This window comes from Oryx dammah, unplaced genomic scaffold (genome assembly GCF_014754425.2).
Source record: "Oryx dammah isolate SB20612 unplaced genomic scaffold, SCBI_Odam_1.1 HiC_scaffold_8, whole genome shotgun sequence".
In the NCBI taxonomy this organism is placed as follows: Eukaryota; Metazoa; Chordata; class Mammalia; order Artiodactyla; family Bovidae; genus Oryx; species Oryx dammah.
In genome coordinates this window covers 25,397,556-25,540,001 of record NW_024070192.1, presented here as the reverse complement: position 1 = coordinate 25,540,001, position 142,446 = coordinate 25,397,556, and the positions used below count along the sequence as shown (strand labels likewise).

The 142,446-nt window shown below is 45.5% G+C and overlaps 3 protein-coding genes, 1 long non-coding RNA gene and 1 pseudogene across 8 annotated transcripts; 3 read left to right on the top strand and 2 right to left on the bottom strand.

Moving 5' to 3' along the window:
• Nucleotides 1-30,154: 30,154 nt before the first annotated feature.
• On the bottom strand, nt 30,155-65,709 carry KAT7 (lysine acetyltransferase 7). Of its 2 annotated transcripts, XM_040245701.1 has the most exons (15): nt 65,513-65,709; nt 62,726-62,873; nt 58,110-58,286; nt 56,481-56,720; nt 52,233-52,315; nt 49,230-49,319; nt 47,699-47,797; nt 45,464-45,574; nt 43,421-43,612; nt 37,955-38,044; nt 37,591-37,731; nt 36,479-36,572; nt 33,740-33,886; nt 33,038-33,144; nt 30,155-31,820 (listed from the first exon to the last, which is right to left on the bottom strand). In XM_040245701.1, exons 1-15 carry the CDS (start codon nt 65,525-65,527, stop codon nt 31,719-31,721), a joined length of 1,836 nt encoding a protein of 611 aa, XP_040101635.1. In that variant the 5' UTR covers nt 65,528-65,709; the 3' UTR covers nt 30,155-31,718. The 2 variants fall into 2 exon arrangements, with proteins under 2 accessions (XP_040101635.1, XP_040101636.1); XM_040245702.1 differs by lacking the exon at nt 49,230-49,319 and having other exon boundaries at nt 65,513-65,708.
• A 5,809-nt stretch (nt 65,710-71,518) lies between these two features.
• On the bottom strand, nt 71,519-85,552 carry LOC120867315. 3 transcript variants are annotated; one of them, XR_005721851.1, is made up of 6 exons: nt 85,465-85,552; nt 75,583-75,834; nt 74,032-74,067; nt 73,285-73,314; nt 72,159-72,175; nt 71,519-71,979 (listed from the first exon to the last, which is right to left on the bottom strand). It is a non-coding gene; the product is annotated as an uncharacterized LOC120867315 (long non-coding RNA). The 3 variants fall into 3 exon arrangements; XR_005721850.1 differs by lacking the exon at nt 72,159-72,175; XR_005721849.1 differs by lacking the exons at nt 72,159-72,175; nt 73,285-73,314.
• Nucleotides 85,553-85,972: 420 nt separating this feature from the next.
• Nucleotides 85,973-128,219, top strand: FAM117A (family with sequence similarity 117 member A). Its single transcript, XM_040245654.1, has 8 exons — nt 85,973-86,168; nt 110,413-110,582; nt 118,890-118,985; nt 120,925-121,035; nt 121,419-121,553; nt 122,675-122,876; nt 124,026-124,176; nt 126,991-128,219. Exons 1-8 carry the CDS (start codon nt 85,973-85,975, stop codon nt 127,289-127,291), a joined length of 1,362 nt encoding a protein of 453 aa, XP_040101588.1. The 3' UTR covers nt 127,292-128,219.
• Nucleotides 128,220-130,240: 2,021 nt separating this feature from the next.
• Nucleotides 130,241-141,535, top strand: SLC35B1 (solute carrier family 35 member B1). 2 transcript variants are annotated; one of them, XM_040245653.1, is made up of 9 exons: nt 130,241-130,368; nt 131,381-131,484; nt 132,053-132,183; nt 132,474-132,504; nt 133,090-133,247; nt 135,008-135,134; nt 135,903-136,009; nt 136,157-136,310; nt 136,967-141,535. In XM_040245653.1, the coding sequence occupies exons 1-9, from the start codon at nt 130,343-130,345 to the stop codon at nt 137,017-137,019; spliced, it is 891 nt and encodes a 296-aa protein (XP_040101587.1). In that variant the 5' UTR covers nt 130,241-130,342; the 3' UTR covers nt 137,020-141,535. The 2 variants fall into 2 exon arrangements, with proteins under 2 accessions (XP_040101587.1, XP_040101586.1); XM_040245652.1 differs by having other exon boundaries at nt 130,265-130,695.
• On the top strand, nt 133,601-133,725 carry LOC120867449 (annotated as a pseudogene).
• Nucleotides 141,536-142,446: the final 911 nt, after the last annotated feature.

Sequence of the window (142,446 nt, the reverse complement as noted above, 5' to 3'; positions counted from 1 at the left end):
CCCACAGGACGCTCCCTGAGCCCAGCACACAACAAATGGGCTCCTTTTGAGCCTCAGGTTTTCTATTCGTAAAATAAGGCTAATTCATCACCGACCGCGTAGTGTTGTTGTACACAGTAAATGAATTCATACAGGGGAAGTGCTGGGTCAGTGTAAGTGCCCAGTAAACTACTATACACACTCTGGGCACCCCCGTGGGACGGGCCCAGGGCTAACAGCCGGGCTGCCGGGAGGGGGCAGAAGGATGGACCCAGCGGGGTGCGGGGTGGGGGCAGATCAGTGAGGGGCCCCGGGAGGGGTCAGATGAGCCAAGGACACGCCCCCACTGGGCCCGGCCTCAGGTCTGGCCACGTCCCCACTTCCCTCCCCCTGCCAGAACTCCGCCCCGGGCTGTGGTCTGTGCTGTGGCTGCAGCTCCCACGCCACGGCCCAGTTTAGCGGCTCCAGCCCGCGGCCCCAGGACAGCCCACTCTCTGGCCCAGTCCAGAGGCCTGAAATAGGAAGGAAGAAGGGCCTAAAAATAGCCCTAATTACAGAGGGGCCCAACGGGGTGGGGGGCGGCGGCTCCTCTCTGGCTCCTGGGCACTGCCACAGCCGGCCCAGGATCCTGCTCCAGCCCTGGGGAAGGGACCCCACCCTGGGCCTCCTGTCCCCAGCCCACAACAGGCCTCCCAGTGGGACAGGGGGGTGAGGGGTGGGGTGGGGGGATGGGCCAGTGGGGAAGTTGAGCCCAAGTTAGGGACAGTGTCGTCCCCTCCCCTGCCTCCAGGGCTGTGAGAGCCCACCCTCGCTGCTCCATATTCAGGAGGATCACTCAGCAGCTGCCACAAAGGGTGCTGCCTTCACTCAGCCTACCTTTCCCTAGTCCTGAGCCCTGCCTCCTCCAGGAGGCCTGCCTTGAATACCCTCACCTGGCCCTGGCTCTATACCAGGAGAGGTTCCCAGAAAGCTGCACCTCTGTGTCCCCCTTTTGATTGGCTCCGGGGGCAAGGTTGCGATTCCCACCATCCTGGGGGCTCCCAGAAGGCAGAGAGGGGCTGCCTCTTCTGCATTTCAGCCTTACTAGAAGAAACAGAGCATGAACATACATAGAGAGGGCAAAGGGAAAAGAAGAAATTGGTTAAAGATGCCTAAATTTGGAGAAGACCCAGAGACTAAAATAATAGCAGGCACTTCCCTGGTGAAATTCTGTGTCAGGTTTGAAAGAGACACCAAAGAGAGTGCTCAAGGGCCCCATCTGCTTTGCTGACCCCTGCCCAACTGCTGCCAGCCCAGGAACCCTGAGGTTTGGGAACCTGCAAAGCTGAGGTCCAAGCTCCCTTGCATTTGCCGTCTCACCCTCGGTGACTGACTTCATCCCTTTGGGCTTCATTCTCTTTGTGTGTACAGTGCACACTACCCAGGAGCTCACGGGTTTGAGGTGGAAACCCTGTGATGTGTGCGAATACCCTTTGTGAGATAGAGGTTACCCTAAGGGGCATTAGAGCCTCTCCAAGGAGCTCGTGGCCCCTACCCTGCCCCTGCCCATATTTTGCTGCATCTGTTTTCCTTCCTGTTTAAAGTCTCAGGGAGGTGTTGGGCCGGGTGTGGATGTTGTGAAGGGTTACGGGTGGTTAATCACCCTGGACTAGGGGCGTGGACCGGGTGTACCCTCATGTAGGATGGGACACGTGGTACGCTGGTGCCATCTGGTGGCTACAGAGAGCAATGCTAGTTACTGGGCTGAGAGAAGAGAGGAAGGACGGGAAAGCAGGAAAGTGGGTGTAAAAGGAAAGGAAGGAGACAGAGATGGGCACCCAGGAGAGAGGGGAGGAGGGAGTGAGATGGAAAGAGGGAGGCAAGCCAGGGCCCACAGCAAAAGGGGGATGCCCACGACTGGGCCCCTTGGATGCTGCCACAGGCCCGGGCAGCCCAGACCAGCAGCCCAGGAAGATCTGCAGCCTCTGAGAGGCTCCCAGAGGCCATGCGCTCCAGCCCCAGCATGAGTTTGAGCCATGAGGCCTGACGTTCAGCAGGCTGAGATCCAGCAGATCAAATCAGGTGTTATTCCACAGGGACCCCCAGTTCTAAGGCCACCCCCATGGGCCTTCAGCTGTTGGCCCCCAGACACCAGCGATGGAGTGAAGTGGTCCCTGGAAAAGGTTGGTCACAGCTCCCCCGAGGACGCGTGTGAAGGTAAACACGCTTCTGTACATGTCGCCCACATGTAAGAGCCCAGCACACACCCTACAGGCCCCGTGGACGCCCATGACACGCACCTGTGTTACGCAGATGGCTTGGGCCGGGTGGAGTGCTTGGAGGCCCCCACCTCACCCTCTTCCCTGCTTCCTCTCAGGGGCGGGAGGCAGAGGGCAAACTTGTTTACCACTTCTGCTCTGGGCAGTGGTGATGAGCTCAGACTGGCCCATTGCCCTCCACGGGCAGGGCCAGGCCTGAGTCATGGGGGTCAGATGACTGCAGAGGCTAAATGGGTCCCATCCTGCAGCCCCCAGGAGCTGCTGGCAACCCCACCCTTTCGCTGATGGTGGGCCACCCTTCCAAAGCAATCAGGATGGGGTGAGGAGGGGGATTTCCAGGCTCAGGCCCCAACCAGCCCTTCCCCTGACCAGAGGACAACAGGGCAGACGACCCCCTCGATCTATGCCCAGCCAGGCCTGGTCCCCTGAACACCCATCCAGGAGCAGCACCTCCCTCTGGGACATCCTGGTTCAGACCAACGCCCTCCCAGAACGCCAAGCACTCCTTCAGTCATGTGCAAGGCCCCAAACACATCTCAGAAATAAATGGAATGATGCAAACACGGTTGTGCTGGAGATTATGATACTTCTCCCTGAGTCTCAGTCTGCCACACTCTGAAATGAGAAAAGGGATCAAGGTTGTCCAGGGGCGGTTCCCAACTGACACCTGCCTTGGCCTGCAGTATGTCTTTGGGGGGCTGAAGCTGATGGAAGCTGAGAGAAAGTCCTCAGCTCTGGCCCCCCCAACAACAGACCTGCAGGCCTTAGGATTATCTGCCAACAGGAAGACCACAGAGTGATCCTCCTTGACAGCAGTGTAACCGAGGTCAGTTCCAGGTACCCACCTTCATGATGTATTTTTGCCTTGTAAAATACTTTCTAGTACTGCGGGTATTTTATTTCCATTGAAAATAAATTCCTAATGATTTTTAACACCTCTCTATTTTTTGGAGTTCCACCAAAACTACAGTTTCCATAAGATCCCTCCCAAAGGTCCCAGCTCACAGGAGATGCTCTCCACTATTGACCCACAACATTTCCCCAGGGGCACCGGTGGTCTTCCACTGCTGCTGGGATTGACCTCACCTCCCCAAGGACCACTAGCCCCCTTAGTCAAGACCAGAGTCCTTTATTCTTGGTGCCCCTCACCTGCCAGCTCTCCACGCTACTCTCCACTGGTGTGGCACAGACAAGGACACAAAGCCAGGTTCCATCCAGGTCATGTCACTAGACTCACCAGGTGGCCTCAGAAAGGCCAGTCCCTCATCATGGGTATTACTGGCCCCACCAGTACAAAGAAGCAACTGGAAAAGATGACCCCAGAGGTCTCTCTGAACCCTGAACTCTAGGGTTTCATAATTCACTGACAGAGGCATCTCTTTTTATTACAAAACTGAATGAGAACTAAGGAAAGAATAAATGGGAAGGCTCCCTGCCGCCCAGCCCCAAGCTGGCACTGACTCTTTCCCATTGCTCCTTTGGCACTGCCCACTTCCTCCTGGCCACCCTCTGGCTTCACTGATCCTCATACTCCACCCACCGCCACCCTGCCCCCGGCGGCCTCCTGCTTCAAGCCCTGACAGTGTACTGGCCCTCCCCCATCCGCTCCTCTGATCTCCAACCCTAGCAGCCCCTCTCCCCATCTTGGCACAGCATCTTTCAGCCTGCTGTCTGCCAAGCCTGGGCATCGCCCACTCTCCATGCCTAGGCACCAGGGTTTGGCTTTTGCCTCCCCGAGCCTTCAAGCCTCAACACTATCCTCGCCCACCTGCCCCCCTGGGTGCCAGAGACTTGCTGACTCCTGCCAAAGTCAGCATGGTCATCCCCCTGCCTCAGGGCCAAACTACGGCTCCAACAGCACTGACTGGTCCAGCCACTGTCACCCCTTGGGTCCTCAGATGAATCCCTCCCAGAGTGATGACTCCATTTATTCTTTGGTAAGAAACAAGGACAGCGTCACTGTAGCAGCAGCAGCAAGAGCAAAGACTGTCAGCATCCCTCACGGGTCCCAGGGCAGCAGCGTCCAGACCACAGGAAGTCCCCAGGTGGACCACTGGCTGGCGATGGGCCTTCAGGACCCTCTTGTCACGACTCTTAACAGGAAGCTGAGAGCAGACCCTGTGCCTGTGGGCTCAAAACACTGGTAGGAGCTTGCCTACCCCGGGTCGGCCCGATTTCTGCCCCCAACTCTGTATCTTTCTCCACATTTCCAGCCTGGACGGGAAGATCATTTGGGGGAGAATGGATCCACGTATATGTATGGCTGAGTCCCTTCACTGCTCACTTGAAACTATCACAACATCGTTAACTGGCTACACCCCAACACAAAATAAAAAGTTCAAAAGAAAAAAAAACTTCCTCCACTTTTCATACTGTTAACCCTTTTTGCAACTTTGTTTTCCCCTTTTTTTCTTATAATCGCTCTTTTTTTCCAAAATGCTTCAATTATATCAGGCACATAAAAATGTATAGATAATATTACAGCAAACTTCAGTGCTCACTACCTAGGTTGGTTTGGGGGGACTGCTTTGTTTTTTGGTCACATGGCTGTGGGGACCCTAGTTTCCTGACCAGGGACTAAACCCAGGCCCTCGGCAGTGAGAGCATGGAGTCCTAACCACTGGACTGCCAGGGAATTCCCTCACTACCTAGTTTAAGAGAGGAATCATTACAAAGAAAATTGAAGCCACCTGTGTTCCCTCCTCCACCCCCCCCAATTATATGTTACTACATACATATGTCCATTTATATATGGATATATGTTTTTCATGCTTTTAAATTTTATGTAGGTGGACCCATAGTCTATCCTGATATAACTTGGCTTTGTAGCCCAACACGTTGATATACACACTCTAATTTATTCATTTTTACTGCTGTGTAGTATTCTACTGCCACAATGGACTTACCTATTTTCCTGATAATGGACATTTAGATTATTTCTCACCTTGTTTTAAATTGTAAAGGTAATAAGTGCACATATTCTCACTGTAAAATATTCAAATCATATAGGGTACTGAATAAATAATGGAAACCTCCCTTTACCTACTTCTCCATCTCAAAATTTACCACCATGACCACCTATGTGTATTCTGCCAGCTCTTTTTCTAGGCATTAACATATGCATGTTTGAGGTGAGGAGGATTTGGGAACCCATGAAGGGAAAAAAACACAACCCCACATAACTCCTTTGTTCTAAAACCTTCAGTGACTCCAGTGTCTGCTGGATAAAAGCCACACTCCCCAGTCTGGCATTCAGGGCCTTATCTCTCGGTTCCCCAGTCCCCAGGCAGCCTGTACAGGGTCTCACTGAACCAGCATTCCTCTGAGAGCCCACATGTTCCAGACCTCGGTCAGAGAGAGCAGGACCGGGGTCAGTCCTGAGTCTCATGCCCCACCCGCACTAGCCAAGTTAGCCCACTCATGGGTGCCACTTCCATTTCTGAGAGGCTGGCTCCAGTGTCCTCCCTGACTTGAGAAACAAACTGTTCTGCAGACAGTGGGGTCTGGAGGCTCCACTTGGTAGACAAAGGATGGTGCATTATAATTATATTTTCACTTAGCAGTTCACTTCTCTGCCACACTCGGTAACTAGATCCAGGAAGAAAATGGCAATTGGATTCATGAGCTTCGCCTCTCCCACTAATGGGGTCAGGCTCTGGCGGCCTTTATTGCACAGAGGTTCCGGGAGACGCAAACACACAGGCGAGACTTCACCACCACTTATGAGGCAAGGGCTGTGCAGAACCCACATTCCCTAATGTGGGGGATCGACATAGCTCCCTCAGCGTCCAAGCCTGAAGCTTCTGAACCCTGACTTTAAGGCTGGGCACACTGAACCTTGTCGGAGAGACCTGGCCACAGGGAGTTCCTAGTCTGAGAGAAACCCAGTTCCTGTCCTTAGGAAACTCTTGATCTGACGACAAAGTATCAGGGAATGCCGAAAATCACTTTCTTTAATCCAGCTTTCCTGTAAAATAGGGATGAGTGTTATTGTTTAACTATAGTATTAGTGGCAATCATAATAGCTACCATTTACTAAGGCCTACAGTGTGCCTGATGCTGCATAAAGTTCTTTTATGCGCTATCTCATTTAAACATCTCAACAACTGTTTGAAGTAAGTATAGTATTATTCCTATTTTATGGTGAAGGTCAGAAAGGTTAGGTGTCTGGGTTTACACACTGTTAAGTGATGAGGTCAGAATTCAAACCCGGAGTCATCTTCTTAGACACTACACTTTGTTTCTACTCTTTTTTTTTTTCCCCAATAAAAGTGTTTTTTCTTTAATTAATTTGCTTCTCTTGGCTTCTATCCTTCTTGTGGATAAACACTGCACCCCCCGCCAGCCACTGTGCACATTTGTCTTTCCTCATAGAATCTAATTGCGAAAATGATGTGGGTAGGTGGGGGCCAGGGACCTGGGGAGAAAGGTGATGGAGAAGGAAGGGAGATGGAGTGAGAAGTCCCAGGGCCATAGGCCTGGGCCAAGAAGCACGTTTGGCGGTGGGCGAGGGGTCTGATGAAAAGGGCAAGAACAGGGACTGTTTTCAATCATTCTCAGGACTCAAGAATTTCTGGAACTGGGCCACCTATACCTTCAGGCCCTCTCAGAAATCCTTGGGATATTATTGACAGGCTACAAACGCTGAAGGCAAGGCAGGCTTGGGCCAAATTGTCTGCCATGCCTACACAACTTGTGGGCACAGAGGGGTGTGGTTTCATTTGCTCCGTCTATAATCCATGTGTAGAGGCCCTCTTTTCCGAACCCAAAGTCTTCTGTCTAGGTCAAGTGTCTGAAGTGTGCGTGCCTGCGTTCAGTCGCTCAGTCGTGTCCAACTCTCTCCGGCCCCATGGACTGTAGCCCGCCAGGCTGCTCCATCCACAGAATTTTCCAGGCAAGAATACTGGAGTGGGTTGCCATTTCCTCCTCCAGGGGACCTTCCCGACCCAGGGATGGAACCTCATCTCTTGCATCTCCTGCACTGGTAGGCGGATTCTGAAGTGTACCCATACTGTAACCACACTGTAAATATGGGTAAAGAGGGCCCAGGATTCTTATTCTCTCCCCCAGATACCACTGCCATGGCACTTTCCACACGGTTAAAAATGTTACAATGCTTCCTGTTTTTTCAGCTGTGTTGTGAGGCAACTCCCACGTTGTAAGGTCTCATCAAATCCAGAATCGATGAATGAATGCATTAATGTAATCTCAAAGATTCGCAGTGAAACTAAGCCATTGCCGCTGAAAGGGTCCAAGCACAGGGTGCAAAGATTATTGCCCCAATTCCACACACTGGGCTACTTGTACCAGGAACCACCCTGCCCCCTCCATTGGAACGACTGCGCTGCGGATCCCAAGGAGGCTCGCCTCCTCTGGCGGCCCAGCCTCCCTTTCTCCTCGCGTCTCTCTACCCAAGGGGTAGGCCGTGAGTCTAGGACCCAGCTCTGGCCCCTTCCGGATCCGCCAACGCCAAGTTCTAGAAACGCGCGCGCGGAGGTGGGGTGGGCGAGTGGATTGGGCCTCAGAAGGAGCCTCCACATGGGGGCGCTGGAAGGGCGCGGGAGAGACTGAAGCGGGGTCTCTGTGGCGTCCTCTGGGCTGGGGAACCCAGAGAGCCAGCGCCCCCGGTCCCCTTCCCGCTCCGGCCCGCCCCGCCCCTGCCCCGGCTTGCGTTTGCGTTCTCAGCCGCAGGGAAAGAGGCCGATCAGGCTCCAGGCTCCGCGGCTTCACAGCTGGACGGCCTCGCCCGAGGCACCCAGCCTCCCCGAGCCGGCCGGTAAAGTGGGGCCAGTCTTTCCACCTCCTTTGGACGCAGTCGGCGCTCAGGAAACGTCAGCTTCCTGCCCGCATCCCGCCCTCGGCTCGTGTTTCCCTCTTCCTAGCTGTCCTCCCTCCTGCGTCCTTTCTCCTCTCGGCTCCGCAATCTTAGCCAAACCGCAGCCTTTAACAACCGTGTGCGCCCACCCGGCGCCCGGGCAGCCTCGCCGCGGCCGCGACTCACCTCGCGGCCCGCCCGCCCCCGGCGCCGCCCCCGCCCCAGCCCCGCGCTCGGCCAGCTCCAGAGGCCTCGGCCCGGCTCAGCAGCGGCTCCCCAACTCCCCGCCGGGCCGCGAGGATCGGGCGAGGAGGGACCAGCAGGCCAGGGAAGTGCCCGGGTGGCCGAGGGCACCGGGCGGGGCGGCGGGCTCGGCAGCCGGGCTGAGAGCGCCAGCCTGACCGCAGCCCGAGGGCAAAGCTGCAAATAGCCGCGGTTTCCAGCCGGTGCCCGGCCTCCCTCCCAGCCTTCCGGACCTTCGGGATTTTCTCTCCCTTCTTCCTGCCGCCCTCTCCTCTGCCCTGTGACCCCTGCCCCCTCCCCGCTGTGCCCCCACCACACCCTGTCAAACTGGGGCCAGGAGACTAGCGCTAAGGTCCAGGGTTCAAGAGGTAGAATAATCACAAAACTTAAGTTAGGACTAATTGAACACATACTATGCGCCAGTCACTGTGCTGAGCTCTTTAAGGGTGGGCATTCATAAAGCCTTTACCACCGCCAGATGAGGGTTGGCTCCAATTTGCAGATGGAGAAACTGAAGCTCAGAGAGGGTCCTTGGGTCCTAAGGTCACTGGGTTTCAACCTGCAGAATGGGAAGCCATCTCCCCCATCTAGAGGTGAATGTTGTTACTCTGCCTCCAGCCATGGACTGCTTGCTCTTGTGGGAAAGCGGGAAGCAGCTGCCCAGGGACCTGGGATGCTAGTCAACCAGTAATTCTCAGTGTAACCTAGACCAAGCCCAACCTGCTGGCTTGTGAAATCCAGTGTCAGTTTCCATGTCTGTAAAGTGAAGGGGCCATTCACCTCTGTAAGGAAAAACTTGTTAACAAAAGTGGAGAACCAAAGTGGATTGGAAGTTATTAAATGCCCTGCCTGTGGGAAAGTTAGCTGGGGGCTGTGTAGATTCAGACCCACAAACTAGGGTTGACTAGGTCAGAAGGGGCTGAGCTGGGGAACCTGCATTTTAGCAAATGCAGGGATTCTGAAGCCTTCAGGGTTTTGGGGGGGGGGTTGTTTTCATTTTAGCTGCTCTGTGTCTTCACTGTGGTGCCTGGACTCTGTTGCTATATGCTGGCTTCTCTGGTTGTGGCACTCAGACTTTTCTTGTTGCGGAGCATGGGCTCTAGAGAGCAGATTCAGTAGTCGAGGCACGGGCTTAGTTGCCCCAAAGCATGTGGGATCTTAGTTGTTTGACCAGGGATCAAACCTGTGTCCCCTGCATTGGAAGTAGGCTTCTCAACCACTGGACCACCAAGGAAGTCCCTAAACTATCAGGTTGGGATTCACCAAGGAGATTCCTGAAAAGGAGCGAAAGTAGCGTGTCCTTGCCCAAACCTCCACCCTTGACCTTATAACATCTCTGCCTTCACTGGCCTGGACGTGGAGTGACTGCATGTTTCTTAAGGACCCACTGTGTACCAAGCACACATATATCACAGCCCCACTGTCGGAGCACTCATAGCATAATCGAACAGCGTGGCAGGGCTGTCCTCAGCCCAGCTGACCCTGTGAGAGAAATGGAGCCAGACACCTTCGTGCAGGGGGTGAAGCTTCATGCCAGGCTGTACTGCACACTGAGAGAGCGAGGGCCAGGTTCTGCCTGCACTCCCCCAGTCAGCAGCCTCCTCAGCGCAGGACACAACCTGCACAGCCTCTGACCATGTCCTTTGCAGAGCTGCGAGAAATATGAGTGGGAGACATAGGGAAGGCCTAGGGAAGGGGCCAGTTAATTCTTGCTGGAGTCAAGAAAGAGAAAAACTCTACTGGGGATGACCATTAAGCAGACCTTTAACAAGTAGGAGTTTACCACGTGGAAAAGGAAGTCCAGGCAGAGAAACAGCTAAGGACAGCGTGTAGGAGCAGGGAATTTTGTCCTGTATGGGAGCAGGTGGGGAAGCTGTCTGTGGGCAGGCAATGGGCAGACTGAGGGCATGGAGAACAGCCTTCTCCCCCACCCCCACACCCTCTTGCTGGCACAAGCAAACTGAATGCAGCTTATCTGCCAACCAGAGTTCTCTTTTCCTAGAGGCTGTGAGATGCTGTTGGGCAGGGACGGTGCCTTATTCATCTTCTGTCGCCCAGTGCCTCACCCAGCATCCATAATAGTTAGTGGGTATTAAATATTTACCATCATGCACCATGCTAAGTACTCCACATGCATTATCTAATTTCATCCTCAAACAACTTTGGAAATACGTGCTATTAATAATCTCATTTTACTGATGAGGATTCTAAGTAACATGCCTAAGGTCACACAGCTATTTAGTGAGGGCCCTGGGGATGGAATTCACAGCTCTCCGACCACAGGGCCCTTGTTCTATATCTGTTGGACTAAGTGGAGAAGGGCCCTGAATTCCATGCTTGGGAGCTTGAACTTTACATTATGGGCAACGGGGAGACACTGGAAGGTTGTAAATAGGGAGAGACGGGTCAGGTTAGGGCTTTGAAAAAACCACTTTGACAGCAGTGGGAAGCTATTTTAGAGCTGATGACATTTGAGCAGGAGGCCATTTTTCTGGCAAATCCCAATTCCTCCTTGTAATTTTTTAAAGTCTTGCCTTATCTCTTAGAGCAAGACTTATATGCAGAGTACATCAAGCAAAATGCTGGACTTGATGAAGCATAAGCTGGAACCAAGATTGCAAGGAGAAATATCAATAATCTCAGATGTGTGGATACCACCACCCTTATGGCAGAAAGCAAAGAGGCACTGAAGAGCCTCTTGATGAAAGTGAAAGAGGAGAATGAAAAAGCTGGCTTAAAACTCAACATTCAGAAAACAAAGATCATGGCATCGGGTCGCATCACTTCATGGCAAATAGATAGGGAAACACTGGAAACAGTGACAGATTTTATTTTCTTGGGCTCCAATATCACTGCAGATGGTGACCGTAGCCATGAAATTAAAAGATACTTGCTCCTTAGAAGAAAAGCTATGACAAACTTAGCCAACATATTAAAAAGCAGAGGGTTTTTAATGTTTAATAACTATGCATGTACACCCGTGGTGGATTCATGTCAATGTATGGCAAAACCAATACAGAATTGTAAAGTAAAATAAAAAATTAATTAATTAATTAATTAAAAATAAAATAAAATATATAAAATTTCAATAAAATAAATAAATAAATAAAAAGCAGAGGCATTAGTTTGCTGACAAAGTTCTGTCTAGTCAAAGCTATGGTTTTTCCAGTAGTCATATATGGATGTGAGAATTGGACTATTAAGAAAGCTAAGTGCTGAAGAATTGATCCTTTTGAACTGTGGTGTTGGAGAAGACTCTTGAGAATCCCTTGGACAGCAAGGAGACCAAATCAGTGAATCCTAAAGGAAATCAGTCCTGAATATTCACTGGAAGGACTGATGCTGAAGCTGAAGCTCCAATACTTTGACCACTTGATGTGAAGAACTGACTCACTGGAAAAGACCCTGATGCTGGGAAAGATTGAAGGCAGGAGGAGAAGTGGACGACAGAGGATGAGATGGTTGGATGGCATCACCGACTGGATGCACATGAGTTTGAGCAGGCTCTGGGAGTTGGTGATGGACAGGGAAGCCTAGTGTGCTGCAGTCACGGAGTCTCAGAGTCATATAGGACTGAGCAACTGAACTAAACTGATCTCTTAGGGCAAGACATGGCGGGGAATGCCAAGGAAGGGGTGCAGTGACAGGAAAGGCAGACTAGTGGTAGAACACTAAGTTCTGGGGAGAGGCCTCTCCTACAGTGGAAGGAAGAAACCAGGCAGTTCCCCCTCTCCAGTTCCAAGATGCCAAGGCCCCCTCGGGGCTTCTAGTCAGGAAGCCAAAAGCACTAGGCCCTACACACTGCCCCATTGTGCACCTGCCTCCTGGGGGAACACAGCCAAAGGTAAGGTGGTGTTGCAACAAAGCTCAGCTGCTGGGGGCAGCAGTGGAGGAGGCCTGGTCCCTTCTCTGGGCAGCTCATGATATCACTGGCTTTTCCAGCAAGTGGGGTGGGGAGTTACAGGAAATGGCCTGGGGCATCAGATAAGCTGAAGAAAGAGGCCGAATAGCTGGAAGGACGGAACAGGTGGAGCTTCTTCCACCTGCTAAGAGGAGCCAGAGAGAGGACCAAGCCTGCTTGAGGTAGTCTTTGGGCTGAGAGGGGTCCCCTAGGGTCCCAAGATGCTGCTCTGTGTCACCTTGCTTCTCCTCCTGGGGCTGTCTGCATGCACTGTGGCAGGTGACAAGAAACTGGCAGTCGATGCTGAAGTAGGCTCCTGGGTGGCTGTGACCCTGGAGGTAGGTACCTTTGGGGAGAGCAGGGCATGATAGGAAGAGAGCAGGTTGTACACTACACGGTAGGGTGCCTGCCTCCCCTCTCTAGGCAGGTTCAAGGCTGTTGCCCCTGGCCTGATAGATCTCCAAAGAGATGCAAGCATATTTTGTTGTTGTTCAGTCACTCAGTCCTGTCCGACTCTTTACAACCCCAGGGACTGCAGCATGTCAGGTTTCCCTGTCCTTCACCATCTCCCAGAGCTTGCTCAAACTCATGTCCATCCAGTCGGTGATGCCATCCAACCATCTCATCCTCTGTCATCCACTTCTCCTCTTGCCTTCAATCTTTCCCAGCATCAGGGTCTTTTCCAGTGAGTCAGTTCTTCACATCAAGTGGTCAAAGTATTGGAGCTTCAGCTTCAGCATCAGTCCTTCCAGTGAATATTCAGGACTGATTTTCTTTAGGATTCATTGATTTGGTCTCCTTGCTGTCCAAGGGATTCTCAAGAGTCTTCTCCAACACCACAGTTCAAAAGGATCAATTCTTTGGCACTCAGCTTTCTTTATGGTCCAATTCTCACATCCATACATGACTAACTGGAAAAACCATAGCTTTGACTAGACAGAACTTTGTCAGCAAAATAATGCCCCTGCTTTTTAATATGCTGAGTTTGTTATAGCTTTTCTTCCAAGGAGCAAGCATCTTTTAATTTCATGGCTGCGGTCACCATCTGCAGTGATTTTGGAACCCAAGAAAATAAAGTCTGTCACTGTTTCCAGTGTTTCCCTATCTATTTGCCTTGAAGTGATGGGACCCGATGCCATGATCTTTGTTCTCTGAATGTTGAGTTTTAAGCCAGCTTTTTCATTCTCCTCTTTCACTTTCATCAAGAGGCTCTTCAGTGCCTCTTTGCTTTCTGCCATAAGGGTGGTGGTATCCACATATCTGAGGTTATTGATATTTCTCCCTGCAATCTTCATTCCAGCTTGTGCTTCATCCAGTCCGGCATTTCCCATGATGTACTCTGCATATAAGTTAAGTAAGCAGGGTGACAATATGCAGCCTTGACGTACTCCTTTCCCAATTTGGAACCAGTCTATTGTTCCATGTCCGGTTCTAACTGTTGCTTCTTTTTTTTTAATCTTTAAAAAAATTTTATTGAAGTATAGTTGATTTACAATGCTGTATTAATTTCTTCTGTACAGCAAAGTGACTCAGTGATACATATATATACAGATATATTGTTTTTCACGTTCTTTTTCCATTTTCACATTCTTTTGTCACAGGATATTGAATATAGTCCCTGGTCGTATACAGTAGGACCTTGTTGTTTATCCATCCTATATGTAATAGCTTGCCTCTGCTAATCCAGAACTCGCATGCCTTCCCTCTCCTACCCTCCTCCACCACTGGCAACAAGTCTCTTCTGTCTGTGAGTCTCTCTGTTCCATAGATATGTTGATTTGTACCATATTTTAGATTCCACGTATAAGTGATATCATATGGTATTGTATCTTTTTTTCTAGCCTGTGCCTTTGCATTTCTTCACGTGCCCCCAGGAAGCATGATTTTCTATGATTTGATTGTAGTTTTTTCAACAGCTGAATGGTAACAGTACTCACCAGGTGAATGAGCACCTATAAGCGTTATCTTTATCTCAGTATGGAGATAGGGCTGATTGTCCCCTAAAGCTGACAGTATTAACTCTCCCTGAATCAGTTATAGTGGAGACTGGTTTATTAGGAATGATAGCAGGAATGGAGAAACAAGGAATGCTCCTTATTTTCCAAGTTCCTTTTAAATAAATAATTCTTAGGAGTTAGAGAAATCCCCATGGCAAAGAATTAAAGAGATCTATTTTCCATAATTTTAGCTTTATCTGTGTAGAATAGTTTGCATAAAACCCTTCTTTGTTAATCATTTAAGCAATGTCTCAACCATAGTATAAAGCAGCTTGAAAAAGAAAATAGTTCATTGTTATGTCACCATGAGGCCAGACTGGCAGGGGTTGAATTCTGTCTCTCTGCCTTCTGACTGTAGCTAAGTGACCATGAAAAAAGTTATTAAACATTAAACCTCTTTGGACTCCCATTTCCTCATCTGTAAAATGGAGATTTTAATAATACCTACTTAACTGGGTGGTTTGAGGATTCAGTTCAGTTCAGTTCAGTCGCTCAGTCGTGTCCAACTCTTTGCAACCCCATGAATCGCAGCACGCCAGGCCTCCCTGTCCATCACCAACTCCCGGAGTTCACTCAGACTCACGTCCATCGAGTCCGTGATGCTATCCAGCCACCTTATCCTCAGTCGTCCCCTTCTCCTCCTGCCCCCAATCCCTCCCAGCATGAGTCTTTTCCAATGAGTCAACTCTTCTCATGAGGTGGCCAAAGTACTGGAGCTTCAGCTTTAGGATCATTCCTTCCAAAGAAATCCCAGGGTTGATCTCCTTCAGAATGGACTGGTTGGATCTCCTTGCAGTCCAAGGGACCCTCAAGAGTCTTCTCGAACACCACAGTTCAAAAGCATCAATTCTTCGGCGCTCAGGCTTCTTCACAGTCCAACTCTCACATCCCTACATGACCACAGGAAAAACCATAGCCTTGACTAGACGGACCTTAGTTGGCAAAGTAATGTCTCTGCTTTTGAATATACTATCTAGATTGGTCATAACTTTTCTTCCAAGGAGTAAGCGTCTTTTAATTTCATGGCTGCAGTCACCATCTGCAGTGATTTTGGAGCCCCCCAAAATAAAGTCTGACACTGTTTCTACTGTTTCCCCATCTATTTCCCATGAAGTGATGGGACCAGATGCCATGATCTTCATTTTCTGAATGTTGAGCTTTAAGCCAGCTTTTTCACGCTCCTCTTTCACTTTCATCAAGAGGCTTTTTAGTTCCTCTTCACTTTCTGCCATAAGGGTGGTGTTATCTGCATATCTGAGGTTATTGGTATTTCTCCTGGCAATCTTGATTCCAGCTTGTGTTTCTTCCAACCCAGCGTTTCTCATGATGTACTCCGAGGTCAGGGGCAGCGGCCTAGAGTGCCAGGCTGCGTCGGCGCAGGAACGGCCGAGAGGAGCTACCCCGAGTCCGAGGTCAGGGGCGGCGGCCAGGAGGAGCTACCCCGCGTCTGAGGCCAGTGACGGCCGGGAATAGACACCCCGCGTCCTAGTCAGGGGCGGCCAGAAGAAGTCACCTCGCGCCCGAGGCCAGGGGCGGTGACCTTGAGGAGCCACCCCGAGCCCGAGGCCAGGGGCGGCAGATGGGAGGAGCAACCCAAGGAGTGGTTTGAGGATTACATTAGATAAAACATGTAAAGTACTTAGAGCAGTCCTTAGCCCAAGTAAGTGCTTAGTAAATATGATGCTATGCTATGCTAAGCTAAGTCTCTTCGATCGTGTCTGACTGTGCGACCCCATAGACGGCAGCTCACCAGGCTCCGCCATCCTTGGGATTCTCTAGGCAAGAACACTGGAGTGGGTTGCCATTTCCTTCTCCGTAACTGTTGCTTCTTGACCTGTATGCAGGTTTCTTAGGAGGCAGATAAGGTGGTCTGGTAGTCCCATCTCTTTAAGAGTTTTCCAGTTTGTTGTGATCCACACAGTCAAAGGTTTTAGCATAGCCAATGAAGCAGAAGTAGATGCTTTTCTGGAATCCTCTTGTTTTTTCTATGATCCAGTGAAGGTTGGCGATTTGATCTCTGGTTCCTCTGCCTTTTCTAAATCCAGCTTAAACATCTGGAAGTTCTTGGTTCACATACTGTTGAAGCCTAACTTGGAGAATTTTGAGCATTACTTTACTAGCATGTGAAATGAGTGTAATTGTGCGGTAATTTGAACATTCTTTGGAACTGCCTTTCTTGGAATTGGAACGAAAACTTTTTCCAGTCCTATGGCGACTGCTGAGTTTTTCCAAATTTTCTGGCGTATTGAGTGCAGCACTTTCACAGCATCATCTTTTAGGATTTAAAATAGCTCAGCTGGAATTCCATCACCTCCACTAGCTTTGTTCATAGTGATGCTTCCTAAGACCCACTTGACTTAGCATTGCAGGATGTCTGGCTCTAGGTGAGTGATCACACCATCATGATTATCGGGTCATTAAGATTTCTTTTGTATAGTTCTTTTGTTTATTCTACGGAGCTTCCTTGGTGGCTCAGAGGTTAAAGCGTCTGCCTCCAACGTGGGAGACCAGGGTTTGATCCCTGAGTCGGGAAGATCCCCTGGAGAAGGAAATGGCAATCCACTCCAGTATTCTTGCCTGGAGAATCCCATGGACGGAGAAGCCTAGTAGGTTACAGCCCGTGGGGTTGCAAAGAGTCGGACACGACTGAGCGACTTCACCTTACCTCACCTTTGTTTATTCTTACCACCTCTTCCTAATATCTTCTTCTGTTAGGTCCATACCGTTTCTGTCCTTTATTTTGCCCATCTTTGTGTGAAATGTTCCCTTGGTATCTCTAATTTTCTTGAAAAGATGTCTAGTCTTTCCCATTCTATTGTTTTTGTCTATTTGCATTGATTACTTAAGAAGGCTTTCTTATCTCTCCTTGCTATTCTTTGGTCTCTGCATTCAGATGGATTTATCTTTCCTTTTCTCCTTTGCCCTTTGCTTCTTTTCTCAGCTATTTGTAAGGCCTCCTCAGACAACTGTTTTGCCTTTTTTTTTGCATTTCTTTTTCTTGAGGATGGTTTTAATCACCGCCTCCTATACAATATGAACCTCCATTCATAGTTCTTCAGGCACTCTATCAGATCTAATCCCTTGAATCTATTTGTCATTTCACCTGTATAATTGTAAGGGATTTATCTCATATCTGAATGGCCTAGTGATATATGGAATTAACAGTATGTGTGTTCATGCTTCATTTAACAAACTTATTTAACATACACATGTTCCTGACACTATCCTAAATGCCTCATAAATATTAACCCATTTAATCCTCATATCCACCTTGTGGGAAAGGCACCATTTCTATCCCCATATCACAGATAGGGAAACTGAAGCACAGAAAGGTCAAGCAGTTCGTCCAATATTACACATCTTGCTCTTGCCCAGTGTCTTATTCTGTGTATCTGTGCCTCGGAGGACATTGTCCAGCACATCCTTTCAAGGGGGTCAACTTGGAGTGGGATCATTGTTTTGTCTCACATGTAGAAACTTATTCCCTGACAAGTAATGGTTTGATTGCCAGCCTCTCCTGCTAAGCTGACCTGAGTGCTGTCACTGGGAAGAAATCTCACAGCTAGAGACACAGCGTCTGTCAGAGAGACAGAGATCCTGGCCTCGGAGGTTCCCATCAGACAGGGGGACAAGGCCAGTGGACTAGGGACACACAGACAAAGTGCTCAGGGAAAGCCTCCGGGAGGGCAGACGGGACAGGGCTGGGCCTGCTCCCCCTAGTCCGGGGACGGTGAGGACACTGGGGCTGCAGGACGAGCCATCAAGTAACAGCCATGCCTAGTGGCTTTCCTTCTGGTGGGCTTCCTTCCTGGTTTGTCTGAATGTGGAAGTGTGTGCCTTTGAGAAGACAGCAGGCTAAGGAAATGAAGGTTCAAGTCTCAGCTTCTCCACTGACTCTGTGTGACCTGGGGACATCAGTTTCCTCACTTGTAAAACGGGAGGCGGGGGGGAGAAGATGGCTCCCAAGGTTTTTTTTCCAGCTCTGACATGGAGTCTGTGCCCATCAAAGGACATGGCCCAGGCTCTGGGAAGCTGTAAAATAGGGACCACTCTATACAGTTATGTGGGAAACAGCATCGATTTCAACCAGTGCCTCGTGGGGCTTTCCATGCTGCAGCTGCATCCGATGCTTCTTCTTGGCTCACTCTCGTTTAACATCCTTCTACTTCCCAAGACACAGAATTTGGGATACAGGAACCACCTCATCTGAATGAGGAATGATGCCTCTGTTAGGGATGATCTGATTTTCTCCCTTGCTCTCAGGACTCCTGGTTAGCCCTGGAGCTGGGGATTTGAGTTAAAGGGGTAAGAAGGGCTTCTGGTCAGGGCAAGAGTCCTTCCTGAGTAAAAGACGCCTCCCAACGGGCCCCAGAAACCTAATGGGTAGGAGAAAAAAAACATTCTGTCCAGCTTGCATTTGAAGACTGCCTTTTACCAAGGCAAAGTGCTTTTCATAAACTTTTCAGAAAGGGGTCCAAATCTCCAGACACTTTTCCGGTTCCTGGCCAGGCTAGATGACTCCAGCCTGAGACAGCTGCCCCAGCCATTGATGTCCTGGAGAAGAGACAAACTGGAAGTGACTGAATTAGTCCAAGGCTTAGAAAACAATCCACTCCTGATCCCCAAAGTTGGGATAAGCTGGGAGAACCGAGGGGGTTTCCACTTCACCCCAGCCAGGTCCCTGCTTGTCCCTGAAGCTTCAGGGCTGCCCCTGGGGAAACGGGGAATGGAAGAGCCCGTGACCCAACCCCAGCTGCCAGCCTCCAGCCTCCAGCCTCCAGGCAGGCAGCTTGTGTTACTCTAGGGCTCTGGTCACCTGTCTCACCCTTCCAGTCTTCTTCCCTGTTCCCAGACTCAAGAGAAAGGGCCTTCCATTCACCATCCTGCATCCCATACACGCTGAGCACTACGCCAGGTACTGGGGATACAAAGACATGAAGATGGTCGAATGACTGTCACCCACTATCACTTTCTCCACTAGCAAGCATCTCTCAGTCTCAGCAGAGCCAAGCAGGCCCTTCATCAGAGGCTCCAGGAAAAGCCAAGGGAAGGAGAGGCCTTTGGCCAAGGTCACAAAGGTTAGAGGAGAAATGAGAACTTAAAACTATAGTCCTTGGTCCAGAACGTTTACCCCACCAGCTCAAGGATGAAAATGTCTTTGCCTGAGGGAGTGGCCTCTGCCCCAGGCCACATGCCCTGAGAGGCCCAGGACAATGGAGGGAGTGCCAGAGGAAGACAGAAGGGCAGCAGTCTAGAGTCAGATTGAGTTTGGATTCTGACTCTACCACTTCCTGTATGACCTTGGACAAGTCACCTAATCTCCACAAACCTGTGTCCCCATCTGTAGATGGATATTTCACATGGTGGTTGTGAAGCATAAGTGAGATTATGCCTGGAGTGTCTGAGCCTTTGAGTTAGATGACCTGGGTTCGAGTCTGGCTTCGTCTCACATCCTGACTGGTAATCACTCTGAGCCTTAGTTTCCATCTGTAAAAGGGAGACCCAAATAGTACTTTCTTTATGTGGTTTTGGTAAGGATTGAGTTAATATATGAAAGTGCTTAGGAACACTTTAACTTTAGCCATTTATTACTGCTGTTTATTATTATTTGCAGTCTTTATAAAATGTGAGATCAATGCCAGCACAGAGCATGGGTTATTGAGATTGTTATTGTTCAGACTGTCTCGTTATCAGCCTCCCCTCAACTCTAAGGAACTCTCTGCTTCTTCAGGAAGATGTCATCCCCAGCATCCTGCTGCAGCTCCGGGACGTGAAGAAGGGAAAAGCGAGCCAGTTCTTTGGGCTAATGGGGAAGCAGGTAGGAGGTGAGTGACAGATGTGGGCGGGTGCCCAGGGAGGAAGGCTTCTTGGTGGGTTCTGTTACCCCAAACAGAGGCCCTAACTTAAAGCCCAGGACTCAGCATCCCTTACTCCAGTCCAGTAGTGGTCACTCACGCCATGGAATGGGATACAGTGTCCATATCAATTGTTATCCAGTGTTAATTATGCCAGGCAACAGGTACAAACCACTGCAGCATCTGGGGAGTGCAGTGACCCTAAGGGTGGGGACAAATATTTTGCACCCTGCTGGTGCCCTTCCTTCAGTACTGTGGAGGTCTATGGAGAGAGGTGGTAGAACTTGAGATCTGCCTCTGATGTGAGTAAACCCAAAGACTTAAGCTTTCTGTGAGATTCTGTTTGGTTCAAGTAGAATTATTAAAATGAATCTATGTTCCCTGAGGGCACTCTCGATGTGAAATCTGTATCCTGGGAGGACAAAGAGAAAATAAAGTCTGAACAGAGAGCAGTCTTCTTATTGACAACTAAATTTTTAAAAGTGGTTTTGGTGAGGATATGAAAGAACTGGCACTTACATACACTTTAATACACTGTCTGTTTGGAGGACATGTTGGCAATATCCATCAAAGTTGGCAACATGCATACCTTCTGACTGATAGGTTCGCTTCAGGAAATCCATCAAATAGAAACGCTATTGCTACATAAGCCCTGAGGTATTTGTGCCAAGTGGCAAGAATGTGAAAATAACCTAAAATCTATCAATGCGGGGGGGTGGGGGGGGGATGATCAAAATATATTAGACACATCCATGGCCTTTTTTTTTTTGGCTGTGCTGAGTCTTGGTTGCAGCACTTGGACTTTGCTAGTTATAGCATGGGCCTAGTTAGTCACCCTGTACCATGTGGGATCTTAGTTCCCCAACCAGGGATCGACCCTGAGTCCCCTGGATTGGAAGGTGAATTCTTAACCACTGGACCACCGGGCAAGTCTGGCACATCCATAGCCTTTGTGGCCATTTAAATGGATGAGGCAGATCTGTGGAAAGATAGAGAAAGATTTCCAAGATATTGGCTAAGTGGAAAAAGCAAGTTATGTAACAATACATAAGATAGGAGCCTACATGTTTAAAAAAATCACTGCATACTTACACACACACACATACGAAAACATAGGGAGAGTTCCAGAAGGATAAATATCAAACTGTCACCAGTGTTTTACATCTAGAATAAGAAGTGAAGGTGAGGGAGAGCAAAAGTTAAGGGGGACTTTTACTACACTAACTTCTACCTTACCATTTCATAGTGGGCATTTATTCAGAAACTGCTTTTGTAACTCTAAAAAATACATTTAAAAATGGAGAAAATCTTCCTGCTACATGCACCATAAAATAAAATAGAGAAAATTAACTTGTGACCAAACTTTGGCCTCAGTTTCTTCTACAAAATGAGTTTTGGACTGGGCCATTTCAGAGGTCTCTTTCAAATCCAGAAACCCAGGAAGCAGGAGGTGGGGGTATATGGGAAATATTTACTGAACATTGTGCTCCCTTGTGATTAAATCTCATAATATCCCCTTTATCACCAGCAGGGAAACTAAGGTTCACATAGGCTAAATACTTTCCCAAGAATGCCTGACTAGCACCAGGCAAAGACTCCACAGTATGCACACTTCCCACTACCCTAAACTGCCTCCTACCCAGAGTGTACCTTGTGTGGCTGTTACACCAGGACAACAGGGGGTGACCAGAGTCCCCAAAGACCCACCAAAGGCATGGATCCCAAAGAGCCATGAGCCGTTTCACCTCACTGGGCCCCCAGGGAAGCAGTGCAACCCTCATTTCTTCTCTTTCCCCCAGGAAGACCTCCCATCCAGTCAGAGGGAACAGGTAAGTGTTGTCCACACCTTCCCCTCACATGCTCCCTGGAGAAGACTGAGTTGTCAGGGAGGTGGGGGGGATGCTCTGCCAGGGTGCACAGGAAGGCATTGTTGAGGGTGGGGCCAGAGTGGTTTGCCTGCATGCTAGGCTTCCTGGTTGTTTCCTTGGAGAGGTGGTCTGTGCGCGCCTAGGGAGCAGCTGCAAGGATGAGAAGATGGCGATGAATCCAGCTCTGCCAAAGGTTCAAAATTACCGTGGGTCTAAAGCCTAGAGTTGAAGAAACCATCAATCCAGAAGGACCTTAAAACTGAAAATCCTAACTCTGTCTTCATGGCCTGGCAACCTCCTTGGCATACGGCCCTGCACTGTTCTGCTGGGTCACATGGCTGGTGTCCTCAGAGTAAAAGCCACCCCACAGGCAGGTAAAAGTCTGCCACCTCCTCTGTCCCCAGTTTCTATTAGAAGCGCTCATGAGGTATTTTTGGAAGGAAGGGCAGAAGGGAGGGAAAATGGAAGAGATGGAGGAAGGGATCAATGAATGAAGAACCTCAGTTCCTAGAGAAATTCCTCTATTCATGAGTCCCCAGTTCTGGTCCTGTCTTTCTTGGTTCCCAAGACAGTCTTCCTCTGCTTCACTTTCTTTTTCTTCTGTCTCTTCATCAGCAGGTTATCAGCGAGAACCACTGGTCCAGGGGCAAGGAGGAGCAACTACAGAAGGTAGGTGATAGCTTTTCCATCAGCACACACAGGCACATTCTGCTCCCCACTCTCAGGGCCAGCTGAAGCCACAGAGAATAGTGTGTGGTTCTCCAGGCCCTGGAACATTCCCCTTATTCCCTAATTGTTAGAGAGTCTTAGGTATTTTCTGTCTTCAACAACCTAAATAAAGGGAATATCACTCTGGGAGGGGTTATCAGCTGACGCCTTCTGGCCTGGGCCATAACCACAAAGGCGTTCAAAGGGATGCTCAATAAACAAACAAGAAGGTAAGTGAATCAGTAGATAAGTGACTCAGGCTGGGGAGATTCAGAGCTCAAGCTAGCAAGCTCAAGAAAAGGCATGCGGTGACAGCTGAGCAAAGACACCAAGCTCATCTGCTTCCTTAATCCTGACTCTCCCCCGCCCGAGCTGCAGACCTGTGGGCCCCTCTCTAGCTTCCCTGATAGAACACCTGCGCCTTCCAACAGAAGCTCTTGGGAATCAAGGTGGGAAAGTTCTCTATATTCCCCTGAGAGTTTTTCCTAAGTGTTTGAGCCATTTCATTCAAAGGGCCATGGAAGTCACCCCAGTGCCAACATGGAAATGCACGTCCCTCCATGCAAAGCGTTGGCAGGAACCTTAGAAATGATCATTCTTCAGGGATGGAAACAGTTTGCCCAAAGTCACACAGTGAACTGTTAACAGAGCCAGGACTAAACACTGTCTCCTGCTCCCTAGTCCGGGTACTTCATGGGGCTCTCAGAGGGCCATTGGAATTTTAAGTGCGGGATTACCACTCCCTTTCTTTAGAGAGGATTAGTGAGGGTTGGCTCATCCACTCTAGAGGCATTTATGATTGAAAAACGGAAGCTCTGCCAGATTAACCTGGAATTTGATTGCCGTAAATAAGAGAAACCGGAATTGGGCAAATGGAGGGCCTTGAGTGGATGACCAGGGAAGGCCTCCAAGGGTGGAGGCAGACAAGGCTCCCCTAACCACTGCTTATGTGCAGCACTCTTCCCAGGCAAAAAGGATGAGAACCATGGGTCAGAGTGAGAGCCCCCACCCCACAACCTCCCAGAGGACGAAACCCCTCTCTCCTTACCTGGACGTGGCAGCCAACCAGCTGACCAGGCCAGCCCTCTGCTCCATGTCTTCTGTGCTCATCATGCGTCCCTTCCACCATGCTGAACTCACTGGGCTCCTGCCAGGACTCGGTCTCAAGCAGCGGTCGTGTGTAAATGCACCGTCACCTCTGTAAGCTAGCTAATGACCCCACGCACTCTCGGACCTCACTGCATAGCAGGATGAGTCCCACTGAGACGTTCCTACCCCCATTTCTCCAAATCTTGTGCCCATAACACAGCAAGGGTTCAATAAACCAATGAAGAGCAGATGATTTCTTCTCTGGTACAGGGCAGTGGACAGGAATGGCCTGGGCTCAACATCTTGCCCAGGGGCCTGGCATGTCAGCAGCCAGACCTCTTCCAGAGTTGTAAAGGGAAATACTAAATAGCCCTGGTCGTCACCTGAGGTGGGAAAGCAGGCTTGGGACACAGGTAGCACCCAAATCCATGTTTCCTTGGACTTGGAAAATCAGGGCCCAGGTTCTTCATCAATTCTCGTGTATGAGGTGGCCCCTCAACTGACCACTCTGTTTTTGGGTCAGAGGCAGCTAGTCATTTGAAGAGCTCTAGAGTAAGGAAAAGGCCACACCTCAGGGAGGTGACGGGACCACTGTCCTGGCCCAGCTGTGGTCCTGGGAGGTGGCTCACTGTGACAACTCAACGTGAAAATGGGACTGAAGATTTTATTCCCATTTGAACCTGGAGACATTCAATCTTTGGCTGAGGCCACTGACCATTCAGTAAGTTCCCTCCTTGGGCTGGCACTTTGCTGGGCCCTCAGGCGGGACTGGGAGCAGGGAGGGAGACTGGAATTTGTCCTTGAAGAACTATGGACCACAGAGGACAGAGGCAATGTACTCACTTAAGGCAGCCCTTGCTCTCCAACAACTCTTTTCACACCCACCACGTCCCCTCAAGCTGGTGTCTACATATGCCATTCTCCTCCCATGCTGGTGAATTCTTAATCGGAGGTCCCAACCCGGCAACTCATTCACTCCCTCCACCGAGTTCCCGCAGCACTTTGCACATTCTTCCACTACAGAACTCGTATCTGATATAAAATTAAGTTTATCTCAACAGGGTTTGTCAAGTACACAGACCGCTTAATTGTCTTTACCCCAGTGCCAACAGTAGAGCTCAGAGGTCCCTGGAGAGGGTTTTCACGAAGGACTCACATAGAATGCATAGTCCTCAAATGCTCAGCTCTTGACCTGCAGCCCCATGACTAACTGCTCTCATTGGCTCAGGTCTACAGACGGCACTGCCGCACACCCTGCTGTGGGCTAGAAACCCAGGAGTGACTGTCTATCCCTCACTGCCCCCTCTTAACACCTCCCCCCTAGTTGGTCCTTCTTCCTAATATACCTAAATTCATCTTGCCGCTCACAGGAGGTACTAGCCTCCCTGGCCTAGGGGGCAGCAGCCTCCTGAATGGGCATCCGTGCTTCCCACCTTACTGCTCTCCATCCAGAGCAGGACTTTTAATGTGGTGGGCCTGTTCATTCCCTACTGGCCACAGTTCAGTTTCCTAGGTCAACCGGACATTCTTGTTTCGGCCTTTAAGGCCCTGTGCTCCCTGATTCTCACCCCCACCCCACCTCAGCCACTACCATTCTCTCAGACCCTTAGGCACACCAGAGGCTCGCCAGCTTTGATCTGTGCTCAGGCTCTCCCTCTCGGCTGCCCATGCCCCATTTGGCTAACCCAGTTATCTGTCAGGTCTCACGATAAATCAAGCTCCCTTCTCAGTCAGGGCTTCCTGGATAACCAAGCTCAGCTAGTTCTCTCCAGTTATGCTTACCCAACACCTGTCCTTTGCCGTTCAGGGCACTGATCACAATTAGGAATTTAATGTTGATCTTCTCCAGGAGACCAAGTTCTACATCTTTTGTGTACAAATGAAATGACTGAATATATTAGGCACTCTAAAAGACAAGTCACCTCCACAAGTATTATCCTCAATCTGCACCGGAAATCCCAGAGCCAGGATTTGAGGGAAGGTCCCTCACTCCAAGCACATTTGACCCCCTACAATGACTTGGTCTCTGCCACAATTACAGACATGTCTTAGGCAGAAAAATAAGTCTTCACAAGGAATTCCTTTTTAGTTGGGCCATTTCAGTAAGCACCAAAGAAACATCTAAATGTCTGCCCCCATAGTATACTGGTCTCCAGAGAATCCTTCCAGACCGTTTTAGGAAATGTTACATTCTGTCTCCTTGGAAAATCCCGAGAGGTTCTGAGATGCCCTGAACTCAAGAAATGTACCAATATGCAACTTTAACTGTGTTTTCAAGTTTGACCACAGTACCCATTTTACCTGTAATACTTCACTTAGGGGAATGCTGACATGGAGGCTTCCCAAATGCAAACAGGAAGAGACTAGCCCAGCTGTATGTGGAGGCTGTGTAGGGGAATGATGAAAACTACCCAGGTGGAGTCTACTTATCGAAACTTGAAAGCCAAGATAAATGGGAACTTAATCCCAGAATGGGAAGCCACATGAACTCTGGGGGAACTGGAGACCTATTTCTAACAGGATATTCACCCTTCCTGATCCACTTCTCTAAAGTGATGACTAAGAATTCTAAGACTAGGCAAGGACCTAAGAGGCAATTTGACTGGAAGCTGAGATATCAACCAGGGTCAAACTGGGTCTGTGGGTGCCACTGCATGAATAGTGCTCCCCTGGAGTTACACAAGGTGGAGGTCCTCCTCTGGGCACATCTGGTTTCCAATAACAGGCAATCATTTACCAAAATAAAACTACAAGGCCCAACTGTGAAGGCAGGCAGGTGAGGTTCCTGCCTTTTCACTGGAGCTTTCTCAAACCAGTTTATTTATTAACCCAAGTTCAGAAATGACTTCAAAGTCTGTCTCCTAAACCGTATACAAATGTGTGCATATCTGCATTTATGTACACTTTTCTTTTAAAAAAACCAATGCTTTTATTAGATTCTCAAAAGGTCAGAAGGAAAGGTCCTTTACTCTCAAGTCCTTTTTTCACTTACACACTGCTATGTATCTGTATGTATATCTAACCATCCTAAAATAGTCAATGGTTTAAAATACTTCCAGGGACTTCCTTGGCAGTCCAATTGTTAACACTGTGCACATCTACTGTAGGAGTCATGAGTTTGATCCCTAGTCAGGGAACTAAGATCCCACATGCCACTCAGCGTGGCCAAAAAAATAAAACAGCACTTCTCATGATTCTCTAGGTTGGCAACCCTCAGCTGGATGATTCTTTAGTTTCAGGAGGTCAGCAGGGTACAGGGTCTGAGTACAGGGCCTGGATTTTTGACACTTAAACTTCTGGTCTGAAAATGTCAGGTTTCCAACAGCAAAAGTATAAACAGCTAAAATATCACTTCTAGTACCTTGATTAGTGAGAAGTCCAGCCCACACCCTGAAAGAAAATTAGCTCTTATTGGAAGGAACAGCACTCATATACAGAGATGGGATTGTTGGTGACCATTTCTGGAGGTGATCTACCACACCTTTTTTTTTTGAGATAAGGGTATAGATTTCAGAAAACTTTGCATATGATTGAATAAAACATGAGTGGTTTCCAAAACATGAACCGAGTTAAGAAACACTAGTTTTGTGAATGGAAATGACTTGTCCAGGGTAAAGATGTTCTCGTACAGAACATCCAGGGGGAGCAGCGGAGCCAAAGCTGTACACCACCACAGGTTATTTTCTCCACTCGGGCACAAATCAACAGACCCCAAACCCCAGAACGGCGGTAGCATCTACAGGTATCACATAAGACAGAAGAGACAAACTGATATTTCAGCACAAGGGTCATTTTTCACCACTGGGCAGTCCTTTTTTACCCCCTTCTTAGTGACATTCATTGGCATGTTGTTGACGATACCACAAAGGAAGTGGGCAATTAAACTGCCCTCATCAGCAGGAGACAGTCTGGGAGATGCAGTCATACAAGGTTGTAGCAGAAAGTGCTGGAGTAAAACCAGTGGTCCAATTCTATAACTCCATGATCCCAATGAATAGCAAAAAGTAGTTTTTAGAACTCCTAACATACATTGTATTTAGCAAAGTTTCACCCTATTCTCTGAATATGCAAAACTGTATACAGCACTGTGTATACAAGTGCATCTGTGAAACCATGGGCAGGCAGCATGTTAACCTTCAGTAAGGAGTTCTCTTTGGTCATCACTGGACCTCACTTAATGGGACCTGTCACCTGGGCCTGCACAAACCATGCACAAGCTGAGGGCTGAGTGAAGGCTGGCGGGGGGGGGCTCCCGTCTACCTTTTCATTGGAGCTTTCTCAAACCCTCAATCTCCTGAACTGTAGACAAATGTGCGCATATTTGCACTTCTATACATTTTCTTTTAAAAGACCCAATACTTTTATTAGATTTTCAAAAGGTCAGAAGTTAAGTAAAATGGATAAGGATCATCACGGAGAGCAACACTGTTTCATTCCAGTACCTGGGATCATAAAAACCACGGTCCTTCAATGTTTGGCATATCAACTGCTCTTCAAAGGAGGAAAAGGCAGATGTGTTTATGCCTAGTTACTAATATTCTTCCAAAAAACTGCTTTCCACTCATTTCATATTCCAGAAGGAATGCATGATGGAAGCAAGCTGTGGTATTTTTTTATACTGGCTTCACATGAACTCCATTAGAGGCCATTCCTAACCCCAGTCAGGCAACCTGCCCAGAACCACAGGGATAAACCAAAGCTCAGGTCATGTCAAGAGAATCATCTTGCCATATAAAGGGCACACCATATTCTTAAAAACTACTTAATGTGACTCATTGTTCCCCCTTGTGAGAAACAGGAAAGCAGGCACTGAGGCATCAGATGACTCACATTAGTTTTGTCAGAAGCATGGGATCTGGACTCAAGAGAAGCAACGATCTCATTCTGTTTCTATAACCCAGCAGTAAGACTTCTGAGCCTCAAATTTTCTCCCGTGGAAGAGGGCTACAATATTTACCTTATAGTGATGATGTGGTAAGGACTGAAGGAAACCACAAAAGTAAAGGGACAGTGCTTACTAAACAGTTTATTCCTAAATCAGAAGCAGAACCAGAATGAGGCACATCTCTGTATCCTGGTTTAGGTCTCTGACCTACAAATGCTGCCTACAGGAGTAACTGAACTCAATTCTTTCATTTTAAAGTTTTCACCAGTCTTGTCATTCTTCTGGCAATGGAAGCCACTAGAAGCATGGGGGACTGTGGCTGAAGCAAAGAAAACTAACTAGAAGGGAGAAGGTAAATCATTAGGGAATCAAAAAAGCCAAGAAAGCAAATGGCAGAGGGAGGGTCAAACAAGGCAGTGTTCAAATACCCAGCAGTGCTGAGCAGAAAAGAAGCAACCAGCACATGCTGAGGCTTTCTTCCTCTAGAAATGGTTAGTGCTTCCAATTATGGAGTCTCAGAGATGCAGGAATGACTCGAGACTTTGGCTCTTCTAACAAAGGAGCCTAAGAATAAGAAGCTAAACTTCTGTGCAGGTACAAAAGGAGCCAGAGGGAACAGTCTGACTCAAAACAGCCAAGGAAGTGAAAGGCCAGTTCCCACACCTCTAAGGATTTAAAGCAGAGAAATCTTCCTTTGATTTCTAGGTGAGGAAAGAGGGATGACAGTCACCAAAGACTTGTGATCTGCACTGTCTATCCACTATCATGGTCCATATTACCTTCCTCAGTTTTTCCAAAATGGGAGAGACAACAGAATTTCCCTTTGACGCAAACACCTAGAAGAGGGAAATCAGGGCACTCGTTTCTCTAAGATGTGTGTAAGAATGGTCTTTTTATAAGCCTGAGTTTTTCTCATTCCATTTCCTACCCTAGTAGGTGACACGCAGGACTCTAACCTTACCAAGGAAGACACTTAAGTTTTTCTGCCAGGAAAGGTTCTCATCATGCTGGCCAGAGGGGGCAAATTCACTCCAACAAATACAATTTCCACCCCCCTCCTCTCTACCATCCAGTTAAGTGCCCGTCTGCCATTTCTCACACTAGGTAAACGCTACAGGAAAGTGCAGCTACTTTCAGAAATCACCTCAACCTGGGAGAGACAATGATTCTTAGAGATGGCATTGCTCACTACTGGCAAGTAAGCCTGGAAGTAAAAGAGGACACGTCTGTTCCCACTTCCCACAGCTATACCACCTAGCCTTACCTCCTGCTGGGTCTTCAAATGGATAACAGAAACTACTCACAGCTACGCATACCTGTTAGCTGGAACCAGAGTGTGGCACAGAGAATTTACTCCATCAACTAGACATGCTCAGAGTTAAGCACTCCCTCCAGACAGCCTGCATCAGAGGAAAAAAACAACTTTCCCCACCCACAAATCCTGTCCCTGAACAGTCAGTTTACTGCTTAGAAAATAAACCCCAAGTGCATTTCTTATTAGCGGTAGGCCAGTGGCACCGTGTCATACTCAAATGAGAGTTCCTGGGTGAAACAAATTTCAGCAGAGAACATGCTTTATTGAAGAGTAGATACAGAACAGCACATTCTACCACATTTGGGGAAGGGTTAGCTTCTGTAAAAGGCCTTTACCCCTTAAGAAAACCCCCAGTGAAATTGCTTTTGGGTAAATTTTAACAGTGACACTGAAACTGGCAGGGAGCTGCCACTGAACATGCTTAAAGTTAGCTCCCCCCAACCCACAGTGAATATAAGTAGTGTACAAAGATGACAAGAGAAAGGCACAAATGACCAGAGTTGGGATTGTGGTGAGGGCTCCACATGAAGACAGCGGTGTTGCAGGAGACCAAGTTGGGAAGGGTGACATGTCATACATCAAAAGCTGCCCCAAGATAGCAGGTTATAATGGGCTAGAGAGAAATTAGAGGGAGCATCTCTTCCTTCACTTAAACAACACCAAAAATAGAGGAGACCAGAGAATGGGGGGATGGTGGTAAATCCCAAAAAGGAAATGGAGTTCTTGGAAGGGCATGAGCACTTTAGTCCTTAGAGGGAGGGTCAGGCACTGTCGAAAAGAAAAGCAAACCTTGGCAGGGGTGGCCACTCTGCCTTGCTGAGTCATGGGCTGAGATATGGAAGTCATTCTCAATCACTTCTCCAAGGACGTTCAGACAAAAGCAACGCAACTTATGTGCAACTCAGGTGTGTAATATCAGACCAGTACTGGTGAAAGGTTTCTGCAATATAATTAACTGGTTATCATGCAGCATGAAAGGGAGAACTGGGAATTATTTTGGCACCTGCAAAAGTAAAAAGAGGCAGGGAGTAAAAAGAAAACATTTACTACTGGGCACTTTCTCATGAGGCAAAAAGTAGTATTTCATTCCCTTTCACCAAGATGTTGCCCACTGCCCACAGGTGAACTCAAATCCAAATAGAGAATAACCACCTCTCAATCCTTTTCTCCATCTCATTTAGATCATATGCTGTAACCAAGACTAATCCCTGCAAGAGTCTTCAGAAGTATTTGGCTCTGGTCAGCCTGATACTGATTAAAAACAGGTCTTTCAGTAAAAATGGAGGAAATAACTTAAAGTGAGATGAAATCCAAAGGGAAGGGACCCCTCCCAACACACACTCAGAAGTGTCACCTCTTCCCTGCCCCTCCAAAAACACATGTAAGGAATAACTGGAAAGGTCCTGGTGGCAGTAACCGTACTTGGTGGTCTGGTGACCAGGTGGCAAGAAGCACTATTACAAAGTTTAGAAGACACGACACAACCTCATGGGGCCAGAGGAGAGAACCAGTGACTGGACAGGTACAGTACCGAAACAGAACACCTTGGGTCAGTGCTACAAGGGATCTGCACTCAAGTGTAACAGAGATCCCATCCAGGCAACCTCACTGAGGCCGAAACAGCAGTTCCTCAGAACCAGCGTCTGCAGTGTACACGAAGGTCGGAGCCAGGACAGTCCTGAGGGGGATGGCCTTCCCAAAGGATACTGTACTTGCCAATCACAAGAGCAACAGAAATGACAGACAGATCCCTAGGGTACGGATTCCTACTGCTGGGGTTCGCTGGCTCAGAGTAACCGGTCACTTTAAGTGCCCTTGGGAGGGGTCCATTTTAAACAGCTTGGATCCATGGTTTTATTGGAGTTGGATCTTTTGGCCTCTTTGGCTATCCACTCATCAATGAGATCCTGAGAGAAAACAATGGGAAAAAATTATTATATGCATTCAACTAAAACATCTTTATATGTGGATTCCCAAATGATTGTTAGCAAAGAAGAAATCACCAAAGGTTTCATAATATACTAAGGTGTGAGACAGGTATTAAAAAAAAGTTCTTTTGATTTACCTAATGTTCTCCTACCTAATCCATTTCTTCCTATAATACCCTCAGCAAGACCTGAATATCATTACCCATCTTCCCTTATTAACTGTGCATACGTGCTAAGTTGCTTCAGTTGTGCCTGACTCTGTGCAACCCTGACAGGCTTCCCTGTTCATGGGATTCTCCATACCAGAGCACTAGAGTGGGTTGCCATGGCCCCTCCAGAGTAAGTGTTGTAAGTCAACTAAAAAAAAATTTTAAATTGACATCAGTCAGGGCTATGGTTTTTCCAGTGGTCATGAGAGTTGGACTGTTGAAGAAAGCTGAGCGCTGAAGAATTGATGCTTTTGAACTGTGGTGTTGGAGAAGACTCCTCAGAGTCCCTTGGACTGCAAGGAGATCCAACCAGTCCATTCTGAAGGAGATCAGCCCTGGGATTTCTTTGGAAGGAATGATGCTAAAGCTGAAAATCCAGTACTTTGGCCACCTCATGCGAGGAGTTGACTCGCTGGAAAAGATTCTGCTGCTGGGAGGGGTTGGGGGCAAGAGGAGAAGGGGACGACAGAGGATGAGATGGCTGGATGGCATCACCAACTCGATGGACTTGAGTTTGAGTGAACTCCAGGAGTTGGTGATGGACAGGGAGGCCTGGCATGCCTGTGATGGGGTCGCAAAGAGTTGGACACGACTGAGTGACTGAACTGAACTGAACTGAGATGGCATTTGTTAAAGGAATTTAAAACCACTTCTACAGGCCCTGGAGGTTATGGAGATTCTCCTCCACAGATGGGCACTCTTCTCTGATGTAAGAAAATTATCAAAGGACAGAAGTATTAACAGTGCAACATAAAGCTGCTTAACTGGAGCTGTTGATGCTTCTGTCATCCAAGTATGAGACAGGAGTTTACCAGAAGCTTCTGATAAGGGTACAGTTGGAGACAAGTCTAACAGTTAGAGCAAAGGAAAAGCTGCATGGAGTCAGACTCTTTAAAAAGGGAAGGTTACCTTTAAGGTATGAAGGCTCCACTTTGCTAGGCCTCAAGAGACATAAAGCAATGAGTAAAAGGCTAACAGAAACTTTACCTGTCTTTTCAAAACTAGGTGTTTTCCTTTCCAATATTTGAGCATCTGAAGGGCTTGCAGAGTGCTGACAATGTCCACAGGATTCACAGCTGTCTCCTGGCTAATTTCTGAAACAGAAGAGCTACTTGCTCAAAATGCAGACTTCCCCACCCCCTTACCAAGGACCCCTTTCCTCTGAAGGAAATCTACAGACTCCAAATGTTTGGAATCTTTGCTACTTGACCCAAGCTGTCCACAAGTTTACAAAGTATTCATTTGACCACTTAAAATAACTACAAAAGAGGGGCAGTAAAGCAGGAAACCACTTTGGCTCCTATAGAAATTGAAGTCAAAGAACAAACTAAATTATTTCACTCTCGCATAAATATCCCGGGATGTTAGAAGTTCCTGTGTGTGCCAAATGACTTGAAGTTTTTCTTCTTTCTTGCTTTTGTTGAGAATTTTGTGAAATAAAGTGTTAGCAACCTAAAATTTGAGAAACCAAATCAGATAACCATTCCCTAGGGCCAAATGCTCTGGAATCCTTAGGCACCTTAGTGAGTGGTCCACATCAGTGAGCCTTCCGCTCTCGTATTCAGATGCAACACAGAATGTGGCATTATCGTCACTGATTACAAAACATGAACAGGGCCAAACAGAAAAGTCAGAATATTCAGAGGAGCAAACATTTTAGGTAACATTCTCTAAGAGCAAAAAACTAACCTTTGATAGAAATCTCTTTGCCTTGGAAATTATGCAGGTAACGAAGAAGCACTTCTTTCCAGTAACTGCGATAGCTTATGAGCCCCAGATCTGAGAGTGGACGTTCTGGGGAGCCAACTTTTTCTTCCACTTTGGAAAGCAAATAACCTGCCAGAGAACAATGCAGATACTGTATCTCATCCTAATAAGAACAGCATACCAAAACAGAGTAGAGTCTGCTTGGCAATATCCACCAGGGTCCAGTCATTTAATGCAATGCTATGTATTAGCTGTAGTACAGTTGACTGCCTTTGTACAAACAAAAGGGGACGAATGTGTTTTCACATTTACTTATAATAGACATTTAATATAAAAGCCTTCTAATGGAAGCTTGCACTAAATAGTAATAGTTATCTGTAGGTATGCATTAAGAACAAAGTAGATGAGGAATTCCCTAGCAGTTCAGCGATTAAGACTCAGTGCTTTCACTGCCTGGGGCCCAGGTTTGATGCCTGGTCAAGGGTCTAAGATCCCACAAGCCAAAAAAGAGAACAGAGTAGATGGAAACAGATCTGAAAGCCATTTCACTATATAGCTTTCAAGCTTTTTCAGATTTTTGCACTTTATGGATTATCTCAGAACTTGCCTGGTGGTGAGGTGGACAAGAATCCTCCTGCCAATGCAGGGGACAAGGGTTCAATCCCAGGTCCAGGAAGATTCTACATGCTTCGGAGCAACTAAGCCTGTGCAACTGACAAGCCTGCACCCTTAGAGCCCAAGAGCTGAAACTGCTGAGCCTGAGCGCCTAGAGCCTGTGGTTCGTAATAAGAGAAGCCACTGGAATGTGAAGTCTGGACACCGCACCAAAGAGTAGCCCCCGCTCGCTGAAGCTAGAGAAAGCCCAGGCAAAGCAACAAAGACCCAATGCAGCCAAAAATAAAGTAATTTAAAAAAAATTATTTTTAAGTAACCCTAAAAATTCTTAAAAGAAAAAAAGAATGGATTATCTCAGTACCGCCTGTGAAATATTGGTGGTGGGCAGCAGACGGGAATAGACGTGATCTGAATTTCACAAAGTCTCCAGTTTTAACAGCTAAACATCTAACTTTCAACACCAGGGGGATGCAGTCAGCGAACTCATACTTCAGGAAACTAAAACTACTGGATAACCAACTTAAATAAATAGCAAAGAAAAAAAAGAGATGGAGCGGGAACCTCTAAACTAAAAACTGATTTATAAGCTACACAGTTCTACCTGTATTTGCGTAAAAACAATTTTTTTAAAAAGAATCGAATCACAAAATAATGAAAATCTGAATAGTGTATTTTATGCCATTAAGGAGTTTTTTGTTTTGTAGGGCTTTTTTAGGTATAACAGACCTTATACTTTCAGAGATTCCAGAATAACTGAGGGTGTGACTACAGGTAAAACAAGACTGGCCATAAAATGGTAATCATTACAGGGGGGTTTATTATACTATTATGCTACTTTGGTGTAATGTTTGAAAACTTCCACAAAGTTTATAAAATAGTTGTTACCTATTCAAAGATACACAGTCCCCTTAACTCCATTAGCGGATTATGCCATTTCCTGATTTATCTCTAACCAAGTGGCTAAAATAAAGGATCAAAAAGCTAATTCTAGGAATTCTAATTTCACCAAAATACATCATGTTACAGTGAACATGGAATAAAATACAGCTGAATCTCATTACTTACAGTAATTATATTCTATAAAGTCACAGCAAACACTGAATAAGCTATATTGAACCATTGCTCTTGGGGTAAATACAGGGTTAGGTTCCTGTGGGCCCCTCGTCACATTTTCATCAACCAATCAATATATAACCAACTTTGTTTTATGTGTTTTTGTTTAAAGACACCCATTTAATACATCCTGTTGACTTAACACTGAACTAAAAGCCAACAGCACAATCACGAATGCCTGAATAAAAACCTGTCTACAAAACACATCTTCTCTGGAAGGTACATCGTAGACTTACTAGACAGTACTTCAGCACTATGCTCAGGGGCCACTGAAAATCAACAGGGAATTCCAGTGGCTACACTTTCACTGCTGAGGGCCTGGGTTTGATCCCTTGTCAGAGGAATTAAGAGCCCACAAGTTACGTGGCATGGCCAAAAAATAATAATAAAAGATAAAAATAGCAACAAAAAGCATAAAAATATGAACAACATGGCTCTAAAGACACCAGCTTAAACAAAGCCAAAATAAGTATCTGTTTGACCTCATCTGGAAACATGTGGTGACTTTTTTTTTTGCTGCCATGTGCATGTTCTTTGATTTTAGGGTTACACATAAATTTTACTGAATAGGCAAATTCTCAAATACAGCATTCATGATTAATAAGACCCAAAGCCTCTATCAAGTACATGAATGCCTTTAGAGAACAACTTACAAAACTGAACATCCATAAACAAATTTGAAGCTTTACGGATGAATGTGCTATTCATAAGTCTCACATTAGGATAAGACTAAAGAGCTTACTTTACTATCCTCTATATCTCATATATCTATAGTCTATTAGGTACCAACTCAGGGTCCTGTATTCATCTGAGTGTTCAATGTGTATCAGGCCAACTGACAATGTTCAGGTTTTTTCCACTTACTCACTCACTTAATATGAGTGTTAATTCCACTATATGCCAGGAATTGTAAAGACAGACCATAGGACAAAAAGACAACAATACTTCAACAATCCCTGCTTGTGCAACTTATGACTTGGCTGTTTTACTTACTGAAATCAATGAGCATCTTGCCATAGCCCTGTCTCATGTACTGAGGCATGGTAAGGATACAGGATACATTGTAGTTGAGGAATGAATTCTTTTCCTAAAATCAAGAGCAAACAGATGAGAAGACTGGAAGAATATGGGACCAAAGGTGTCTCAGCAGTCCCAGATACAAGCAAGGCTGCTTACAAAATATATGCTAACTAGTCCTGGGGAGTGGCTATCAGGCCTCATAGCTGGTACACCCATACCCTTTATGCTGATGATCCAGGGTTTCCCTAGCTGAGACCTCCAGTCTCACCTTAAGGGCACTGACTCTAGGATTCTCTTTTAGAGGCAAAGAGCAAGGCAAGAAGGTTTAGAACAATGAATCCAGTCTAGAGTAGCACTCTTTAAATCACATATTGTATGATTCCATTTATGTGAAATGCCCAGAATATGCAAGCTTAAATAGAGACAGTGGGCCTGGGAACAGAATGAGTGGAAATGAGGAGTGACTACTTATGGTTACGGTGTTTCAAACTGGGAGTAACAAAAATTGATAGTGGTGACTGCATGGTGGCTGCACAACTCTGGGACTATACTAAAACCCACAGCATCATACACTGTAAATGAGTGAAGTGTATAGTCTGTGAAAATTATATTTGAATAAAGTAGCTATATGGAAAAGTTATAAGCAAAATCTGGCCTTGAATTTTTAAAGGTGTAGTGGTGTTATCATTGAAGGAGCCCAGCTAGAAAATCAGGCAAAAGGAACATATTTCCTGGTTTTAAGCTAATAACACAGAGGAGAGCAAAGCCAGGAGAGCTGGCTGGCTTGGATGGCAAGATGTGGGCTTGTGGGTTAGTAGGCCGGGTGCTGGCCAGCAACTAATGGGCAGCTTCAACCCACAAGTCCAGAAATGAATAAGCCAAAAGCTTTTCATAAAGACTGCACATTTTCATTAAATAATCTTTGATACGTGGATGTCCACCCCACCCCCTGGCACCCTTTAAGAGAAGGGCAATCATCAATGCCCAGGGAACCGCCTCTTTCTGTCAGCGATTTGAGGCTTCATATGCCAACATCAACTACCCAGCTCTGGTCATCAGCTTCTTAATCTCCAGATCCCGCTGACCTTGGAAAAATATCCAATCAAGTGACAACCAGTGCTGTCTGCTTCTGTCATAACATAGAACAGGAAGGGTTCCACATCATAATATAATGTCTTGTGGTCCAGAAAAAGCTTGGCCAACAGGCACAGGTTTTGGCAGTAGATCTGGAAGTAAAGAAACAGCATTTATGTGTCAGCAAGTGATTCTTATACTTATCAGATAAAGGACTAAAATTAAAGATCACACCATTATTGTTAATGGAGCAGAAACTGTATTTTGGCCAATAGAAAAGTTCTAAAAGTTCTATCTTCTTTACAAGCTGGAGATAAAGTTCTGAAACTAGTGAAAGTACATTTCCATCCCTTTTTCTGATGTCACCATTTTTACCTTGTTTTTCTTGCCATCTACTTCAAATACAGATATTGAACCTTTGCGATATATCTCATCACCAGGTGGGTGTTTCCACACACACTTAGCCTGTAAAAGAATGGAATTCACATCAGGGAAACAATCCTTCCCAGTTAAGACTTGCTGCTCAAAAGGGAAAAGGAACCACAGGTTGAACTGGGTTAGCTGAGATGGACAGTTTGACAAATTGACAGCAAAATGGATTTTTTTCTTTTAGTGAAACAAAGGCTTCTAAATTCACTGCAATATATCTACGGATTTTTATAGCAGTTTGGAACAAGTTTTCTGGATTATTTTCTGGCATTGCTCCAACCTAGGAGATTAAATCTTCTACTATGTAAAAGTAAGATAAATAAAAAATACCCCAGGATTATTATAAAATGGCTTGTGCCAACAGGAAATTCTTAAGCAGCTTATTTCCAGGAGCTTAAGAGTTGCTAAGTAAAGGTACTCTCACCTTTACCAGTAACTTCTCATTACCATCTAAACCATTATGGTCTTCTTTTCAGATTAGAAAACAGACCCAGTGATAAAAACCATACCCCATCTCCAAATGTTCTCTTTCTTGTACTATAATGAATAGGACATGTATTTCTGTGGCTTTAGAAAAACAGGCAAGGAAGCCTGGTTGAGCAACAGAAAGACAGGGCTGGGGTGGGGGGTGGGGAGACAACAACTTGGCCACAAGAGGGCACAAGGTACCCCTTTCCTCATTTTCAAGTGCTCACAGATTTAACGCAGGGAAGCCACTACTGTAAATAGGCGACTTTTTCAAAGGTTTTATGTAAATACTTTAAAAAATATCATTAAAAAGCATATGTCTTCTCCAGTAGTCATGTATAGTTGTGAGAGTTGGACCATAAAGAAGGCTGCATGTCGAAGAACTGATGGTTTCAACCTGTGGTGCTGGATAAGACTCTTGAGAGTCCCTTGGACAGCATGGAGATCAAACCAATCAATGCTAAAGGAACTCAATCCTGAATATTTGTTAGAAGGACTGGTGCTGAAGCTCCAATACTTTGGCCACCTGATGCAAAGAGCCGACTCACCGGAAAAGACCCTGATGCTGGGAAAGAGTGAGGGCAAGAGAAGAGGACAACAGAGGATGAGATGGTTGGATGGCATCACCAACTCAATGGACAAGAGTTTGAGCAAACTATGGGAAAGTGTGATGAACAGGGAAGCCTGGTGTGCTTCAGTCCATGCAGTCACAGGGTTGGACACAACTGAGGGACTAAACAACAAAAAAGCACATATATAGATATTTTTTATGAAATTGTATTCTGACTCTTTTGGTCAATAAAGAGTCATAAGGGCATCCATGGTGGTCCAGGGGTTAACAACCCTCCTGCCAATGCAGGAGACCCACATGCTGCGTGGCAACTAAGCCCACATGCCAAAACTACTGAGCCAGCACTTAATAGAGCCCAGGCACCGCAGCTACTAAAGCCTATGTGCCTAGAGCCTGCTCCGCAACGAGATACCACCACAATGAGGAGCCCACACACCACAGTGAAGACCCAGCAGAGCCAAAAATAAAATAATAATAAAAAAAAGCATGCCCCAATTTGTCACATATAAGTGCACATACTCATTCAGTAATGAGAGCTCCACCTGTGATTTGTTCCTGTCTCCACCCCTTTACTCATGTTGGCTCTTCCCAACAGTGAGCAAACTAACAATGATCTGTTCAGAAACAAGCCAAACTGTTGGCCAAACAGGCAAAGAAAGCCCATTTCTGTGATTATGCCCAAAGTAATAAGAATCTTCAGAGGTATGAATTAAAATAGGTTTTCTATTTCGTGAAATTTGGTTTTTATAACATATAATACAGTAGATATCATCAAATATTCAGACTGTTTACTTGATCCTCAGACTATATAGGCCCTTTGTTTTCTCTCCCTACTATTTCTTGCCTTTTGGCTACTTCATTAGTTAGTACTACTAAATAAACAGAAACAGAAAGAAAAAAGAAACAGTAAGCAGTTCACATCAATAAAAATACCAGTCTTTCACATAGCAAACTCTGAATTAGCTTATCTTCATGGTCTACAATCATGGAGCCCAGTCCCCACTTATCTCCCACCTGCCCCCTACTCCCAGCATTCTTCTTCCCCACCCAGTCAGTCTAGTGGGAGCCTACTGTGCTGCAGTCTAAAGGGCAGTCTTTAGACTGCAGTCTTAATTGGCAATGGTGGTTCTGGGCCAGAGTGTACTTCAGAGCTGGCAACACAAAAAAGCAGTTTTAGCACCAAACTGGGATGAATACTATGACAGAAACTATAGGAATGCTGAGCTATAGATATAGCCACAATCACTTGTGACTATGGAAATAAGAAAAAACAGAGGTTTCCTCGTCTTACAGACCAATCTCCACCCCTGCTCCACGGCAGAAATTCAAGACAAGACTTTTCATTCCACAATTAGGAGAAGAAAAATGGCTTAAAACTATAAAATAAGTAAGAAATACATTTGTAAAAAAATAAAATAAAATGATTCAACTGTTTATTCTTATTTTCACAAGAAGGCTGTTCAGAAACTAGCAAACACTAAGCAACTCATGGGAAAGGCTGACCCAAGGACCTATTCTGTTAATTTCATAATTTGTCTTTCTTAAGCAAGATTTCCTTCAACACACATTTATGGGGCATTTATTGCCAAAGCTAGTTGCTAGAGATACAAAGGTGAATCACGTTGTCCCAGTTCTACCTAGTGAAGTCCATCCGTTTTTATCCACTTTGAGACAGAAAAACTGTGGGCAGAGGTAATTCATACCCCAGGAACAGAGAAGAGCACGCAGCAAGAAAAAGACAAGGAGATGAAAATGACAGCATGTATTTAACAGCCACCAAGCACCAGCCTTGCCAAAGGCTGTATACTCCAACTCTGATATATGGCTTTCAATTTCCTGTGCCTTCATTCCATTTCTGTGGACCACTGAGAGGTATTTAGATAGATGTCAAAATCTAGAATCCCCAGGCCAGTAGGTGTCTAATATGCTACTGGAGAAGAGCAACAAAATAGCTCCAGAAGGAATGAAGAGGCTGAGCCAAAGTGGAAACACCACCCAGTTGTGGATGTGTCTGGTGGCAAAAGTAAAGTCTGATGCTACAAAGAACAGTACTGCATAGGAACCTAGAATGTTAGGTCCATGAATCAAGGTAAATTGGAAGTAGTCAAACAGGAGATGGCAAGAGTGAGCATCAACATCTCAGGAAATCAATCAGTAAACCAAAAAGGACCGGAATCAGCAAATTTAATTGATGACCATTATATCTACTTCTGTGGGCAAGAATCCCTCACAAGAAGTGGAATAGCCCTCATAGTCAACAACAGAGTCCGAAATGCTGTACCTGGGTGCAATCTCAAAAACGACAGAATGATCGATCTCTGTTTGTTTCCAAGGCAAACCACTCAGTATAACAGTAGTCCAAGTCTATGCCCCAACCACTAATGCCAAAGAAGCTGAAGTTTTATGAAGACCTACAAGATCTTTTTTCATCATCAGGAACTGGAATGCAAAAGTAAGAAGTCAAGAGACACCTAGAGTAACAGGCAAGTTTGGCCTTGGGAGTACAAAATGAAGCAGGGTAAAGGCTTATAGAGTTTTGCTAAGAGAATGCACTGGTCATAGCAAACACTCTCTTCCAATAACACAAAAAATGACTCTACACATGGACACCACCAGATGGTCAACACCAAAATCGAACTGATTATATTCTTTGCAGCCAAAGATGGAGAAGCTCTATATAGTCAGCAAAAACAAGACCGGGAGCTGACTGTGGCTCAGATCATGAACTCCTTATTGCAAAATTCAGTCTTAAATTGAAGAAAAGTACGGAAAACTGCTAGACCATTCAGGTACGACCTAAATCAAATCCCTTATAATTATATAGTGGAAGTGACAAACAGATTTAAGGGATCAGATCTGATAGAGCGCCTGAAGAACTATGGACGGAGGTTCGTGACACTGTACAGGAGGCAGTGACCAAAACCATCCCCAAGAAAAAGAAAGGCAAAAAGGCAAAATGGTTGTCTGAGGAGGGCTTACAAATACCTGACAAAAGAAGAGAAGAGAAAGGCAAAGGAGAAAAGGAAAGATACATTCATCTGAATGCAGAGGTCCAGAAAATAGCCAGGAGAGATAAGAAAGCCTTCCTAAAGTAATCACTGCAAAGAAATAAAGGAAAACAATAGAATGGGAAGCTTAGAGATCTCTTTAAAATTAGAGATACCAAGGGAACATTTCATGCAAAGATAGGCATAAAAAAAGGACAGAAACAGTACGGACCTAACAGAAGAAGATATCAAGAAGAGATGGCAAGAGTAAACAGAACTATACTAAAAAGATCTTAATGACCCAGATAGCCAAAATGGTGTAATCACTCACCTGGAGCCAGACATCCTGGAGTCAGGAAGCAGTGGAGGTAACAGAACTCCAGCTGGGCTATTTCAAATCCTAAATGATGATGCTGTTAAAGTGCTGCACTCAATATGTCAGCAAATTTGGAAAACTCAGCACTAGCCACAGGACTGGAAAATGTCAGTTTTCATTCCAATCCCAAAGAAAGGCAAGGGCAGAGAATGTGCAAACTATCGCACAATTGCACTCATTTCACATACTAGTAAAGCAATGCTCAAAATCCTTCAAGTTAGGCTTCAACAGTATGTGAACTGAGAACTTCCAGATTTATACAAACTGGATTTAGAAAAGGCTGAGGAAGCAGAGATCAAACTGCCAACATCCATCGGATCATAGAAAAAGCAAGAGAATTCCAGAAAAACATCTACTTCTGCATCACTGACTACACTAAAGCCTTTGACTGTGTAGATCACAACAAACTGGAAAATTGTGAGAGAGATGAGAATACCAGACCACCTTACCTTATGCGTCCTGAGAAATCTGTTTGCAGATCAAGAAACAACAGTTAGGTCAGACAGGGAAAAACACTTGTTCTGTCTAGTCAAAGCTATGGTTTTTCCAGTAGTCATGTACAGATGTGAGAGCTGGACAATAAAAAAGGCCGAAGAATTTAAGCTCTTGAACTGTGGTGCTGGAGAAGACTCTTCAGAGTCCCTTGGACAGCAAGGAGATCAATCAATCCTAAAAGAAATCAGTCCTGAATATTCATTGGAAGGACTGATGCTGAAGCGGAGGCTCCAATTCTTTGGCCACGTGATGTGAAGAGCCAACTCACTGGAAAAGACTCTGATGCTGGGAAAGATTGAAGACAGGAGAAAGGGACAACAGAGGATAAGATGGATGGATGGCACCACCAACTCGATGGACTTGAGCTTGAGCAAAAGGGAAGCTTTGAGGCAAACCTGGAGTGCTGCTGTCCATGGGGTGGCAAAGCACTGGACATGACTGAGCAACTGGAAAACAACAATCAAGACACCCTAGAGCCTATCACCACCATGGTCATGGACCTTCAGACAACTTACCATGTGTCGGCGGAGTATTGTTTGGCTCTTCATGTATTTTAAACAGAATTCACACATGTAAAGACGTCCCAGTCGTGCATATTCTTCAGGATAGGGAGAATGGTACCAAGTATCAAGCTCATAGCGACCAAAAGCAATTGTTTTAATCATGTTGCTCCCCTCTGTGATTTGGCCTTGCAGCCTTAACTTCTCCTGTATTGCAGAGAAGAAATCAAGTTAAAGGAGGATAAGAATTAATCATTTCTATTGTTGTAAGCTGTGTGCATGCCACCACAACTGGCTATGAAAAAAATAGTTTCTGGCTTCTAGCTCATGAGAAACTTACACTGAAGAGGACTATGGGGGCATGGGTCACCAGGAAGGCTAGAGAAAATGTACTGTCTACACTGCCCAGAGCACAGGTCTTGAGAGTGGCTTTTCTCTGCTACCTACCCACTTGGGCCTCATCTCTTGAACATCAGAACAAGCCCTTCGTAAAATTTTACTTTTTATCAGTCTGAAATAGAATTTTAGAAGACCATCTATCACAAACTCCCTCCACCTTAACAAACATTCTAAACCTAAACGAAAGCTTCTCGAGAGTGCACTTCACACGTGCGCAAAAGCTTTTATAAGGAAAGCTGCATGGATCTGCATGACAGGCACCCATGCTGGCCATGCTCTCAACTTGGGTCCTTTTAAAAACACTTTTGAAACATGGTTGATGCTTTCATTCTGGAATTTAAAGCTAGAAAGTAGAAGATATTTTTGAATACCTGTCCCCATTCAGTGGCTATGAGTTAGCCACAGAAATAATTCTGAAGAATAATCAGGCAGAGCTCTAAAAAGCTGGCCTAGGAAATGTTCAGTACCAGGGTAAGATAGAGAAAACCAGCAGTGGTAGCCCAGCCTAAAAAGGGCAGCGATCAAACCCTGTCTCTCCCAAAATTTCAACAAGTCTCCTCTATGGAGCCTTATACCAAGGTCACAGGACAAAAATTCTGTAATTAACCAAGGTCAGTAGCAACTGTTGCCATGAGCTTCTATATCTAAATCAGCCAGGTCCTTTACCCTGCATTAGGTAAAATACCCCACCCTGAAACATTCTAACCGATCACTTAATGTCACCCTTCCAGCTGGAATTTCCTCTGCCTTGAGACTATAAAAACTGGCAACTAGCCCAAGAAAGGGGTCAGCTCTCCCTTGAGCCAGTCTGCTGTTCTAATAACATCTCCCACTCTAAGAAACTCTGTTCTCCTCTCATTCTGCCTCATGTCTGGAAATTCTTTTCCAACCAGCCCATGGACCACTATATAACCAAGAATTCTTAAATAAAGTATTTGATTATAATTTTTTTTTAAAAAGGAAGATGAAATTCACTTTACAAACTTTAAGTTTCTTTGAAGTGAAGCGAAGTGAAGTGAAGTGAAGTCGCGTCGCTCAGTCGTGTCTGACTCTTTGCGACCCCATGGACTGTAGCCTATCAGGCTCCTCTGTCCATGAGATTTTCCAGGCAAGAGTGCTGGAGTGGACTGCCATTTGGACATATTTAATTCATTAAATCAGAATTCTAAACTATCTGACAACATAGCTGTCAGGTTCTAAATTATCTAAACTATCTGACAACAACCTTAATCATTATTCCTCTCCCATTCTTTTATAGCTACAATGAAAGGCTGAAGCAATCCCACAAAGGGGAGTTCCTATTTAGGTTAAGAGGACAACAGAGGGGTACCTTCCAGTCTAGGGGTTCTCAGAATTACAAATTATCCAACTGACACAAAGGGGCACCTACTGTTCTATCCAGATAACTACCTCTACCAAACAGGTCCTTCCAGGAGTTGAGGTGGAGAGGGAAAACTTTAAGGGACAAAGGAAGGGAGGAGGGGTAATTAATTTTAAATATCAATGGGAAGGAAGTCTCAAATAAGGATGTCCGGGGGAAGGGAAAAAGAGTCAAGCAGCAAGGTATATTTAATCCCTAGCAAACTAACTGCTAATTTTCCTTGGCAGTTCCAAGTGACCCTCACAAGTGGTCCTCATCTTGGAAGTTTTAATACTCACCAGATCCTCTGAAGCACGGGCTTGTGCTCTTCGGAAAAGATCCAAGTCATACTCGCTCGTCAGGTTTTCCAGGAGAGGTTCCCGAGTGTTCCCATAGGTCTGCCTGTGTTCCTAGGAAAATAACCAGAGCATGATACTTTCTGCTTCTAAGAACTTAACCTATTGCATTTCAACGGATGCCAACCAGAGGGCCAAGAATAACCATACCTATTTATTTAGTACCTACTATTAATATTTGCCAGGCATTATACTAGGCACTAGGGATCAAGTACAAAACAAACTATTTATCAGACAGGTTAACTCCAGAAGATACCTATTACCCACTCTAGTGAACCTGGAAAGGCAATGTCCTAATAACCACCCCAAAAGGGAGTTTCATTCTTCAGAATTTTATGCTTCCATTTCTTCCTCTGAAAATGTGCATGGCAAAACAAATAAATAAAATATAACAAAACCCAAATGCACTACCAACTCCTAAAACCCTGAGATCTAGTTGAATACTCATTTAAAAACAAAACCAAATAAAAACTAGAATCTCTAAGCCTTCAATTCTAAGACTTCAGGCTGAAAATAAAATCTACAGGAAGGAGCAGCTGGACTAAGCAGGCTTTTGTAAACTCTTTCCCTTGAACTGCTACACCTACTATAACACAATCCACCAAAGGTACTGGAATCCTCCCACCTTAGAACTCCAGTCCAAGTCTACAGGAAAAAAGGTTAACCTCCTTGAGAAATGCTTTACTAAATATTAAGCAAGGACAAAAGAGGGAACAGTTATTGAAAACTAGAATCATAAAAATAATCCAGTTTTAAATAAATAATATAAAATCTTACCATGGCAGTCAGTACACAAGTATCCATACACAAGCAAGAAATTCCATAGGGGCAACTCTCCTTTTAACCTTCAATTCTAGCCCTTCCCATTCCTTCTTAGACTCCACCTCCTAGCAGAAGGTGAAGAGGATCGGAAGACAGTAGAAAATAATGGCTAAGAGGATCAGAAGGCTCATTCCAGGAAGAACGCTGTAGACTTTACTCATATATTAGCATATGAAGAAATCACTCACCAGTACTTTTACCCCTATTAAAATTTCTTCTGGCTAATCTGGGCCCCTTTGATGGATATCTTTTTAATTTTGGGCTCTGTCATCTAAGCCTTGGGTTCTAAGTATTTCTTCTAGTTCTGTGTACTTTTTAAAAAAGCTTTAAAAAATCCTATCCAGCACTTTTACCAGGAAGGTTCAGCCCAAACTAGAAAGCAGATGTTAAGGTAAATTTCAGGAGCTTTTATTCAGACACTCTCTACCTTTATGATTCTGGTAAAATAACCTCTCTAAATCTCAGTTTTCCATCTATAAAACAGCCGAAATATCACCCATCTTTGTAACAAAGATTATGGGAGCAACATAATCACAGTGCCTGCCTAGCACATAAGCACTTAATAAATGGTATTATCATATTATTACATCTCTACCCAACTTGTAGATAAAAATACTAAACAAGACAGAGGGGAAGCATACAATTTTCACCCGAAAGCCCGATTCTACAGCTGGGTCTTGGCTGCTGGGCTGCTGTGCATGGGCTTCCTCTAGTTGCAGTGAGTGGGGGCTACTTTTCCTTGAGGTGAGGGGGCTTCTTATTGCACTGGCTTCTCCTGTTGCAGATCAGTCAGGCTCAGTAGTTGTGGCACAACGGCTTAGCTGCTCCAAGGCATATGGGATCTTCCCGGACCAGGGACTGAACCCGTGTACCCTGCACTGGTAGGTGGACTCTTAACCACTGGACCACCAGGGAAGTCATAAATGTACACTATTTTTAAAACTAAAAAAATAAAAAACTACAAAAAGATTTACTATATATCACCCAATTAAAACCTTTTATCGTGTAGGTGTTTTATTCTTTCATTTAAAGAAACAGACTGATGCTTGGCTTGAATAATCTTCCTTATCTTTAACATCGTATTTGTTCAAACAAGAAAATTAAACCCTTTAAACCTAAAGTGAGGTTTATAAACTAGAAGATTCTATTTTTTTAATCTAAATTCTAACTGTTTTTTGAGGACGCCCTGTTCCACTCTTGTTGGAGAATTATATATATAGTAACTCTAACTGCCAAAGAAGAGTCCTGTTACAGAGCATACGAAATGGCAAATGTGAAAAGCAGAATCTTAGCAACCAAAAGGAATCAAATGTGATAACAAAAGTTCATGCTATTAAATATTTAACTTATGCTCACCATATATTTCTCTTTTTGTTCTTTGCTTAGCCCAGAATTTCTTTTCTTCCTGAGTTCAGCAACCTTTTCCTTGTATCGCAACTGCCTCTCTGATGGTGCCTAAAAAGGAAAAGGAGAAAATCGAGAAGCTAGCTAGAAAACTCATTATGTAATTAAGTCTCTAAATGAAAGTAACATACACCAAAGAAAGGGTAGAGGGAAAAGCGGTGGGGGTGGGATGCAAAGTCTATTACAGCCGCCCTGTGAATGCTGCAGTGATTTTTAAACTCCAAATGGGGTTCCCTCGTCACGAAGACCACTACCCTGTCAGTTAAGATGAGGTCAGGAAATGTACTTTCTTTAATGTTAATCCAAATGGAATATAGATTAAGGATGGAAACAAAAGGAATAAAATAAAGATCACTTCAATTCATTAGGTATTTATTGAATGCTTACTGCTTTCCAAGCACTAATACGGAAAATGAATAAAAATTTAAAAATGGAATAAGAATAGAACCCAAGATAAACAATGAAGAGAAGTGTAGCCACCCCTTACTGAGTGCTTATTGCCTGCCAAGCACTGAGGACAGGTACTTTACATGCATAATTTAGCTGACTACACTGCCAGGTAGGTATTATTCAAGGAAATAAAATTGAGGGAAGTTAGCTGACCTGCCTAAGACCACACAGCTAGAGTAACAGAATCGCAGTATTCAAATCCAGACCTGTCTGGCTCCAAAGTCAAATTTCTCCCCGTCACCATGCCTCCTCTGCTATCCACTTATAATCTAACCACAAAAACCGACATCCATATGATGAGCTGTGAGTATATAAAATGTGCCAAAACCTAAACTAACATTCTGAGAATTACAAATAGGAATACATGAGGAACGAAATTCATTAATGGTACAAGATTTGGGAAGAATTCCGACAACAGCTAAGAGCTGCACAAGGCCTTGAAGGAAAAACATAATCTCTTCTTGGTAAAAGTATAGAGTTCTAGGCAGAAAAACAGCAAGAAAAAACACCAAAGGCATTTGGGGGCAGGGGAGGGGACAAGGAATTAAGTATAATCAACGTGCATGAATGTTCAGAGAGACAGAAAGATTAGAGCAAAGCAGCATCTTGGAATCCAACAGAAAAGAAAAGTAGAAGAAAAATGACATAATCAACAAGCATCAATGCTAAGAAAAAGTCACTGGTGTCACTGGAAACATACTAGCAGAGTAAAGGGGCCTGAAAGTAAGTTATAATGGGTTAGAAAGTAGATGAAAATGAGGATACAGAGCAGAGAATGTAATCTTTCAAATAATCAAGATTACCTATTATTATCACAAGTAGCATGATTCCTTCATTGAGGTAGAAGTTTTGTTTCTAGAAAATTTACTATTTGGAAAAAGCACTGTTTCTAAGTTTATGACTGAAGACCACTTATGAACACACAGCACAGGAAACAAGAGGCGTGGACATAGCTACAACCGTCATGAGGCAGAAAGAATCCAAGACTTGGCTCTCAAACTGTGAACGGCCAGAGCTTTAACAAGGCCCATACCTGGTGCCTGGTTGCATGCCTGTTGTTGTCATCTTGCCTGTGGGACAGCATCCTTTCTTCTATCTGCTTATCCCGGCTCTGTGCTCTCACCTGCAACCATCAACAATATCAATCAATCCACCTGCTTCTAAGACTATGTTTACTTAAAGCAGAGAATACAGCAGTAATCCCTTGAATTTACACTGTACTTTTACTTTCAAAGGGTCTTCACATTAGCACAATCTGTATAAGAAACAGATAAGGCAAGCTTCATATTCTGTTTTCTCAGCCATTATCCGAGAATCAGAAAGTGACACAATTACACCTGGATCGTGGTAAAGCTAGGATTTTAACTAAGGCTGATGACTCTGAGCCTCTTTCCACTGTGCAATGCTAAGTGTGAGGAAGTGCAAGAACAGAGTAAAGAAGTACAAAGAAAAGGTTAGATACTTGAGATCAAGTCTAAAGAGAAACTTAACTACATTTATGACCTTAGATAAACCACTTTCAATTGCCAACAGTCTCAGGTTCATCTACTGGGCAGTGAGGATTCATATCCAACTCCCTATTTCACATCAACACTAAAACTCAACATGGTCAAAACAGGGCGACTAACACTCTCCCACAAATCTGCTCCACCCCAGAATTCCTCTATAGCAATGAATAGTAACACTTTTTAAGCAACCAATCAGGTCAAAAACTTGGACATCGATGATGTTTGATTCTTCTCTTCTCTCCCACCTCACATGATATTCATCAGCAAGTCTATCAGGCTGCCCCTCTCCAAAACACATCCTGAGTCCAACCAATTCTGACCATCTCTACTGACAACAGTCCAAGCCACCATCTACTGCCTGAACCTCAGAGTAGCCTTCCCACAAGTCTACCCTGTGTCAACTCTTCCCCCCTCCAGTTCATTCTCCACATACCAGCAAGCTGTGACTTTTCAAAAGTGTTCTGGTATTTTGCTAAAGTCCTCTGAATGCTTCCCATGGCTGTCAGAACAAAAGCATACTCCTTTTGCCAAGGCCTACAGGCCCTTCATGATCTGGATCCTACTTCTTCATTTCCTATCACATTTCAGCCACACTAGCCTACTTTCCATCCTTCAAACCCAACCATTTTTTCCCTACCTCACAGCCTTTGAGCTTACCCATCCTTCTACTCTAGCATCTAGACACAACTCTTTGCCATCACCCATGACTCAGATAAAATGTCTTTCTCCATAGCCCAAGCAAAGGCAGTGCCACCCTGTCACCTCCAAAACAGTCACTTTCTGTTTAGTCTTTTTGTTTCTCACAACATTTACCACTAAATGAAATTCATACTAATTTTCTATGTTGATTATACCTCTCCCCATGAAAATGTAAACTCACTGAATACGGTCTTTTGACTGAATAAAAATGGTAATATTGCTGATTGCAATCATTTATTGGTAAAGTCGGAGTAATTCTGTGCATGCCAAGTATTTTAAAAACTCTGGGGCTTTTAATAAATGTGAGGAATTAGTCTAATGTTTCCATTTGAGATTCTAAATGTAATAAAATATGTATCTTTCGGAAATACTCCTGATCCTCTAACCACATGGTCCAGTAGTAAAGATGGATTATCCTGAGTCTGATTCCCTTTGTAACAGAGACCACAAAAGAGTAAAGTTCAAGAAATAGGTTTCTTTTTCCAAAATTTTCTTCCCCAAACTGAAAATTGTCTTTCTTTTTTAAAATAAACTGCTTAAGGCAACATGTTCATACTGCTATCACCCAACAATTTTATACCTTAGGAAGACTTTTATGTAAAACCATCCATAGTATTAGATCATTACATTTAAAGACAAGCAATAACAGACAACTCCCAAAAAACAGGGATCAGAGTTATTTTCAGAGAAAGAAGCAACTAATGCTTTGTCAGCTTCTGAAGGAGAAGATGGAAGAGCTATTCCTATTTTGATCTGGTCTCACACTAACAGGAAGATAATGGCAAGACCTACCACTTCTACAGTCAGCAGAATAAAATGCCTTGCTTATAAGAGAAAGTTGAGATGAAGGAAAAAAAGGGTAAGAGTCCACAAACTCAAAATTCACGTTAAGTACCGAAAGTATAATACTTTACTGAAAGACTAAACACAACACATAAAAAAGCTTTCCTTCCTGTGGTCCACTTGTAAATAAGAGAACACATTCCTGAATCAGGGAGGATTAACGTTAACTAGGGAATCTCATTTTTCTCAGGAGGAATCTGGCCCAGACAAGAATAAACCTGTTATACTGGCCGTGTTAGCAAAATAATCACCACAAAAGCAACAATACTTTGGTCTAACCAACCTGGATACCCTATCCAAATACTACCTGAGCAATGTGTTTAATTAATAACATTTTCAACTTGTTTGCCCATAATTCGTTTTTTGGTTCCTCCTTGGTAGCAACAATCCAGACACACACATACAAAATAGGGTCTTAGGTTCTACTCTTAAATCCATTATTTCAGATTCCAAAAGTTATTTAGAACTGTATTTTTCAAGACTGTAAGACAAGAATTAGCCAAGAATAGGTATGACTGAGAGTAACAAAAAGGAAAAGTATTCCATAGAAGTAGACAAAGAGGAAGAGAATTTAGAAAAACCTTTAAAAAGTAAAATATCTTCATAGATTTGTAAGAGAAACTAATGCATAAATACTGAGATCACATATTTATGCAAATTATTCCTTAGTGGAAAAGGTCCCTAGCAATCTCTAAAGAAAATTTTCAAAAGAAAATATTGATGCAATTAGAGGGTGATGTTCCAAATATTCCATAGATAATCCCTTTGTTAATTTCTCTCAAAGCACTCCTTAACAGACAATAATTCTTTTACTAGTCTGTTTTCCTTTCTTTAAACACAGCTGTTTCATAATGTTTCCTCCACGAGTATGTAAGAACAAGGACCCTGCCCATCTTGTTCACACTGTATCCCCATTGTTTAGCCAAGTGCCTGGCAAACGGTAAGCACTCAATAAGTATATGGTGAATAAATGACAATATAATTACCTTGCATTCATCAGCTGAGAGATTATGATAGAGAGGGCATCCTGATATGGAGAAATGTCTCTCGTGTTTTCCTGTGAGGTGTCCTGTTAAAAGAAGAAAAAACTTTAACCTCAAGATGAAAGATCTAAGCTTGGAAAGTAATAGTTTTCACTAAAATAAACCTTTATTTACGACACCATTTTTATCAAGTATATGTCTGATTACAGATTAAATCCATCAAAGGTAAGGGTCATAACTTGCACCCATAATAAATTCTTTTCTTCTACAGGTTGGACCTAACCATCTCTGAACATATTTGCATATATTCAATATAAATTGTAGTTCCTTCTTTTCTGATGACATATTTCTCAAATTCCAAAATGTCAGAAACCCATAAATTTACTTAAAAGGCACAAAGTTACAAGCAAGAATATTTTCTTTTGGTAGAACTTAACTTTCCTATGCTAAACTGATCAAGTCATATGTATAATAAGTGTGCTTTCTCCTGTGCAATGTTATCCAATCTAAACTGAACTTCTTACAATAACCAAAAGAAAATGGAGATGGAAGTGGTCTTTTCTAACATATGAGGAAATATACTTTGGTAATTCTGGACCAGATTAAATATATTCATTTTTGTGGTGGGGTGGCTGATTCCGTTTAAAGATTTAGGCTTCTTTTATAATCAAACTTTTAAATTATTGCTATTTTGTTTTTAAAGTACATAATCAAACTTTTAAACAGGCAGTTTGTGCAAGGGAAAGAAGGAAAAATATTAGAAAAGATAATACCAAAAGCTCTTTTTTACCTAAAGGGGTATTTATTTTTCTGTTTTTCACATGGTTTGTGAAAATACACAGGTAATTATTTCATTTTTATATGTCTCTTCAATCAAAACATTTATCAAACATCTAAGACAGATGGTGAGACAATGCTAACGAGATAAATTAGCTAAGTTAAACTGCAAATCTACAAAATTCTTTCTTTCATGGAAAAAAGACATTTAATTTGTAGTAAAGGAGACATTTAAAAGAGATTTAAAAATTATATAAGATTTATAGAGTAAGCTTTAAAGGGTAGCAAAAAAGTCAGACACGACTGAGCGACTTCCCTTTCACTTTTCACTTTCATGCATTGGAGAAGGAAATGGCAACCCACTCCAGTGTTCTTGCCTGGAGAATCCCAGGGACAGGGGAGCCTTGTGGGCTGCAGTCTATGGGGTCACACAGAGTTGGACACAACTGAAGCGACTTAGCAGCAGCAGCAGCAGTAGCAGCAACAGGGAACTCCCTGGTGGTCCAGTGGTTAGGACGCCGCATCCTCACTGCCGAGGGCCCAGGGTTGATCCCTGGTTGGGGAACTAAAATCCCGCAAGCTGGGCAGAGTGGCCAAAAAATACATAAACAAATAAAGGGTAAAAACAGTGCAAGTATTGCGGGAGAGGAGAATTAATACAGGGCTTTACAGGTGGCACTAGCGGTAAAGAATCCACCTGCCAATGCAGGAGATGTCAGAGACGTGGGTTTGATCCCCAGGTCAGGAAGATCTCCTGGAGGAGGAAATGGTAACCTACTCCAATACTCTTGCTTGGAAATTCCACAGACAGAGGAGCCTGGCAGGTTATAGTCCAGGAGGTCACAAAGAGTTAGTCATGACTGAGTACACATACACAAGAACAAGACAAGAGTTAATACAATATGCAGGCTGCCATTTCTCCAAGACTATATTATTTAAAATCATGCCTGCCAATCCAGGAGATGTAAGAGAGACACGGGTTCAATCCCTAGGTCAGGAAGATCTTCTGCAGAAGGAAACTGCAACACACTCCAGTATTCTTGCCTGGAGAATCCCATGGACAGAGGGGCCTGGCGATCTACCGTTCATAGGATCGCAGAGTTGGACACAACTGAAGCAACTTAGCACAGCACAGCACATATTATTAAAAATGCAATCTTAGAGATACACACATTTATCTTAGACACCAAAGACTACCCTCAGTGATCAAATACTATGTACAAAATGTAAAGTATTATGGCTAGCAATCCTTTTAGATATTATGCATCTATCTATAACTTCTGAATAAGTTATTCAAGTTTGTTTTATTTTATAATATGTAAACTAAAACCAATCTGCCTATATTAAAAGTTTATATATGATAGCTGTTCTATTAACCTAGCAATTCCACTGCTATGAATTCATCCAATAGATTTCTAGAAAGACACTCAAACCAATCATTGTTTATATTCCTTTTTATAAGTAACAACAGAGAAAGAAATATATGTGCACATATACATGTGTTATGTTTGTATAGGAACTTACTAGAAGTATTCATACACGACTACCAATAGTAGTTTTTATATCTAGGACATATTCTGGGGATATGAATAAAGGAGAACTTTTACTTAGCACTCAAGCCCTCCTATAGGGTTTTAGATTTTTCACAAGGACATCATACTTTCATACCAAAATTACTAAAAAAAAAAAACCCCACCCTCAAACCTAATGACATTGTTTTGGCTAAGATGAGGAGTGGAACAGGATCAAGAATCATTGCAGAAGCTCAAGTTCATACTTTTCAAGCTTCGCCTGACATTGAAACCAAAAGTCAAAGTAAACTTTCCTATGATGCAAAAGATTAATATTTACCCTCTGGTCTAGCACATTAAGAGTACTGCATTCAGGGCATAAATAACACTTAAATCAGACCCCTACTCTAACCTCATCTCCTCGTCCCCATTCTGGTCTATCTGCCCTGGCAAACTGGCCCCTAAAGCATTCCTCAAGGTGGCTAAGCACTCTCCTGCCCCAGACCCTGTCCACTTGCTGTTCCTTCTGCCCATAATGCTTATCTCCCATATACTCAAATGGTTCAATCTCTCAATTATTTCAGGTTTCTGCTCAAATATCAGCATATCAGAGTGGCTTTCCCTACACAGGCACGCTTGTGTGTAGGTGCAGTATCCTACCCCTCACAGCACACATCTCTAGCGGATTATGTGTTATACATCTGTTTGTCTTCCCCAGTTAGACCACAAGCTACAAGAGGTAGGGAATTTGACATGATCACAACTTCACCCCCAGAGTTTAAAACAGTGCCTGAAACAGGAAAACATTCAGTAAGCACTGAATGACTGATTAAACAGTACATAAAATAAATGGGACAATTTAAGGATGCATGGACAGCAACAAGCAGAATTGAAAATTCCTTCTCTTGCTGTGTGGCAAGGAGATCCTCTTAAAGTATATTAGCTATCTCTTGCATTAGTATTTGTACAATACCATCTATTCTTAGTTTTTCATTATTTATCTCAAGGAAATTGACTTAGGTCTGAAACAACTACCTCAAGTAACAACTGGTACAGCATCCAGGGGAACTCTGCTCTAGTTATGCATTTGATGGGTTGAAATTACCTAAGAAACTGCTGCTAAGACCAAGAAAGGATCCAAATACTAGGGAAAACATACTGGTAGTCTGCAAAGCAGCAACTTTTTCTGTTCTACCTTTTTTCTGAACCTGGAGGCCACATTCAAATGCTAAATTGGTAGACAGAAAGAGAGGCCCATAGTCTTCCAATCAGCACCTTCCAACTCTAGACAAGAGTTTAGACCAACATCTGCACCTAAGCTCACTTAAAGAACACACGGAAGATTTTTAAAACATTACTAGAATCCCTCCGTAAGGAGAAAAAATAACTCTTAAGGAAACAATGATATAATTCATCTATCTGAGAAGAAATATTTATCTAGTTTATACTTCCTAAGCATACAAAGCCACAAGACCTAAAAGTCACAAAAGGTCAAGGTCTCATCTATACTCCTCACCTTCAGTGCCTCTTGACCAAAAAAACTGTTTTTCTCATTTCCTTAATAGCTATGGCCATATAACCATAATTTATTCACCTTACACTCTATTAGTCCTCGGTACACTTGAACTGTGCACCATACAATGAGGTATTTGGAGATAACTAATGTTCTATTTTGTTTTTGTTGGAAAAATGAAAGACTTTTTCACTGGGAAGAGTTCTCAATAAACTGAATGGTGCATCATAGTTAATTTCCTTGTAACCAAATCTGTTATTATGGACAATAAGCCAAGAAGCAGGAATGCTTTTATCCAAGTGAACAATTCAGTGTTATTCTAAGCAGTGGTCATTGAAGAGCCTAAGAAGCTAAGTTGCAATGGAACACTCAACATTTCTGGGTGATCCTAATTCCAGAGAGAAAGAAAACCACACAATCCACAGTGTCATGAGGTGGGGGCACACTTACCTAGGGAGTTACAGCCTGGTGTAGGACACTTCATATTGAAATTGTAGCTTTCGTGGAAGCGGCGGCGCTTAGGGCGATGAGAGAGATCACTGCCCGAGTCCTTCAGGGACATGTCCTTGGCAATGCTCTCATCATGAGACACGTTGGGGCTGGAGATGTCTATGTCAGATTCAGAAGAAGGGGCATTTCCAGTTGGCGTTCGAGGTGGAGACTCATCATGATCAGCTGTATTTTTAGTTTCTAAAGTAAAACAATTGGTAAAACTCATGAACGGAGTTTATTTTACTTAAGAGGGTTATTACATTCAGAAGAGGTTACAGGCTTCCCAAGATCCTCTTCCTGTGATTTAACCAGGAACTTTTGCCATTTATCTGCCATAAAACTAAGTGGAAAATGAAGAAAAACTAGTAACAGCATTCCTCTTCTGCAACTTTAAATTCTGACTAAAATTCCATTTGAGGTTTACATGATACATTTCACTAATTTGTGCTTCTCCCAAGCCCCAAAGCATGAATAATCAAACCTGGATGGAAATAAACTTTTAGAAAACATTATTATCCTACTCTCTTGCTGGGAGATACACAGGATGGAATATAAATGAAAATGATTCTTTCTGGATGACATTGAACATACCTAGTGTGAGTGTGAAGGAGAAGGCAATGGCACCCCACTCCAGTACTCTTGCCTGGAAAATCCCATGGACGGAGGAGCCTGGTAGGCTGCAGTCCATGGGGTCACTAAGAGTCGGACACGACTGAGCGACTTCACTTTGACTTTTCACTTTCATGCATTGGAGAAGGAAATGGCAACCCACTCCAGTATTCTTGCCTGGAGAATCTCAGAGATGGGGGAGCCGCCGTCTATGAGGTCGCACAGAGTCGGACATGACTGAAGTGACTCAGCAGTAGCAGTGAGTGTGAAAGGACTTGACTCTGAATCAGGTGTTGCAAACCAAATGCCTACTAGTGCTGAGCAAGGCCAAATCAAGAGCCAATTGTCTCTCTCAAAGGGATAACTACTATTCAGTTCTAGTCAATTATGTGGTGAATGGCCACCTAATGTTCCCAGAGCTTTCCATTTTTTAAAAGAAACTAGTAACTCATGTTTTTACATAGAATCTTTGTTTTTTCAAATATTGGCCACTTTTTTTTAAGAAAGTCAATATGATGCCATCAAACCAACAATCCATGTTGGCGGGCTAGAAGTTCGGTAGTCCATAGTCTTGGCTCTAAGGCCTCTGATTTGGCCTGGTGAATCACAGCCTCAATAGTCTACCATTCATTCCCCATTACTGACAGTCATTCCTCCTCAGAACTTCAGAGATAAATGGACCCATAAGAATGACTGTAAGAAAATCTGCTTTAAGCCTTCTTCATCTGTGAGTAAGAGGTCGTCAGTCTCTTTTGCCTATTGCAAGCCAGATCAAATAATACTCCAGCTACTCTGGACCTCAAGAATAGCAGAGTATCAAACTGTCCTCAGCAAGAGGTAAGAAAGGAATCAGACAAACTGCAATCACCTAGCTGAATTTTGTACTGGGCATCTATCTGCAGTGGCTCCAAGCCTCTTGTAAGAGGAAACTGATTAGATCCTCTCTGTAATGACTCCAAATCACCCATACCCACTCACCTCTATCTGAGAAGTCAACCGCTTGTTCAGTTTCTGAGCCAGATGAACGAGTCTGCCGAAGCGGGTATTTTTTCGGAGTCACTGGAGTAGGCTGCTGCTGACTACGGGTCACTCTCCTTGTAGAATAAGCAGGCTCCTCAGTGCCAAAAGACTGCAAATTTCGAACAGGACTGGAATCTGATCCCGATTTTAAAAATAATAAAACAATTAAAGAAAAAAGAAAGAAATTTGTTTTATATTCCATTAGTGTGACTTATTAGCATGTAGGTTCTCCTAAATATAAGCAACATAGAGACAGTAGAGAGGTGCAGTACAGCACAGAACTAATGGCTTAGGCACTGGAATCAAGATTGAATGTAATTCAATTCCACTTCATCATACTAACTAGCTGGGCATACTGGGCAAGTTAATCTCTCCAAGCCTATTTCCTGATCTATTTTTAAAAATGGGAAAATACTAGTAACACATTCCTCACACATTTGCTGTGAGAAATAAGTGAAATAACTCATATAAGAGACTTAATAAGATCCTTAGATATCCAAATGTAGTGCTTTATAAATATTAGCTACATGCTCTTTCTTACTTTAACCCACCAGAAAAGAGATACTCTGAGGAGGAATGACTGTCAGTAATGGGGAATGAATGGTAGACTATTGAGGCTGTGATTCACCAGGCCAAATCAGAGGCCTTAGAGCCAAGACTATGGACTACTGAACTTCTAGCCCGCCAACATGGACTGTTGGTTTGATGGCATCATATTGACTTTCTTAAAAAAAAGTGGCCAATATTTGAAAAAACAAAGATTCTATGTAAAAACATGAAAAACCAATATTTCCTTTCTTTAAGGACCTTTTTTTCTTCCTGATTACCCTGTCTAACACTCTAAAACAAAATAATACTAGATTCATAAAGGGTAAGGCAGGGATACAACTTTAAATTTTTGGATGCAGAAATCTATCCTGAAGCAGCCAACACTTCTTTTACATTTCCAATCTAAAGACACTTACAGGAATAAAAGCAATTCAGAAGTTAAAGTCTATTTTAAACAACAAAAGATCCTAATATATAAACCTTACAGATTCTTCAAAGAAAAGTGAAATTCTCAAACTCTTGTGTAAGTTAGCACACAGCTCAGTTTTCAGTGTGCGCACCTCCAAGGGGCTCCATTTACAATGTAGTCTACATTTTGTTTTAGAAAGGGCCATCTAACATGAATCATACTGTAAATGGTGTCCTCAGGAGTTGTGTAACTTACTGGTGATAAAGAGTAACTAGAAACAGACCAAGGGCTCAGGTATTAGGTTGGTGCAAAAGTAAATGTCGTTTTGCATTGCTGAACTTTGCTGTTTGATATTGGAATACATTCTTAAATATATGTGGTTATGTTATACATCATTTTAATGCATATTTCTTGCTTTATTTTTTTTAATAATGACTTATTACTTGCTGTTTATTTTTAGACTATAGAAATGATGTTAGACAAAAAGCAAATTCAAGCAATTTTTTAATTTGAGCTCAAAATCGGTCATAAAACAGCAGAGACAACTCACACATCAACAATGCACTTGGCCCAGGAACTGCTAATGAATGTACAGTGCAGTGGTGGTTCACAAAGTTTTGCAAAGGAAGACAAGAGCCTTCAAGATGAGGAATGCAATGGCTGGCCATCAGAAGGTGACAGCAACCAATAGAGAGCAATCTTCAAAGCTGATCCTCTTACGAATACACAAGAAATTGCCCAAGAACTCAACATTGACTACTCTATGGTCATTTGGCATTTGAAGCAAATTGGAAACATGAAAAAGTTTGGTAAATGGGTGCCTTATGAGTTGACCAAAAATTTTAAAAATTGTCATTTTGAAGTGTTGTCTTCTCTATGCAACAAGGAACCATTTGTTGATTGGATTATGACCTGTGACTTGGCGACAAAACGTGGATTTTATACAACCAGCGACCAACCAGGTTAGTGGTTGGACAGAGAAGAAGCTCCAAAGCACTTCCCAAAGCCAAACTTGCATCAAAAAAAGGTCACAGTCACTGTTCAGTGGCCTGTTGTGGGTGTCTGATCCACTACAGCTTTCTGAAACCATTACATCTGAGAAGTATGCTCAGCAAATCGGTGAGATGCACTGAAAACCACAACACCTGCAACCAATGTTGGCCAACAGACTTCTCCTCTACTACAATGCTTGGTCACCCGTCATACCACCAATGCTTCAAAAGTTGAACAAACTGGCTACAAAGTTTTGATTCATCCACTATATTCATCTGACCTCTCACTAACCGATTACCACTTCTTCAAGCATTTCGACAACTTTCTGCAGGGAAAATGCTTCCACAATCAGCAAGAGGCAGACAGTGCTTTTCAAGAGTTCACTGAATTCTAAAGCATGGATTTTTACACTACACAAATAAATTTATTTCTTGTTTGTAATAATGTGTTGATTATAATGGTTCCTATTTTGATTAATAAAGGTGTGTTTGAGCTTAGTTACAATGATTTAAAATTCACAGTCCAAAACCGCAATTACTTTTGCACCAACCTAGTAGTAGATGGCACTTCAAAACGATCCTTTTTTAGATTTGTGGTCAGCTCATGAGGCACTCACTTATCGAGCTTTTTCACCTTTCCAATTTGCTTCAAATGCCAAACAATTGTAGAACAAGCTACACTGAGTTCTTGGTTAACTTCTTCATGTAGTTGTAAGAGGATCAGCTTCTATGATTGCTCTCAACTGGTCTCTGTCACCTTCTAATGGCTGGCCACTGCGCTCCTCATCTTGAAGGCCTTTGCAAAATTTCTTGAACTACTACTGCACTGAACATTCATTAGCAGTTTCTGGGCCAAATGTGTTGCTGATGTTGCAAATTGTCTCTGCTGCTTTATGACCCATTTTGAATTTGAACAAGAAAATTGCTCAAATCTGCTGTTTGTCTAACATCATCTCCATAGTCTAAAATACATATAAAGATAAACAGCAAGTAATAACTCATTAGCAAAAACATAAAGCAAGAAATGTGCATTGAAATAAGATAAGATAACCACTTTTATTTAAGAATGTATTCCAGTATCAAATGGCAAAATTCGACAATGCAAAACTGCAATTACTTTTGCACCAACCTAATAATTCCTAGCTATTTTGAATATTTACAACTTTCAGCTTCCAGTGCATGGCCAATTACTTTCTAAGAACACTTATGCACAATCTGTTGCATATACTATACTATACCCTCTGCCTATAATACCACTTTTCCATTTTCTTTCTTTTTTTTTTCACTTTTCCATTTTCAACTTGTAAATTCCTACTTAGATCCTTTAAGATTTCCACCTCTGGACTTCCACAGTACTCTAGGCCAACTTCTCTCAGAGCCCACTCCACAATACATTATCATATCAGTTTACATCCTGCACTATACTATAAGCTCCTTGAGGGCAAGAAGTGTGATTTTTCTATCATGGTATTCCAGAACATAGCATAGTACCTCAATTATAGTAGCCATTTATCAATATTCCCATTGTACCAAAAAATAAAAACTAAAGTTGAGAAATCAAGAGACATCTATACTTCAGCTCAAATATTAGATTCAAAAATAAAAAACAGTTGATAAAAGAGAATGTTTCCACCTTCTTGCTTGAAAAAAATAGATGTTTTTCTCTTATTCTGCAACATGCTCATACAGCAATAACCAAATCAATACTATTTAAGTGGTCAAAGTATTTTATATTTTCCTTCTTAATTTACTATCTCTCTTAATTGATCGTCACTTTCTGCATTAATTACAACTTTCTGTCTTTCCCAGAGAATCCCAGAGCAGAGCCAGGAGAGTCAGGGATACCCTCCAAATCTAAGCCCAGATGGCCAATTGCACTACAGAACCTTCCAAAACCAAGATTTCCCATTCTCTACTACCAAAGCAAAATTCTGGGTATTTATAATTGACAGCTGGTCAACTGTTTCTCTTTATTAACTGTACCTGACTATATTGTATAATTAAACATGGTTTTAGAAGTGCTGGGATTTTTTGTGGCTCAGCTGGTAAAGAATCTGCCTACAATGTGGGAGACCTGGGTTTGATCCCTGGGTTGATCAAAGAAGGTCAACCTAGAAGATCCCCTGGAGAAGGGAGAGACTATCCACTCCAGTATTCTGGCCTAGAGAATTCCATAGACTCTATAGTCCACGGGGTCACAAAGAGTCTGACAGGACTGAGCAACTTTCACTTCACTTCACTTCAAAGTACTGGGCCTCCTACAATAACAGGTTCTTCAAGAGACCATTTGAAGTCCCTATGCCTAAACCACTTTTAGGAAGTGAAAAGATAACACTCTCATTTTACTGATTGGGAAACTGTAATCTAAAAAATTAAATGACACAGGACATTCATGTTTCACATATCTATTAAACCAGACATAGTTCTTTTGGGTCTACAAATCAGACAGTTCCCCAAATGGAACCATTTTAAACACGTGATACTTCGCAGTCATTTATTCTGTATTTTACCAGATTCTGTCATCAACATTCAGACAAGGGACCAGTTTCCACATTAACCAGCACAATAATACTATGTCCAATAAGCTGTGAGGTGTGATCATGAAAAAGGAAGCTGCCTTTTACCTTGGGAACTCTGGCTTAGCCGGGCTGAAGAGCGGGTGACTCGAGCAGATCGCCGGGATGTGCCATCACTTTCTGAACTATCTGTATGCTCAAGATCTGTAGAAAAATCGGAATCTTCGGTTCCATCTGAACTACTCCCTGCATTCCTCTGTAACACCATAGATTCAGATATTAGCACAGAAACATTTACTCTGTGGGTCTGAATTAACACTGGAAATAAAACAGACTGTAATGCTGCTAACACCAAGTTCAAACCTTCCTTTTATTTACTTAAACAGAACAACCGATAAATAATGCACCTTTATTAAATAAATACAGGAGAAGAATTCTTACTGTATTATTATAATTCTAAAACAAGTTCACTAGGTCAGTACCACAAACTTTAATAAAGTATTCTACTCAAAACAGTCTGATTGACATAAAACATGTACTTACAGTAAGTCAAGGGTAATGAGAAAAATGTTAGTGCTAGACCCCACTGAACTTTATTATAGCTTTTGTTCAAAGTCTCCATAAACAGCTATTACATTTTCAAAAACCACACATGAATTCAAAATGTCATGGTCCGAAAAGAACTTAGGGACAAAGAGAGTAACATCCTTCTTTCTTATGTTATCTACTTTTAAAGTTTCTTCACTTGAATGCCAAAAGTGCTTTAAGAAAGGAGGAAGGGAGTGACTTGCACCTAAAGACTTGTAGGTAAGCATAAACAGAAGGCTGGAGAAGGCAATGGCAACCCACTCCGGTACTCTTGCCTGGAAAATCCCATGGACAGAGGAGCCTGGTAGGCTGCAGTCCATGGGATCACTAAGAGTTGGACACGACTGGGCGACTTCACTTTCACTTTGATGCACTGGAGAAGGAAATGGCAACCCACTCCAGCGTTCTTGCCTGGAGAATCCCAGGGACGGGGGAGCCTGGTGGGCTGCCGTCTATAGAGTCACACAGAGTCGGACATGACTGAAGCAACTTGGCAGCAGTAGCAGTAGCAAACAGAAGATTTTTAAAAATCACCTTTTTGATTAATAATTATTTACCAATTGTTAGCCTTCTGAGACATGATTAGCCAGAGATAACTTTTATCAACTGCACTAATAAAAGTATTAAAAAAAAAACACTAAAGCTTCAAATTACTGATATAAGTTCTTTATTCAAAATCCTAAGCACCAGTTGTTTAGAATTCATAACCTTTTAGATTTTTGGAAAGAGAAAAATTTGCATACATCTGCAAATAACCTTTCTGCAGCAAAATTTATAAACATTCACACTAAATGAGACACACAAGAACTGTAAATCGCCTCAGGACAGTTTATGCCACCAAATAAGCTACTAAAAAGCATCCATTTTCACAAGTTCTCTGTATTTGGGAACTGCAGAAAGAGAACTGTGGGCCTATTCCAAGGCACCAGTACTACTGTTGCATTTGGTGAGCCTTAATATAAATACCACCTATCAATGTACATCACTGTAGGAGACATTAAAAAGTATAAATACTTGAAAGCCTCTGGGAAGAGAAACATTTCTGCAGAAATGAACAAAAATACAATCAACTTTCCAAATATTCCAAGGCTAATCTGCCCAGATACTGAGTGGAGGCTCCAGAGACAGTCACAGAAAATTGGCAGAATAAAAGGGGAGTCTTAAAAGTCATCCAGTCCAATTACTCAGATATTGAATCCCTGATTATCTCTGACCATCACCTTCCTGGTTTGATCACGGAATTGAGTTCTTCTCTCCCGGCTTTTACTAATCTACTTCCCATCTTACTTCATAGTAGACTTAATTGCTCTCTCACTTTCGTGCCATTAAGCTTTGTCTATTACTGCCAAGTAGACAATTTACTAGATCCTTTCAAGTTATTTACGAGTCTGTTTTCTCCATCAGACTGAGATTTCCTTAAGCCAAGGATCACGTCTAATTAATTTCTGAATCCCCAGCAGCCAGCAGGTAGCAAGCAGTCAATAAACATTTGTTGAATTAGATTTGTTCTGGAGTCCCGGCTCTGCATTGCCTAATTGAGTGGCTTGGGGTACTCCATTAAGCCTGTTTGTTTAGCTGAGAAAAGAAGGGGTGGGGGTGTCCCTAGGTGATCTCATAAACCCCATCTAATTTTAGAAAGTTTCTGATTTAACGAACTGCATTTTGTAGGCGCTAACTAAGCAGACAAGGAAAAATCACAGCTTAGGAGCAACAGGCCAGAGTGAGATCCCTGGGGAGTGGGCGCTGGTTCTCCACAACCCAGTTCTCGGCTTTGTCGTGTCCCCCGCGGGGAAAGGAAGGATGCTCCAAAACTCCGCCTCTGTGAGCATCATCAGACGGAAGGGAGGGGATTCGAGCCACCCAACGGCGGTCCAGATAAACCGCGCCCCCACAGGACAGACTGGCAGGCCTAGCCAATCAAGAGAGGAGAGATCGTTCTCTAGGGCCTGTCGGACAGCCATAGAGCCGGGCCCATACACCGCCCCCACACGCGGGGAGGTGACCGTTGAGCCCAAATGGGCGGTGTCACCAGCCAATCAATATGTTTCTAGACGTTTCAGCGACCAATTAACGAGAAGAACGCCTCCGAGCTAGGCAAGCAGAGGGCGGGAATAGTTGCAACCATAGGCCGAGGCCAGGGTCGGGCCCACATTTTTCTGTTGGGTATGGACAGAAGAGGGTTGCTAAGCTAGGTTCGGGGGAGCGGGAAGTTGGAACCCAATCATTGTGAGGCGTGGCCAACTGCGTCATGTTTCTCAAACGACTGTCCTTAGAAACCCGCCATCCCTCCCGTCCTGTTCCTCTCACCTTCCTTCGAGGCATTGCCGGCTGCTGCGGCCCGACGGTTATGATTCGGGCAGCGGCGGCAGCAGCAGGAACGGTGGCTCCGGCGGGCTCCGTGGCGGCCTGTGTAGCAGTCCCAATCCTGCGGACGATCCCAAGTGCCTCCTGCTTCTCAGCGTCTAGAGCCTTCTGCGCAGGCGCCGCGGGCTGAGGCGCTTTTTCCTCCACTTCCGGCTGGAGTTTGCGTCACATGACGTTACGAGTCAGAGAGGATGCTGGGAGGTTCGTTCCCCGGGTGAGGCTACTGAGCGCCATTTTGGACTTGGGCAGGAAGTGGCTCCGGTGGTGGAAAGTGGGGCCAGCCAAGTTTAGTTAGGGGAATGGCACCCTTTGTAGGCGTAGGTAGCCATATTCCTGTTTGGGGCAGAAGCCAGACAATTGAAGTTAACGGTTCTCATCTTTACCTTGGGCAAAATTTCCCTTCCTGGTCGTTCTAATTTCTGAAGTCGAGGAAGGAAAGCCCCAGAATCCATCAGGTTGCTGAGATTTAACTCCTTCGTCGCCGAATTGGCTAAAAAGGACGTTTCCGTTTATGGGCATAAACTCAAAGTTGGGAAGGGATATTTTGCAGAAGAAACAATTTTAACAGCTATCCTGTGTCAAAATGGTGAGGAATGGGAGCTTGGGAAAGGAACGAAAGGGTAGCGTCCATCGCCAGAAAGTTTCCTGTCTGGTAGAGGAGACCTTGTCCTTGCCCTTTAGCAAACATCAAGTAGATTAATTCGTTCAATCGCGAAAGGAGACCGAACCATTCTCCAGAAGCTGTAGCTCCAAAGAAGAGCCAGTTTAGCTCTGTGGTGAGCACCCGTCTCCTTATCCCATCCTGTATGGTTATGAGCGCCTTGGGTGGCCCGCAGGATGAGAATGTGTGTTCATCTGTGTGCGCCAGAGCCGCAGAAGCGTTGAACTTCATGAGCCCAAGTGACCTCTCGAAATTCAGCTGCTTCAGCCAACAGTTGAGGGACGGAGGAACAGGAAGGAATATTTTTAGTAAAGCTGGATCTCAGGCACTGATTTTTAAATAATAGTGAGGGAGCCTCGAAAGAAGAAGTTGTTGAAGATGTAAGGCTAGAAGAGTTTAAAGGCAGGGGAGTGGATAGCAGACGTTGAGGATTTGAGTGAGTGAGTGAAAGTCGCTCAGTCGTGTCCGACTCTGCGACCCCAAGGGCTGTAGTCCGTGGAATTCTCCAGGCCAGAATACTGGAACGGGTACCCTTTTTCTTCTCCAGGGGATGTTCCAACCCAGGGATCGAACCCAGTCTCCCGCATTGCAGGCGGATTCTTTACCGGCTGAGCCACAAGGGAAGCCCGTTGAGGATTTAGCCTTGCTAAAAGAAGAGCCTTGAGAAGACCAAGGCTTGACCCGGATCGCATGGGTGGGATCCAGGCAGGCTCAGTCGTTAATTTAGGATCATTTGATTGATGTGCTAAACAGGGGACTCTGAAGGATTGAAGTTCCAGACCCTTAGCTAACACTCTCCTTGGAAATATTCTGCGTGCTTAATCCCTCAGTCGTGTGTGACTCTTTGCGACCCCATGCACTGCAGCCTGCCAGGCTCCTCTGTCCATGGGATTCTCCAGGCAGGAATACTGGAGTGGGTTGCCAGACCCTCCTCCAGGGGATCTTCCCAACCCAGGGATCGAACTCAGTCAGGTCTCCCAGATTCTTTACCATCTGAGCCACCAGGGAGATATTCTAGGCTAATGTTAAGGCAGACAGCTTTTGGTATTTTGTTTTTGTTATTTTAGCTTTTCGTCTTTACTATAGATACCTTTGAATACCTTACTTAGTTTGAAGTGCACATAAGATCTTATTTGGAAAGGGCCCCTGCTTATTCTTCTTTTGTATCCCCTCAGGGCTTAAGCATTTAATTTCACACTATTACTTTTATTCTGCACTTACTGGTATGTTCCTAAGGTTATTTTTGAGTGTTCTGGCTCCCCAGCTGTTGGTAAGGAGATCTTATGTTAAGAGCATGTCTCACTTCTTTAATACCATCCTTAATAGTACTCAGTCCATTCTATGCTGTGCTTAGTCCCTCAGTCGTGTGCAACTCGTTGCGTTCTGTAGCCCGCCAGGCTCTTCTGTCCATGGCATTTCTCAGGCAAGAATACTGGAGGGGGTTGCCATTTCCTTTTCCAGGGGATCTTCCTGACTCAGGGATGGAACCCACATCTTTTGCATTGGCAGATGTGTCCTGCATTGGCAGATGGATTCTTTACCACTAGCGCCACCTGTGAAGCCTACAGTAAATTCTTCCTGGTCAATCATAATATGTTTACTGTTTAACAGTCTGAATGTATAGCACTCAAAGATGGTGAAGTATGCTTCCCTGGAAATTAGTATTTTAGAGTAAAATCTTATCCCGACTTAACTATTCATCGTACAAACACCAACATTACAGATGTTCAACATTAATTAATCACTTACACTGAATTTTCAAACACTGCAGCCAGCACTAAAAGTTTATGGTTTCATTTAGACATGGTTCTTGCCCTTGGAAAGTATACCCTCCAGCAAAAAGATGGAAAAAGTAACACCAGTGGGATAGAAATGTGATTGTAAGAAAAGTGTGTACTAAAGATGAAAAAACACCTAGGTATGTTTAGAATGGAGAGGGGGAAACCCTGAAAGCTTTTTCTCTCTTCCTTTCTTTTTCTGAACTACACATAATCTTTACTTTGTTATTTTCATCATGACACAGTTATCACTCAAAGCAGGAACTGATGTTGGTTTCATCAGTTACCTTTTACCAGTTGCCCCTGCCTGTCCTCATCTGCCAGACTTCACATAGGTAGCTCCACTGTTCTTCTTGCCTTTACACTTTCATACAGGCTTTTCTTCCTGCCCTGATGCATCTCTCAGCCTTCTTTAATACTTACTTTCTTCCGAAGGCCTTTCCTGACTTATTCTAAGGTATTAGGGCACAGTGATGTCTGTTACTCTGCACTTGCTGCTTTATATGTACTTTTTCTTATACAGCTTGGTAGAGGTGCTGTTTCCCTCACTCTGTGCCTAACAAGCAATAGGAACAGAACTCCTGTGTATTTTATTCATCAGCTCTTCTAGTGTCCAATACAGGGCTTTGATGTCAGATTTAGATTTGAATTTCACATCTGTCACTTTCTGTCTGCATTGCTCTTGGACAAGTTATAAAATTTACCTGAGTCTTAGTTTTCTCATCTGTGAAGTGGAGATACAAATAGCCACTTTAAGAGTTGTTATAAAGATTAAAGGAAATGATTGTTATAAAGAGCTTAGCACAACTCCTGATAGAGTAAGTGCTAACTAAATGGCTGTTATTCCAGGCACCCTAGTTATGGCTGTAACATCTTAATGTTTGTGACTATAACTGTATATAGTCTCAGTGGGTTGTTTGCTTTTTTTCTATTGAGCTTCATTTAACTCAAAAGATACAGAATGATTACCCAGGCATTATATATTAGATATTGAGTCAAAGCAAGATAGACAAAACATCGTGTTTCCCTAGGTCAGTAAGCTTGTTGTTCCAAAACATGATAGAGCAGTAATGGAAAAATAGAAAAATGAGCAAAGTTCAAAAGTGGTACAGAGGAGGAAATGGATTTTATCTGGAAACTTTAGGAATGTATGCATAAAGGAGGTGAACTTCATAGGACAAATAAGTTTTCCTGCAGACAAGGAGAAGAAGGACTTTCTTACAAAGGGAACAGCACGTGCAAAAGCACAGAGGTGTGGAGCAGCCCTGTGTGTGGGTGGCTGAAGGCATGACTAGATTTGGAGTGGCTGACATAAAGAAGAGGCAGGAATGGTTTGGGGAACCACTTAAATGTCCTGCTGAGGAGCCTGGGCCCAAGGTGAGGGGGAATCTCTAAAGGATTTTAAGCAGAGGAGTTCCACGATTAGGCTTGCACTTTAGAGACCTGTTTCTGGAAGCTGTGAGGGGGACTGATCAGAGTGGCAAAGAGACCAATCAGAACGCTGCCATAATAATAACCTTACCCAGAGTGGAGGAGGAACCAAACAGGGCAGGGTGAGCAGGGATAATCTTTTATGTATATTCCCGTGAATTTTCTTCCTCATATCTGTATCTCCTCTCCTCTGTTATATTTGAAACTTCCTAAAAGATCCCTCAGTCTCCTTTCAGATGTTCCCCTTGCCAGTAAAATGATATATATCATATTTCAAATACAAAGTATAGTTGTCCATTGTTTGTTTCAGAGGCCTAGGAGTTCCTCGAGGTTGGGAGGCTTGCGTGGCTGGCCTCATCGTCTCTAGCTTCTTTCTTGCTGGCATCTAAAAGGGCTCGGAAAATGGGATAGCCACTGCCAGGTGTTGGCTTAGTTAGGAAAGACTTGCCCAGAACCAGTCGTCCTTTCTCCTGTAAGCCTCTTTCTGACCAGTAGTGGTTAAGGACAGCAGTTTCTTCTGTGTGCATAATAACTGTCCTGTGAGGTGAGGAAGCATGCCTTGACCTTTTAAAGACAACGCTAGTGTAGCCAGGCCAGTCTCATAACTTCTGAGTAAAAGTATTGACCTAGTCCCTATCCCTCTGTGAAAATCTCATAATTTGCTGATGTGACCATAATTCATATTAAAATCTTTTCATTTACAGCTGCCTTAAAAATAGAATCAGTGAAAATATATGTTTTTTTTTTTTTAATTGAAAAAAAAAATAGAGTCAGTGAGATCATCTGTGGTTCCTTCTTTCTTACTCTTGCTGGATAAGGCCAGGAACTTCTCTTACCTTCTTGGCCACTTGTTAATTTGGTTCTTGGATCACCTTGTCCACACCCACCTCCAGCCCTACCCTGGGGGAAGGTATTGGACAGATCCCAGCAAGCTCAAGGCACTGTTCCCCGCCTCTGCAGCTGGGGTTATAAATAACCATCAAAACTAAACAGTCAAATAAGTACATTTTGAAAATTGCTCAAATTAAAAAAAAAAGATCACTCTGATCCTGATTGAGTAGCAGTTTCCCCACTCCTGCCCTTCATTTCCCCCTTTCTTTCACTTATCTACCTCTCTTCTCTGATCCAGGCTCCCTAGGGAAGCCAGTCTAAGCACAAAGCCCTCATACAATGAAGACATCTTTTCCCTTATTTGACAGGGCAAAGCCCTCCAGGGCTGTAGTTATAGTTACACAATGTTGTTATAGCAGCAGAGGCCTCAGGGCAACATATGTTACTGGGTGGTAATTGGGTTTGCTTTAACAGACTGTCTCTCCCTGTTTCTCTATGCCCAAATTTATTTATCAAGAAAACCAGGGAATTGCCATTATGGATGGGCCTTCATTTTTTTTTTTTTTTTTAATTCCAGCAAAACAAAATTCTTTTTTATTCCCAGGATGGAATGTATTCAGTTCTCATGGGTTGAGATGTTTTAGACTGAAGTTATTTTCATTTATTCGTTCAACTAATATTCATCGAGCATCTGACAAGTGCTATGCATTGGGTAGGAGCTGAGTGTACTCTGTGAATAAACAGACAGGTCTTTTCCTCCTAGAGCTGTCGATTTAGGACCAGTATGTAATAGTGGGGGCTGGGTATGACATACACCTGCACCAACCCTCTCCACCTTTTCAAAAGTTATTAATCCAGTATAATAACACTAAATAAATGTTTGAAAAAATAAGACATCCTTAATCTCACTGCTGCTATAGAGCTATTTTTATTTTTTGCATATTGCCTTCCAATTTTTCTCCACATGCATACATTGTATTATATGTACACATTTTGCATAGATGCACTCATTGCTTGCATGAAATTCCATATTTTTTTACTCATTCTTAATATCTCCGTGTTTCTCTGTAGTCCTCGTGATTATAATTGTAATTGCCGTGTAATGTTGTAATGGCACCGTGACATAACGTGCTCTGTTTGGGATTATTGAGGTTCTTTTAAGTCAGATAATGATGCCGTGAGTGTCTGCATGCATCTGTAGCTCTCCTGTTTTTATCTCTACCTCTTCTACATTGCTTGATTTTTTTTCCCCCAAAGACTTGTCCAAATTTAAAGTGTCACCATCCTTGTGGGAGGATACCAATTTTAAGATGTTCCCAGAACTGAGTGTTACCACTTAATAAAATCTTGCAAGTCTAGTTTAAAAAAAAAAAGAAAGAAAGAAAACTGCACCTCAAATGTGCTCTTCATTTTATTTCTAGTTAGGATGGACTTCAGTCTCCCATGTGTGTATTTACTAGTCTTGTTTCCTCTTCCATGAAATCCTGCGCATTACTCATTTCTCCACTGAGGGCCTGATGGTTTTCTTTTTAAGTTTGATTGAAAGACAGAGAGACAGATGCTTTGTCTGAGCCACATTCAGCTCTGGAGTCCATGTTATGGAGAAAGGAGAACATTTGCTTCATAATGGTTTCTCTGGTAGTTTCTCCTCACTCTCTCTCTGGCTTCTCTATTACCTCTAGTGGTAAAGTCTTTGTCAAGTATGCGTGCTATTGAGAAAGAGAATGAGATTATGAACAGAATGTGTAGATGACATGGGTAAAAGCAGCAAGGAAGCAGGTTACGTCTTTTCTCAGCAAGAACTGAGGAGCAGCTTTAAAAGCTGAAGTCACTCTTGCCCACTACAGAAACTTTAAAGATGGCTTATAGACACTATTTTCCTGATTACCTAGGAGAAATTGAGTCCTAGAAGAAAAAAAAATTCACAAACCAGTCAACTTCAGGAGGATACAAAATGATCCTGCATTCTGCCATTTGTAAACTGAGGGTCATTTCATTTGTTGGGAGATGTTTTCCCCAGAATAGGGGCTAGGAATGGGTTTCTCTGAGTCACTTACACATGTTTAGTCAATCTCCCTTGTGACTAATTGTCCCCAAATGTGAATCAACTGCCAGGGTGAGGGATGCAAGCTACAACTAGGAAAATAATTTCTCTATTTAAGGTAAATCAGCACATATATGGTCCAGACTCAAAACCTTGGACTACTTAGTCTTGCTCTAACCAACTGAGGTTACTGATCCAACCCAATCTCAGGGGTGAAGGATGATTTTCTTACTAGTCTGGAAATTACCTGGAGATGAGTGGGCATCTCGTCATTTTCTTTCCTGCCTAGCCTTGCTGGTAGATATCACCACACCAGAGCATATTCTCCAAAGATAGGCTTAGAAGGAAAGAGAGGGCTTCAGAAAGGCCCAGTCCAACCATCTTGACCCTATTCTCCCATGGCTTCCATTAATAACTCTGGAAAACTATCAGAAATATGTATATACATGGCTCCAGACAGTACTAAAGCCTAAACTCAGAAGGCCAAGACCTCAGGTTCTGGGCAGAGTCAGAGTTCTTATCCAGAGGCCTTCCCCAGATGGGGTGGGGCATACAGCTGCTGTAGGAAGGGTGGCAAGACCATTTCAATGGGGGTGTGCATATGATAGACTTATCAGGGAACAAGAGCCATAGTCTTGGGGCTCTTCCAAATGTCACTGTGGAGTAGATACCTCAAGCAAAGCACTCCACCCACCCTCCACCCTTGCCCCTCTGTCCACACTGACAGGGGCCATCCCTTGCCTGAGGGTTGCCAGGCTGGGGCTAGTTCTTCAGCTTTGGGCCTTCAGAGGGCCAGCCAGACATATAGCCACACCCTGCCAGGAAACTGGGAAAGTTCCTAATAGTTCAGACTGTCATTACTGTTCTCCTTCAAGACAAATCTAAGTAGCATTAATAATCCAGGGAAATGAGCTATTCTATAAAGACTTTGGTTCCATAATCTTCTGTAGGATAAAACTGAAATTCTTACCTGGCCTGATTACATTCTCCAAAGATAGGCCTAGAAGGAAAGAGAGGGCTTCAAAAAGGCCTAGTCCAACCATCATGACCTTCCCTGCATTATCTGCCCTCTGGTTAATTCTCCAGCCCATCCCATACAACCTCATTCTCTGCGTTTTAACCTCATTGACCCTCCTGCCCTGGTTCCTTCCACCTCAGGACCTTTGCACATACCCTTTACTCTGACTGGAAATTTCTTCCCTCATTCTCTTCTTCACCTCTTTCTACTAATCCTTCAGATCTAAAGTCAAATGTCATTTCCTCAGGGAACTATTTCCCAAAGCTTCTAGATTAGACCAAAGCCCTCATTTCTACACTGTTACAGTACCCTGCATTTTTCTTCATACCAGTTGTCTCAGTTTATAATTATATATCTATTTGTATGTCTGTTTAATCTAGATTCTTTGCCTTCTGTCCTCCCCATGCATACCCTAAAGGTTTCATTAAAGCAGTGTCCATTTTACTTACCACTGCATTCTCAGCACCTAGGAAGGTACATAGTACTTAACAGGCACCTAGTAACTATCAGATGTATGAAAAAATGGCAGTAATAATAATAAATGAAGGAAGTTAGAAAACATAAAATTACTCTTGTACCCGCATGCATATAACATTTGTAGATGTGTCTATATAGTATCTAATTATAGTCACTCAATTCCTAAGACATATTAGAGTCCAAAGAAACTTTTAAATTGGTCAAGAGGAAAGTGGAAGTTACCTTATGAGGCAAAGGCTCTGATCCATCCATGTGAAACTATAAAGGAGATAAGTACAGATTTATTTACTAAATCCCCAAAATCAGTGCAAAGGAAAATTTTTTGAAAACTAGACTATGGACTCCCCAGAGAAGAGACTGTGTGTTATTTATCTCTATATCCCCGGCACCTAGCATGACTGTCTGGCACATAGTAGGAGCTCAAGAAATGTATGTTGAACTATTTTGTTGAAGCTTAAAAGAAGTAGAGGTGAGACTGGGGATAAAGTAGAATACAGTTTTTCACTTGGGAAATCTCAGAGCCAGAAAAGTATGAATAGGGTCAAGAAGGGCTCCTTTACATGTATGGACAATAGCTATACAATAGACTGTTTCAGGGACATTAGGGCTATTCAGGGCCCATCCCTTGACCTTTTGAGATCATCCTTATGAAGGGCAATTACTATGCACTCTCACAAAATGCATCGTCTCTCCACCAGCAGGGACCAAACTCTAAGCTATATAAAGCATTGATCTCACCCTGCCTCACACTGTTATCTCCAGTGCCCTCCAGACTCTTGGGCACATGCCCCGTTGGTTCCATGGGCATATTCTACTCTGGTTTTCACCAAAGAAGGGAAAAACCCAGAAGGTGGTGCCCTTCAAACAGAAGTAAAAATGGCTGCATCTCTCAGGGCAACCAGAGCCTGGGGCTGGTATTCCTGGGTCCACAGCAGGGAGGCCATTAGCCCCAGTCCCAAGAATCCTTGCAAGCAGCATCCCTGGCATTTAGCCTTCCATCCCTGGCACTTAACCTCAGGCCCCTTAAGTGGGGACATTTCAAACAGTTTTTCTTAGAGCCATGGAGGGTTCAAAAGAATTCTTGCACATTAAAAAAATAAATCCTCCAAAAACAGCTATTGAGCTGCTCGACCTCACTTATTTCTTCCCTCTCCCAGCAGTGTGGGGCTTAAAGTAAAGATTGAGGACTTGGTTGTATGTTCATTAGCCTTGTTCCAGCCAGCTCTGCTGGTCTCATCCTACCTGGTACCAGCAGGGTAAGGGCTGTGTCTTTCAAAGATGGGCCTGAAGGCATAGGCATCACAAAAATAATTTGACTCTTGTCAGTGGTATGCTGATGTGTCATGGAAACTAGTCCCAGGGGCTTGTCGCCTCTGACTTCCCCCCTCCCCTTACAGCTGCCTATAAATCACTGAGTATTAATATTGTCTGGAGGACCCTTCTCTCCCCACCCCTACTCTGGGGCTCCCCAGCAGGCAGAAGGCTGCAAACTAAGCAGGGAAAAAAGAAGAATGGGCAGCAGGCAGGGGTGCCCATCATTTATCAACCAAATGCTGCGGTTGGTGGCTCTTTCCAGCAGTGCTCTGGCAGGCTGGGCAGGCAGTGCAGCCAGTGTTTTCTGTCAAAATGGAGAGCACAGTCCAGCAAGAGTTCCCCTTATTTGGCTGCCCCACCCCAGAAGTAGGGAGTCAAGGCATGAGTCCTTTTCTTTTCTTTTTTGGTTTTGGTGGGTTCAGAATTAAAACACACTTTTGGTCCTAGATAGATTCTTACCTCCTTCCCACTCTCTTCTGCCAAGTCCTCCATGGGGGCCTCCTCTTGTAGCTTCTCTTTTGATCCCACGAAGAGCTTTCTCACTTTACTTGGCACATTACAGAAGTTTCTTAAGAGTCCCAGTTCCAGAGCTCTGGCAGGCTTTCTTAAAGGGCAGCACCACCCTCCTCCTCCTTTGATCGTCTCTGGTTTCTTCTTAATGGAAATCCCCCAGCTTCCCCATCTCTCTCTCTTTCTCTAAGGTAGGAAAAACTTGGAGAAAGGAAGAGCATTTAGTCCACTGAACGAGAGACATGCTTTTGTCAAGAAGTTCCAAAAAATGTTCCAACTCCCTCACCAAGAACAGTTGGAACCTGCCAGATTCACCTCCATAATTTCTGAGCATTGCTTCTCTGTAATATAAACAAAGCAAAGTTCTAGGGAGTTTAGGACCCAGTGAAGTGACAGGGAGGCAGGGAAGTGGATTACACCATGACCAATCTGGAGTGTCTTCCTAACTCTGACCTTCAATTTCTGGATAAGGAGTGGACCTCTGGGTCTGCATCCCTCTGACTTAGTCCTTTGATCCCCTCCGTAGTGGTTATAGACATACTCTTTGAAAGCAGATGGACCTGTCTTCTCTAGCTGCATAACCTTCAATACATTTCTTAACCTTTCTGAGCCTCAGTTTTCTCACCTGTGAACTGGGGATAGTTATGTCTACTTATAGGAGGCTACCAGTAAGTAGAAGTGGTATTCTTCTATGCCTTTTGGCCAGGGCACACGGCCTATAGCATCCTGAGTATATTGCTTTCTTCCTGGGGCCTTGATGTTAGTGTCTCCTCATGTGGCACAAGCTTCACGGGCATTCTGAGGAACACAGACTCACCACTGATTCAGAGATCCCAGGATTTCTAACCTATTTGGGGAAAAAAATCAAAATTTGGTGTATATAGCCAAAAAATGGACAGGGTTGAGATCTAAACCCTGGCTTGACATTCTAGGCAAACACCAGTAGATCAGAGAATTGGATGGAGCTTCTGGGTGGGACTTCCAGGGAAGGTACCAACTTGTGTGATGCTATCAGACTGTCATGGAAGAAGCAAGACTAAGCGAAATACACACTATTTTGTAGATTACCAAGCCTTTGCCTAAGTTGAATGGAAGCAGGGGTTACAGAGGCCACTGGTGGAATGTACTGGAACATTCCAGGGCCTTCTGCTGCACAACACCACCCCTTGAGCTTACAGCCATCAGGGTCTTCCAGGAAGAACTGGGTACAAGGACCTCCTCCTCCACCATGCACAGCAAGAAATCACCTGCTCTGAAAGAAGCATTATTCTAAGTGATACCAAGTTACTAAGTGTGGGGAGTGTCAGTACAGTCTTTGGGGGCTTTTTCACTAGATAGAGAGAGTTGGCTGCTAAGGCCATTTTATTGAGTGAGGAGCATCTTGTGGAAAAGATGTGCTGTGTACAGGATACCCACAGGAAAAGCCAGGAACAGGCACCTAATCAATCAGGGCTTAAGTTGGATGAGATATAACTTCATTTTTCAGTAAGAAACAGATTTACCATGAAGCTAATGAAACTCAAGAGTCAGAGCCCCTCATTTGCACAGAACCCTTCCAAGTCCTTATCCCTAATTCTATAATTATTTTACTATTTAACTTCAGGAAACCTCAAGTAGTATAAGCCTTAGACTTCACAGAACCTGAACCCTTCCCTGCTTTTAGTCTGAAGGACTTTTAGCATCAACCTTCAGGAGTGATCATAAACAGTTGGAAATACGAATACTTAAATAATCAACTTTGCCGCAACATTGCTAGATGCAGTGGCATGCCCTAGTAACTGACAAGAAATAACAGAGCAAATGTGTTCCTTTGCTTGGAACTGGGGAGAAAGGGGACTTCCTTGGTGGCTCAGTGGATAAGAATCCACTTGCCAGTGTAAGGGATATGGGTTCGATCCCTGGTGGGGGAAGATTCTACATGCCTCGGGGCAGCTAAGCCTATGTGCCACAACTAGCCTGGACTCTAGGGCCCTCTAGCTGCAACTACCAAGCCCACATGCTGCTACTACTGAAGCCCACAGGCCTAGAGCCTGTGCTCCACAATGAAAAGCCACCAGTGAGATGCATGCTCCACAATGAAAAGGAGCCCCAGCTCGCCGCAACCCAGAGCAACTAAAGCTTGTGCGAAGCAACAAAAATCCAGCACAACCAAAAGTAAATAATTAATTAAAAATTGGCGAGAAAGGACAAACATATAAAATGACAGAAGAGGAATTATGAAGCTACTCATAAACTAGCACAAAATAATGGGCCAAACACCTAAGTCCTGGAGGCATCATTACTGTCTCATGGGATTAGCTGAGGAATGCTTGCAGGAAGTGAGGTCTGATTGGAAGTTGAAGTTGATGATGAAGACAGTAGACAGGGAAGCTTGGTCTGCTGCAGTCCATGAGGTTGCAGAGTCAGACATGACTGAGTGACTGAACTGAACTGAGGGGGAATATCATCTCCAAAGCACAGAAGATAAAACTATGGACACATCTGTGGTGATATTTTACAGTTATCTATTACAAAAGCCCTTTAGATAATATTCTTGGCTCTGAAAATAATTTCTGAGCCTATGTCCTAGGTCTGAAGGAAATCAAACTACAGCTCAACTTTCACTTCACTTGTCTCTTCTGTTAGATTTATAGTATCTTTGAACTGGATTTTATGGTACTTGATTCTTCATTTGGTACATGGTGTGAGGGTAAGGGAGAGGATTAGATGTGAAATTAGATGAAGAATGTTTAGAGTATTGTAGCTTATTTGCCCAGGGATCATTGTATTTTTGAGGCTGACCTGGATAAGGTAAATGGGAACAATGGTGGGGAAGAGAAAAGTCTAAAGTGGTGTGAAATGAATAGGCCTTTTGGTTTATACACAGTCTTCTAGGGATATGCACAACCAGCATTTCCTCTCCAGAGACTGATCTCTGAAGGACCTGGGAGAGTCATATGTGGGAGATGCAAACTGTTCCCACCAAGGTGCTGCTCTAGAAAGAAGATGGTCCCTCAAGGTACCCATAATCACGACACTGCAGAGCTCCCGTTTATTTTAATTTGCTTTTTGTGAAGCAATATCTGCATGCTGGTCATAGTGCTAGGTGTAGTCATTAGACTGAGGACCAAGACAGGCCTGTTCTCCTCGAGAAACTTACATATTTTAGTGAGGAGGACCTTATGAAGAATGCTAACCTGGGTATTTCATAAGTCAAAGAACCAAATCTTTTGTGTCTCACAGTGACCTTTTATGGATATCATCAATTCAGTTCAGTCGCTCAGTCGTGTCCGACTCTGTGACCCCATGAATCACAGCACGCCAGGCCTCCCTGTCCATCACCAACTCCCGGAGTTCACCCAAACTCACGTGCATCGAGTCGGTGATGCCATCCAGCCATCTCATCCTCTGTCGTCCCCTTCTCCTCCTGCCCCCAATCCCTCCCAGCATCAGAGTCTTTTCCAATGAGTCAACTCTTTGCATGAGGTGGCCAAAGTTTTCGAGTTTCAGCCTCAGCATCAGTCCTTCCAATGAACACCCAGGACTGATCTCCTTTAGAATGGACTGGTTGGGTCTCCTTGTAGTCCAAGGGACTCTCAAGAGTCTTCTCCAACACCACAGTTCAAAAGCATCAATTCTTCGGCACCCAGCTTTCTTCACAGTCCAACTCTCACATCCATACATGACCACTGGAAAAACCATAGCCTTGACTCAATGGACCTTTGTTGGCAAAGTAGTATCTCTGCTTTTGAATATGCTATCTAGGTTGATCATAACTTTCCTTCCAAGGAGTAAGCGTATTTTAATTTCATGGCTGCAATCACCATCTGCAGTGATTTTGGAGCCCCCCCAAAATAAAGTCTGACACTGTTTCCACTGTTTCCCCATCTATTTCCCATGAGGTGATGGGACCAGATGCCATGATCTTAGTTTTCTGAATGTTGAGCTTTAAGCTAACTTTTACACTCTCCTCTTTCACTTTCATCAAGAGGCTTTTTAGTTCCTCTACACTTCCTGCCGTAAGGGTGGTGTCATCTGCATATCTGAGGTTATTGATATTATTCCTGGCAATATTGAGTCCAGCTTATGCTTCCTCCAGCCCAGCGTTTCTCATGATGTACTCTGCATATATAAGTTAAATAAGCAGGGTGACAATATACAGCCTTGACGTACTCCTTTTCCTATTTGGAACCAGACTGTTGTTCCATGTCCAGTTCTAACTGTTGCTTCCTGACCTGCGTATAGGTTTCTCAAGAGGCAGGTCAGGTGATCTGGTATTCCCATCTCTTTCAGAATTTTCTACAGTTTATTGTGATCCACACAGTCAAAGGCTTTGGCATAGTCAATAAAGCAGAAATAGATGTTTTTCTGGAACTCTTGCTTTTTCAATGATCCAGTGGATGTGGGCAATTTGATCTCTGGTTCCTCTGCCTTTTCTAAAACCAGTTTGAACATCTGGAAGTTCATGGTTCACATATTGCTGAAGCCTGGCTTGGAGAATTTTGAGCATTACTTTACTAGCATGTGAGATGAGTGCAATTGTGCGGTAGTTTGAGCATTCTTTGGCATTGCCTTTCTTTGGGATTGGAATGAAAACTGACCTTTTCCAGTCCTGTGGCTACTGCTGAGTTTTCCAAATTTGCTGGCATACGGATATCATAGGGGTAGGTATATCTTTTTCATGAAATGTTCCCTTAAAAGATTAGCAGGGTCTGACATACATCAGAGATCTCTCATCTATAAACATATCTAAATCCTTTTTTAAAAGCAGCTTGATTGAGGCATAAATTATATACCATAAAATTCACTTATTATATATGTATAATTCTATGATTTTTTAAAGTTTATAGAGTTGTGCAACCATCAGCATATTCCAGTTTTAGATCATTTCTATCACCCCAAAAAGTTCTGCTGTGCCTGTTTGCAGATAATCCCTGCTTCTACTCTCAGCTGGAGGCAACCTCTGATCTGCTTTCTCTATAAACTTGCCTTTTCTAGATAGTTCACATAATTGGAATCATATAATATGTGGTCTTTTGTATCTGGCTCCTTTTACTTAGCATATTGTTTTTAAGGTCCATCCCCATTGTAGAATATATCAGTATTTATTCCCTTTTATTGCTGAATAGTATTCTCTATAAATTCTTTTGGAAGTTATTTATGTTTTGAGGCAACACTGACCAGGATGCAGAAGCCCTGGTCTTCTGTCCTGCCTCTTATTTGCCAACTGACCTCTACCAAGTCCTTCCCTTGTCCTGACATCCACTTCTCCATTTGTAAAATGAAGGGACTAAACTGATCACACCCAGTCTCTAATGGCTGTTTGTATTTTTCATGGAGTGCCACTAGGTCCTGTATACCAAAATTTTGATGTCTCATCTACCCATTTTGATGTCACATTTACCCTTTACCTATGGGTCAGGAAGATCCCCTGGAGAAGGGAATGGCTACCCAATCCAGTATTCTTTGCCTGGAGAGTTCCAGAGGACCCTGGACTGTCCATGGGGATCACAAAGAGTTGGACAAGACTGAGTGACTAACACTTTGACTTTTTTTTTTTTTAAACATGTAACAAATCCTTTATTGTTAAGGATAAGGAAACTTCAGTTTTAAAAGGCTGAAGTTTAGCAAGAAAAGTTGATTCCCACTGATAGGAAAAGAAGAGTTAAGGAGTGAACATTACCCAGTCTGAGAGATGGAGAATGAACAAGTGAGATAACTAACCGGAAGACAGAAAGCGGTGGGCTGCAGCAAGGGACAAAGTGTGTCAGACAGAGTACCGAAGGTCAAAATCCAGGCCACAGTTATCTTGGGAGTTAGGGCAGGGATGCAGGGAAAGGGAGGCCCCCGGAGTGGGAGAGATGTTGAGGGCTAGCCCCCCTCCCTACTCTGTTCCCATAACCTCATTCATTCCCTCAACACTCCTTCTCAATCCCTCTAAGGCTGCTCTGCTCCTTTAGCTCTGACCCCATTTCCTCAGGATCTCGTTCCCTGAGGAACCAGGCCTGACATTTCAGACAGAGGCTGAGGGAAGGAGGTAGGTCAGAAAAAGACACTGTGTTTCTGCGTCATTTTATTTTTTGCCTTTATTACTTTGGAACCCAGGGGCCAAAGATGTAAGTACTTATACACTTACCAGGAAGTTCAGAGATAGTCCCAGGTACCAAGGAATATCAAGACTTCGCTAATCTTTGCTGAACAATTGCTCCTGAGTATCAGATTCTGGAGAATAAAATGGTGATTTGGAATTTCCATTCTTGTTGGTAACTGCGGCATAAATGTACAGAGTGAAGGATCAAGGTGCCCCAGAAGTAGGGCCAGACAGCACCTTCAGAACTGGAAAGCTTCTCTTGACTATGACAACCCAAGTTTCTCTTAATTCAGTAGCCAGTGGATCCTATCTGATCTTCTAGAAATCTCCAAAGCCTTTCATCCTTGGTAGCCCTTCAGACATCTGCAGCTTTTAAGACCCCAGGCCTTATAGGGACTGCCTGGGGAAGGACTATACCTCTGACCCCACACTTGTAGGAAAAATAATTTAAGTCCTCATTTATTTGTGGCAGCTGTGGACATCCCAAGAGCAGGCTAGGATCAAGGGGCTGAGCATTTGCTGTTGGAACCTTCTGAGGAAAATAATTCTCCCATAGATGAAAAACAATTTATTGATATACTTGGTGTATGTAATCCTCCACTTTTGATGTTTTTGAGTGCCTGCCTTCAACCTCCCTGAAAGCAGCACCCAGAACATGTCTCAATCAGAACAGCCTCTAGACCACTTCGGCTTCCAGGCTTCCAGGCCGCTGGGTTATGAACTCCAGAATAGGAAGTATGTCTCTGAATATTATTGTCATTCCACAGTGCCTAGCTCTGTGTCTGGCACATAGTGGTCATTTCAATAAATTTGTGACAACAAATTCATTGGTGACAATCATGTTGATAAAGATGACAGAGGGACAATGACAAAGGTTTTCTTGAAGCTATAAGATGCTTTTAAGGCAATACATCTCCCCTTGGCAGCACGCAGTCTCCCCCAAACCCTGGCTGCTTCTTCTTTAAAAAAAAATGTTTTTTTAATTTGGCTGTCGGGTCTTGGTTGCGGCATGCAGGTTCTTTAGTTGCGGTGTATGGGATCGAGTTCCCTGGCCAGGGATTGAACCCAGGCCCCCTGCATTGGGAGCATGGAGTCTTAGCCACTGGACCACCAGGGAAGTTGTAAGCTCTGGCTTCTTTAATTAGAGGAAACAGACAGGAGTTGATCTTCAGATGAGTCTTTATCCTCCCATCATGTCCATGCCAGGAGAAGCAACCAGTGATAGAGAAGGGAATGAGAGACAGCTGCTTGGGCATGATACCTGGGGTAAGGAGAGGACAGGGATCTCCTCTGCATGCCTGCCTTCGCATTCCTCCAGCTGGGCCATCTTAGTGTCTTTAGCCAGCTTATCAAGAAGGAACACGACTCTCTGGATTCAGAAGATCCAGTTCTTCAGCTGTGCCACCTCTATCAACTCTTCTTCCACTGTCTAGGCCCTCTATTCTTGGTACTTTGGCTTTAAAATGAAATTTAAACTCCATATCCTTGAGACTGCCCTCTTCTCTCCAAGGGAAGAATGCCACTGCCCAATAATACGCCATTTTCTCTTTAGAACAACTCTATCAGGTTGATAAAGCACAGTTGATTCTGGCACAGAGCAAGGAAGTCATTTGTCCAAAGTATTTCAAGATTCCTCACTCCGGGCTTTTACCTGTAATACACACCATATGACCCAACCAGTAAAAATCACATATCATCTTCTAAGACTGCCTGAGAATTTACATGTTGTGTCCTAAGATGGACAAAGTTGTCAGGTAAGAACAGATTTTAAGAGGCCAACTGGCCCACACTTTGGCTATCAGGCAAGTTAATTGTCTAGAAGTTTAGTGTGTGTTGAGAAAATACTTGAATCTGAAGTCAAAAGACCTAGATGTTTGTCCTGGGTCTGCCATTTACTAAGTGAACAATCTTGGGCAAGTCATCTAAGCCTCTGGGACTTAGCCTTCTGTAAAATAGGGACAAAAATATTTTCATTTTCTACCTATTGTACATATAATAGTCTACCTATTATGCACTTGTGAAAATTAAATGAGATGGTGTATGTGAAAGCTATGAAGTAGAAGACAAGTGTTAATTTTAACATCTCAGCCAAACTATCTTTGGAGCCTCTATGTAAAATGTAAATAGTAATCCTTCTTTGTTTATAAGAAAGTCTTATAATAACAGAGATTAGGAGTTCATCTCTGGAGTCAGGCTGCCTGAGTAACCTTGGGCAGTAAGCAATCTTGCTTCTTTCTGAAGCCTCCATGAAAAGGAGATAATACCCATCTTATAGGTATGCTCATGAGAATTAAATGAGGCAATGTATGCATGGTGCTTAGGATATACCTGTCATGGAGAAAGAAATTCGGTGAATGTTAGCTGCTACTATTACTGATTTTATTAATGAAGTGTGCCACAATGAGGCAGTGTAGTCCATCAAGATGATCTGAGTCAAGAATCAAAAAGAGTCACCTTTTTGGACCTCAGTTTCTCTACCTGCACCATAATAAAAATCATGGTTTCCTTTTTCTAGATTTTTATGGGGATTAAAAAAACATATGAAGACTTTGAACTAACTGGAATGTTATAAATTTTAAGATTTTTTTAATTGAGTTATTTATTAAGACTAAATTTTTATCAGTTCATCAATTTTTGTTCATTCCTATCTGCCTTTGGTAAAGTTGTCCACTTCATAGAAAAGGAGTACAACATCTCCCTGTCAGTAAAAAAGATTTCAAATATCATCTTAAAGTACATTCTACAAATCTGCAAGAATATACTCTTTGCAAAGGAAATTTTTCTTTAGGGTGTTCCATATCCTCAATTTGTTTTCTGTACATAGGCTGATTTTAATATTCATCCAACTCTTGAATTTCCACTTTGGGTATTATCTGCTTTCAATATTTAATCCCAAAAATGACCTCTCATTGCCTTGCAGCATGCTTCCAGATTACCTCCTTTTTTCTGGTTATTAATAGTTAGTATAGCTTCAGGGAATACTTTCATTTTAACATTAAACTGGGAAAAAACAGAAATAGAAAGATAAATCTGTAGCAAGATCAAAAATAGATATCATGGCTAAATATAAATCTGGAGGGAATTATCTAATTATTTGGATGGTCCCTTATCACAGACAATCTAGGATTGATTGCCTTTCACTTTTTCTACATAAGAGAACAAAATGGTTAATGAATACCAAGAGTAATATTTTTTTTTCTTTTGAAGAGAATAATTTTAAGCAGTAACTTAAATGCTTTTTCCCCTCAAACGTCTCATGTATATATTATAGCATGTGATTTTCACAACGGCGTGCATTCTCTTTGTGGCCCATTCAAGTTCATTTTGACTTGTAGGTCAGAGAGCATTGAGCTGGGAAGACCAGGATTTGGTTATGGAGTCACTGTGTAGATTTGCTCAACTTTCTCAGTTACTTTGTTCCTTCCACTCTGCTGAACAGAGTTGGAATGGACAACTCTGCTCCTTTTCAGTCTCAGTTTAATTTACAAGCTAGCAGCTGCGTTTTTAGGTTGGACCAACACCAAGTAAGGACTTAGATATGTGAAGAAAGACAAATGTGGTGCCACATGAGGCACAGTAGCTATTAAGTTACGGGTATAATGCAAATCGCATGCAAATGTTATGCAAACTTTTCATTAATTTGTAGAAACTTACTTTAGAGCTTGCAAGCAACACTGAGATCCTATGAAGATTTAAAACTAATGTTTTTAGGTTAAACCAAAAGTAATGCTTTTTGAAGTTAGTGCTTTCTTCATACTTACCGGGACTCAATTGCTGAAAGTTTGACACTCCTCCCAGGTCCCCACGATGATTTCACTACTGCTTTATTCCATCTTACACCCGGCCTCGTCCCCGGCCCCGCCCCCACTTTGCCTGATGTCACGTGACACCATATTTGCATACTACCTGGGACTGGGTGTGACGCTCCCCTTTTCTGCATCTTGTCATTGGCGGTACCGGAGAACCAGCCTCCTTCTGGACGGACCAATAAGCGAACTCTCGGACGTGGGGCAGCAGGAGGTGGTGGGATGGAGGTGGGGTCTTGGAGTTGGATCGCTAGGCATATTAACCAATCATCCTCTGGTAGGGGAAGATCAAGCCGCGGATTGGTTGGGAGGAGGGGTCTGGGGATCCGTAGGCCAATGAGAGCTCTGGGTTGAGGGGGCCGGTCTCCACCCCGTAGGGCAGATAAGCAGCTGCAGCGGGGGTTGGGGGCTGTGTGGGGCTCGCTGTGGGTCCGAGGCGGGCGAGCAGTCCGGCTGGCGGGGGATGGCGGGGGCCGCAGCGGGCGGCAGAGGCGGAGGTGCCTGGGGGCCGGGTCGCGGAGGAGCCGGGGGGCTCCGGCGGGGCTGCTCTCCCCCGGTCCCTGCCGGCTCCCCTCGGGCTGGTCTGCAGCCGCTCAGGGCCACTGTCCCCTTCCAGCTGCAGCAGCCGCACCAGCGCCGGGACGGGGGTGGCCGCGCAGGTGAGCCGGGCCTGGAGTGCGTGCCGCTGAGGGAGCCGTTGGGGGGGGTGGGTGGCTCTCGGGTCGGGGGGAGGGGTAGGGGAAAAGTGTAAGGGGGAAGTGGAATAGGGGCGAAGGAAGAGAAAGGGGGTCGCGCAGAGTCTGCGAGGATGGAAGGAGCGAGAGCAAGGAACGGTGAACGCGGAGTGCACCTCCGGGACATAGGGCGGGGGAGTCGGGCCGGGAGGTGAGGGGAAGGTCCTGGCAGATGGAGGCTGGCTTTGGGGGCGTAACCGAAATGTGGGCAGAGATGTGGTGTGGGGGTGAATGGAAGATGCACGGGTGGCAGCGAGGTGTGAGGCGCGTGATGGGGGCGCCCTATGCAGGGATTGCACTGGAGCTGGGAGCCGGTGGGCGTTGGATGTCTGCACGCTGAGGGGGAGGGGCATGGAGGAGAGCCCCGTGGAGCCATGTGTTAGTTCTCCAACTTGAGTTTGGCCCCAGCATCCCGTTCTGCAGCTCTTGAGTTCCTTTTCCCACCACTTCATATGCGCTTCGCTTTATGGCACCACCTGGAGCTTGTTTCTTCTAAGCCGTTGGAATAAGTTTAACGGCTTCTACCACCATAGAAACGCTCCGCTCCTACTCCCTACGTTCCTGTTGGTATGGCCCAAAAGTTGTATGTTCCCAGATCACAGACCTGCTTAATATGGTTATCTCATTCCACCCATCGCGCGCGTGTGTGTGTGGAGGTGTAGGATCTGGGTAGTTTGCCCCCTGCCTTTCCGTTCTCCCCCAACCAATGCTGTTTTGTCCTGAGCTTGTCGGTCAACGTGGCAGTGGGGTGAGGGCTACAATCAAGTACAGTGTGGCAAATACTCCCACTTTCTCAACAGCACCAAAAAGATGTCTTAATAGCAGCTTAACGTGGTGGATGTGGTTGGCAAAGAGCAAGCTTAACCTTGCTTTCACACTCAAAGTTGTAATGGATCCCCTGCGAATGCAGGCAGTTAGGAATGGGAGAAGGAACCTACTTGCATGAGGAGGCTGGCAATAAGTTGAAAGTGAGGCTTAAATTTGATTCACACCAGATGTGAAAAGATCATTGCACACTTCCAAAGCCTCAGGGTCTACCAAATGTACAAAAGTCATAGTCCCTGCCATCTGATGGTTAATGACATTCTCTAAACCAGAGTTTCTCAGGCTTTTTGTGATTACTAAGCTTAGTTCCAGCCCCTCCTGAAAGTGTAGTTGCTACGGTGCCTTCCTAGGTAGGAATGGGATTAAGAGGGTCTCTGAACTAGAAAGTCTTCGTCCGTCTGGACTTCATTGTAAATCTTAGCATTGCATCTTGGAACACAGAAACTTGGTCAAATCTGGTAGCAAGGTGGTAACCAACTAGTAAAAGTATGCCTAGAATCTGATGATGTAGAGCCAGACAATGCTCAGACAAACTCAGGCCTATCGTGAACTGCTCTAAAGCAAACCACAAGAGTACAAACCTGTTGGTTTTGTTTGTGCCTCCTTAGAGTCAGGGAAGTTAGTAGAACAGCAAGCACCAGAACCTAGTCACTTTTAGTGGACATCAGCAGAAAGCCTGCCTGTGTAGTAGTTGGAAAGCTATTAACAGTCATATTTTAAGAGCAGTTATGTTTTGTTTGCTATAGATCTAACATTAAAAGGACAAACACCGGTGGATACTGTGGAAAGAAGAGTGTAGCTTTGGATGACTGAGTTCTTTACGTGGCCAGTTCCTTTTTTAGGACGAGGTACCCTAAGATACTGGTAAAAACATAGGAGGCTAGAGCTCTGCAAGATTTGTTGGATGATTTAAGACAGATTGAGTGATTTCTTGCTTATAGATTTGGGCTGAAGGATTGTTTCTCCTCCACCTATTAGTATCCCAGAGGCACTACTAATAAGGCACTTACCTGGTCTGTAGTGGGATTATTCGTAGGTTTGCAGTGAAGCAGGAAAGAGGAAAGACAGGAGGAAAGAGCAGCCTGAGCCTGTGGACTTATTTGCATTAAAGGAATGTCCCTGGCCTTTGGTTTGGGAGTGCATCAGGTCTTCTGCATGTTAACTTTTAGCTTTATGTGTGTTCAGATTTTTTCCATTCCTCGGCCTTGAGAAGTGGCAGAAGTGGTTTCCTCTGGGCCCGAAGGGTGTATGTGGTAGAAGGAAATGCTTTGTGGTCATAAACCCTTAAGAGAATGGCTTTGGATGCCAGAGTTACCTGGGTATCAAATCCAGGTTTTATTTTTTACAAGCTGTGTGGCCTAGAAGAAGTTAAGCAACTTCTGTGCCTCAATTTCCTCATCTGTAGAGTATGAATAATAATATCTACATCATAAGAATCAAATGAGTCAATAGCTGTAAAGTGCTTAGAGCAGTGCCTGGCAAGTAGAAGGCACTCTGCAGTGTTTACTGCTGCTTATATTGTTGTTATTTTCTCCACCCAGCCAAGGTGAGAGCCTGTTGGCCAGAGTGCATTGCCTTTTCAGGCTTCAAAGAGCAAACCCATATTGGTCTGAAACCAGTACTGCGGGTTTCAGAATTTCAGGGCCTCCCCTTGCACTTTTATTCACTCATCTTTTAAAATGGGCTTTCTAAACAGGGCTCTGAAACCCAACTGTTTAAAAAAAACGTGAGCTGGAACTGAGTCTCAGAAACAATCGTGTCGTCACTGTTTCTGTTTCCCATCTCAAAGTGATGTAGTGCTCAGGGCTGTGCAGTTATCTCTCCACCACACACCCTGTTGTGTTCTTGACAAGATATCTTAGATGCTGTTGTTTATTTTATTCATTTATTTATTTATTTTTGGCTGTGCTGGATCTTCAGTCCTGTCTGTGCTTTTCTGTAGTTGCAGCAAATGGCTATTCTCTAGTTGCAGTGTTACTTCTCTTGTGGGAGCATGGGCTCTAGGGTGTGCGGGTCGTGGCCTCAGAGGTTGCAGCTCCTGGGCTCTAGAGCACAGGCCCAATAGTTGGGATGCACGGGTTTAGTTGCTCCGGTGGCATGTGGTATCTTCCCAGATCAGGGTTCCAACCCGTGTCTCCTGGTAGGAGGATTCTTTACCACTGAGCCACTGGGGAAGTCCTAGATGTTGTTTTTTAAAAAAGGAGGAGTTAAGGATTTACCTTCTGTGGCCATTCATCCTTAAGGGATGTCTTCATAAAGTGAAGACACCTGGGCTTTTATGAGCCTGGGCAGGGGGTGTGGAAGGCAGAAGAGTGAAGACAAAAATGAAGATCAACTCTTAAGAAGCTAAGAGCTGCTAGTAGGTAACAGAAACCTAGGAGAAATATCTTACTGCAGTTTCTCCTTTAATTAAATTCTCGTTTGTGTCTTATGTCAGTAGGAGTCTGCTGACTTTTAAGTTCTTCTAGGACAGACTGATGTTGAACAAAATGGGGCTAGGAGGTAAACTGTTCTGGGCCCCAGTCTTACCTATTCTGTTTAGTGTCTCTGCCTCCATGTCCTGAAAATGAAACCAATGTTCAATTGGGTTTGCAAATTCTTCCCTAGAAGACCAGGCCCACTGGCCAGCTGGGTGCTGGGGGAGCCAAATGCTGCCTCTGAATCTCCTCTGCCCACTAGATTCTTCTTAAACCAAGGCTTGGCATTATGGTCTGCAGACCAAATCCAGGCTTCTGCCTGTTTTTGTAGATAAAGGTTTATTGGAATACGGCCATGCTCCTTCATTTATGTATTGTCTGTGGCTGTTTTTGCACATTGGCAAAATTTGAGAAGTTTTGCACAGTGATAAGAGTTGAGTAGTTTTGATAGAGACCAAATAGCCACAAAACCTAAAGTATTTACTACATGAACTTTTCAGGAAACAAACGAAAAAATAGCTTACCCCTTGTCTTCCACAATGTTCCTGACCAATATTACTGTATAAAGACGAGTTTCAAATGTATGTAGTATATACCTCTGCAGAAAATCCTAAGGGAGCAAAGAAAACTCAAGCTTGTATCCCCACTCATATTTTAGGGAAAAAGAAAGGGACATCAACTTCTAGTCCTCAATCTTTATAGAAGATCAGCACATGTAAACCCAGGCTACTCACCCCCACCTTGTCAGGTGACAAGTTCAGTAGATATAAACTAGTTTGGATTTACATAAAAGCTTAACTGTTAGGCAGATTTGCATCTCTTCCCTTCTTACCCTCCTTCCAAAGCTAACAACCCACAGTTGCAGTGAACATATTTCAAAGTCAGATGGACATTACTTTCGGCTTATCTCCTGTTTTGGATTCTTCTCCTTACCTTTTATTTTTCTGAACAGATCATTGAGAGGTGCCATAGTCATCGTTGCCCTCAAATACTGACTTCCCCACAGGGACATAGAAGCAAATGTCCATCAGGTTTTCCACGATGGCCATCTCAGTGAATGTAAAGCAGCATTGTTATTAGCAATGCTATTGGTAATTATTAAACTCTCTTTCCCTGCTATGCTTTTGTAAACTTCGTCCTTAGGGATGGGTGTTTGGAGAGGTATGGAACAATAAAGGAGGTTGCTTATTAGTGACCCTCATCAGACCATGGTCCTTCTGGACCTTGGTGTTAGAAACAGCCTGGAGATTAGAATAGAGTGTAACTTTTCTATGCCACAGAGCCATCTGCCTATAAAGAAGCTTGGGGCTGCAGTTAAAATCCTTTAAGAGCTACAATTGTCCTTTAAAAACCTGTGATTGAAACAGCTTCTGTTTGGCAGAAGCACTTCCCAGCCTAACACTGCTAGTTTGCTTTTGACAGCTTTGCTGGCATGAGGCACATGGTCAGCAAAATGCACTGTTGAAGTATCTGACTCTTAAATGTTATCACCAATGATGGCATCCTTGAAATTGGGCGCCACAATTCCTAACTGCTTATCCTTGTGGTACCCAGAGAAGCATGGGTCCATGTGTTATTCAGTATTTTGTACAGCAAAGGATTATCCAATGGGAAGCTCTCCACTTAGGTAACAGAGTGAGGATTTTTCAAACTATTTAAGGTCAGTGGAGAAAGGCTGAGAACAATGGTGGGGTGTGGCGGTAAGAGGACATTGTTCTCTCTGGTTCCAGATATAGACTATCCTCTAGAAAATTTGAGGCAGGATTGCAAAATTTTCATAGTTGTGTTGGCAGTATGAGTGTTGCCAAAGTGGTTGGTGGGCTTTAGTAGTCCGAGAACACTTCACCTACATTTTCTGCCAGTTTATAATGAATGATGTGATGGGCACCAAAGCCACACTATCCCTTGGATCTTAATGGAGCATCCTCCTCCGGATTCTTGCAGTCCTCATGTAGAGCCTTGATGCCAAAGGATTCAGATTTTATTTTAGGGTGTGACATATTCTGGGGGCAGGTCTGGTTTTGAGTTCTTTTTGACACCATCATATATATCAAATGCTATATGACAGTAGCACAAATGCTTTACTAGACTTACCTGGGCTTACTTTTATTCCACAGGCAGCTTGGAGCCCTTTGAAAGGGCTGGAAGGGACAGCCTTGTGTTTCTTCCCATTTCAGAGTGAAGGTGGGTCACTACCAGCAAGTTAGTTTGGTGAGATGGGGCTGTCTCATCTTTTATCACCCTCTGAGATGGATAGAAGAGGGATCAGGGAAGAATGAAAGCAGAGAAAAGATGAATGAGAAATCTGGTGATTTGAGTCTTCACAGAGGGCTCCGTTATTTGGTTTGCCACTTTATGAATTAACCAAACATTAGCCAAACTAGTCACATTGTTGGGTCCAAAACAAATCCTGATCTCAGAGAGAAAAGAATTTGGGATTATATTTAAAGTTATAAATGATCTGTGCTCCAGTTCCTCTCCGGTCGTGTGGAACTGAAGGGGCTCTTGTTCTTGAGAACAGCTGTCTGGAGGGAGGCTCTCCACAGCTGGCTGCTCTCAGCCAGGCCTCCAGCTCATGCTCCCTACTGAACTTCCTGGGTTTGAAAACTCTTCCTGGCACTTTGCTTTTTCCTCCACACTTTTCCTCAGAGTTGCTACAAAACTGAATGCCCAGCTTGGAGTTATTTAATATTTGTCCTCAGGCCCTGAATATACTTCAGTTGACTTTTACTTTGTGGGAGCACCACAGCCAATCAAGGGTGGCTTTAATGAACTTAAAAGAATGCTATCAAAGTATTTCATAATAGGAAAACTTTTAACTCCAGCCCCTGGGGAACCTGGAACTAAAGTCCGGGCTGTGTGCAGACACTTACCCAGACAGCCGACACCAGGGGCGGTGAACGCCTTGGGGTCAGCTCTGCTACACATTCTGGAAGGGTGGAGGTTGACGGGGCGTGCTGGGGAGATACCTCCCAGGGCTTTGGATGATCTGAAGTGGCAGGCTGGAGGGTTGAGGGGGTTTTCTCTCCGACGCTGCCCAGCTGTGACTTCTTAGAGGTGGCAGGATTTTGCAGGCAGAGTGGTAGTTTGGGGCACCACTTCTCTGACTCTGTGAGCCCCATCTTGCAAATGGCCGGTGGCTTTCCCAGGAGGAACTTTGTTAACAAGTGTAGGTCTCATTGACCACCTGCCCTGCTGCTTGCCTCCCTCATCATCTGATCCTAAATAAAAATATGCAGGAGAGCATGGAAGTCTAACCTCCTTAAGAGGCAAAGGTAGGATTAAACATACAGCCCTGAAAGCAAATTACTAACACATGCACTGGCGAATAAAATGCAAATTCAAGCTAGAGGAGGTACAAAACGAAGGAATATTTAGAGTTAGGTAGGATTAATTAGAGAATTACTGAGATGTCTCTAGTAGGCTTTTTTTTTTTTTAAGTTGGCCAGTGTATTATTCTCCCTACGGTTAAATTAAATTTTTACTCTCTCCCTTCCCTTTTGAAAGTGGCATTAGTGTGTCCTTGTTTGGTCAGCTGTGCTCTTTAACTTTCTCAAATCTCTTTAGGCCCTTCTGCCCCATGTTGGAAATTGTGTGCCTGCCTTTTTAAAAGATAGGCACCTCATGTTTCAAGTTCAAGTGCAATGGAACTCACCCTGCAGCTTGAACAGATTTGAGTGTTTTTGCAGAGGGAGGGCCAGGGCAGCTGGGGAGTGTCGTGCTCAATAAATACTTGTTGGATGGAGTTGCTGGAAAGGGAGCAGGGGAGGGGGAGTGAGCCGCGCTTCCCCAGGCTCATTTGAAATGGTTTTTCCCACTTTTGGTCCCCACACTCTCTTTAGCTACTTACAAGGCACCCCCTCCCCTCCTGAAGTGTTAGTGTTCTCTCTCTTCCAATCACTGGTCTCCCATTCATCCTGGTTATTGGGCTCAAAGCCCAGCTGGTGGCAAAGACGTGGCATTTCCATGGATGTCTTTGCTAGGCCTGTAGATTCTCTTCCCCCCCACACTGAAAGCCAGAGGGTGAGCTTGGCGGTTAGTTACCAGGTTGATCCATGGAAACAGCCAATGTTTAGGATTTTGTTGTGATTTTGTAAAAGAGCTAGATGACCTGGCTTTAGGCTTAGACGTGTATATGGGTGAGAAGCCAAGGATGGAGGCTGGATGTCCTTTGATTCCAGGTGGATTTGCACCAAATTCCTAGGAGTGCTATAATGTATAAGGAAAGCAGAATCTGAATAAGCAGCTTTTCTGGGCTAAAGAACGGAATTGTCTAGCTTGTTGGCTAGACAAAATTGTTGGCTTTAGGGTGACCAGAGGTGTGATCAGGCTAGAAGCTCCCCTCCCAACCCAGGCACCATCCTTTATATTAATACAAAGCACTGCTGTTTCTTCTTCTCTTTTCCCACCAAATGGGGGAAGTACTGTAAGGAGATGCTCACTGTCGTTCTCCAAGCCCTGATGCCTACACTGTCACGTGTAGAGCCTGTGTTCTTCTGCCAAACTGCAGTCCTGGCGGCTTAGTCAAAACGGTTTCATAAACCTGCCCAGCTGGGGGTAACTTTGAACAGAGTAAAAATGTGATTATAAGGGGAAAAAAAGCAGTTTCTCCCCTCCTCCCCTCTTCTCCACCCTCCAACCCCATTGCCACATACTGCTTCCCTTTAAGAGTTTTCTGTGCCCTGTGTGTGTTTGATCGCCCACACTGCTTTGAGAGAACCGCAGCTGATAACACGTGCGCGCCCTGCCCCACACCTGCAAGCTGGCTGAGAACCTGATGCCTGGCCCCTATTTGGCGATTGTCTTGTAACTCATGCCCATCAGATATGACACACAAATTGGGAGTTGAGAGTGGAGTGGATAGCATTTGGCGTGACAGAGGGATGCAACCAGAGAGCTTTCACAATATTTTGTCGTCTGAATTTCAAGGTTGGGGAGGGGAGGCCCATGCAAGGCCATCCGTGTGGTGTGTGCACATCTTAATGCCGGAGGCAGCACCTGGACTCTTTCTCATTGGAACCTCTATCCTGGAGAGTTCTCTTTTCACAGAATGCTAAAGCAGCTACTTCTGTGGAAAGAAAGTTTGGATCCCAACCCAAGAAAGCCCCAAAATCCATGTGCATTTTTCAGGGAAGTCGAGAATGTGGGTAGCATTCGTTGACAGTGCGTTCTGCGTATTTAGCTCTTCGTTGCTTGCAGTCGGTACCCTTGAATGTTTTTCCTTTATTCTCGTCAAACACCTGCAGGTGCAGGTGGCATTTGCTTGTTTTTGCAGATAGGAAAACTGAGGCCCTCAAAGGAAGTGACCTGCCTGAGACTGTGTGACTAGTAAAGTCCTTTTGCTCCTGATCCAGGGCTCTTCCCACTTATGCGTGGAGAGCCGGTGAGGAATTTCCCTCCAGGCTGGCATCCTGTGCTGCCTGCCCGCACACATCCAGCCTGTTTCCCTTCTGCTCACATACATGTATACCAGGAGCAAAAGTTCATATGTTTAACTGACCAGAGAGAATTAAGAAGATGGGCTGCAGAGAAATCTGTCTGTTCCTTTAGCGCCCCATAAGTGACTGTCCATTTGATGTGGCTGACTGGAAGTCGATGGTAGCAACATTATATGTGTGATATGGTGGCAGCTTTTGAGTGTTTTCAGCGGGTTTGAAATATGCAATTTCCATGCGGAATGAGAAGCTAACCAAGAGGCAGAGTTTTCCTACCTCTGTGGAGTCATGGTTATGGTTGCTGAGCTTTGACCCATGTCAAGGAGATATTCTTAAGATGGAGCTTATGGGAAAGGGTGTCTTTCTTATGTGTAAGTGTGGAATCCCCCCAAATCACCCAGATAAACGTGGGTGGTGCATTCCTGTGGTGGGGAGATAGGTACAGATGGGATTGTGGCTTAGATGACAATTTAGTCCTCCATATAGGGGATGACTGTTGCAGACCTCCACCACCCTGACCATGTCCTGCTTGAATGTGTCTCTCTTCTAGCTTTAGATTAACTGGGAGTGGAGTCATTGTGATACCTGATAGTGCCTTTATGAGACAAGTGTGTATCCAATAAGGGGACTGGCAGGGACTTGAACTCAGGAGAAAGCTCCATCTGGGGATGTGGTATCATGGAGAACTGCCTGGGCTGCTTCCTAGGGAGGGTTATGGGCAGCTCTGACATCCTTATTTCTCTTACAAAACTAGATTTTGTATAGAATTCTTGAATGTTCTAATAACCATATGCTTATGTGGAACCTTTCTTTCCCAGTTATTTCCCAACTGCATAGGTAAAGCCCCATTATAACAAATATAAATATAGTTCTATATAATAAAGTTGTTTCTATGCTTCATTTAAATGCTTTTGTTGTTGTTTTTTTTGTGTGTTTTTTTCTTGTTTAAAGAAAAAGAAAAGGAAACCAACTATCTTATGTAAAAAGTACTTTTTCTGCTCCCTGTCCATGTAATAGTTCATCTCTAAGCCAGAATATGCGAGGGCTTACTTTTGCTTTGGAGGTGGGGAGTGGGGAGTGGGGCTGTGGACCCATTGCCGACTAGCATGCCCCACTTGGCTTTTTCTTCATCGCGAACCCCTCCCCGCCCCGCCCCCCACCCCGCCCCCTGTTCTGGTCGTTTAGACAGACCACCACACAAAACCCAGCAAAGGACAGTATGTGTTGTGTAGGTGGATGTGAGTGTGTATGTGTGTGTGTGTGCACACGCTCACATTTGTCTTAAGTGAGAACATGTGGGAGCTGGATGTGACTGTAGGAGAGCATATATATGAGTGTGTATGTAAGGAAAAGTGCATGTGAAAGAAAGCAAATGATAAACAGGACAAATGTTTAACAACAGGCAAATCTGGGGAGAGGGCGTATGGGTATTCTGTGTACTGTTCTTGTTCTTACATCTATATGTTTGAAATGCTTTCCAAATAAAAAGTTTTGAAAAATGAATATATGCTAGGCTAATTTGACTGTATCAGGAGTTCTTTAGAATGGAAGTTTTCTTCTGTCATCCTTGTAACATTTCTTATTCTTCCCATTTAACAGAAAGAACAACCAAAGCCCAAAGAAGTTAAGTGACTCGTCTTGAGTTCGTGTAGCACATTGAGGCAGGATTTGAGTCCAAGTGTTGACCGTTATGGTAGGAGACTGCAGCTTGTCCCTGCTGCTTGAGCTGGACAAGGTTGGCCTCAGATTCTGAGAGCCACTGGGTGCCTGCTACCGTGTGTCTGAGCCCATTCCATGCCCCACATTGACCCGGCAGAGGGGTCAGCAGTGTTGCAGCAAGCTGCTAATCTACACCGAGCATGTTCAGGATATCCAGGTATCTTCTAGGGAAAAGTGCTTCCTCATTCTGAGAAACGTTCTCACTCTGCTCTTCATTCAGCTCTCTGCATTTCTTAAAATACATGAAATCAGAAGGCTTTCGTGTGCCAGAGCTGCAGAGTAATACTACTTTTCATTTTTATAGTAGAAACCTGAGGGGAAAATAAGTTTTGTTTACTAATAGAAAGTGATGCCAGTTATAGGCTGGCCCAGGCAGCTTTCTTGGCTGTGTACCAGTCTGCCTGTTGTGCCCACCACCTTGTGAGTATACAGGAGCCTATGCTTTAGTGCAACTCATCTCACCAAGTAGACAGAAGTTACAACTTCATACACAAATGAAGGGCTGCACTCTTTGTCAATGAAAATCTTCCACTGACCACAGGGCCCCAAGAGGAGTGGATCTGGTCTTCGCCGCTAAGCAGTGTTAAGGGTCCAGACGCTACTGTTTGTTCCCAGCCCTTGTTCTCTCACTCCACACTGCGTACTCTGCATCTGTCTGTGCTCCTTCAAGGCACTTGAATTATTCCTGACATTTTTGTTTACTGACATTTCCTGCCAGCTTTCAGAATTGGGGTAAGTGAATGAGTCCAACTCTACTTCTTAACATAGAAGAAACAGTTTTTGGAAGATGTTTAGTTTTAGTATGTGTCGTTTACCAAAATTGCCACCCCATGACCACCCTAAAGTGTGAGTGTGGTTAAGTTGGCCTCAAAGGACTTTTTTCAGGTACTCCAGCCAGTTACGTGAAATGGACCCCCGAGCATTTCCTATACTGTGCTGTGCTTAGTCACTCAGTCACGTCCGACTCTTTGGGCCCCCATGGACTGTAGCCCGCCAGGCTCCTCTGTCCATAGGGATTCTCCAGACAAGAATACAGGAATGGATTACCATGCCCTCCTCCAGGGGATCTTCCCAACCCAGGGATCGAACCCAGGTCTCCTACAGTGCAGGCAGATTCTTTACAGTCTAAGCCACCAGGGAAGCCCAAGAAGACTGGAGTGGGTAGCCTATCCCTTCTCCATGGGAACTTCCTGATGCAGGAATCGAACTGGGGTCTGTGTATTGCAGGCGGATTCTTTACCAGTTGAGCTATCTGGGAAGCCCCTTTAGTATATTACTATGCCAGTCTTTATGCTTCGGTTGTGTGTTCTTAAGCGGTTATCAAGCTATATAGTGTTCTTTTGGCTCTGTCTCACCCCAAAATCACCGCCCAGTGGATAGCATCCAGAATCCAGATAACATGCAAGAGGATGAGAAAAGGCTGTCCCCAAGGTCCTGCTGGGTTCTGTGCAGTGTAGAGGCCTGTGTTAGAGCTGCTGTACGGATGGCCAGAGCTGTCTACTTGAGGGGGACCCTGACCACTGAGTCTTTTTCTTCCAGCTCTTAGAGGCATGGAGGGGACATCTTGGTTATTAACACCCCAGTCTGTTCCCATGGATCATATTCTCCCTTTGCTTCAGGAGGATAAACCTGTTTTTTACCTGACTCATAAAAGGTATCGTTACTGTCAAGCAGCTTTTGGTTTAAGGGCAGATACAAAACCCATCATATATGGGGAAAATGGTATAGCCCACCTTCTATGTCCTCCTCAGCCCCTGAAGGCACATGTGGAGAGGTCACTTGACAAGCATCCTGCGGTGAAGTCATCAGTCGTCTCAGGTGTACAGTGAGGGTAGGAAAAGTCTTCCCAAGGTCATACCTTTCAAGGCTCTTTCTAGAGGAGCCATTTGATCTCGTGTTTCAGACAGGGTTTACCCTGGAGGCACTATATGACCTTTGAGCCTCCCTTAGGAGATCTAAGCAACCAGCACGACTGGGGCTTTAGAGCAGGGGCTGCCCTGGAATGTTGCCTAGCACACTTTGGGGTTTTTCCACCAGGCACAGCCTGGGAATTTGCCTGGGATTTGAGGTCAGGCTGGATCAGTTCCAGAATGTCAGAGGCCAGGTAGAGAGAGAATAACTCGGTGGGATGGAGTGGTCTTTTGAGTATTTCCATTTTGAAGCTGGGAACAGAGTAGAACTTGAGTAAAGAGATGGACATAACCAGAGAAGACTTTGCAAGTGGGACAAAATGATCCATGGAGGTTTTCAAGGCTTTGAGGGTTGAGCAGAGTCAACCCTAATAGGATTTTAGACCCTGAAGGCAAAGCATGGCCCTGAGAAACAGAATCGGTTAATTGCTCCTTTAACCCCCCCTCACCAACCCCCAGCCCGAAGCAGAATGAACCAGAGAAGCGGTCCTGTCAGACCTACTGAGGTGTAGCAACTGAGCAAACCTGCCCCCTGAGCTCTGGTGTCTACTCAGCAGTTACCACGTGACAGCCCTCCTGCCTGTGGCAAGCCACAGGTAAATTGAGTGCTATTTATACTCCCCTGCGTGGGGGTGGAGGTGGGAGAGATGGCCTGGGAGCCCACAATACAGCCGCCTGATCAGCCCAGGTAAGACATGTCTCTCTTTGACTTTGTGCCTGTTTTCTCCCTTAGCTAATTTTGCCCCAAATGACAGCATGGGCTTTGGGGCTTTCAGTTTAGCTGACTCTGTCAGTAGCCATCTCTTATTACTCACTCTTAAACAGTTGGGGAATTCTAGAACTAGCTGGGACTCAAACTCGCCAGGTACAACCTCCTGCCTTCTGGGAGGTGGATATTGAGACCTCTGGGGCCACGTGATGGTCCTTCCCTGGAGCTCTTCAAGAGCAGACACTACCATCTTCCTCATCCGTCCCTCCTGTTCTGATGAGCAGGAAGTTCTTCCTTTTATCTGGTTGGAATCCTTCCTAATTAAAGTCTTTTTCTGTCCTTTGTTTTTACACTCACACAGTTCACCTTCCTCCTGGGATCTAGCTACCTTCCCTTTAGCTACCTTTACTCATTTTCCCTGGGATCTCAGTGGTTCCTACATTCCTGCTGAAGAGCAGTAATGGCGAATAGATGACCAGGGCTAACATGGTGAGGCTTAACTGAGGTGATGTCCAACTCCAGCTGTGTTTCTGGATCTGTGGGAACCCCTTAAGTCTGCCCCGTCTAGGTCTTGCTCCTGGGACGACACGCCACTTCTTAATTTAGTTTTTTGTTTGTTTGTTTTAAAATTTGGGGTCATGCTGGGCAGCATGCAGGATCTTAGTTTCCTAGCCAGGGATCGAAACTGCCTCCATCCCCTGTATTTCCTGCAAGTGGGAAGTTAGGTCTGGATTTGATTCAAGTAAAACATTTTGGGCACGAACATTTCTTGGGTGAAGTTGTGTGCCCATGATGTATCCCTTCAGGAGGCACATGGGGTCAGGTCTTCCATTACTAGTAATGCTGAGTTTGATCACTCGAGGTGGTGACCACCAGTTTCCCCATTGCAGAAGTACATTATTCTCTTATAAGTGGTTTATGGGGAGATACTTCAGCATTTAAATATTCTGTTCCCCACAATGTTTTTCCCAGTAGTTTTGGCATCCACTGATGACTCTTCCTGACTGAGCTGTTACTTTGGGAGCTGCATAAAGCTGGTTCTAAACTAACAGAGAAGGGCATGAGTATTAATGTGAGCTGTTCTAAAGAGGAGTGAAAAATTGGGGAGTTTTGGAATCCACTAGCGGGGGAAGGCAACAAATTTAGGCCATCAAATTCTGTCAAAGTCTAGGTTATTTTGTGTGACTTGGACTGATAGTAAATTGAGTATCGGCTACTCACACATATGTTGCTGTCTGGCAGTTCGTGAGGTTAGGGAGAAGGCAGGCTAGATGAAGCTAAGATTAAGTCATGATTTGTTTACAAAGCAGAAATTATTTTGACTATTTGAACATTATCTGTAATTCTATTCTTTTTTTGTAATTCTGTTCTTATTTCCTTTTCTTTCTTTCACTCACTTTCCACTGTTCTCACTAGAAAAGGGATCCCTCCTTTTTAAATAGTCTTCTTTGTCCTTTCGTCTCACATGCCCAGTGAGCAGAACTGTCCCCTGGATGCAGGTTTGATTGCGCTGGTTCCTAGTGGGGGAAAGGAATAGAGAACCCTTCCAGACTGAAGGGAAGTTCCTGAGCCAAGGCATCCAGCCAGTCATGCCAATTGAATCTGACAATGAAACACAAGAGGGGAAATGAACTTTGAAAAATCTTCTGTGGGGAAAAAAGACCTGTGTCTCAAGTTGCTCTGTGGCCTTGGAGAAATGTCTCCACGAGGGTGTTCTGGGCCCTCACCTGGAGAATTCCTGAGAGTATGTGGGGCATACACGTTCAGAACAGAAAGCAGGGTAGGGTTTCAATCACGGTTGTCCTCTCACAGGATTGACTGTAGATGAACCTCCCCAACCTCTGGTTCTTCCTTCACCTCTTTTATCTTTAAAGAGCTGACGGGGCATCGTGATTTCTTCTCTGCTTGATAGGAATCAGATTGTTGTCTGGAGTGAAGATACGGAAGGTTTATGCCTGTCCTCTGAGTTTCTAGCAATCTAGAAATTCATCACTCCCAAATAAACAAGGTGTGAGAATTGTTTTTAGGGGGAGAAGGCTAGGCCATGGCTATTTATGCTCTTCTTACAAAGGCCAACTAGATCCCAAAAGAAAGCATGCTCCAATCAGTAACTGCTAGTATTTTGTCCTGTTTTAAGAATGTTGAAATCCTACAGAACTCCTTTTCAAAGAATTCAGATAAAAGGTGAAAAGTCCACACCACTTCCTTTTCTTCTAACTGCAGCTGCTTGAGAATTGAACAAATACCTAAGTAACTGTTGTCTTCTCTTTGTGCGCACAAGTGCACACACACACGCACACACACACATGTACACTGTGGAATCACCCTTTCCCTCCTTGCTAGGAAGAGTCTGGGACTTCCTTATTTTTTCCCCATAGTGACACCTCCAAATGAGTTTCTACTGACCCTTCTCTCCAGCCACCCATAGGTGTGGCCTGCATCCTGGGGAGTCAGACACACAGCAAGAAATGCTTTCACTTGAGCTGCACACTTAGATATGGAGGGAGTATTAAGTACAGAGCCGGTATTGAGGTCTTGGCTGAAGTTTTTCATTTTTTTTCTCTTTAGTTAAGCCTTCTTGGTAAGGGAAATGTGCTGTTACTCTTTTTTTTCTTCTTTTTAATCTCATTTCTTTAGTTTCTTCTCCCTGTTATGGTTGAAATGAGCTATTGCTTGGTGTTGAAAGAAGTGTTTAAAGCTCCGGGTTTAATTTTCCCAGCTGGGATGGATGGGGTCTCCTTGGGCTTTCCAAGGAGGGCTTCTAACTCCTGTACAGTCATATTGGGGATTTCGGTTTGACCACAACTTCCCTCCAAAACCCACATGTCCCTGAGTTAAGCAGTTAAGCGGCGCGGGACCACAAGCCGCTCAGAAGACTGCCTGCACTGCTTAATCCCAACACACATACTAAAATGGAAAAGTAATCCCTATGAAGCTGCAAGAAGGAACTTCCCCTAATTACTGCAAATCTGGTATTGGGGAAATGTTTAGAAACTCAGAATCTCTGTTTTACTTTGCTCCCCTCCAGATGAGCATTCCTCCCTCCCCCCACCCCCAACGAAAGTGCTGCATCCCAGCTAGGAGACAGGACAGGGCCTGCTCCCCGGTGTGCAGCCGGCTGCCTGCCCCAGCCTCCCGGCGGCCCTGCCTCTGCCCGCTCCCAGCGTGAAGATCAGCGACTGAAAAAAGCACATTGTTAAAAAAACATATGTAACAGGATCTCATTTTAAACTATATATATGCCTACGTATGTGCCCTGAGATCAGGAAGGATTGCTCAGTGGTGGTTTCTGACTGGTGGCATGCATCATTTTTTAAGTTTTGCTAATCTGCATTTTAAAATTTCCTTTAATTTCCTCCAATATATTTACAGCTTCTGTTACAATGAGAGTTTTTTCTCTTAAAGAGAGGAGGTGAGAAGACTAGTGCTGATATTGGTTCAAACCTCAGCGACATGAGAAAGCGACTAATAACTTGTTTGTTGAACCTGCCTGTTGCTGAGTTTTGCCACGTGTGAAATCTCATTGACTGTCTCTTCTTACTTCTGTAGTCCTTTTTGGATAGTTTGGGGTTACTCAGACTCATGGAGTGAGTCTGGAGAATGGATGGAGAGTAGCCTCATCTTACTTCCCAGGCTTCTCCTGCGTTGCCCAAAAGATAGTAAAATAAGGGAAGTAGCCCCATAGCTGCTCAGCCAGGACCCTTTGTTCAGGGGCTATTCTCTCCTTGTAAGCTGCTGAGCCTCCACCCTGCAGTCTAGCTCTGGCCAAGTTGAGAAGGGCAGCCGCAGATGCCTCACTTCCTGGGTCATCTGCTGCCTTCCTCCCGTCCCAACCCCTCCTCCTAAGAGCTGTTGCCCTTCTCCTTTGGGTTCTCAGAGTGGGGGTTTGCTGGTGTGGTCAGGCCTGAGCTGATTTCCAGCCAGGGATATGAGGTCCTTCTGGAGAGTCAGTGGCTGGAGGAACCCCAGAGGCTGAGCTGGCAGCCTGGCCCTTACGGATTATATTGGCTGCCCCCACTTCAGCCTGGTCAGAAGCAAGCTTCTTGTCCTGCTCCTCCTGTGTCACCATTGCTGGCTCATGATGGGCACTTAGAATCTGCTACTGAAGGAATCGATCAGTCTGCTGTGGTGTGCCAGTCCCCTTGTCAGCGGTTCGTGTGTTTCCGTCCTATTCACTGTTCCCCAAGGCACAGACACTGGACCACTGGTCCTCTCCACTCAGAGGCCCCCTCCCCGAAGCCATACACAGGCAGCAGTTGGGAGACAGGGCCAAGTGGCTCCGGAAGATAGCACCTAAGGCTTCTTATCTCCGGTGTGTGCTGTTTTGTTTTCCTCATTTGCTGTTGCTCAAGAACCGAAGCATCCGCCACTGCTCAGCTGCATGGTGAAACAGCCTGGCCCTGTGCCAGGGAGCTTCACCAGGTGGTTGGGCTGTAGAGGCTGCTGCATGCGATGGGCTGATAATACCCACAGCACTGTAAACAGGACACCCCACCCTCCTGCAGCCACCCAGCCAGTGCCTCGGCAGCCTGTTGCTTTGTCTTGGCCTGTCGTGATAGGGGCGGCTCTTCTCAGACAGGGCAGCCAATTGTCCTGTTTCGCTCCCCCTGTTTCCCAAATCTGAGAGGGTACTTTCCAGAAATGAAACCAGTCCATTTTCCGACCACAAGCAACCGTTCTTTGTGACTTCTCAGCGCTTCTCCTTTAACCATAATCACACAATTGCAGGGCAGAACCCCATCCCCAGGTCTTTCCGGTGCACCCATGAGGGAGGGAGGGCCCAGGAGCTCCTGTTCCATTTGCACACACTCGGGACATGCCAAGCTGACCAAGCCGCTGATGCCTGAACCTCCCAGCGGCAGGTTCCCCTGCACTATTCTCTGGAGACTGTCCGGCCTGGGTTAGACCAACCCTAGGGAAGGAAAAGGCTCTGACACTAAGCTGCCCCCTTCCCAGGGGACGTTTGTGGCTGGAACTCACCCTGCGTGTCTCCTCTTCCTATACGCCCCACCTCCACCTTCAGTCCTAAAAGATCACAGTGTGGGGAAGGGTTAACTGACAGTAATTGGTTTGATGTAATCTATCAGAGACTTTAAAATCTTTTGCCTCTCATCTTCTGTTCTTTGCAGCAGGGGTCCGACCGGTACCTGTCTCAGATCAGCGGCAGCATTAGATTAGAAACAAAGGGCACAATAAGTGTAATGTGCTTGAAATATCCTGAAACCATCCCCTCCACTCCAGGTCCATGGAAAGAAAGGTTGGGGAGTGCTGCTTCCCTAAGAGATAATAAGCCGGGACTGTGCTCGACGACAGGAGAGCAGGTCTGGTGAGGGATGAAGAGTGCATGGTGCCTGCTGCAGCCACATCACAGTGAGGGCCGAGCTGAGATTGGAACCAGATTGCTTGTACCCAGGTCCCTTCCAGATATGTCGGGGCCACGCTCCACCAGCCTGTGGCCCCTTTGAGGGTGGTGCAGAACATGCCAGTGTCTGACTTCGGCTTTGGTTTGTGTTGCATTTGTGGGGGAATGTGACACCTCGGTTTTGCCCTAATTAGTTTTGGTGATTTTCCTTTTTTTTTTTTTTTTAATATATGGAGAAGCAAGTCAGAACCCCCGAAACCCTGAGAGTCTTTATGAATAACTTTGGTCAGAAATGACTGGAGGGCATGTAGAATTGACCAAAATGGGTGGTTGGAGTCTTATACCAAATTCCAGGATCTTGGGCCCTCCCTAGCCCTGGGGGTGCTGGGGAGTGATGTAGCCTCTGGTTGCTGCCCTTGAGAGTGGACCCACGTAGTTCAGCAATGGGGTAGGCTGTGAAGGGTATCCATGGGAACAGTGTAAGACAGACGTGGTTTCAGACATCCCTAGGGATACTAGACTTTCCCCCAGGTTTCAAAACATTCTCCAGAAAACCAACTAACCATCTGCTCCCCCCACCGGCCCGCCCCCAAAATAAGCAGACATCCTGGTCAGGCCCGCAGTCTCCTTCCTCACCCCCCTCCCTGAGGGAGCTGCCAGGCGTGTAGGCAGGTGTCCACACCCTCAAGGGCATTACTGACACATGAAGGCCGAGAGCCCCCGTAAGCTGATGTAGGAAGGAGGAGGCTTGGGTTTGAATGTATGACTGCTCCTCACTCCCTGGGTGACCAAGTCCAGTGCAAGACTAGACTTCCCTGTGCCTTGTTTTCCTTATCAGTCTTTCTGGAATCCCTTTTAGGAAAACAAAAGACTGTACCCACACAAGTACTTTGGGGTAAAACTTGAAAGTATTATGTAAATAGGGGTATATTTAAAGCCTCAGAATGGAAAAATTCTAAAGGAGGTTTTTGCAACAAATTCTGCTGAGGGGCTGGGAGAGGTGTCTCCAAGAAATCTTTCTCCCCAGAGCTTTTTCTCACCCCTGGAGCCACAGCCCCCTTCCTTCCAACAGCAGTGAAGCAGCTGTTAGGATCATGGTGTTCTGGCCTCTATGCCAGTCTCTGGCTCATCTGCTTCCCACCTGCTCTTTGCTTCTCTGTCGTGTAATCTTGTAAACTTGCCCTCCAGAACCCCTGCCTCATCCGTGGACTCTTGAGAGACAGTTTGAGAGAACCACAGGATAGCATTTTGGTGTCTGGCCAGGATGCTAGCATGGGTCAGAAGCTCCCAGAAATATCCGGATTGCCATCTTCTGATCTTAAACCAAGGATAGAAAAACAAGTGGTTGAAATGCCAGTGTAGGAGATGCAGCTGGGACTTGAGCCTAGCATGCCTGTTACTAACTTACTGAGCAACAGGTGCAGGGAAGAAAGGAAAGACATTGGGCCTCCCTGAGCCTCAGAGGAAAGGGACAAGCGACTCGGGGGGATTTACTCACAGGGAGCTGGGTGAGCATGGATTTGCAAGGCAGACACTCTTGGAATCCAGGTGTAGTTAGAGCAGGCTCACCCTTATAGTAACAGGTTTTTGATTTTGTGCAAATACTTAATGCATCTGCCAGTATTCAGCCCTATGCTGTAGATGCTGTGTGGGGTTCAAAGATAAATTAGACACAGCCATTGGCCACTGGTTATTTATTATCTGGGAGTTACAAATACTTGTCATCCGAGAGAGGCTGCAAAGTACTAGAAGAGGACACAGCAAGGGCTTTTCTGGGGGTCCAGCAGTTAAGATTCTGTGCTTCCACTGCAGAGGGCATGAGTTGAATCTGGACAGGGAATTAAGATTCTGATGCTGCACAGAGCACCTAGACAGAAAAGAAAAAAGGAAGAGTATAGAGTACTGAGGAAAATCAGAAAATCTGAGACATTCCTTCCAGGGGACCCAGGAGGCTCCGTCAAGGTGGAGATGGTTAGGCTGGCCCTGATGGCTGGGTCAGATTTTAGCCCTGATCCACATGTGCAAAACCTCAGAGGAGGTCAGGCCCATGTCGTGGATGGGAAATGGTGTACAGTAGTTTGTCTGGGACATAAGATACCTTGAAGAGTAGTGATTTGTAAAGAAAAGGTAAGTGGGACCAGAACACGAGGCTTTTTGAGTACCATCTTTGAAAGAAAGCCTTTGAAGAGTTTTAAGAGTGTGAAGGTCATTTAAAATGATGTGTTGAGATCACTGTATATTGGTTTGGAAAGGTGTTTATAAGGTGAAAACACTGCAAAATGTACAGTATAATCCCATTTTTATTTTGAAATATATGCACGCACACACTGCACAGAAGGCAAGGCCCCCAAGGATGTATATCTCATAGTATTATCAATGAAGCTGAGCACCGAAGAATTGATGCTGATGTTAGAGAAGACTCTTGAGAGTCTTTTGGACTGCAAGGAGATCCAACCCAGTCCATCCTAAAGGAGATCAGTCCTGAGTGTTCATTAGAAGGACTGATGTTGAAGCTGAAACTCCAATACTTTGGCCACCTGATGCATTTGAAAAGACCCTGATGCTGGGAAAGATTGAAAGCAGGAGAAGGGGCCGACAGAGGATGAGATGGTTGGATGGCATCACTGACTCAATGGACATGAGTTTGGGTAAACTCTGGAAATTGGTGATGGACAGGGAGGCCTGGCATGCTGCGGTCCATGGGGTCACAAAGAGTCAGACACGACTGAGCGACTGAACTGAACTGAATTGATCTCTGGGTGTTGAGATTTGAAGCTTTTTTCTTGTTTATTTACATGTTTCTTTGCACTACTTTTTTTTTTTTTTAAATTTATCTTTTGTTTGTGCCATGTGACTTCCATAATCTTAGTTCCCTGAGAACCTGGGTTCACAGCAGTGAAAACATGGAGTCCTAACCACCAGACCACCAAGGAAGTTCCCACATTTTTATGTCATTTTTAATTTGTTTTAAATGAGCACATATATGATGGCTGAGGGAAATGATCTAGAACTATAGGAATTAGACAAAAGGAATTAGATAAAAACTGAGACTAAAAGTTATCCATACAATAATATTTATGAAATTCAAATTGAAGGGAAACTCTCAAACATCTAATAATATGAGAGTGGCTAAGCAAACTACTGTATATCAACTTGGTAAAATGTTCAGTTGCTAAGTTGTGTCCAACTCTTTGTGACCCCATGGTTTGTAGCACACCAGGCTTCCCTGTCCTTTGCTGTCTCCTGGAGTTTGCTCAGATTCATGTCCATTGAGTCGGTGATGATATCTAACCATCTCATCATCTACTGCCCCCTTCTCCTGCCCTCAATCTTTCCCAGATTGAGGGAAAGATCATCAAGGTTTTTTCCAGTGAGTTGCCTCTTCATATCAGGTTGCCAAAATATTGGAGCTTCAGCTTCAGCATCAGTCCTTCCAATGAATATTCAGGGTTGATTTCCTGGTTTGATCTCCTTGCAGTCCAAGGGACTCTCAAGTCTTCTCTAGGACCACAGTTTGAAGGCATCAATTCTTTGATGATCAGGCTTCTTTATGGTCCAACTCTCACATCCATACATGACTACGAGAAATACAAGACTATTAGAAAAACTATAGCTTTGACTATACAGACCTTTGTTGGCAAAGTGGTATCTTTGCTTTTTTAATACATTGTATTAAAAATGACAGATATGTGGATTGTTCATACTTGAAAATGAGTATATGAAATGGGTAGAACAAAGAAGAATATCATTAATACATTTCATATTGATTACTATGTCATGTGATACATTTCACACAGTAAAATGTGTGTAAATATTTAAATGGATTTGGAGAATGTAGATAGTATTACTAGTGTTTCTCTTTTTTCTATTGAGGTGAAACAGACAGAGGGGCTTCCCATGTGGTTCAGTGGTAAATAATCCACCTGCCAAAGCAGAAGACTCAGGACACACGGGATCGATCCTGGGTCAAGAAGATCCCCTGGAGGAGGAAACTGCAACCCACTGCAGTATTCTTGCCTGGAAAAATCCCATGGACAGAGGAGCCTGGTGGGCTACAGTCCACGGGGTCACAGAGTCGCACACACACGACACGTAACATAAAATTTCCCATTTAACCATTTTAAGTTTATGATTCAGTGGCATTAAGCGCACTCACAATGTTGTGTGATGATCACCACTGTCCCTGTCCAGAACATTTTCATTGCCCCAAGCAGAAACTGGTGCATGCCTGCCAAGTGGCTTCAAGCATGTCCGACTCTTTGTAACCCTGTGGACTTCTCTGTTTATGGGATTCTCCAGGCAAGAATCCTGGAGCGGGCTGCCGTGCCCTCTCCCAGGGGACCTTCCCAGCCCAGGGTTTGAACCAGTGTCTCTTACGTCCCCTTTATTGGCAGGCAGGTTCTTCACCACCAGCACCACCTGGGAGCAGAAACTCTGTGCCCATTAAGTAATAATACTCCATTCCCTTCTCCTGCTGAGCCCCTGGGAATCTGTTCTGTTTCTGTCCCTATGAATTTGCCTATCCTAGGTACCTCATTTAAATGGAATCGTGTAATATTTGTTCTTTTGTGTTGGGCTTTTTTTTTTTTTTTTCACATAGCATAATGTTTTAAAGTTTCATTCATGGTATAGCAGGTATCAGAACCTCATTCCTTTCTGAGACTCTCTTGTATGTTTGGAACACATTGTGTTTATCCTTTCATCTATCAGTGAACACTTGGTTGTTTCTACCTCTTGGCTGCTGTGAATAGCGCTGCTATGAACGTGGGTGTACAAATATCTCTTTGAGACCCTCCTTTCAATTCTTTTATATATATACACCTAGAAGTGGAATTACTGGATTGTAGGGTAATTCTTTATTTAACTTTTTGAGGAACTACCAACCTGTTAGGGTCTTCTTAATATAAAGCTCTTCAAGTTTATTTATATCTACAGTCCCCAGTTCCTTTTGCTGTGATTAATGCACACATGAATTATCAAGAGATTAATACAGATATGAAGCATTTTGCTTTGTTTAAAGGGAAAAATTTTATAGAGCTTAAGGCCGTAGTGTGTTTTGAATGTGGTTGTGGAAGACATGGTCAACTCAGATAACTGAAAGTTACAGATGATTCTACAACTCTTAGATTTTATCAACAGTTTCAACTTTTACCTTCTCCCAGAAAGATTTAATCAAGGTAAAAATAAAATAAGTGGACTTATAAGTGGTTTATTTTTGTTCTGTTTAGCCAGGGGTCAGAGACAGAGGAGAGAACCAAAAGACTGAGATATTCTCCTGGAGCCTGGATAGATGAAAGTAGTTACATCATTCTGTCTGTCTCAGTCACCTAGGTTCCCCAGAGCTATGAATTTATGCATAGGAGCCCTGCAGTCAGACAGCTGCAAGGAAGAAGAAGGCAGGAAACAAAAGATGAAGGAAAACTTGGTTTCTGTCCACTTCCAGCATCCAGTTGTTTTTTTATTGATGGGAGACCTCTCTCGGGAAACTCAGTGTGGAAACCTGGAGTTCACAGTTCGTAGTGCATTAGGAACAGGAGAAAGAGGACGTCTATAAAGTAACCCCTCATCCAGAGGGACATGGTGTAAATTGTTTCCAGTGACAAAGACCAGCTGGTTAAGTCAGGAGAGCTTTGGTCAAGCTGTATGTGCTTTCACGGGCTGCTTCGGGTTCCTGTAGGAGGGAAGTGAGTGAAGGTGCAGCAGTTCAGCCAGGCTTCCTAAAAGAGAGACAGCTGATGACCACGCCTGCTTCCATGCTGACCTCTAGGTGTACGGGCTGTGCTCTCTTCCAGCCAGCGTCCCATGCTCTGTGGGCCCAGAAAAACCAGGGTGTAGGCCTCAGCCACCCCAGGTCCGACGTACATTCTCCTTGGACACCATCCTCAGCTCCTACCTTCTGGGCCAGTGGCCACGAGATGCTGATGGGGCCTTCACCTGCTGTACCAATGACAAGGCCACCCAGGTAACGAAGCTCTCTCTAATGGGGTGAGGGGTAAGGATGGGGTGGTGGGGTGACTGAGAAGGTCTTGAGTCTACTTGTCAACCCTCAATCATGTACGTGATTTGTCCTCGGTTGCAGCTATACATATTCACTATACATGAAAAGCTATAACATATAGCTTTTCATCATCTCATGTTTACCAGCTTAGTTCTCTTTGTAAATTTACCTGAAAATGAGTTTGCATTCCACCTGTTGGGAGAGAGAAGCCAAACCGTTTGTCTTTGAGTATTCATGTGTGGATATACAAGAGTTGATTTTGGAATTTATTCTAGATTTTAATAAATGAGGTTTACCTTGCTAAAACAAGCCAATATTCAGCTGAGTATGCATTCCCCAGACAACTGAAAGAGGTCGCCAAAATATGTGTTGAGCCAGGATGTATCCCACTGAAGCAACAGGAGTGGGAAGTTCTCAGATAATGGAGAGTTGCTCCTTAGTCAGCAGCCCTTTCTGGGGTTTTAGGTGTCCCATTTGAGTCGTATGGAGCCCAGGTCCCCTCTTCAATCCTAAACTTAGAAGGAATCTCCACAATCATCCGGTTCGTTGGTCAGTTTTTGAATAAAGTAGTATTAGCCTGAGCAAAAAGTTGTCTCACATGTGAAATTATACAAAGATATTTCTTCGTCTGACTGAGGACTTTGACATTCTCAGCAGTTAAGTTTTGAAGAATCAAACCTTCTCCCTTTGATGCAGTTTAAGCCCATTCCTGTTCAACTTCAGGACAAATGAGTTGTTCTCAGGAAAGAGGAAACAGGGCGGGGAGAACACAGGCTCAGAGGCGAGGCAGCCCGCATCCTGGGGGATGCTGGGCCAGCCGTTCTTCCTTTGCAGTCACTGCGGTGTGCCCATCCCGCCTGATCGGAGGTGGGGTGCTGGCCAAGTGGAAAAGGCTTTTGTGTGCTCACTTCCCCTGTCCTCCTCTGTTGAGCACATCTCATCAGTCCCTTTTATTTATTTTTTAAATGAGATCCATTTTCAAGTGTTATTAGTGAATGTTTGAATGCCCAGTGCTGTTCTTGGCGTGTCAGAGTGAAGAACAAGGAAATGAGAACAAGGTTTGGCCTTGGTGAGTCTGGATGCCAGTTCCATGAAGGCCAGTAAACCGGGAGCCAAGGGATGAGATGGGGCCAAGTGTCTGGCACAGTTTACAGGAGGGACATTCTCACAGGAATACGCCACCTTGGAGCAACAAAAGTTTGCATTTAAAATCGATGGCCCTTTTTAGATCTAGGAACAGACTGTAAAGCATGCTCTGGGTAGCAGACCAAATAGGCCTACTTCCTGGGAGCCCTGGACACTGTTGTTCCCTGTGTCCCCTGAAAAGGGCAAATAGTATAGGTTAGGATTGCCCATCACAGTCCTGGAGCACACATCCCTTTCTCTCTTGAGAGAATGGTTAGTCCAAGTAACGTGTCTAGTCATGGAGGGCTTCCTGGAGGAGCAGGACTTGAGGTTGCTTCAGATGTGCTCATGATTACACCCGTTTCATCAGACAGCAGGCTTCCACACACCCCACCTATCCCTAAATCCCCATCTCTGTCATTTCCTGCTCTCCGTCTTCTAGGAAGCCTCCATCCCACTCCTCAGATGGCGTTCTCTTTGTCAACTCAGAGCAGGGTTGGCCTCAGATGTTCCCTGGCCAGATTTAGAGGCATGGGCTCTAGGCTGTGTGTTTTTGCTCAGGCTCCAGCTGCAGGCCAGATCTTTTATATAACAAGTCTGGGCTTCTTGCCACAGCAAGACAGAGGTCAGCGATGCGCCTCCATGGGTCTGGCAAGGCTGAGCTCTGCAGCTTTCCTCTTTCCCTGGGATGGGCTCCAGCCCTCGAGGAACTCTTAGCAACCTGTCAATATTGTGGCTGCAGTGAGGAGGTGGGAGAATTCTGATCAACATAGGCATCCAAACCCAAGTATGTGCGCGGCCTGTCTTTCATTTCTGGCCTTCTGGGAATTTTCTGCTTCTAGGTTTTGGGCTCCATTCAAATTCCTGCTTAAGCACCCTGGCCTGGCACAAGCTACATTCTTCAACACTGGGGTTACACAAGGAACTGAAGCCTCTCCTGACATCTCCCAAAGTAACTGGTACTCCTCCCCTACGGAGCACAGCTACATCACCTAGAAAGGACTGGAGATGGGGGAGAGGTTTTATGGGGGGAGATACAAAGGGTGTAGTGAAGAGTGGAGGGAAGGTAGTAAGGCCACATCTACCAAAGTTCTTGAAAGCTTTCAGTTCAGTTCAGTCTGACTCTTTGCAACCCCATGGACTGCAGCAGTTGCTAAACATAGATGACGCCAGCACCTTCCCCTAATTCCTTTGTGCTCGAGGGGCGACAGCCTCCCCCGCCCCCTACCTCCTGTGCTCTGTCTTCTAGCCACACCAGTGTGGTACCTCCACCACATCTGGAAGGCCCTCGCTTCTGCTCTCTTAGTTGTGCCGCCAACCCCTGCCTCCACCCCTCCTCATACATACCTCCGTCCAGCCACCAGAGTGAGTGTTTGAAGACCTCATCACCCTGGCACTCCTGGGGCAGGACCTGCAATGAAGACAGCAGCCTTAGTCATGGGGTAGGCCAAGCAGCTCAGCTCCCCTCTCCAAACCCCTGGAGCAGGCAAGAGCCCTGCAAGTTTCACATGAGAACACACTGTCCTCAAGGCTTCTCCCAAGGCAGAAGATGGAGTTAAAGTTCTCAGTTCTCGAAGGTAGCAGGTTGCAAACAGTCCCAGTATTCTCTCCTTGGGCTTAGCAATGTTTTAAGCCCTTAGGAAAGCACAAAGGAAGCATGGCTGGTTCCCAGGCAACTTGTGGTCTGATGTAGAGAGCTAGCTTACCCAGATATTTGGGGCAAGTGAGGAAGAGAGGTGGGTGGACCTTATTTGGGAAATTGGTTCTTCTAAGGGGCTGTGAATGTCGTCATCCGGGAAGGAGGGCTTTGGAGCTGCTCATGTTCTGAGCCAGGGTGTGCACCAGGAGCAAGACGACCAGATCTCCCAGAGGTCAGCATGGTGGGTGTAAGGAAGAGCTTGGGTGCAGTGGGTGCTGGACACGGAAGGCACAATCACTGAGGACTAGGAAGGCTCCTCTGTGGTGTCACCATCATCTGGACGTGTCTTAATGTCTCGGAAAACTGTGCCAGGATTGTCTGGGTCAGTCTGCCCCCCCCACCCCCAGGTCAGCTGGTCACTCAGAGCTGGCCACCAAGTGCCGTGGGCCAGTCCCTCCTAGCCCCAGGCCTGGGCGGGTAATGGCAGCACATTCTGGTGGTGGCGATCGCCCCTCCCTTCATTCTGGGAGTCTTCTGAAGGGAGGAAGTGGTCTTACCACAGTGGGATGACTGTTGGAGCCACTGGTGGCTCATCCTGCAGACAGATGCAACCTTGGGTGCCTGTTCGCCTGGCCCCAGCCTGCTCATCCCTAGCCCTGTTTCCTCTTCAGGCTCCAGGTGATGTTGGGAAATGCCCTGATGATAGACCTTTTTTCTCCCTTTAGGTCTGAGTTACCTTTTGCAGAAAAAATAAGCTTAAGCCCTTGACTAGCAGGGCAGAGGTGGCAGGCTTTGTTTAGAAAGTCTGTTTTTTCTCTTTGTTTTCCCTTTCTATGACTTTCCCAACCTCTGTGCCGTCCTTCTCTTTTCCCCAACACAGTGCCTCAGCATTTGGTGATGACACACAACTCAGTCTGCTCATCACGGGCCTTTTTTTGTGGTTGTGAGGGTCTGGGCACAATGCCTGTTTCCCAAACTGGTGAGCAGAACCAGTTGTTCAGTATACGGTTTGATGGCAGCTCAGAATATTTGAAAATGGGTCTATGATGGAAAATTTGAGGGTTGCAGACACTGTGGGACTAGAGAACTCTAACTCTGCAGCTAGAGTTCTTGGTGCTGGCTGGCCGACCACCCTCAGAGCCCTCCCTGCCTCTTTTTCTGGCCAGGGTCCCAAATGGTGGCTTCCCTGCTGAATTTCAGCTCGCCATGTAGTTACTGAACATTTATACTAGGCCAGGCACCATGCTGCTCTGCACATCCGCATAGTAGGTACACATGGGGTTATGTCCCCAGAGCCCAGCCAAGGTCACTGGAGAAAGTGAGGACCAGGACTCTTCCTGCCTCAGAATCTGGACAGAAGCTTAGTTGGCTGTGGGGCAAAGAAAGAGGTTCCAGTTTGGGGGGTTTTGGCTCCATCTCACCCCTGCCCTCTTGTTAGATCAGGCTGCTGTTTGGAGAGCTGTCCTCACCCTAACCCAGTTTTCCTACATGTTGCTCCGAGACTTCAGAGTCCCAGGCAAAGCCTCCTTGGTCTAACTCACATCAGTTTTGCATAATCCAAGCATCATCTGCATAGTTGGCTGATGCCACTCATGACCAGTAAGTAGCCCTGCTTCTCTCTCAGCTGCTCCCCAAGGCCAGGATGTTAAAATAAATCTGTTCCAGGGTGTGAGTCCCTTTGACAAACATGACTGGCCTGCTGAGCTCAAGCTTTATCCTGCTTCCAGAAGACCATCTGGGACAGCTACTTACGGTGCTGTCACACAGCCTGGCTTGACCCCTGTTGTGCCATAAAGGGTAGCTCTTTGAAGAGTAGCCTTCCTTAGCCTTGACTTTTCTGTCCTCCAAGGAGACCCTGGACTAGATGCCTGGGCTGAGACCCAAGAGGAGGAGGCTGTCTACCCAGGAGCACAGGAAATAAGGCAAAGGCATGGTCCTTCTCTTGATGCTCCCAGTTCAGTTGGAGTGGCCCGTGCCCACACCTGTGCACATGCCTGCCTGAAGAATACTCCAGGTCGGTGTGTAAGTAGCTTCAAACCCAGGATAACCTAATGTATTAGGTTCCTGAGGCTGATGTAACAAATTACCTCAAACTTAGTGGCTTAAAATGATGGAAGCTTATTGTCAGAGTTCGGAAAGGCAAAAGTCTGAATTCCATTCCACTGGGCCAAGATGAAGGTGTTGGCTGGGCTATACTCTCTCTGGAGGCTCTCTGGGAGACCCATTCCTTGCATCTTCCAGCTTCTGGTGGCTGCCAGCATTCTTTGGCTTGTGGCCACATCGGTCCACTCTGCCTCCTTGGTCACATCTTCTTCTGTGAGTGTCTATGTTTCCCTCTTATAAGGACACTTCAAATGGCATTAGGGCCCACCAGGATAAACTTCCCATCTCAAGAGCCTTAACTTAATTGCATCTGCAAACACTTTCCCATATAAGGTAACAGTAACAGGCCCCAGGGATTAGGACCTGATTTCTTTGGGGGGCCATTTTCAATCTGTCACACCTACTGATGTCGCCTACGACTTTGCCCCTTGCTCACTCTACCCCAGCCACACCGATCTCCTATCATTCACAAACCTCCCAGACTGGCTCCTGCTTCAGGACCTTGGCACTTGCTGTTCCCTCCACGTGGGTCACTAGCACCTGTGATATCTACATGGCTCACTCCTCATCTCCTTCATGTTTTCATCAGATTCTCCCTTTTCAACGAGGACTTCCCTGACATTTAAAGTCATGTTCCCCAACCTAACATTCCTATCCTCTTTCTTTAAAAAAAAAAAAAAAATTATTTACCTTTGGCTGCACTGGGTCTTTGTTGCGGCTCATGGGCTTTCTCTAATTGCGGCAAGCCGGGACAACTCTCTAGTTGTGATATCGCGTGGGCTTTGACTTCTCTTGTGGAGCGCGGGGGCTCTAGGCACACAGGCTCAGTGGTTGTGGTGCACTGGTTTAGTTGCTCAGAGGCATGTGGGATCTTCCCAAACCTGGGAATCGAACCCATGTTCCCCGCATTGGCAGGTGGGTTTTTAACCACTAGAACCCCAGGGAAGTCCCTCCTATCTCCTGTCTTTGCTGTATTTTTCTCTTTTACCTATCACTGTTTAAACTGTGCCTCCAACTAGAATGTACACTCACAGGAGAGGAGAATTTTTGTCATTTCATGTGTTATATCCACAGCACCTGGAATGGTACCTGATACCCAGTTTGCATTCAGTAACTCTTTGTTGAATGCACATGTGATATGTGCCCTGAACCCACGTGATCAGAGAAGATGCAGAGGGTGGCAGCAGGCCATGTGAGGTGGACAGTTAAGAAGGGCTCCCTGATGGGAAGGCTGGAAAGAGCTGGTAGGGTGCACTTAGTTGGGGACGCCAGGCTTAGAGGTCAAGGGATAAGGAAAGACAAAGGAGATGGAGCTACATTTGTCTGTATGACAGAGAGCCCGGGGTGGAGAGTAAGATGGTGATGCCTGTGGCGAGGGGTGGGTGTTGAGGTAAAGCGATGGCCTTTAGTAACACAGTTTACAGAGTAGGCAGTAGTTGCCTGGAGATGCTGCTGAGCAGACAGGTGCGGTGGACTGAGAGAGGAGAGTCTCCCAGCTGCCCTGAGTTTTCACATCTCTTCTAGCCCCTAGCGCTGGCTGACACTTCTCCTTCCACCCCTTCACATACCTCAGAAGAAAGAGGCAGTTGAAAAGTTCTCAGGAGATGTTAGTAGACCCAGGGACAAGCCTGAAGGTGGCTGATTCACCGCCTTCTCACCACGCACCTGTGGGTGCAGGGTCTTCCCAGAGGAGGAGAAACGGGCAGCACCTTAGCCTTTGTTGCCCCTCCCCTGCAGCCTCTGCCACCTTTCCAGGGACAGCAAGCTTGAGTGGAGCTCAGCTCTAATGAGCAGACCTAGTTATCTATCGGTTTGGCTTGGAGCCCTGGTAAGGAGGAACGTTTGTGCATCTGCCCAGCTCAGGGGCTATGGGAGAGGGGGTTCTCCTCTCTTTTCAGTATATGCAGTGGTGGGATTTTCTGAGGCTATGTCCGCCAGTACTCTGATGGGCATTTGGAAGTAGACTGGCTGCTTGGTTTCCCCTGTCAGAGCCAGCTCCACCTCCAGGCTTTGGGGTACAGCGTGATGTCACCCTTCTGCAGAAGAAGGGATGGTGGGGATGCATCTCGGGAGGGTCCCCCTTGTGCTAGTCTCAGAGAAAGGAGTCGGGGCAGTCATCTCACCCTGGCTGTCTTGCACAGCCGAGCAGAGTTCCTGATGGGTGGGCAGCTGGGAGAAGGAAGAGGCAGGGAGGCTCGGCCCCCTGTGGCCCCTCTCCTGCAGCTGTCGTGCAGGGCAGCCTGCTCCCACAGCCCCACTCAGACTGCCCCCACTGAGCTCTTCTTAACAGCTGTTGGGTGGTGAGTTGTTGGGCTTTTTCCCTCTTATCCTCCCCCTTTTCTGTTTGCAAGAACCTCTCGGGAGAGGTCAGCAGATCTGTTGGAGGAGATGGTTCCCAGGCCCTCATGGTTTTGGCAGCTTGTGCAAAGAAGTTAGAGAGGAACTGGTTCCACTGGAGCCTCCCCCTTGGGCCCTCCCTTGGAATGGAAGTAGGGATGCTGGCGGGGGAGATGACCATGTCCTCCTCTGCCTCATGCTTAGAGTCAACAGCTTCCCCCCTCCAGCAGGGGCTCAGGAAGTGGGTCTACAACTGCCCCTGCCTCCATCCTGGGTCCTCTGTCTTCTGCACAGTCGGGGAGGAAGAATGGCGGATTGAGAGCCTGGTTCTCACAGTGGCAGAGCAGGGCCTAGGAGAAGGAGCTGTGATAAAGCCAAGAGAGGTCAGGCGTCTGAGCTGACTTCAGGATTCTGGCTCCTCGCTTTGTGAAAATCCCTCCTGCCGTGTATTCAGGGGGACACTGGGGCCCCCAACACTCTGTGGACAGGGAAATATCACAGAGCAAGCTTGAGGCCCTGCACTGCAAGAAGTCTCCTGCTTCAGTCCAGGATGGAGAGCAGGGCATCTCTGTTGAGCTTTTTCCTCTCTTACCAATTAATGACTCCTTAATGGGGTCTCATCTGGTAACTTGTTTTCATTAGACTCACAGGAACCTGGGCCCCTACTGGGCTCTTAGATGGGGAGGGAATCGGGGATGCCAGTGGTTCCCTGAACTCAAGCTCCTTTGGACCTGGTTGGGATAGAGAGGGACAAAACTGGTCCTCACTGCTGGGGAGAAGCACATGGATTTTCTGGGGCTGTAATCCACATGCAAAAGTCTTAAGAGAGTAAAGAGCAGGTTGTCCTCATTGGCTCATCAGGGACAGTTTCCTGGCGGACATGGGAAGAGGCAGTGCAGGTGGAGAAGCCTGAAAGAATAAGAGGGGCTGGCGGCATCCTGGGGGTTGATATGCAGGTGAGAGAAGACCACCCAGAGCCACCACCTCTGGTCCTGAAAATGGTGTGTCTGCTTCCCCAGGGCTCATTTGAGGAGCTGAGCTGTCTCACTCAGTTTCTCTCCCTGCAGACCCCCCTATCCTGGCAAGAGCTTGAAGGCGAGCGGGCCATCTCCTGCACACACAAGCGCTCAGCATCCTGGGGCAGCACAGACCACCGGAAAGAGGTAACCGCCCCCTTTGATGCCCCGGCCAGGGTAGCTGTCTCTTGTCTCCCCCTAGCACCATCTGCTCCAAAGTGGACCCACGTTTTCAGTCTCACCCGCCTTGATCTAGCCTTTTCCTGATGAGTTGGCGTCTTCGTAGCTGCCTCCCAGCCTCCTGGTGGCCTGGATTTATGAGCCCAGGCCCTCCTGTAGGCAGGGGCTTGGCCTGGACCTACTGCTGCCCTCCAACAGACAAGCTCAGGGTGGGGGTGGCCATTGTTCTCACTTCACTTTGAGGTTGCATCCAGATAAGCAGTTCAGAGACCAGAGAGAGACAGAGAACGAGTTTTCTGGGAATTGGAAGCCTCCAACCTCACTACTTAACCACTCATCCAGCCTTATTTTTAAAAGCAGAGAAAAATAGTGAAAATAGTGATATGTTCCCAAACACTCCTTCCTGGCCCTCCCTCCCTCTCACGAGGGCCCTTGGGGTTTGAGGGTAAGGATAGAAAAAGCCATAGACTGGATTCCAAGGCTCCCAACCCAGGAGGACCAGCTTGCCAGGGGTCACCGTTTACAGGGCAGTAGCTTCTGCCCTCTTGGCTGCAAGAACAGAAGGAGAATTGTTGTTATTCAGTCGCTCAGTCACGTCTGACTCTTTGCCACCCCACGGACTGCAGCACGCCAGGTTTCCCTGTCCTTCATATTCTCCTACTGGCAGAATATTTAAGGCTAGTGGGAAATACAAAGTATTTGCAGTTTGTAATTATCAGAATATTTACATTAAGGATCAGTAGGTCCAGAATTACAGAGTGACGGGGATAACAGTCAAAGTTGTTGATGATGCTCCATAATTGTTACCGGATGTGAAGTTGGGACAAAAGCTGATGTTCCTTCTGGAGAGGCTGCTCCTTGCTGAGCACAGTCTACTTTAAAATGGGGGTTGGGGGGAGCTTCCCTGGTGGTCCAGTGTAAGAATCCTCCTTGCAGTGCAAGGGACACTGGTTCCATCCCTGATCCAGGAAGATCCCACATGCCCACAGAGCAGCTTGGCCTGTGTGCCACACTGAGCCAGCGCTCTAGCTCCTGAGAGCTGCAGCCACTGAAGCTGCAGCTGTCTAGAGCCCGTGTCTAGAGCCCGTCTCCGCAGCAAGAGGAAGCACTGCAACAAGAAGCCCACACGCCGCAGCAAAGAGTAGCCCCGGCTCAGGGGCCACAGCGAGAAAAAGCCCTCGAGTAGTAGCGAAGGCCCACCACAGCCCCTGCCCCCAAAACAATAATCATAATAAAATAGGGGGAAATCCTTCTGTCCTTCCTGGTCCCAGGACCTTTGAGATAGCTGTGAATGTACTTTGAGGAGTGAATGTAAGAACGTCATTTCCCATTTTTATTAACAGAGTAGTTTGCCATGCCTTTGGAATCTGTGAAAGACAGAAATGGTTTCAGGGTTGTATATTTTTAATTTTTTCGAACCTGAGCCACCTGTGGAATACATGGTAATTCAAAACATCCAATAATCTGGTCATATATGGTGTCTAGCTTGCCCAGTGAGCATATCATCAATTTGAATACCACTGAAGTATTTTGAGATGGAAGATTAACTTCCATCTTCTTTTTATGTATTTTATGTATCCTGAGCTTTTTGGCAGGAGCCACGCCTGAGAGAGGGGCTTCCCAGGTGTCGCTAGTGGTAAAGCACCTGCCTGCCAGTGCAGGAAATGTAAGCGACGCAGGGTTGGATCCCTGGGTCGGAAGACCCCCTGGAGGAGGGCATGGCAACTCACTCCAGTATTCTTGCCTGGAGAGTCCCATGGACAGGGGAGCCTGGCGGGCTGCAGTGCATGGGCTCGCACACTGTCAGACACTCCTGAAGTGACTTTGCACGCACACCTGGGAGGGAGGACCAGTGCACCTTTGCTTTGCTTCACCTGCCTGTCCTCTCCCCTCTCCTGGCCACTAGATTACCAAGTTGAAGCAACAGCTGCAGAGGACAAAGCTGAGCCGCAGTGGGAAAGAGAAGGAGCGGGGCTCCCCACTCCAAGGGGACCATGCTGTGCGGGGAGCACGGAGGGTACGTCTGTCCCCCAGCCCTCTCCCTGCTCGTCCACCGTGGGCGGGCCCCCCGGCGTGGGCAGGTCCTCTGAGCCCTTCCTCACCGCGGGGCCCGTGGCCGCATGGGTGCCGGGGAAGTTCTGAGGCAGCGCTGGAAAGGGCACATGCTGCGTGTCTGTCATCCCCACCCCCTGCACACTTGAGGCCGCGGTGCAGACTCTAAAAGCACACTCTGGGCCTCTGCCTTATAGCGAAAGCCCCACTGAATTGGTAACTGTCCCCAAACTCTCCTTTACCCACTTGGTTCTGCTGTGTAGACAGAACTGTTACCCGCTGGTCAGAACTGATACCTGGATGGTGTCTGGAGGGGTTCAGTGATGGCCTTATCCGCCTCCTCCTCAGGCGTCCCCTCCCAGCTTCCCCGCAGGGTCCCCTGTCCTGAGACTCAGCCCCTGTCTGCACCGGAGCCTGGAAGGGCTCAACCAAGAGCTGGAGGAGGTGTTTGTGAAGGACCAGGGTGAAGAGGAGCTGCTGCGGGTGAGTGGGGGCCACATGCTGGGTGCACAGACAGTCGCATCTTGCTGAGTCTGGACACAGGGAGGTGGGACTCGTGCTGTCTGGGGGTGCACAGGCTGTGCACCTGTCAACAGAGCAGTGTGCCACCACCACCCCATGGGAGGAACACAAATGGCGTTTATCAGACTCAAATGGACTTGACCACAGGAACAGCGGAGCTGGGTGGGTGAAGCTGGGGAGACTTTGGGGCAGTGAGTAGAAAGAGGAGTAGAGGTTGGCAGAGAGGAGGGCCCCTGGCTGGGAGGAGCGGACTAGTGTCTTCAGCCAAAGCAGCAGCTCAGTGCTCCCGGCACACTCGTCACTGTCAGCATCACCACCACCCAGCTGTGTCTCCATTCAAGCAGCCTCGGTGCCTGAGTTACCGCTTCCCTTTCCTCCATCGCTACCTGGTCACACGGGTTCATCCTTCATGCCCAGCTGCCTTTGTGTAGCCTTCTCCCCACCTCCACTCGCAGACGGATTATTTGCTCCCTTTTCTGCAGTCTCAGGCACATTTTTATACTGACACAGGAGAATTGGGGAATGCCAGTTGGGCAGTATTAATATAATTCTAATGGGCACACTCCTCAGTTTATGATTTACTTGCTGGTTGATTTTTAATGTGCATATATGTAGGATTTTACACACGCATACAAATTGGTGAGCTGTTGATACAGGTACCATTGAATGTTAAAAAAGGAGTGTGTGTTTCATGCATGATACTGAGCTGCCCGTTTTTACTGCAGGGGCCTGACAGTGTCCTGTTGGCTCGCCCTTTTTCGTGCCTCCATGTGTCATTCACCTTTGTGTTCCCAGAGCCTGACACAGGGGAGGCCCCCGCCCTCATGAGGCGTACAGCCTAGTGGCAGCAACACATGGATGAAACCATAAAATTTGTGGTTATAACGTGCTGTCCCTGAGGGAAAAGAACAAAGCGCTCTGATGGGGGTGGTTGGGAAAGTCAGGGAAGTGAAGAAATGGTGTCACCGTGTCATGAAGAGAGGACAGGAATAATGGCGAGGGGAGGATCCTAAGGGTCCCTGCAGCCCTGATGGCCTGAGGGGACAGGCCTGAGAGTCCCCATCCCCATTCTTCCTCGGCAGATCCTTGAAATCCCTGACGGGCACCGCGCCCCAGCTCCCTCCCAGAGCGGCAGCTGTGATCACCCCCTCCTCCTCCTGGAGCCTGGAAACCTTGCCAGCTCTCCCTCCATGCCCCTGGCATCCCCCCAGCCTTCTGGCCAGACCAGCCGTGAGGAGCACCGGGGTGCAGCCGAGGAGCTGGCATCTGTCCCCAGCGACAAAGGTAAGCTGGGGAGGCCAAGGCCGCATGGCCCATGACAAGTATGGGGTCACCTCTGTGCCCTTTCCCAACTCATCAGCTTCTGGCTGGGTACTTCTACTTACTAACCAACTAGAACATCTTCATTCTGTATGTTATATTGATCCTTGATACAGATTCTGATTTATAATTTATATGAAGCTTTTGCACTTACAGTTTTATTTAATTCTCACTTGTAATCCAGAGAAGCAATCCCTCCCACCTCCATTTTTTGGCTGAGGTCCAGCTGTAATGGAGAACCCATGAGCCCATCAAGTGTTCACTGTACCCATAACCAGGCACGCATCTCAGGGCAGGTGTGAGTGCTATAAATAAAAGAATGACTCTTGCCCAGAGTCACACAGTCTGACCCAAATCAAACCCCAAGCTTTCTCACTCCAAATCTCCACTTTGTGCTTCCGCTATGACTGGATCACTGAGAGGACGAAACACAAGTCCCTCTTTCCCGTATGAATGCTCCTAACATTCTAACATGCAGGCGTTGTTGCCTGCATCACCTGACTTGATCTCATAGCAACCCCATCAGGTAGGCCGGTCAAAGGCACGATCTGACAATACAGAGGTGAACAGAGCGTAGAATAATAAATGTGAGATAAACACAGATAAAGTCAATATTTGAAACCTCGGCCAAGTACATTTGCTGTGTGGAAAATGAGAGGAATCTTATCCCACAAGTGGGGTGAGTAAAGATTGCTTGTCTGAGTCAGTAGAAGAGCTCTTCCTGGAAGAAGGGATAGATTTTCAAGAGCGTGGAAAGGAAGAAGCTATGGTATGTTGGCAGGCAGGGTGGTGCAGTCTTGGAAGAAGGCAGAGACACAGACGTTAGGATTCTTTTCAGTCTGAGACTTGAAGTTCCCATTGCAGTCTACCTCCGGGGCATATGGAATTGGTATTAGACCAGACTTTCCCCTCAATTCAACTGTGTTTTTTTTACCCTGTATAACAGAAGCTATAATTTTGTAAGCTGCCTCAAAGATGTCTCAAGGTAGAGCGTAGACAAACAACCTGGATTAACATAAGCACTGCCAGCCAGGGTGCCATGTCTCCCAGGCCCGCCTGGGAGAGCTGAGACACCCTTTGGTGCCGCTCGACTCAACCTTACTCTGTGTGCAGCTTCCTCTCCAGGCCACCCCACCTTCCTTGAAGATGGCAGCCCATCTCCAGTCCTTGCTTTTGCCGCCTCCCCTCGGCCCAATCACAGCTATGTCTTCAAACGGGAGCCCCCAGAAGGCTGTGAGAGAGTACGGGTGTTTGAAGAGGCCACGTGAGTACCTCAGCCGGTTGGTGAGGGTCTGGGCGTGTGAGGGAGGGACAGAGATGTTGGCTGAGCCCTGTGGTGCCCCACCAGATAGGCCCCTCTTCAGGCTCGGACTCCCTCTTATCAGGAGACACTGTCAGCCATAGACAGTCAGTACTGCAGTTTTTCCATGATCAAACTTGTTGACATTACCTCCTCTGAGCACCTAAATCTGTGCTTATCATGATCTCCATAGAAACCTGCTCTCTGCCCACATGCCAGCCACAAGCGCAGCAGGAGCTGGAGAGGAAAGAGATCTGAAACTTAAACCCTTTGTTTCTTCTGTTTTTTTTCCATCTCCAAGGAAGGTGTGAGAATTTGTTAGACCATAATGAGAGAGAGAGAGAACTTATTAGTACTTCTCTTCAGGCAGAGCTTAGAAGTGCCTCACGCCCACTGGCGCAGCCGGGGGAGCCTAAACAGCTTTCATACTGCTTCTGAGTCAAATCTTCACCCTGCAGCTGCAGTGGTTCAAGTGTCATGAACTTCCCGACAGAAATTTCCAGTCCTTGCAAGTAAGGACTATGGAATATCCCCAAACCAGCCTGGACAGTTCAGTAGTCATTCTTAAATTGATATCTTTACTACAGTTCCCTCCATTAGCAGAGAGAATCCAGAGCCAGAGCTTTACCAAATGCCCATGGCTCTGCTTAGCAGGAGCTGGGAAGAGAGCTCATCACATTCCCGCTATGACTGTAATGTTCCTTGGGGCCATTTCACAGTGGAAGCTATGGTTTCAACTGCAGTCAGGAAGTTGAGTTATGGTGTATGAGTGGAGATTTAGCTAGGACAGGGCTTGGGGGCTTGATGGCTCTATCTGTATCCCAGATAAGGGACAGGATGACCCTTGGTAGTAGCAGGAGGCACATACATAACCCAGAGGGAGTTACGGGGGAAACTATGGGCACTAGGGGTTTGCTCGCATCATCACTGTTGCCATTTCTCCTAGAATCCTTGGTCCTCTGGGGTAGGTGAGAGGGAAAAGGCCAGATCTTGTAGTTGAAGCAGACTCTGGACCCTGTCTCCTTCCCCAATGCATGGTATAGTTGAGTAGTTATAGCCTGGAATTGCTTGTGACAATTAGGCTGCTGCTTAACTTTATTCTTTTGTAGGCTCTTAAGGCCAGAAGAGGGTTAAAGCCAACTCATCCAGCTTCCTGCCCCTGTCTTAACTCTTTTAAGCGAGGTGGTGAGCCATCAGTTACTTTCTAAGATATCCTGCAACAAAAATTCTCAACTCATTGGTGTCTCTTCATTATATGAACTTTCCTACTGGGAGGTTCTTCCGTTTATTCGTTCTTCTTTCATATTTTCCTCTTCCTGGCTGCCTAGCTGGTAAGATGGCCTGGATTTCCCAGGGAGGGAATGAAGCTGTTCAGGGTCATGCTGGTTGTCATGCCCTTTGAGCGTTACGTGGTCTTCCCTCGGTCACCCTCCTGTGTGCCTGCTTACGTCGAGGGCATGCCCTCTCCTGCCCATCCCCTACCTCTTCGTAAAGTGGGATTCTTGTAAGTCCTTCTCAGTCAGGGGACACCTTGACACTGCGGAGTTCTCTGGGACCCCAGGCTTCCAAACACACCCGGCACATGGGCCCTCACTTCGTTCCACCTTTCCTCCCACCTCCCACGCTGGGCCAACATCTGCCCTCCTCCACATGCCTTGCTCTTCTTCCTGGGTTTGGAATGGTTAGAATTTAAATTAAATGGTACTACAATTAAAATGGTAATCAGTTTATCAAGCTGTGCACTGAGTGCATTTTTCTGTCTGTATATGTTACACTTCAAGAAAAAGTTAGGCGATGTGAAGCACTGGCACAGAACTGGCTTCTCCGTGTTTGTGTTCTTGCCTGGACTCCTCACAACCGGCAGCTTCTTGGGGCTCTTCACCCCTGAAGCATGGCCAGACATTCTTTCGGGGGAAAGAACCTTTTTGTCTAATCATACGGATTCCTTACTCTAGAACTCTCTGACCTGACCTGTTTTAGTCCTTCCGTTTCCCCTACGTGATCGGCAGAGTAGGGAATTCTTTCCACGTTAGGTGAGGCAGGTTAGGCCAAGAGCACATGGTAAGTTAGAACCTAGATCTCCTGGTAAGGTCTAGCTGCTGTCCTTTCCTTTCAGCAAGGGTTTTTGAAAATCATACCTCTAAAATCTTTTCAATCTGCTCAAGAATTAGATTTTTGAGGCCAGGAGAGTTCAGCGAGGGGTAGTTTTCCTCTGAGGGGACATTTGGCAGTATCAAGAGGCATTTTTGGTTGTTACACATGCGGTGGTCGTGCAGTGGGTGGAGGCCCGGGATACTGCCAAACATCCCACGAGGCACAGGACAGTTCCCCACAGGCAAGAGGTATCCAGCTCCAAATGCCAATAATGGGGAGGCTGAGAATCTCAGCTTGAGGCTATAACAAGTCTAAGAAAGTCACTTTGCTAGATCTCTGCTTTCAGGCAAGAGGTCTGCCCCCAAAACACTGTTCACTGATAAAAATCTCTCAAATTAAAAGGTCTCTCAGTCTCTTCTTCTAGAATCACAGTCAGGAAGTTCTCCTTCCTGTCTAGCTTTAATCCCTTCTGTTTTTAACTAAAGTAGATTTCCGGTTGTTTAGCCCTGTTTCTAAAACATGGAGAGCTGAGGGGCCTACACACTGGTTGTTGCTCAGTAGCCTGTCGTTTTTTTGGTCAAGCTACCAACCTGTTGGAACAGAGACCCAGCTCCCCGACACTGTGACGCCTCTCATCCCTTCTCACTGGCTATTTGTGTTTGTGTTTCTGTCTCCATCCTCCAGGTCCCCAGGTCCTGACCTGGCCTTCCTGACTTCCTGTCCTGACAAGAACAAAGTCCATTTCAACCCAACCGGCTCGGCCTTCTGCCCCGTCAGCTTGATGAAGCCCCTCTTCCCCAGCATGGGCTTCATCTTCCGTAACTGCCCCTCAAGCCCGGGATCCCCCCTTCCCCCTGCCAGCTCCAGGCCACCGGCTCGGAAGGATCCAGAGGCCTCCAAGGCCTCCTCACTGCCCTTTGAGCCGTGGCAGCGCACCCCACCATCAGAAGAGCCTGTGCTTTTCCAGAGCTCCCTGGTGGTCTGAGGGAGCTTTACCTCCACTTTACCATGGAGACCAGTGCCTTGGTGGCAGGACCCTCCCTAGCTCCCCTGAGGTGGGGGATGAAGGAGCCCTTCCCTCTCGGCCTTTGAGCACTTTCATTTATCGTGTCAAAGCCCTGGGTCCTCTTTCTGATGAACACTGGCCCCTTCAAATGTGAGGGGACCTGCTTTGTCCACTAATAGCTGGGCAGCTCACAAGTCACACCTGTGTTCTTGCCACCTCTCTCACCTGGTGGAAAACTCACCCAGAAGGTCTTGGGCCTCCCACTCCTGGGTATGAGTCCAAAGGGCTGTGTACGGGATCCTTGTCTTTATCATGGAGTGAGCTGGCCATGGTTGGAGGAGAGGAGACACCACAGATTTCCCTCCCTCTCCTTCAGACACAGACAAGGAGACCCAGATACCCCCATCCTCTCAGTCCCATCTGCCTGCCACCTTCTCACTGGAGGAGCTGACCAAAGCAGCCTGAAAGCGCCATGACACTTGACCAGTCCAGCTGCTGGCAGAGGGGGAACCAGGTGTTTTCCCAAGTGCGTTTTCATCTCGCTTTCACCCTAAGATTGTCTTAAGTAGCAGCCCAGCCTGCCCAGCCCCAGGTGGGTCGTGGGGGAGAGGGAGAGCTGGCATTCCTCTGGGTGGCAAGTGGCGACTCTCCACCCTCCACCTGCCCCAGGACTGGGTTGGATTAGGAAAATGCCTATTTTTCTTGTATCGATGTAGAAACTCTATTTTCTCCCAAAGACACTATTTTTGCAGCTGTTTGAAGTTTGTATATTTTCCGTACTGCAGAGCTTACACAAAATTGAAGAAGAATGTTAATGTTCAAGTTTTATTATCCTGTGTTTAGAAGGTTTTTTTTTTTTTTTTCAGATATTGGTGTTAATAGACCAAATAAATAAGTATTCCCAGCAGCTTGAGTTTCTGTTACATATTTTGGGGGTGAGGGAGCAGGATGGAGATTGAGGGTATCATTAATCACTTCATCCTTGTCTTCAAGAGGAGTCTTTACTTAACACAAGATGTTGGGTGGATGGGTCCAAAATGTGTGTCCTCAGGACAGCAGACTTTCCATGGACATATAAACAGTGCAGCCAGAGAAGGGATGTCCTGAATGAAGAGTGCAGTGGATGAGGGGTGAAGGAGTTAGTGGGGGAAGTCATCCTTTCTTGGGTGAGTCTGGGAAAACACCTTAACAGAGAGTGGATTTTACCTGGGAAATGAGGGTGACCAAGGGGAAATGGTTTGGCAATTTACAAGACAAGGGAACGGCATTCAGATTGAATCTCTGGGCACAGTTTTAGGGAAGCTTTAGCTCCTTCTGAGTGTTCTTTTCACATGAGTGAGCACCCACAACACAGATAGTAGAAGAAACTGTTCTGGTTCTTTTGCAGCCTATCAGCTTTATAGTGCCCCACCTGTAAGAGCTTTGTGGGGGAAATGAGAATAACCAACCCACAATTCTGTTAGTGATTTGCAGTTTACAAAGCATTTTCACAAAAGACATTATCCCCATTGTATGGGTAAAAAGTTGACTACCTTAAGGGCAGTCATAATAACTACTATTGCATCTATCTCATAAAACCTCAAAACCAACCAGCCTATCCCAACTACCATGAATTAGCTAGGTAGGCAACAGATACACTATAAAATGCTTTACCTAAAAGGTCATTGAAATATCATAAACCACCTGATGTGGTAAATCCCACTGTACCAATGAGGGAAGGACAAATGGGAGCTAGGATTGGGAACCAGATCATTTGATTCCAGCGCCCATTCTTCTAACCACACTACTCTCCCAGTCGTTATATTTCCATTAATTTCAACTGAGGAAACAACTCAGAGGTCAAATGAATTGTTTGAAATCCCAGATAGGAAAAAGGCAGAGCTGGGACTGGAACCCTAGCTCGGTGCCCTGGAATCATCAGCTAATTCAGTAGAGGAAGCCACTGGGCAAGAGAGCAAAAGTGTGGGGGTCCCCCTCCCCAATTAATATAAAGAAGACAGAGTTGGGGACAGACCCTACTTCTACTTCTTGCCCCTCCCCTGAAAGACGTTTGGCCTACCCCCAAAGTCTTAGTGAGTCAGGCCCAGAGGGATGGGTGTGGTGCTGCCCCGAGTTTCCTTCCTTTGCCTGAGGCTGTGCCAGAGGAGTAGGCTGCTGGAAGGGGAGAAGGAGCCTCTACCCAGAGAGCAGCCCAGAGTCCAATGACTACAGTGGGGCTTGAGGCTGGTATTGCCAAGCCCTGGGGTTAGTCCGCCCTTAGCTCCTGGTGTCATTAGGTGGGGGCCCAATAAAGAGTTTATTAATCCAAGAGGGTTTGCTCCCTTGGTGAGTTGTAAGACCCTGAAGAAAATCCACTTCAGCAAGCTTCCATTTCCATCTCCAGGTGTGAGGAAATAAGATCAGAGTTGAGAACAATTCATGACTAATAAATACCTTAAACTTGCACAGCACACTTTTACAGTTTATAATACACTTTCACCAAGCTCAGCTCATTTGATCCTCAACAGTCAAGAGGTGATAAAGTGGCTATTACTAATTCCTATGGACTATATATATAGATTAAGAAAACTAAGTGACACGCACAGGTTACCCTGCCTTCAAGCGACAGAGCTGAGACAAGAGCCCTGCCGCCCTTGGGAGCCTTGTGATGTGCTCTAGGAGGAGGATGGCTCCCCAAAGACAAGCCTTCTGGTAAAGAGGGTAGAGTCGGGGACACTGGGGGCCCGCTAGGGGGCGCTAAGGTTACATTGACAGTTTCCGGGAGTTAGGACCCAGCAGAAGCCTGACAGCCGACTGGGAAAAAGGCTATTCGATTTGCTCGGCCGGCGTACTCCTCCTTCCCACCCACCTGCCTGTCTTTGCACAGCGTAGCCAATTGGTTACCTCCACATCCTTACACGTCATCATTCCACGTCCGCGTATCGCCTAGGCCATCCCGTCGCGCTCCGGGTCGCAGTTGTCCTCGGAGTTGCCTGATCGGAAAGTTTCGAGGGCGAGGCGTTGTCCTTGATTCATCTGGCTCCCCTGGCCATGAGGGACGAGACCAAGGCCCCAGGGTGGGTCTCCTTTCCTTGGAAGCGGGTTCTGGGTTTTGAGGAGTTTTCCCCTCGGTGCTCCTGAGCTGGCAGTTCCAGCGGTGGCTGCTGGGGCCCTCCTCAGCGGCGGTCTCATGCAGCTCCTATGAGGCCCCTGTCGCCGGTCGGCGATGTCCGGCTGGACTTGTCACCGCCGCCGCTGCCGGCTGTGAGCGGGTCTCCGGTTGGGTCCTCCGGGCGTCTCATGGCCGCTAGCAGCTCCCTGGTGCCTGACCGGCTGCGTCTGCCGCTCTGCTTCCTCGGTGTCTTTGTCTGCTATTTCTACTATGGGATCCTGCAGGAAAAGATGTGAGCGGATCCCCGGGGTGGGAACGCAGACCCGCGCCACCACTCACCACCCGCGCTCCGCCCGCTCAGTCCTGCCGTGTCTCCCCAGCCTGTGGTCAGGTTCAGGTTCGCGGTCCTCTCGCCCCTAGCCCCAGTGTTGCCTTTGGCCACTTCTGCTCTCGCAGCATCCTGACCCCTTTGCTGCTAAACCTCCCAAGGGTTATACAAAACGCGAAAGTTGGTTCCTAGATTCTCGGGAGGTGGTTATTTTTCTTCCCTTAATTGATGTTTTTCCTGTTGGTTCTAAAGGAATGGGTTTTACAGACTTAAGTTTCCATGACCTGTGCTGGGCTGTCCTTGGAACTCCTATATTCTTGCAGGTTGCTGATTACTTCGCCCTCGGCCCTGCCCTGGTGTACGTTGTTTCACCAGTTTTTCACGTTTCCTTCAGCACCATCCTGTACGGATATGTGTGTACACACACAGAGTTTGTTTCATTCGGCTCTCTGATTAGCAGCCTGGAGTATCTAGTTTCTAGCTCCAATAAAATTGGCTCCTGTTGTAAGTGTGCCCGGTGATCCTTACCAAACTTTCCCTTAAGTCTAGAGAAGCAAAACAATTTCAAAGCGTTCAGTGGCTCTGGATTGCTAGAGGACCCTGAGGGAAGTATATTAATTGGTCTCTTTCCCATGCATTTTATTCTTAGAACAAGAGGAAAGTATGGGGAGGGAGCCAAGCAGGAGACCTTCACTTTTGCCTTAACTTTGGTCTTCATCCAATGTGTGGTCAATGCTGTGTTTGCCAAGATCTGTGAGTACTTAGATAATAATCTGTTTTGTGTCCCCTTCCCTATGTATCCATTAGGTCTAACTCTCAAGACCCTCAGCCCCTTTAGTGCTAACAACAGCCTCTCTATTAAACTTATAAAATTAGTGGCTTTGGAAAAAGGTGGAATTCTGTTTCCTTAAACTAAATCAGTTTCTCAGTCAGAAATGTGCAGAGAATGGATCTGTATTCCGGATCCCCATGAGAATATGTAAAATTTTTTTCTTTGTCTTTTTGGTTTTCCTTTTTGTGTCAGCTCTCTTTGTTCCCCAGGGGCTAGCAGCAGGGCTGACTAGTCCCTTGATCTGAATGAACATCCACCCCCCCACCCCCCACCACTGCCCTGCATGAGGTCTTGTGTTAGGTTTAGATGGGGTTGGAGAGTTGGAGAATCTTCAGAGATTTCCCAGTCTAAGAGGACAGAAATAGTTCTGTCTAAGTACTTCTCATCTTATTTGACAGATAAATTCCTTTCATGTGCCTTTGACTTTTGCTCAGTGGTCCATCCTAGGCCCACCAACTTTCTATGTTTCTTTCTTTTGTCTTCTCCCAGTGATCCAGTTTTTTGACACTGCCAGAGTGGATCGTACTCAGAGCTGGCTCTATGCTGCGTGTTCTGTCTCCTATCTGGGTGCTATGGTCTCCAGCAACTCAGCACTACAGTTTGTCAACTACCCAACTCAGGTGAAACCTCAGGGTGGGATGAGGGTTGGCTCAGAAGTTCAAAAGGATGAAAGATTCTTCCCTCAGGTCTGTGACTTAAATAAAAGGAGAATGTGTCTGGGAAATTAAGAGTGTGAAGAGCCACAGATCTGACATTTAGTGATGGTGGGTGGGCCGTGACAGAGCCGTTTTCTGAGGCTACAGCCTCTGGTGCAGGCCCCATGCTAACTTACTCATCTTATGTAGCACCTAGTTCAGTACCTGGCATGTCAAAGATGCTTAGAAATTATTTTTGCTCAATTTAATTTCAGGTCCTTGGTAAATCCTGCAAGCCCATCCCAGGTAAGCAGAAGAAGATGGTCGCCTCAGTCCATCCTCAGTCTTCGTGGAGTGAGCTTGAGCCTCCTCTGCTAGGGCTGTATTCCTCTGAGCTTTGTCATCTCACCATTGCTATCTGTAGGGACTTCCCTGCATCCCTTCCTCCTGCCCATCCTGTCATCTGCATCACTTCCTGTTGTGTTGGGTGTTCATTAGCTGGTAATCCTCACTGTGAGCTAGAAGCTGACCTCATCTGCTTCACATGGTCAGTCATTTCGGTGGCCTACATTGTCATTAGCTACCCTAAATCCCGTTTGATCATCAGTTTCCTTATTCTCAATTTCTCACTCTTCCCTACTGCCCCACCTTTGCCAGGTTCCTTCCTGGAGCCTTTGTTCTCTACATTTCTCTGCTTTATAATCTTCATTCAGTCTTGTTGCACAGTCATCTCCACGTAGGTGCTAGTCTTGCTCTCTCCTCTTTTTGTCCTCTGCCAGCTCTCCTTCTCAGACATTCGTTTTTCCCCACGAGTCTTTGGCTCCTAGGAGATTATTGGTCTCAACAGTGCCTATGGGTGCCTGAATTTTCCACCCTGTTTCTTCCCTGTAGTCATGCTCCTTGGAGTGACCCTCTTGAAGAAGAAGTACCCAATGGCCAAGTACCTGTGTGTGTTGCTAATTGTGGCTGGAGTGGCCCTTTTCATGTACAAACCCAAAAAAGTAGTCGGGATAGAAGAACACACAATTGGCTATGGAGAGCTGCTCCTGGTATGTAATCTTGTTGGGAAAGGAAGCCTTTTCCAGTAATCTTCATAGGAATATCCACCCCCGGCACATACAGAAGGCCAGTTATGTTTTGAGAGAGATAAGTGATGTTTCTTGCCCCCCATTTCTGGACTTTGTCTCTTGCTGCAGGGTCCTTGGCTCTGCTGAGGCTGTAGTGGGGAGCCTAGAATATTTCACAACAGTTCAGTTCTCCTTCTGGAGAAGAGATAACTCTGAGGCCCGTGTCTAAATGCTGCTGTGAGGTCCCTGAGACCTGACAGTAAAGAGGAAAGGAGTAATATGTCTCTCACTGTGGCTTTCCAAGAAACCTGGAAGCCAGAGTTTAAAATAATACTAAATAGCCAGTTAAGCCAACCATGTTCTTTTCCCCATGGGGCCCAGTGTGCAGTGGCTGCAAACAGCAGCCTCCTTGGTAGCCTGTTGCCTGTACAGATTGCCCTAAGGGACCTTGGAGATAACTGGCCAGTGGACATTCATGACTGGCATGCTGTCCCCAGTCTAGGCTCCAGACAGGTATGCGTGGTGCCTTTGGAAAGCCTAGGGCGCAGTGGCCAGAGCCCACTTTGGCCAAGTTATAAGGTCTATTCACACCAAGCTGCAGAACAAGGGGCATATGATTGAGGCCCTCCACAGGGCCAAGTTCAGTTCCTGGCCACCAGAAGATCCACATCGCCAAGAAGTAGGGATTTACTAAGTTTCATGCAGATGAATTTGAAACCATGGTGGCAGAAAAGCGGCTCATCCCAGATGGCTGTAGGGTCAAATACATCCCTAATCGTGGTCCTCTGGACAAATGGCGGGCCCTGCACTCATGAGGGTGCTGTCCCTTCCTTCCTCCTGCCCACCAATAAATCCTACTTTCCTGTCAAAAAATAATAATACTATAGTAGCTATTGCTGACTAGGTATTAGGTACTGTTCCAAGTGTTCTGCATGAAAACTAGTTAATTTTTACAATAACTTCATAACTTAGTATTAATCTCCATTTTACAGATGAAGAAAATGAGGCAAAGAAAAGTTAAATCGTTTGCCCATGGCCATATGGCTGTTAATTGGCAGGATTAGTGGCTAACATGGGCTTCCCAGATGGCGCTAGGGGTAAAGAACCCGCCTGCCAATGCAAGTTAGACCTAATAGACACAGGTTCAATCCCTGGGTTGAAAAGATCCCCTGGAGTAGGAAATGGCAACCCACTCCAGTATTCTTGCCTGGGAAATCCCATGGACAGAGGAGCCTGGCAGGCTACAGTCCATGGGGTCCCAAGGAGTTGGACATGACTGAACAAATTTTGTCCAATATTGCCCTGGATTCTAATCTGGCAATATGACCACAGAATCCACAGAATTGGAGCACTGGACTCCCAAGCCAGGAGGCTAACATGCTGGGATTAGATTTCCTCTCTCCACCTTTAGTGGAAGAATGTGTATGGCTCACCACGGCCTATTCTAGGCCCCTGCATGCCAAGCTTCATGGCATTGCGTTGAGAAGTGTTAGGCTTCCTGCCCTGCTCTGATCACATTACATCTGTGTGGCTCAGATCACCTGTCCTTCCGGTGCTGGGGGCAGCAGGGAGCTCACGAGGTTTCTTGCCCTCTGCTTGTGGGCAGATGGCAGCGTTTTGTTCTGAGGACTCTGTCTTAAGGCAGTGGCTTTCTGAGGGATCTCAGAAAAGTGAGAGATCTGTTTCCTGAGTTAGGGAGGGCCCCAGTGGCCTGACTGCAGGCTGTACTCTTTCTTTCCCAGCTCTTGTCTCTAACCCTGGATGGACTGACTGGTGTTTCCCAGGACCACATGCGAGCTCACTACCAAACAGGCTCCAACCACATGATGCTGAACATCAACCTTTGGTCGACACTGCTGCTGGGAGCTGGTAAGGAGTGGTTCTGCTTTTCTTTCCATGTATCAGCAGAGGGCAGACTGCCTTCATCCACTTAATCTCTAGCTCTGGTGCCAGCTGTGCTCTTTGCCTAGGCCAGAGGTCAGCCTCAGTTCTCAGATGCCTTATTGTCCAAGCCCTTGAGAAGCCGTCTTAGAGAAACTTGCACCAGTCAGCTCTGCTTGCTGCTTGTACTGGCACAATCAGGAATAGATCTCTGTCAGGTATCATGGGAAGACGCACAGTAGTAAAATGCAGGGGTGCCCTGGGGACTCACCCTTCTCTGAGGTAGATGAGACATTAGTCTGTGGTAAATAATGAAGATTGTTCAAACATGGATGTGTTTGCTTTTAAATCAGTGCTTTCTAACTTTTTTTCCAAATGTGGCCACACACAGGGAGTATTTTTCATACAATATGCTAGGGTTAACAGAGGAGGCTGCTGATGGCTGGAACTGACCAGTGCTTGGGGCTGCCTTGAGCTAGGGATGTATGGATCAGTATCTTCACAGCATCTGAGGTTTGCTTCTTCCCGTCACTTTGACAGAAGTAACTCATTAACTTCTAAGTATTTCTCAGAAGAGTCTTTAGTTAGTTTCTCTATTCAGAAAAATAGGAGATGCTTGATGGGACAACACAAACTCACACTATACGTTTTCCCTTGCCCTACCCTCCGTCAGAGTGCTCTTGCAGGCCTCTGCAGGTTTATGCTTGAGTATGGGCACACAGGATGCACCATTCATCTTTGGATGTATTTTTCTAGGAATCCTGTTCACTGGGGAGCTCTGGGAGTTCTTGAGCTTTGCCGAAAGGTACCCTACCATCGTCTATAACATCCTCCTCTTTGGCCTGACTAGTGCCTTGGGCCAGGTGAGTGCCTTGGTGGGTGATGGCTTGGCTTCCCCAAGAGAGACTGGCCTGGCTGGGAGAAGAGGGTGGCAAGATCAGCTGTGATGTCCTGTTACAGACTTTCCTTGGTAGATACCCAGGAACCAGCCTAACTTTGTCTTTCTCTAGAGCTTCATCTTCATGACAGTTGTGTATTTTGGTCCCCTGACCTGCTCCATCATCACCACAACTCGAAAGTTCTTCACCATTTTGGCCTCTGTGATCCTCTTCGCCAACCCCATCAGCCCCATGCAGTGGGTGGGCACCGTGCTGGTGTTCTTGGGTAAGTTACATCCAGAGCGTGCGGCTCTGGGCCATACAAAGGGACTTTATTTTTTTTCCCTTAATACTTACTTGTATATTTTTGAAATGTGTTATTTTAGAGCAGACTTTTTCAAAAAAGAAGAGGAAGCATTACCCGTAATCCCGCCTTCCTAAGGAACATTTCATTTGAATGATTTCTTTCCAATGATTCTTTTTTCCCCAGACACTGAACAGGGTAAAATTATTATACTTATTCCCTACTAATTGGCACTGCTGTGGATGAGCTGAGTCAAACTAGAAGTGTGACTCTTAAATTTCATTCAGTCTTGCTGTTATTTTTTTTTTTGGCTGTACCATGGAGCACACAGGATCTTAGTTCCCCCACCAGGGATCGAACCAGTGCTCCCTATAGTGGAACCAAGGAGTCTTAACCACTGGACTGCCCAGAAAATCCCTGCTGTATTTTATATACACATGTAATTTATCAGTATCTTGGTGATGTTTTTCATTTGATACTAGTCTCTTTGAGGTTTTATAAAACTAATGTTTGAAAATTATAGTTTTATTTAAAGCACCAATTTTGGAGACCAAGGCACACCCCACTTCCCATCCCCAGATAATTTGTAGACTTCATTTCTCCCCATAAAGTTAAGCCCATGTTCTCTGTTTCCATAGGTCTTGGTCTTGATGCCAAGTTTGGGAAGGGAGCCAAGAAGACATCCCACTAGGAAGAGAGAGACTACCTCCACTCCAAGAATATTTAAGTTATTTTCTCCAACAGTGACATCTCTTGGGAAAATGGACACAATAGAGATAAAGGACTAGGTTTCAGTCTGGGTATTTTTTGTTTTTGTTGTTGTGTTGTTGTTTTTTAAAGAAGCAAAATCACATATTCTAAAAAAAGCATTTGGACTTTAACAAGAAAGAGTTGGCTATTTCTGTTCTTGACCAGGAGCACAGCCTCGCACAAAAAAAGAGAGAAAGAGAAGAGGCAGAGCTTGGTGTTCATGACCCAAGCTGCTCCCACGTGGGTGTGGTTAACTTGGCTGGGTGGCTGGTTCCCCCCAAAACTGTTGCGCTTATGGCTTCTATTCCCACAGGCGAAGGTTTAAATATGCTAGAACAGGTAGCTGTCTATGAGAACTAGAGAATGTAAAAAGCACTTTATCTCTTAAAGCTCTGGTGGGCAAATATTTCTTAAAAAACTGCAGATATATTCTCTCCTCAAGAAACTTCTTTTGAGGTTGAGATAAACTGAGCCCAGAGCCTCAGAGTCTGCTGCGTTTTGACATTTCCCCATTCCCTCCCCTTCAACCAAAGCTCAACCAAAATGAGAGCGGAGACCCAGTGTGCATGTCATGAACAGCTTTGGAAGGTCTGCTTCCCTCCCTCTACCTCCATGTCTGTTCTCAGTCCTCTCGGTCCCCTCCTGGGGAGGCTAGATTAATCCTCCCTTGTCCTCTTCAGCTGCTAAGCCTTGCAGGCCTCTGCCATCCTGGCGGTGCCCTGGTATTCCCATGCCAGCTCCTGCCTGTTGAAAGGGATGCTGGCGGAAGGCACAGTGGCTGAGTCCTGGCACAGAGCCGCTGTTGAGTTTTCTGGGTGGCAGTGGGGGGAGAAGGCGGAGCGTGGAGCAGAGCCACCTGCCCACTGCTGCCTTCGGAGTTGGAAATCGCTATCCTCCGTGGACCAAACTTTACACATGAAAGTGCATTTCCACCAGCTGCAACTTTCACTCCATCTGTTCAGCAGCCCCAGCCCCTTGGCTCTCCAGATGGGCGCCCAGCCTCCTTCCTGTGCTGCTGCCTTCCCACCCCCTGCACCCAGCCTTTCAAGCCTGGCTCACTTGCACTCGTCTCACTCTCTTGGGGCCCTGGGTGTCACTGCAGCTCTGTCCTGAAAGGCCCCCTCTCATTTTGAACTCCTCCTTGAGAAGAGAGATTTTAAATGCATCTGGCTGAACTTCCTTCTTTTCTCCACCCCTTTCTTTTCTCTGTGTTTCTCATCCTGAAAGTTGCATCAATTATCTCCTTACCTACTGGACTGATAGTTCTTCTAAACTCTCTTCTGTGGATTAGTTAGGCAGTGAGAGCATGTTACCAGGGCCAGGGGCCTATTTAGCAGTCCTTACCTGGGCCTGGTGTTTTTTTATTTTGGGTTTTTAAAAAATAATTATTTGTTTATTTGGCTGTGCTGGATCTTAGCAGTGGCATGCAGGATCTTTAGTTGCAGCATGTGGGATCTAGTTCCCTGACCAGGAATCAAACCCAGGCCCTCTGCGTTGGGAGCATGGAGTCTTAGCCATTGAACCACCAGGGAAGTCTCTGGGCCTGGTGTTTTAACAAGAGACATTTTCCCAATTATCAGGCCAGTCCCCTCCACCTCTGCCCCCTGCCTTACCCAACCAGGGGTCTCAGGCACACCTCATACTAGTTACCAAGAGCAAGAAGGATTTCCACCAGCTCAGCATGGCTCTCACCTGATACTAGAGCAAGGCTGTCCTATCCTCGGTGAGCCAGGAGCCCAGTTCTGGTATATTCATTCAGTTCTTTGCCTGTTCTTCTAATCCTTCTGTATGCCACATCCTTTGGACATGCTGGGAGTTCAAAGTTGACTAGGATCAGTACTTACCCTCTAGGGTCTAACAGGGAGTCAGGTAGGTAAATCATTGCATCTCAGAAATGCAGAGCTAATAACGAAGAAAGGTGTCTGGGCAAGGTGAGGCTTGAGCTGGAGAGAGTGTGGGAAGATGAAAGGAAGTGAAAAGGGAGGTTTGGCTCTACTGCCAAGTGGGAAATAGGGTTTTAAACTGCTGGCGTCTCCCCATGCTCCTGCTTCTTTTTGTCTTACAAACTTTTAATTTTATATTGGGTTATAGCCACTCAGCCACACATGTATCCAGTTTCCCCCAAAGCCCCCTCCCATCCGGGCTGTTAGCAGAATTCCATGAGCTATACAATAACATTAGTAGAGTTCCATGTTCTCTACAATAGGCCGTTGTTGATCCATTTTAAATACAGTGCTGTGTATATGACCATATCAAACTCCCTAACTCTTTTTCCCCCATGCTCCTGCTTCTAATCAGTTCAAGTGAGAGCACAGGAGCAGGTGAGTGGCTCTGCAGTGAGGCATCATTTCAGCTCAACTGGAAGATATTTTAAAAGGTTGTGTAAGCTGCCAGCTTGTTCGGGGTGCTGTACTCACCTACAGGATCACAGGAACTGAGAGTGCCAAGCCAGACTCTCATCAGTAACACTCTGCTAGGTTATTATGGTACTGATAAACATGAAATACCAGGCAAGTTCAAACAAAAGTATTGTTGATCACTAACCCTGGGCGGCCTGATGCTTCAGGTTTCTAAACATCAAAGGACTTTCATCTGCAGTTAATTCTCAGCTCTGTGAAGAAGGGAGGGAACCAGCACACACATTTTCCCAAGCACTCTTTTTCATTTCGGGTGTACTGTGCTGCTATTTTGGTCCGCCTATCAGGCTTGCCTCTTTAGCTGTTTGTACTCAGGCTCGTGGTAGAGTGGTTTTTCCATTTCCTGTACACCTCTTAGGCTAGGGCAAGGGGAGTGACGCAAATGTGATTTGGGGGTAAAAACCATAGGGAAAACTATTCTGGAATTAATCATCATAAGGGGGAAAAATCGTAAGTTGTTTTTCAAATGACTTAAAGGGGCACTGTGGATAATCTCTAAAGTGGGTTCTTTAGCATTACGTGATGTGTTTCCTCAGCTCTGTAAACCCTTGTGAAGAGGACTAAGCAGGCATTTGCATCTTTTGGAAATGGAAAAACAAGTTAGGGAAGGGGGTAGCTTGCAGTGGGTCCCTGGGTGTGTCCCAGGGAGATTAATGAGAACTCAAGTTTCCCCCAGTTACTGTTGTATCTTGGACCCATGCCCTCGGAAGGGCAGAAGGCAACCTCCTCAGGAGACCCATTGCCTCTGCTGTCTGGTCCCACTTGGCGGTGGAACAGTTTGCACATTTTATAAGTGGTGCTGGTCACTCTCCCCAGATGTCCTGGCAGAGAATTTGTCCTGGGTCTCTGCGGGATCGTTCAGCCCTTCCCACTGAAAACACACCAGCTGTCTTTAGGAACAGCAATCTCCTATTTATTGAACTCCTCCTTCCCCAAAGCTGTTTAGTTCATGACATTTTATCCTTACAACACTCCTGGGGAGAGCTTAAGCCAGAAACAAGTCTCCCCATATCCAGACTAGAGAGCCCCAAATCCACTGAAGTGCATCAGCTGAAGGTCACATGACTCCATGGGAGGACAGGGCCCAAGTGAGCTTCCACTTAGCACATGTCAGAGGTCAATGAGCTAAATCAGTGGTTCCCAGCTTTTGGATTTCCTGATCCTATAGGATTTTCAAATAATTGGGGAGGGGAGGGTTGTTGATAATAGGTATACTGTTTTTTTATATTTTCAAGTAAGGACTTAAATTTTAATGTCATGGTTTACAAAATTTTAGGAAAAGCTATCCACCTCAGAATAAAGAATGTTTCAGAAATGATAGTTGAAATCATACCACTATATAGGTAATAAGAAAAATTGATTAATTTCAGCAAATGGTCAACATAAAACATCCTATGGCAATACATTGTAGGTGTATCATTCTGACTGTTGGCTTGAGACACCGTGGTCTGTCTGGGGCTTGTATTCCATAATGCAGCCTACTGGAACTGAATGTCACAGAAGCATGCTGACAAAGATGGAAGCAACCTGCAATGAGGTTTTACATCATCTAGAACATTCTGAGAGAGTCTAAAAACAACATCCTCCCGACCTGACCTGAGCCCCTTCTGCCTCCTCTGCACAGGGCCAGGAAGAGAGCAGGCCATGGGGGCCAGAAGCCTTTCCACAAGGGCTGTGGGAGGGAGACTGACTTGGCACCTCGGCTCCAAGCTCTGCTGCTCCCAGGATGTTCCAGCAATGGCTTCCATCACCCAGCTCAGGAAGCTTAGGATTGATTCTTGAAGAATTTCCCCCTACTGGGGAGAGCTGAATTCCAACAGGCACAGTCCTCAGACTGGGAACCACAGGGCTGTGCCTGCCACAGCAAGAAAGCTAGAATGAAGAACAAAGAGAGTCTTGGAATGAGGAGTGGTTTCATCCAGTGCCTTCCACCTGAGTAGCAAGTTCATGAGGGCTGGTGGTTTTCTGTCCAGGTATAGCTGACTCCCTGCTATTTCTGGAGAGAAGTGGAAGAGGGAAAGAGGTTCAGACATTCTCCAAGAGGAGGGACAGAATATTACTTCTGCCTACTTGCGTGTTTTGTCATGGTATATGAGTGGCCAGAGCTAGTAAAAGCGTCATGTTTCAGCTTAAGGACTGACTAGACACCATTTCCTCCTACTTGGGACCCTGAAATTGCCACGTTCATACTGTAGCCCTAGAGAGAACGTGTCACTCTTTCAGGAAGGCTGAGAACTCTCTGAAATTTTAATGTAAATATGTGGATGTAACACAAGTGGTCACACATATGTCAAGCGAGTAGGTTAATTTTGCTGTGAAAAGGGCCCACATCTCTCTCATATTCTCGTAGGGGTCTACTGTAATCATGCTCTCATTTAATGAAAATTGATTTCTCAACTAGAGTTACTGTATAACTGGGCACCACTGCAGAATATGAGAAAGCATCATCTCCAGCTCTGTTTAGATGGAGGGGTGGGATCAAGTTTGCAGAGAAACTCAAGAAGAGTAACATACCCAGTTTATCTAGCTTTCTCTAGGCCCCTCCAATACACTTTATCTAGAATTGTGAGGTTTAGCAAATAAAAATACAAGATGCTCAGCCAAATTTGAATTTCAGACAAACAGCACATGCCTTCTTAGTATACGTATGTCCCATACAATATTTGAGACATATTTATACCAAACAATTTTGTCTTATTTATCTTAAATTGAGATTTAGCTGGTGTTCTGTGACTATCTGGAAACACAGCCTGTGGCATTAGTCATGTCACTTGTTCTCATGGGCCCCTCTTTTCCTAGAAAAGAAGACACTGAGATGCATCACCACTTGCAATTCTGTGCACAGGGCTTCCAGGTACTTTTGCTCAGAGCCAAACATTTTCTAATTTTCCTTTTGGCCAGTGTGAGATGCAATCCCAGACTTAGTCAGCAGGGGGCACCATTTTCCTAAA

Excerpts from the sequence above, each read along its gene's own strand:
- KAT7 (XM_040245701.1), bottom strand. Across the intron at positions 52,316-56,480 it reads ACCAGGCTGTAACTCCCTAG|GACACCTCACAGGAAAACAC; the intron begins GTAAGTGTGCCC and ends TTCTTTTAACAG. Across the intron at positions 33,145-33,739 it reads CAAAGAGATTTCTATCAAAG|AAATTAGCCAGGAGACAGCT; the intron begins GTTAGTTTTTTG and ends CTTCTGTTTCAG.
- FAM117A (XM_040245654.1), top strand. The coding sequence starts at position 85,973 with ATGGCGGGGGCCGCAGCGGGCGGCAGAGGCGGAGGTGCCTGGGGGCCG. Across the intron at positions 86,169-110,412 it reads GGACGGGGGTGGCCGCGCAG|CCAGCGTCCCATGCTCTGTG; the intron begins GTGAGCCGGGCC and ends GCTCTCTTCCAG. Across the intron at positions 121,554-122,674 it reads GTGAAGAGGAGCTGCTGCGG|ATCCTTGAAATCCCTGACGG; the intron begins GTGAGTGGGGGC and ends CTTCCTCGGCAG.
- SLC35B1 (XM_040245652.1), top strand. The coding sequence starts at position 130,493 with ATGAGGCCCCTGTCGCCGGTCGGCGATGTCCGGCTGGACTTGTCACCG. Across the intron at positions 131,485-132,052 it reads TGCTGTGTTTGCCAAGATCT|TGATCCAGTTTTTTGACACT; the intron begins GTGAGTACTTAG and ends GTCTTCTCCCAG. Across the intron at positions 132,505-133,089 it reads ATCCTGCAAGCCCATCCCAG|TCATGCTCCTTGGAGTGACC; the intron begins GTAAGCAGAAGA and ends TCTTCCCTGTAG.